The 113,017-nt window shown below is 32.8% G+C and overlaps 6 protein-coding genes and 1 long non-coding RNA gene across 12 annotated transcripts; 4 read left to right on the forward strand and 3 right to left on the reverse strand.

Moving 5' to 3' along the window:
* Nucleotides 1–1,124: 1,124 nt before the first annotated feature.
* LOC21403772 (DExH-box ATP-dependent RNA helicase DExH3) lies at nucleotides 1,125–14,936 on the forward strand. Of its 3 annotated transcripts, XM_024167521.1 has the most exons (19): nucleotides 1,125–1,679; nucleotides 2,171–2,325; nucleotides 2,433–2,520; nucleotides 2,700–2,945; nucleotides 3,026–3,121; nucleotides 3,748–3,936; nucleotides 5,210–5,369; nucleotides 5,448–5,578; nucleotides 6,355–6,528; nucleotides 6,765–7,037; nucleotides 9,788–9,982; nucleotides 10,356–10,559; nucleotides 10,767–10,836; nucleotides 10,974–11,122; nucleotides 11,273–11,581; nucleotides 13,041–13,100; nucleotides 13,231–13,383; nucleotides 13,469–13,579; nucleotides 13,763–14,936. In XM_024167521.1, the coding sequence occupies exons 1-19, from the start codon at nucleotides 1,422–1,424 to the stop codon at nucleotides 14,291–14,293; spliced, it is 3,552 nt and encodes a 1,183-aa protein (XP_024023289.1). In that variant the 5' UTR covers nucleotides 1,125–1,421; the 3' UTR covers nucleotides 14,294–14,936. The 3 variants fall into 3 exon arrangements, with proteins under 3 accessions (XP_024023289.1, XP_024023298.1, XP_024023293.1); XM_024167530.1 differs by lacking the exon at nucleotides 13,763–14,936 and having other exon boundaries at nucleotides 13,307–13,383; nucleotides 13,469–13,557; XM_024167525.1 differs by lacking the exon at nucleotides 1,125–1,679 and having other exon boundaries at nucleotides 2,272–2,315.
* Nucleotides 14,937–17,944: 3,008 nt separating this feature from the next.
* On the forward strand, nucleotides 17,945–30,473 carry LOC21403773 (DExH-box ATP-dependent RNA helicase DExH3). Of its 2 annotated transcripts, none has more exons than XM_024167827.1 (19): nucleotides 17,945–18,607; nucleotides 21,442–21,596; nucleotides 21,698–21,785; nucleotides 21,990–22,232; nucleotides 22,317–22,412; nucleotides 22,821–23,009; nucleotides 23,663–23,822; nucleotides 23,932–24,062; nucleotides 24,274–24,447; nucleotides 24,533–24,805; nucleotides 25,083–25,277; nucleotides 26,307–26,510; nucleotides 26,739–26,808; nucleotides 26,921–27,069; nucleotides 27,747–28,055; nucleotides 28,406–28,468; nucleotides 28,583–28,735; nucleotides 28,834–28,944; nucleotides 29,422–30,473. In XM_024167827.1, exons 1-19 carry the CDS (start codon nucleotides 18,206–18,208, stop codon nucleotides 29,914–29,916), a joined length of 3,660 nt encoding a protein of 1,219 aa, XP_024023595.1. In that variant the 5' UTR covers nucleotides 17,945–18,205; the 3' UTR covers nucleotides 29,917–30,473. The 2 variants fall into 2 exon arrangements, with proteins under 2 accessions (XP_024023595.1, XP_024023597.1); XM_024167829.1 differs by having other exon boundaries at nucleotides 28,409–28,468.
* Nucleotides 30,474–32,944: 2,471 nt separating this feature from the next.
* Nucleotides 32,945–34,865, reverse strand: LOC21403774. Its single transcript, XM_010089523.2, has 3 exons — nucleotides 34,724–34,865; nucleotides 34,223–34,594; nucleotides 32,945–34,151 (listed from the first exon to the last, which is right to left on the reverse strand). The coding sequence occupies exons 1-3, from the start codon at nucleotides 34,863–34,865 to the stop codon at nucleotides 32,956–32,958; spliced, it is 1,710 nt and encodes a 569-aa protein (XP_010087825.1). The 3' UTR covers nucleotides 32,945–32,955.
* Nucleotides 34,866–44,740: 9,875 nt separating this feature from the next.
* On the reverse strand, nucleotides 44,741–50,191 carry LOC21403775 (protein DETOXIFICATION 16). Of its 3 annotated transcripts, none has more exons than XR_002902467.1 (9): nucleotides 49,831–50,191; nucleotides 47,718–48,262; nucleotides 47,334–47,420; nucleotides 47,196–47,252; nucleotides 46,724–46,962; nucleotides 46,211–46,329; nucleotides 45,996–46,082; nucleotides 45,777–45,917; nucleotides 44,741–44,811 (listed from the first exon to the last, which is right to left on the reverse strand). XR_002902467.1 is itself a non-coding variant. In XM_024167594.1 (8 exons), the coding sequence occupies exons 1-8, from the start codon at nucleotides 50,131–50,133 to the stop codon at nucleotides 45,858–45,860; spliced, it is 1,497 nt and encodes a 498-aa protein (XP_024023362.1). In that variant the 5' UTR covers nucleotides 50,134–50,191; the 3' UTR covers nucleotides 45,681–45,857. The 3 variants fall into 3 exon arrangements, 1 of the variants encoding a protein (XP_024023362.1); XR_002902476.1 differs by having other exon boundaries at nucleotides 44,743–44,811; nucleotides 45,769–45,917; XM_024167594.1 differs by lacking the exon at nucleotides 44,741–44,811 and having other exon boundaries at nucleotides 45,681–45,917.
* Nucleotides 50,192–71,376: 21,185 nt separating this feature from the next.
* On the reverse strand, nucleotides 71,377–73,484 carry LOC21403777. The gene is made up of 3 exons (XR_002902483.1): nucleotides 73,072–73,484; nucleotides 72,005–72,580; nucleotides 71,377–71,920 (listed from the first exon to the last, which is right to left on the reverse strand). It is a non-coding gene; the product is annotated as an uncharacterized LOC21403777 (long non-coding RNA).
* Nucleotides 73,485–85,248: 11,764 nt separating this feature from the next.
* Nucleotides 85,249–88,669, forward strand: LOC21403778 (protein DETOXIFICATION 16). Its single transcript, XM_010089527.2, has 8 exons — nucleotides 85,249–85,666; nucleotides 85,882–86,426; nucleotides 86,543–86,629; nucleotides 86,744–86,800; nucleotides 86,962–87,200; nucleotides 87,905–88,023; nucleotides 88,124–88,210; nucleotides 88,295–88,669. The coding sequence occupies exons 1-8, from the start codon at nucleotides 85,373–85,375 to the stop codon at nucleotides 88,352–88,354; spliced, it is 1,488 nt and encodes a 495-aa protein (XP_010087829.1). The 5' UTR covers nucleotides 85,249–85,372; the 3' UTR covers nucleotides 88,355–88,669.
* Nucleotides 88,670–107,550: 18,881 nt separating this feature from the next.
* Nucleotides 107,551–110,993, forward strand: LOC21403781 (protein DETOXIFICATION 16). The gene is made up of 8 exons (XM_024167545.1): nucleotides 107,551–107,947; nucleotides 108,187–108,731; nucleotides 108,846–108,932; nucleotides 109,045–109,101; nucleotides 109,419–109,657; nucleotides 110,134–110,252; nucleotides 110,357–110,443; nucleotides 110,526–110,993. The coding sequence occupies exons 1-8, from the start codon at nucleotides 107,654–107,656 to the stop codon at nucleotides 110,583–110,585; spliced, it is 1,488 nt and encodes a 495-aa protein (XP_024023313.1). The 5' UTR covers nucleotides 107,551–107,653; the 3' UTR covers nucleotides 110,586–110,993.
* The last annotated feature ends 2,024 nt before the right edge of the window (nucleotides 110,994–113,017 follow it).

Consider the following 113,017-nt stretch of genomic DNA (forward strand, 5'->3'; position numbering starts at 1 on the left):
TAAGAGAGATCGAGATTTGAGAGAGATTTAAGCGAGATTAAGAGAGATTAAGAGAAATTGAAAGAGAATGAGAGTTTTGGGGTGAGGAAAATGGTTGGGGGAGGGGGTATTTATAGGAAAATTTTTGGGTTGAAAAAAAAATCTTTTCCCCCAAAAATTCGAGTCCAACGGCTACAAAATTTTCGGGCAGGTCGGGCAAAATTCAGGCAGTTCGGGCAACGGATAAAAATATGACCGTTTGGTTCAAAAATTCGGGTTCGGGTTCGGGCACAAGGCCATTTCGGGTTCGGGTTCGGGCAAAAGACCATTTTTTTTCAAAATTCAAGCATTTTCGGGCTAACGGTAAAAAAAATCGGGCATTTTTCGGGCACGGGTCGAAATTCAGGCAACGGTCACAAAAAATTCGGGTAATTCGGGCAAAAATTCGGGCAGTTCGGGTATTTGCCGGAAAATTCAAAAAAAATCCGACGAACGGCGGGGGAAGGCTTCTCCACGGCGGCGGGCTGTCGGGGGGCTTGCCATTTTCGGGCTACCCGAGCCCGTGCCCGAAGAAAAACATTTTCGGGCGGCGAGAGGGGCCTGCCCGCCGTACCCGAAAATTTTCGGGCATCGAGCATGCCCGCCGCCCGAAAGCCCAACACTAGTTAGTATGTTCTTTTTTATTTTACCTTAAATTTTTTATTTTTTTATTTTAATTTTTGTTTTTTACTTTTTTAGGCTCCTTGCCTTAAAACTTTAATATTTTTTCATTTTAATTTCTCTTTAGAATTTTATATTTTATATTTAATATTTTAAATAATATTATGATAATTAAAACTTAACACTCCATACATGTGAAGTTCAACTAGTAAAAAAAAAAAGAGATTGTGAATAAACACATCCTAAAAATAGTCATTTATTTAGGTTCTATTTATTTCGATTTGATTTTAGAATTTAAATTTTGTTACAGTAAAATTTTTTTAAAAATAATTACATTTAATTTTTTTATTACAGTAAAAAAATTATTATATAAAATTACATCTCAATTCAAATTAAAAATTCAAATACTAAATGAATATTTATTTTTGCCCGGAATAAATGACGTGTAAGATGATCTAGGGCACCTTCAAAATTAAAAAAAAGAAAAAAAAGAAAAAAAAGGCATATGATCTAAGGGGGAGGGAGGGGGCGAGGTATATCCGGTGGAGACGGCAGGCTATCTGGCGACGATTGGTGCGCGCAGCTGAATCGACCCGCTTCCGGCGGCGAGAGGGCCATCAATCAAGCACTCCGACGTGTTGAAACCTCTTTCCCAGGCGGTAAATACAAGCAAAGCAAAACCCACCCCGCGGGTTTTAGCGCTGAAGACCCCACACCCGCATTTCTTTGTATGCCTCCTCCCACAATTTCCTTCAACTAAAACAACAACAATAACAAGAACCATGGAGGTTTTCCTTAAACCCCATTACACCATTAACAAGACCCTCAAGCCTTGTTCTTGTTATGCTCTGGCTCTGCGGTTGGGCTTCGTCGTGAGGAAGAAATATTACTGTAAGTTCGTAAGGAGCTTCTTCCGAGACATGGGTTCTAACTATAAGGCCTTTTCAGGGACCGCTTCTGATCGGCCAAAGAGTCTCAGGGAAAAGCTCGGTCTTAACACTAGTACTACTACTTCATTGGGGTCTTCAAACCAGCAACAGGTTTGTTTCTTGTTTTTTGTAATTCGGTTATTGGGTTCTTTATATTGTTTTACAATATCATTCTCCTTAGCATGATTTAAATGTTGGGTTGCAGTAGTTAATTTGCGGTTTTGTTGTCCCATTTTTTAAATAAAAATCAAAATAAAATAAGAAACATTTATATTGGTTTCTCAGTGAAAATAGTACATGGTAATGCATTGTTTTTCTTAAACGTGCCTCTACAAATATGATTGTTGTGATCTGGGGAAAATCAAAATTCACTTACCAATTTTGTTTTTTTTTTTTGGAGGTTCTATTCTTTTTAAGAGCAAATTGAGAAACATGACAAGTATATTTGTGCACTGATCGTAGACTCCATGAACATTGGATTTGCATTAACATTCTTTTGGCGACTGTAGTTGCCAAGTGATGTCACATTTTATGCATATTAGTTTATCTTGTGATTTTTCTAGATAAAAGACGTAACTGCTCTTCGTGGTTTCCGCTTTCAGTGTGATTCAACCCATCAAAACATTGAGGAATGGAAAAAGAAGTTAACAATGTTGCTTCGTAATGAAGATCAACAAGAACTGGTGTCAAGGGAGAAAGAGGACAGACGTGACTTTAACCAAATTTCTGCACTTGCAACAACAATGGGTCTGTATAGGTATCTTGGTTTTCACTTATCCCACCATGTGTTCGTTTGTTTCCATTCCTCATTTTATGTTTTTGTTTCAAAATGTGAATAAGTTACCATATAAACAACTTTTGCAGCCGTCAATATGCCAAAGCAATTATCTTTAGTAAATTTCGTCTACCAAACTACAGACCTGATTTGGATGATATGCGCCCACAGAGAGAGGTATTTTTCTAGAATACTTGCACGCTTTGTTTCTCATGTTTTAAACCTTTGGTGAATACTAGCTTCCGACTTACTTTGGAGTTTGTATGGGCTGGAATTCACGGCAGTACTAGTTTTGCATATTGAAGTTGCCTAAGTTTTTTGTTTGACTTTATTATATCTTAAATCACTAACTGTAGGTGATCATACCTCTGGAACTGCAATTACAAGTACATGATCTTATAAGAGCCCATATTTCTAAGAAGCCAACAAGTAGGGAAATTTTATCGGATAATCCCTTATTGAGATCAAGCAGCAGCAATAGAAGTTTAGCCATTAAGGATCTTGATGAGCAGCAGAGGAGTTTGGTCCATAATAGTAGTGCCAATGAGAAAATCCTACTGCGTAAAAGTTGGATTCTGCGTTGTCAGCAACAGGAATGGCAGGTCACTTTTTCTTCTTTCTTCTCTTTTACATTTTTTCAGTCATTCTACAAGTCCTTTCACATTTTAGTGTATTTCTGCAGGAATCTCCTGAAGGTCAAAAGATGCTGGAATATCGCAGAAGTCTTCCTGCATATAAAGAAAGAGACGCTTTGTTAAAAGCAATATCAGAAAATCAGGTCAGCCAGGATTGTAAAAAGTTATTGATTGATTAATTTATTATGGTTTGTTGCTTTTGCTTGCTTATAAGCTCAGATGACTTCTTTTTTTTTTTTTTTCTTTTCTTTCTTTCTTTCTTTCAGATGAGTCACATTCTCTTGGGATTTTTCAGTCCAATAGTTTTGTTTTTCTGGGCTCTTAATCATTGATTGTCAATCCACTTAGCATTTCGTTATTACTTAATCATCTTTATCTGTTAGAGTCATCAAAGCCTTCAGAAGAAGGTGGTTGTTGGTTTCCCTGTCAACTTAATAATTTTGCAACAACTTATATTTTTAAATCTTATATATAATGTATATAATAAATTGGGATTAAGGCTTGTTGTTGTTGTTGTTTGTTGTTGTTGTATACATAATGTATATAATGAGTTCTCTTTGAAGAGAGGGGGAAATAGTTAAAGGAAGGTTTTATAACTAATGCTGCTTATTGCTCTGTGCAGAATATATTTACGAGGTCTATTTTGATTTTATAGTTGTGTGTGGTTGTTCTTTTAAATATGAACGATGTTTTGATAATGTTTGCATAAATTGAAGAAAGTTTACTTTTATTTTTGACTTATTTTCTTCATTTTTTATATTATGACTAGGTTGTTATTGTGACGGGCGAAACTGGTTGTGGTAAAACAACACAACTTCCCCAGTACATTTTAGAATCTGAGGTTGAAGGTACTCGTGGAGCTCTCTGTAGTATTATATGCACCCAACCTAGACGGATATCAGCAATGACTGTTTCTGAACGAGTTGCTGCAGAACGGGGAGAGCCACTAGGGGAGTCTGTGAGTTTTTGTATTTGACTGTTGAAGAAGTTGGGTTCTTAACAAAGTTTAAGTGCATCAGTGATCTTTATATTATCATTTGTCTTAAGGGGATGTTTGTTTCACAACTCAAATTAAGAACTTGAGTTGTGTAGGTTGAGAAAAATATTGTAATAAAAAAGTTAATTTGAATTTGGACAAATTTTATAAATTCCTCTTGAACTTTGTCACTTGTGTCAACATGCCCCTTGAACTTTTAAATGTGTGTGTTGTGCCCCCTGAACTTTGTCACTTGTGTCAACATGCCTCCTGAGGTTAACTCTGTTAAGTTTTTTAACGGGAATGCTTATAAACACCCCTTGAACTTTGTCACTTGTGTCAATATGCCCCATGAACTTTAAAATGTACTTGTTTTGCCCCTCGAATTATGATATGTCTCTAACTTTTCTCCCTCCATCTTGATTCTATCAGTTTTTTGAATGAAAATGTTGATATGACCATTAAATTGCTAATTATTTATGATATTTGACCATTAAAGTTTGTTAAGTTATTGGGTTTGTTAAGTTTTATATTAATTTTTTTTTAAAAAAGTACAATAAAATAAATGACCTGAACCTATTTAGATCTAGAAATGCTATATATGTATAAAGCATAAACATGTTTTATGTCAAGCACTTCTATCTACGTGAAATATTAAGAAAAAACGTAACAAAATTCATTACATATACGGATTTGCTCCTCATTTTTTTCCCTCTTTATTGTCTCCAATCAACTAGTGTTTTGAGAATTGGTGCTTAACTAATATTTTTAGAGGAGAAGGTATTCAATAAACCTCAAATTTTATAGATAATTAGCAATTCAATGGTCATATCAACATTTCCGTTCAAAAAACTGATAGAATCAAGATAGAGGGGAAAAAGTTAGAGACATATCATAGTTCGGGGGACAAAACAAGTCAATTTAAAGCTCAAGGGGCATATTGACACAAGTGACAAAGCCCCCTTCAGGGGGCATTCATAAACATTTCCTTTAAAAAACTTAACGGAGTTAACCTCAGGGGGCATGTTGACACAAGTGACAAAGTTCAGGAGAATTTATAAAATTTGTCCTTTGAATTTTTTGGGACAAAATACTGTAGCACTAGAACTTGAGTTGTGACTTGAGTTGTGAAAAAAACCATGCCTAAATTTTTTTAGTGCTTGTCTATATGTGTATGTGTGTGCTTAATTTTATAATGATTAATATGTTGCCTCCCTCGCTTTTGAGTAAGTAAAATTCCCCCTCTTGAAAAAAGGTAGGTTACAAAGTTCGGCTGGAAGGAACGAAAGGCAGGGATAATCGTCTTCTCTTTTGCACTACTGGTATATTGTTAAGGAGGTTAATCAGTGATAGAACCTTGAGAGGTATTTCCCATGTTATTGTTGACGAGATTCATGAACGTGGAAAGTATGAAGGTAGGCATGGAATTCTCTTGAGGTTTGTTTACTAGTATTTTACATTTGATTTAACCTTACTTTTTCAATTTATGCTAGATTTCCTTCTTATTGTCCTGAAGGAACTTCTTCCTCGCCGACCAGAGTTGCGGGTGATTTTGATGAGCGCAACCTTAAATGCTGAGCTTTTCTCTTCCTACTTTGTTGGCGCTCCAACAATCCATATTCGTGTAAGTTTAACATTCTATTTTCTGTTCCTTTACTTGTCCTTGCTTTTATAGGATACATTATCGTCTTCCCCTTTACTTGTGCAATATCAATATAAGGCCTTTTCTTAAACAAAAAAAAAAATCTATTTTCTATTCCATTTTCGTAATTGTTGCTCGAATGATACTGACCTCTCTCTTTTTTTTTTTCCTCCCTTCTTTGATACAAGTAACGGAATATATTGATGATCAAAAAAATAAGTACAAGAAAAGAGGAAGAGATTTCCTTAAAATATCTGACCAGAAAAGGTCATTATCATTTTCAAATGATAACCTCTTAAATGAGCATTGATGGTAGAGTTCTGAAATGTAAAAATTTTCTTAGGAATAGTAGATTTAGGGTTCTGAAATGTAAAAATTAATTGTAGGAACTAGTAGATTTTAGACGTGTTTCATATTTTCTTTTCCTCTTCCTCTGTGTTTTCTTTCCCTCCACTTTCTAATATTTTCACATGTAATCTTTCTATCCTCGAAGGGAGCCCCAACCAGCCACCAGGCACCCCACCTTTTCTCCCTTCATTTCTCCCCTATAAATTTTTTTCTTTTTATTGACATGAATTAAAAGAAAGAAAAAAACAATTACAGTGAAGAAAACATGCAGAGGATGCGTAAGAAATTTTTTTATCTTTTTACAATAAAATTTTGTTTCTTATAAAAAAAATTTAAAGAAGAAAAAAAATAAAGGACTTGGTCTTCATATATGGGCTCACTTTTATATTGAGCGTTTGCCTTATGCTCAGGGTTTTACGCACCCCGTGAAAGTACATTTTTTGGAGGACATTTTGGAAATGACGGGATATCGGTTAACTCCACAGAATCAAATTGATGATTACGGTGAAGAAAACATGAGGAGAAAGCGTAAGAAAGGCATGTCTCTAGGAAAACGAAAAAGCTGGATTGCTTCTTCCGTCGAGGTATCAATAGATCGGCGACTTTAGAAATTCATTAGAAAATAAAAAATTTAGGGAATTTTAATCCTTACCAACTTGATCTTGATGCTCCGGACTGGACAACAAACATGCACGAACCATTTGATGAAGTATGTGTCAGGAATACCGGATAGTGCAAAGTCATCAATAGTATTTTAATTCTGGCTATTTTTCATTCTGTCCTGTGGGTTAAATCTTAACTTTTTATATGCTTGTGACAGGATACACTTAAAGCTGCCGACTTTAATGAGTATAGTCCAAAGACTCGGGTTTCCTTATCGTTATGGAATCCCGACTCAATTGGATTGAACCTTGTTGAGCATGTGCTTTGTCACATAGTTAGGAAAGAAAGGCCTGGTGCTGTTTTAATTTTTATGACTGGCTGGGGTGACATAAAAGCTTTAAAGGATCAGCTTCATTCTAATCCACTCTTGGGAGATCCTAGCAAGGCCTTGCTGCTTGCATGTCATAGTCTTATGCCCATCGATGAACAGGTGATATTACTGCTACCTCTTTACATTTACTCAATGCAAGTAATTATCTGCTTGCTCTGATTCAGTTCTAAGTTTCTGGAAGATTTTAAAATAGTTAAATATGTTGGAATATCTCAATGTAAAAATTGATTATGATACTTTTAGTTGGTTGAGAATTGTTTCAAAGAAAAAATGTTGAGGACTAAGTTGGGTTCAACAAGAGGAGAAAGAAGACTTGGAAAACTGCCTTTTGGGTTTGTGTTGGGCAATATGGTTAGAAAGAAATAAGAGGATCTTTGATGACTTGGAAGTGTCAGTGAAGTATGGGAAAAAGTAAAATTCTGAGTTGCAGTATAGTTGCATGAAGATAAAGACTTTAGTTGTTTGCAGTTTTCTGATTTGGGTAGGAAGTGACAATTATTGTAGTTTATTCATTTTTAATGCTTGTTCTGCCAGTTTTTCTGTTTAGTTTTTTTTTTGTTCACTTAGGGGATTTTTGGTACCTAGATTCGTTCCCTGATTCGAATCATGGTTCGTGATTCGCTACAGTATTTTTTCTCACAAAATAATTCTAATCACATGGTTCTAATCCATGAACCAAACGTCTCCTTATTATTCAGGTGGACATCTTTTTCTCCGGGCCTTCTACTTCATGATTCTTTTCGTATTAATGAAGTACCTTTTCTTTTAAGAAAAGGAAAAAACAAAAAGTTGTCATGTGTTTCTTTGGAGCTCTGGTCATGAGGCTTGCCTCGTATCTTGACGTTACTTCTCAGTAAACACTTTTTGTGGGATTCTCATAACAATAGTTGTACTTTTCTTTTTTCTTGTCTCTAGTTCCAACCTAAGTCAGCAAGTTAATCGGCATATATGTGCTCAGCTTTTCAAGGTCTTTTTCTGAAATAAAATCGGAAATTGCGCAAATTGGTAAGGGAGTTAAAGCTATAGTAAAACAAATTCTCTTCCCTTGTTGGTTTTATTTGTTAATCATTTGATGGGCCAATCAATAGTTTGTCATCAAAAGGGTGAAGGGGGATGGTAATTGGGCTTTCTAGCTTTTATGATTTTTATCAATAAATTGTTCTCTTTTTTTTTAAAAGAAAAAAAATTGGGCTTTCTATCAGGGGCTGAAGTCATTTATGTAGTGGAAATTCTCGTGTTGAGTGGTTTTTGCTATGTGGTGTTGACAATTTTATATTTTTCTTATTCTTATATATATGGTGGTTTGACCATTCTGCCTGCATCCAGTTAGAGATAAGCTGCCCATGAGCATCATGCTACTGTGCTATACGATGCATAAACTTTTGAATAAAAGTAAGAGAAGATATTTTTTATCAATCGAGTTCATAAAATTATATATGTAAGATTAGGATTTAGATCTAGATCTGTTACTTTTTGGGAACTCTACAATTAAACTGTAACGCCCCTCCCAAGCAAGTAGCTAAAAACAACGCCCGCTCGTGAGAAACGTTAACTAAAATAAATAATATTGTTTAATTGAGAAATAATATCTATCACAAATACAATCTTCGAACATAATTCTTAATATTACAAATTTCATTTCTTAAGATATCCTAACTTGTCATGGGACCTTAAATTATTCTTGCTCAGTCAACTGAAACTTCTATTTTAGCACTTACTTGCATCACGAGAACTATATGAGCGCAAGCTCAGTAAGTAAACCATAAATAATTTCCATTTTCAAATACTTTTCTTAAACATTTAGGGCCCTCTTGTATAATATTAATTTTGTGTTATTAGAACCTTTTTCATATGGCCCTGTCATGGAATCTCTTATTCCTCTAGGATTTGGCCCTTCATCATGTTTCAGTCGGTTCATAATAAGCACAAGATTCACATCATACTCGGAAATATTTTCGAAATCTCATGGAAACATGTCAACAATAACATATATAAATTGAAAATTTGTATTAAAAATATACTACTGTTCAAATGATACTGGTCGAGAGGAAAATCCTTTTCTCTCTGTTTTCTCTCTTAGAACCTTATTATCAAACGTCAACTTATCTCTCTTATATATATAACCTTGATGAGGTCTTATGATTGCCAACAAGGTAGATGACTAACCAGGCTAGTTTAACTACATGTCCACGTGCCATCTTTTTTTTTTTTTAATAGAACTTGCTGCAAGATAATAGGTGGACACATATACTAAGCTTTACTGTAAGTGCATGCCCTGGCGTAGCAATAACACTTACAACTTAAACCTTAGCCAAGACAAATGCTAAGTAGCTTACTAATCAAAGCCTATAAAGTATGACCTGTCAAGTTTGTATTCTCCTAATGACTCTTTCTTCATGTATCATAGACATACGTGGTAGTTATCAATTCTCAAACTTTAATAAAAATATTTATAATAAAAATCCTAATATTCTATTTTACTACCACCTTTCTTAATTAAGCAAACACTACAAATATTCTGGATATCAATGAACTCTTAGTTCAAAGGCATAATTTGCGTTACCCTTTTCTCATGCTTTTGAATTTACTGAAGAAATTGCAACCTACAACTTTTGAACTGAAACAGAGAATGTCTGTTTTATTGGTAAAAGCAATAATATTTGGTTTGATACTGTTTGTATTAGTTCTTCATAGTTCCAAAAGTTAGTCATAATTTACCTTCTGCGCACGAGTGCCATAATTTACATTTTACTCGTGAGTAGTATAATATCTTATTCACATGTTCAACTTTGAATGTAGTATTTCTTCCCTAACATCTATACTTTTCTTTTCCTTATGTTTTCAAACAGAAATTGATATTTGATCGACCAAAAGATGGAGTGAGGAAAATCATACTTGCTACAAACATAGCTGAGACTAGCATTACCATCGATGATGTAGTTTTTGTTGTTGACTGTGGAAAAGCAAACGAGTCATTGTATGATGCATTAAATAATCTTCCTTGTTTGCTTCCAAACTGGATTTCAAAGGCTGCTGCAGGGCAAGTAAGATTTTTGTTTAGAAGTGTGAATTTTTTTGTTTTTTTTAGTAGTTATGTTTTCTTTCATGTCGGCAGTGCTTGTTTAAGTTTTCTTGTTACTTGTAGTGTTTTCCAGAAGTGAAAGGAATTTAAGTTAAGGCGATGGGGCTTGACTGGTCAAGCTCCTGTCAATGAGTGTAGTTGACATTTAGTTCAAATTCTTGACAATGGATTCTTTTCCAATGTTTGATATAGATTTGTCTGCTTAATTGCTTGTTTTTTTTTTATTTACTTATTTATTTTTTGTATCCACAATTTTCTTTCATGGTAAACTTCCCCAAATTTTTATTATAAACCATTCGTATGTGGCCTGTTTGATTGGGACGTCTGTTTTGTAGAGAAGAGGAAGAGCTGGTCGTGTTCAACCGGGGGAGTGCTACCATCTATATCCCAGATGCGTCTATGATTCATTATCTGAGTTTCAGCTGCCGCAAATTTTGAGAACACCACTGGAGTCTTTGTGTTTGCATATCAAAAGCTTACAACTTGGAAGTATTTCAGAGTTTCTATCGAAGGCCCCTCAGCCTCCCGAACCTCTATCGGTATGTGTAAAATTTGAGTTTTATTGGCAAGATCCAAATATTTGTAACGGAAGTTCTACAAAAAATGACTTGATCTTTCGCCCATACAGTTTTTTGGTCATTTTATCGCATTTTGGATTACCTTGGAATTTATGCTCTAAGGTTGAAGTATTTGTACTTTTTTTTTCCTTCTATGATTAAATTAAACTCAATCTTTTTTTTTTTTAGGTTCAGAATGCCGTAGAATATTTGAAAACCGTTGGAGCTTTAGATGAAGATGAAAATCTAACAGTTTTAGGTGAGGAAATTTGAACTTTTGTTATTGAAAAATCTAATTCATATTTCTCTGTATGAGGTTTAAAATGCTTGATGTTATAGCTGTTTCTGTGTCATGTTATGTTAGATCAATAAGAGAAATGGTTTGATGCTTCACAGGACGCTACGTGTCAATGCTTCCAGTTGAGCCTAAGCTTGGAAAGATGCTCATATTAGGGGCTATTTTCAACTGCCTTGATCCCATCATGACTGTTGTTGCAAGCCTAAGTCTCAGAGATCCGTTTGTGACTTCTTTTGACAGAAGGAGGGTATGTTGCTATGTATACATTTTTACTTTATATTTCTATGTTTTGAAACTTTCACACTGTTGTATTTGCCCATAATTCCTTATCTTTAATGGAAAAAAAAGGTAAAACTAGGAATAATCTGTCTATTCCTCTCTTTCGCGTTTTTTGCAGGAAGCAGATACAGCAAAAGCACAGTTCGCAGCTGATGATTGCAGTGACCATCTGGCATTTCTTCGAGCTTATGAGGGTTGGAGAGATGCTGAAAGACAATTATCTGGTTATGATTACTGCTGTAGAAATTTTCTTTCTCAACAAACTATACGAGGCATTGATTTCCTTCGTAGGCATTTCTTTCGTTCCCTCAAGAATATTGGTCTCGTTGATCACAATATGGAAAGCTGCAGTCTTTGGAGCCATGATACACATCTTATCCGAGCAATTATCTGTGCGGGCTCATTCCCCAGCTTATGCTCTGTTATGGTGAGTCAAGATACGCATGTTTTTAGGAAACATCTTTCTACAGTTCTCTCTTTCACTATATATCTATATATACTAGTTTGTACGTGCGCCGATATTTTTAAAATAATGGTTATACAAATTGTTGGAAAAGAAAAGAGAAAAATGAAGAAAAAGAAAACAGAAACAAAGACAAAAACGAGGGGAAAAATAGGTAAAAATGGAAAAAGCAAATCAAAGAAGCAGCAAAAAAGAAGGATCAAAAAGATGGAAATAAGGAATTGGAGGACAAAAAAAAAAAAAGAAATAGAAAACAAGGGGACATTTGTAGGAAAAAAATATTGTAAAAGAAAACATATGATAAATACTTTGTTGGTTTCGAAACTTAAGTGGGGATATATTTGTAAAAGAATTTATTTCATCATAGGTAAATCAAGAAAAAAAAATAATATACTGAAGTGGATCTGAAAATATATAAAATATTAGAGTGGAAGAAATAAGAAAAGAAAGAAAAAGTCATATATAAAAGTGCCAAAGCAATTGGCTTAAACGAGTAGGAGATAAAAACCGCTTAGAAAGTACCTACAAGAAGTAAAGGGATATTTACAGGTGCACATTTGTAAGAAAAATATCATAAAAGACCATATATGATAAATACTTAAGTGGGTATATATTTGTAAAGGAAATTATTTTATCAGAAACAAATCAAAGAAAAATATAATTTATTGAAGTAGATTTGAAAATATGTAAAGCACCCGGGTGGAGAAAATAAAAAATAAAAAAAAAAGAGAGAAGAAAATGTAAATAAGGAATTAGAGAACCAAAAAAAAAAAAAAAAAAGGAGAAGAAAACAGGGTACATTTGTAGGAAAAAAATATCGTAAAAGATCACATCTGATAGAAACTTAAGTGAGGATATATTTGTAAAAGGAATAATTTTATCAGAGACAAATCAAGGGAAAAAAAAATTACCGAGTGGATTTGAAAATATAAAATATTAGGATGGAGGGAATAACAAAAGAAAAAAACGTGAGAAGAAACAAAGAAGAAAGATAAAAAAGATATAACTAAAGAGTTGAGAGGGTCAAAAAAGGATTTTAAGAAATAAAAAAAGGAGGAAGCAGAAACGGACGAAATGTTTCGTCCATTCCGCTTCTCCCACGCCAAAAACGGATTGGCATTTAGTATGTAGGGTAGATGTGTGTGTGTGTGTATGTATGTACGTAGTTTTTGTGTTTGTTTGTTTGTTCTGTGCCTCTGGTTTATTCATGAGTAACTTAAACTTCTAAGAAAAATATTAAAGATAGTCTTTAGTATTTGTCGGAATGATTCTTAAATTCAGCTGAAATTGATTTTCCTTGAATATTTTATACTTTATTTATTTATTTGTTTTAGTTTTTATTTTTTCATCTCCTCGTGTTGTGTAGTCTTTTCTTCTTTTCATTCATCCACCATTTGTTGTGCCTAACTAGTTCATGCCACAGAAAGCGAAAAAGTCTGTAATGTTGAGAACAATGGAAGATGGTCACGTACTTCTCGGTCTGGTAAGTTGTGTTTCAGCTAATTTTATGTTTCCTGCGTCGTTGTTGTTGTCTTTGTTTGATCTAACTTTGGTGCATCATCATTATATTTTTCTATTTTGTTTTCCAACAATGGATGTCTTCAAACGTACAGAATAGTGTAAATTTTCCAGCATCAGAAATTCCCTATCCTTGGCTGGTTTTCAATGAAAAGGTGAAAATAACTGCAGTTGTTCTCCGAGATTCAACTGCCGTGTCAGATTCTGTGCTTCTTCTATATGGAGGGAGAATTTCCAGGGGTGAAGAAGTATGTCGCTTTTACTTAATTTGCTCCTGTTAAAAAAAAATACTTGTGGAAGACACTGATACTTGAGCCGTACTTTCTTTGATAGGACGGACACCTGAAAATGTTAGATGGGTACTTGGATTTTTTCATGGAACCTAACTTAGCAGATACATATGTGTTTTTAAAGGAGGAGCTTGACGAACTGATTCAGAAGAAGGTACGTTAAACGCCAATACGCTATTAGTGATGGCTATATTATTGGACGCAATTGCATTGGAATTAACCATTTTGAATGTACTGGTTTAGGTACATGTACAAGGCAGCACTATGATATTATGTTTCTTATATGCAACTTTTGTCATATTGATATATTGATGTGTTCTTGTTCCTTATATGCCAGCTTCTGAATCCCCAGATGGACATACGGTCTCATTCCAATCTCCTTTCTGCTGTAAGATTACTGATTTCAGGGGACCGGTGTCTGGGACAATTTGTCACTGGTCGTGAGGTGCCAGCAGCATCCTCACAAAAGGCAAAAGAAGAGATGCTGCCTGTGCCTGTTTCACAACGGGGTACTGCAGGCAATAGCGGCAGTGGGGATAATTCCAAAAACCGGCTGCAGACGTTGCTCATCAGAGCCAGATGCGGACCACCCACCTACAAAACAAAACAACTGAGTGATGACCAATTCCTTGCAGTAGTAATCTTCAAAGGGATGTACGTTACGGGGAACCATTGCCGCACTAAGGAACTTGCAGAGGAGGAGGCAGCTGCTGAGGCTTTGCTTTGGTTGCAAGGCGAAGGCCATTCATCTTCCACAGATTCTACTGACCGAATGTTAATGGTTTTAGACAAGAATGAGAATGTTGATATGAATTTCACAGGCGGCTCTGAGAGTCATGTTAGAGATAGATTAGTCTCCTTGGCCTAAAACTTGTGGTGTTACACCTCGGTTTTTGCATGTCAAAATCAGATCTCCATGTCATGGAAATAAATTCTGGAAGATTCAAATTCACCATTAGCCTTTACACGGTTAAAGGAACCTTGGATGGCAATTGGCGAGCAACAACAGTTTAAGTACTTTCAGCTCGAGAATGGGGAGTGCGAACCCATCGACTTCTTCAGTATAGCAAGTGGATGAGTTGAAGCCGAATGAGGATCATCGAGCTTGAGCTAGCGAGCAGTACTAGTTACGTATAGCTCGCGGACAAGCTCCTCAGCTTGCTGTCAAGCAGTCTAGCGCGGTCATGAGTAGTCCACGACGACAACAAACAATTTGGTTCAGTTTTGGCTATATCTAGTGTCATCAAAACCACCCAGATGAGATCGCTCTCTCTATGACTTCTGAAGTTCCAGGATTAACGATCAACGTGGCTACGACATCTCTCGAGATTCCGGGTGTTAACTCCCACAATTCTTTAGTGCCTCCAAATTGAGAGTAAAGAAGTCCGGAACCAAGGGAAGTGATTTTACATTCGCAAATTTAATTCGTGTTATGAATTCGGATCGATATTAAGTGTGTTAGAGGTACAAATGCATTCTTCAATTTAATTAAATGAAGCAAGTCATCCCTTCCTCAATAATCATGCGTCAAATTCACCTCTCTTGACAATTGACAACCTCAGGCCCAGTTTGCTTAGCAATTTGGTAGGGCTGAGTTAATAAAATATGGGAGGAAACTAGCCTATTAAAATAGGGGGAATAAAAATTGGAGATGTGCAAAAAAATGACCCTTTTTAGCTATTTTTTAGTGAATTACTGAAGTTCTTAAAAATTAGGAAAATTACCCTTTTATTAGTGATAAATAAATTTCAATCAATATACTAATTTATGAATAATAAAACCGTATATCTGTGTTAAATAATAAATAATGGTGTATTACTAATTGATCATGGTGAAAAAAGGACATTTTCCTAATAAAAAGTTCGATCTTTAATTTAAAAGGTGTGGCCCAAATTGGTCATTAATTTAATAATTTGCAAAACTTATTAGTCGATTTATGGAAAAGTTAATAAAATAACCATTTTAGCTTCTTTTTTTTTTCCTTTTCTTTTTGAACTTCTTCTTTTTCATCCCTATCTTTTTTATTGCATCATTTAACTTTTAATTTTTATATGTTTTCAAATATATATCATTTAAATACTTTTCTTACGGTTATTTAAAATATATTTTTTTAATTATCTTGTTAAATTAATTTATTTTCAGATGTGTTTTTACATAAGTATTTTTTCTCTGTGATCTTCATAAATTTCATTTTCAATTGACGTTTTGCACAAAAGTTTTTAAAGTTTTTTTCTTAAGTTTGTTTTTGTCTTTTTTCCTTATCTTTTGCTTCAAAATTTTTTTCTCATTTTTTTTTATTTTTTTTCGAATAATTTGTATAACTGTTATTTTAAATGAGTTAAAGTGTGCATTTTTGACTAGTTTACTACTCTAGTCAACCACTAAAGGACTGTTTGTTAGGAGAGATTGGGGAAAGAAAGGAAACGAAGAGGGAAAGGATGAAGCAGTCAATCATTTGGTTGGGAGGATTGAGGCATTGAGCAAAGGGGACGGAAAGTGTTGTAGGTGGAGTTTCCATGGGACCCACCAGATATTGATTCGTCCCTATATGGCCGGAAAGAAGAGGAAACTCTCATTATGACCATATAATTACAGATTTGCCTTCATTTCTCTTATATTTTAATACTAAAATTATTTTGAGGCTTTGCTCTTACTTCTTTTTACATTACTTTATTTATTTTTAGATTAACTACTTTATTATATATGAAAATAAGGGAATATATATTTATTTAGCAACTTTTTTTTACATTACTTTATTTATTTTTTGACTTTAGTATTGTCTTGTATTTTAGCACTTTAATGGCTCTTCAATAAATATATTTTATTTGCTCTTAAAAAAATAGGGAATATATGTTAAGAGAGCAGTTACATGTATTTTTTCCCCTTTTCTGTGAAACATATTATTTTTATACCAATTAATGAATAGGAGTTAAAGTAAGTATAAATATAAAGCGTATTAAAGCTTACACTCAAACTAAAATATATTTCACATCTAGGGAATGAATCATTTGCATTTCAATTAGTTAATTTGAAATTAAACAAAGAAGTTAATTCATTTTATAGTATGTGAGCAATAATATAATTTTATAAAGAAAATTCAATCATTCCTTCCTCTTTTCTATCTAATACCAAAACAAAAGAATGGATTATCATCTTCTTTCCTTCCTATAGGAAAAATTTTCTTAAAAGTTAAATTATTTATGTGTAATGTTGGGTCAAGGGTGATTTAATATCGAACTTTGATGATAACAAACACGATATTATCACTAATCAATTTATCTTGAGTTGTGTTGATTAAGCAAATGGATTATTATGTCAATCAACTTAAAGTAAGAAAAAAAAAAAAAGAAATGAAGAAGGTGCAATCTTATGAAGAATTGGGAAAAGACAATTGAAGATAATTCAAGGAACATTAAGATTAAAGATTGAAGATTGAAGATCAATCAAGACATTATTTTATAGGTTTATTCTAATTCTAATCTTGTATTGATTTTGATCTCATGCCATCAATTGTTAATTCTATGTTAAGGCTCTTACACATACTCACATATAAATTTCACATTCTTCCAAAATATTTTCAAATTAACTTAAAACATTATAATTGTTTTTAAATTGGTTTAAATCATGTTATACATTTTAAAAATTGATTGAAAATTGTTTATATATCAATTTTGTGTGTAAAGTCAGTTTTGGAGTTGTGAGAGGATAAAAGACTGAGATGATACAACAAACTTCTCTGATTGACCGGTGGTAGAGCCTTTGTAATTTCACAATTTCCTCATAACCGGTCAATCAGTGATAATCCACAAGTCAACCGATAGTATTCAAATAGTCAAAAATCGAATTATTTGACAACAAGTTCAAACAGATAAATTGACTTGTTTTCTCTTATTAAAGACCTTCTTGAGGTCCAAAATAGGTAAATAATGCCAGAGAGAACTCTACATTGTCAAAAATTCAAAAGTTTCTCAAAAGTGCTTACATAGTCATCTTTTTCTTTATATTCTCTCTTGAAATTTTTACACTCTTGAGCTTACCTTGAATTTCCTGTTGATAGTATGACCTCATCATCTCCTAATCTTTTTCTTTATGTAAAATCTTTTTAGGAGTGAGAGTTTGAGTGCTTTGCTTATCAAACATCTTGTAATCTTCATTTAATCTCAGATTAATTATAAAAATTCCTTCTAAATTATGCCAAATGTAACATTTTGCCCCCCGATCTTTAAAACGTAACATATGTTCCTCCTAAATAATAAAATAATAATAAAATTTAAAAATGTACAGACTAGTTTTCAAAGATCAGGGGTAAAAATGAAATTTATTCTTATTATTACTATTATTATTCTTGTTGTTGTGAAGGATCAAGTTGCAAAACCATGAATAGTTTAGGAGGTATTGGTGCAAAAAGGGCAAAAAATCTTCCTTTAAAAAAAAGAAAAAAGAAAAAGAGGGAGAGAGAGAGGGGTGTAGTCGTATTTAAAAAAAAAAAAAAAAAAAAGGTCCGAGTAAGTAATAAAAGTATAAAACAGGCTTCCTTCTCCCCAGTAGGAGACGGACTCATTTCAGTTTGTGGCAAACACCAACCTCAGCGCGGCATAGCCTCCGCCACTCTTTCTCCCAACTCAAACAGAACAATAAAAACAAAAAAAAAGAAAAAAAAAAGAAAAACAAAAACCTTAGCTTCTGCTAATCTCATACAAAGAAATGCAACTTCTTATCCTCCACAACTGACGAGGAAAAAAAAGGCAAAAAAAAAAAAAAAAAAAAAAAACCCACAACCATGCCGTGCTCAGCCCTGTTTCAGGGCTACATAAGAACCATGTCCGTGGGACCCACCACTTCTCTGGCCTTCCTCAGGTCCCACAACAGCAAGACCCTCAAACCATCTTCATCTCTGTTGTGGGGTTTGGTCACAAGGCAAAAGAACCGCTGCCACTACTGCAGCTGTAGCCGCCACACTAAGGGCTCGTTCAACTTCAACCGTCACGTGGGGCGTCGGGAGCTCAAGTGCGTCGCGTCCTCCGGGACCGTCGAGGCAGATTGGCGGCAGACGCGGAGGAGCGCTGCGGCGCCTTTCTTGCAGCAGCAGAGCCTGAATTACGGGCGCTATGCATACCAGGATACGGCGAGCAGCGACGATTCGGACCTCGAGTTGGGGGTCTCGGGTTCTAGGCAGCAAACGGTTAGTTTCCGGTTCGATAAATTTTCCTGCTTTTTAGAGATGATTATGATTATAATGCAATTATGTGATTAGAAATTGGCATCTTGGAACTAAAAATTTAGGTCTTGTTCCTTTCGCATCGTTAACTTGAGTTAAAATGTCAATTCACGTGTGAGAAAACGTTGAAGCAGAAAAAGTTGAATTTGAATTTTTGTGGGAGAAAATACTGCAGTAAAATCTTGAGTTATGATTCGAACTAGTGAAATGAATGGGCCTTAGTTTTGAAGATATGAGCTATCTTTCCAATGTTTGGAATATTAAGGTTTAGAGACCTTAAGATATGAGGTTTAAAGTGCTGAAATTAGAGCTTCCCTAGGGGGTATTGAGCAATGTCATTTATGTTTCAAGAGTAGTTGATTTAAGAGTTCAAGTTGGAGTTGTGGGGTTTGTTTGATTTATACTATGTTTTGTTTGTTGGCACTGTTGGGTGTGAGTTTCCTGCTTTTTATGACTAATCACTGAATTGAATTTGAAGATTTGAAGTTGGTCATTTGAAGGAAAAAACTACTATGGACTGATGGCCAAACCAAATCTGTCGAGCGATTGACAATCATTTTAATTTTTGAAGCATAAAGAATAGGGAGTTTTTAATTTTTTTTAATATATATATATATATATATATATATGTATATACATAGTTTGTATACATTTACACAAGCATTAGGAACTTTGACTTAGTTTGAGAGGCGGAATTGAATCCTACACCTTTCATTGGATTGGAGTAAGGGGTAGAGTTACCGCTAGGCTATACCTGCATCCACGGAACTTTGACTTATGTATAAGACTTAAGAGATGAAATAAGAGGTGCCCTGATTGGGATTGGATAAGAGGGCAAGAAGAAATGAAGCTAACTTTCAGTTTTGTTTTGTTGTGCTCTTGTAGTGTTCAAATGAAGGCCACCGTCTTCTTCTTTTCTGTAATTATTGTTATTGATGTTTAGAGGAATGATGGTTTTGTGACTTCCTTAGACCGTTCTGTTATGATCAAGTAACACAGTATTAAACGGGAGTGGAGTTATCATAAAATAGTAGAAAACCCATGAAATGTCTTTGGGTTATCGTGTGTTAAGGTTTGATTGATTTCTCAATAACTTTGAATAAACAGGGATCCTCACATATCTAAATTTTTCTTGTTTTTGTGTCCCGTGGTCAATGCTAGTGATCTTTGGTACAGTGTAATAGCAATTTTTTAGATCTATATTCTAACACAGTTAATTTCGTGTAGATCTATATGCTGACTTCTTGTGTCATGTACCATTATATCAAGTTGATGGCTGTAATGAATTGCAATATTTTTTTATAAAGTAAATGTTGGCTATGCGTGACCTAAGGCTACGGTACAATGATGCAAGTTCCGTTAAAAGATTCAAAGAGCAAATATCCTAATATTTGACTGGAATAATTAATATGTTAACAAAGGATCATATTGGTTTTGTGTTTATCTTGCTCTTTTTGTATTGCGTGTGGGATGTGTCAACCGGCAATGCAAGGTCGTATAGATCATTTCTTGTTAGCAAGGATTTGGAAGCTTTGGGGGAGAGTTTCCCGACAGGTCGAAAACTGAAAGAAAGGGAAAGAACTACCAATTATCCATTTTTAAGACCTTTCAATGTACCCCTTATCTATATAAAGGTGGAAGAAAAGCAGGGTGAGATGAAGACTAGGATCGTGAGATGGTATAAGACCATGACACTAGCTTTCATCACCTTAATAACAGAGAAAGTTCCACTTGGTCTAAAGAGAAGAAATTTCATTGAAAATCTGTGGGTGATTTAGGGAGAGCCAGCTTGAGGGATTGAGACGAAGTTGTTGTCTTTATATTGTGGATGTCGTCCAAACGGCAACACACTATCAGTGGAGTAATTCATCACCAAAGACACTGCTTCTTAGCAAGCACGTCGAGGTTATTCATTCTATGCTCAATCATGCTGGAGAGAGGGAAACCTTTCCCCACCCGAAGACTGAAATCACCCAGATGGTGCCATCTATATTTTCTATGCTCTCTATGCTATGGTCTTCTCAATTGCCTAGTCTCGGTTCAAAGATAGTGGAAGGATCCATCCATCAGCCCTTCTATCTCCACAGCGCTGACCTGCACTTTCCGCCTAGTTCACCAACTTCACGAGTCTGATTTGGCTCTATATTGTCCACCAAAGAAACTCCAAATAACTCCACTGCAACTGAGCGATCTCATTGATCTGACCTTCTTACTCGGTATGGAAGGACTCTTGACTGACTCTGAGACTTAGTCTTCTGACTTGGATTGGCATACAGGGGTCAATTCCACCCTATCCTCTTGAAGCACCTTGCTTCCTTTGCGTACTGCTAAGGTTTTAATTTCTAAAAATCAATAAAGTTTTTATTATCAAAAAAATTTTTTGTAGTGGAAAACATTTGTTTTTCTTATAAAAAAAAGTTATATAATTTTAACAGCAGTGGCTACCTTTTACTTGAGAGCTTATGCATTATTTTTCTTAGATATATAATATCTATTTTTTCTAGTCACAAGTAGAGACGTGAGACTAGTCTTGTGATGCATATATTTGTGCCCTTGCATACAAGTTCTAAAGATTCTACAAACATTGTAACGAATTAGTTGAAACTCTTTTTATTCATTTATTTTTTTATTTTTAAAGTTTTGTTGTCTATGTTCATCCTTTCTTCATCCATTCTCTCAACTAGCATAGATGTTATTGACTCTTCTTGTCGGTGCATCTTGCTATTATTTCTAGATAGACAAGGTATTGCTCTAAGATGTATAAGCTGCAGTTTATCTAACTCTTATTCATTATACAGTGTGGGTCAACCCTTGATAACATTGAAGAGTGGAGATGGAAGTTAACAATGTTGATGCGTAACGAAAATGAACAAGAATTGGTATCAAGGGAGAAGAAGGACAGACGTGATTTTGACCAAATTTCGGCACTGGCAACAAGAATGGGTTTATATAGGTATCTTGGTTCTTTAGATGTGACGCCTGTTTAAGAGTCCTTTTGATTCCTTATTTTATGTCAGTTATCTGATCATGGTTTTGTTTAATTTACTTTTGCAGCCGCCAATATGCAAAGGTTGTTGTCTTTAGTAAAGTTCCTCTACCAAATTACAGACCTGATTTGGATGATAAGCGCCCACAGAGAGAGGTATTTCATGTATATGTTTGTGCCCTTCGTCTTCTGATTAAACTATAGAGTTGAACATTTGTTGAAAGTTTCAACTATTTTAGGAGTTTGTATTGGCTGGAATACATATTCACAATACTTGTTTTGCTACTGTTGAACACGGCATGTTTTTTATTTTATTTTGTGCATTAAGTCAATTACTAACTTTTTTTGAAGCACGTGTAGGTGATCTTACCATACGGGTTACTATCAGAAGTAGATTATCATCTTAGAGCCCATCTTTCTAAAAAGTCATCCAGCAGGGATAGTTTATCAAACAATTCCTTGTCAAGATCAAGCAGCAGCAGTAGTATTGCCAATGATGACGGGATTTACGAGCAGCAGGAGCCATTGATCCGTAATAGTGCCATGGAGAAAATCCTTCAACGTAAAAGTTTGAACCTGCGTTTCAAGCAACAAGAATGGCAGGTTACTTTTTCTTCTTCTTCTCCTCTCCTTTCTTTTTATCTTAGTCATTCTACTAGCCTTTTTCACATCTTAGTGTCTTTACAGGAAACACCTGACGGTCAAAAGATGCTTGAACTTCGTAAAAGTCTTCCTGCATATAAATCGAGGGATGCATTGTTAAAAACCATATCAGAAAATCAGGTCAGTTATTATTATATGACATATTTTTTTTATTTGATTGATTGTTTTTGATTTTGTTGCATCCACTCATTTATGTGCTCTTGTTTTTCTTCTAGAAGAGTCACTTCAGTCTGTTTTAGGTTTTTGGCAGTCCACTTATACCGATACTAATTTTATGTCTGTCAAGTCATATTAGGTGTCAATGTTGCAGAAATCTGCCTAAATCAAGCAGAGCTGTTATTTATCTCGTCTTTTTTTTCTGAGACTTCAACTGGCTGTATACAGGACTTATTTACAAGTTCTCTTTCTATTCTGCAATTTTAGTGGAGTGTTATTGTTATGCATGGATGTTGGTTGGTAATTTAATACATACATACATTTATGGAAATGATGACTCTCTTTTTGTTTTATGCTATTCATTATGAATAGGTTGTTGTCGTCTCCGGTGAAACTGGTTGTGGTAAAACTACACAGCTTCCTCAGTACATTTTAGAATCTGAGATTGAAGCTGCTCGTGGAGCTTCCTGTAATATTATTTGTACGCAGCCTAGACGTATATCAGCCATAGCCGTTTCTGAAAGAGTTGCTGCAGAACGGGGAGAGGCACTGGGGGAGTCTGTGAGTTTTTGTACTTGACATAAGCTTTGCTTCAATATCTTAAACCTGTCTTGTAAACTTTTTTCTTTGTTCTTTTTAATATATAACGTATGGTATAGGAAACAAATTTTGTTACTAAAGAAATAATGTAACAAAAAAAAGTAACATTTTGAGGGGAAGAAGTTCTCAAAGAGAATATAGAAGAAACCAAAAGAATTAAAAGTAACAAGGCGCACCAGTGACACTAAACACTTTTCCAACTTATCATGATGATAGACAAAGGGAATTCTTTGAATGCTTTATCTGTCGAAGGCCATAAGGATGCTAGATATTTGATTCTTTCAAAGATAACGCTAGCATCTTGTTCAATCTCCTCGAAAATCTTTCCATTGTTTTCAATCCAAATGACTTAAAAATGGAGCCAGAACCTCATACGTCTACATCAGCTTCACCTTCTTGCTCGAGCCAAAAGAGAGCCACAATTCTAGGGAAAGCCCGCTGAAATTCTCAAAGTTTCAGTGTATCAGTGATTTTAGATTGTGATATACGTAAATTTCTATCCGCATATAGTGTATATGTATGTATATACATCTGTGAGTGTGTGTGCAATAAAAGACTATCTCCGTTTTTCTTATATTATTACTGATTAGAGAAATTTCTGCCTTTTGGAACAGGTGGGTTACAAAGTTCGGCTGGAAGGAATGAAAGGCAGGGATACTCGCCTTCTTTTTTGCACTACTGGGATATTATTGAGAAGATTACTTGTTGATAGAACCTTGAGGGGTGTTACACATGTTATTGTTGACGAGATTCATGAACGTGGAATGAATGAAGGTAGTTTTACAAATTTGTTTAAATGTGTCTGCTGGTATTGCATGTGAGTTTTAACCATACTGCTGGTATTGCATGTGAGGTTGAACCATACTTTTTCAATTTATGCCAGATTTCCTTCTTATTGTCCTGAAAGAACTACTTCCTCGTCGACCAGAGTTGAGGTTAATTTTGATGAGTGCCACCCTAAATGCCGAGCTTTTCTCTTCCTACTTCGGTGGGGCTCCTACGATCCATATTCCTGTAAGTTTAAGATGCTGCTTATTCTTACATATTTGTAACTGTGTATTGGCTGCATAATATAATGAAGTGATGAATAGTGATGTTGGAGTTCCCAAACGTAAAAGTATGGGAGAAAGCGACCCAAGACCAGTTGCAGCTCTCTCTCTCTGTGAATTGTTCAAACATAAGGTCATAGATTCACTTTTGTGTGGGGTATTTTGTCTTCTTCCAGGGTTTTACATATCCGGTTCGAGCACAGTTTCTGGAGAACATTTTGGAAATGACTGGATACCGGTTAACTCCATATAATCAAATTGATGATTACGGTCAAGAAAAGGTGTGGAAAATGCAAAAGCAAGCACAATCCCTGAGAAAAAGGAAGAGTCAGATTGTTTCTTCAGTAGAGGTATCAAGAATATATTACTATGAGTTGGGTAGTTTTTATTGCAACGCCTGGGTGTAATGTTAAGTTTTTATGTGTTTTTGGACAGGATGCACTTGAAACTGCAGACTTGAGAGAGTATAGTCCGAGGATTCGAGATTCCTTATCCTGTTGGAATCCTGACTCAATTGGATTTAATCTCATTGAGCATGTGCTTTGTCACATAGTTAGGAATGAAAGACCTGGTGCTGTTTTAGTTTTTATGACTGGCTGGGATGATATTAACTCTTTAAAGGACCAGCTTCAGTCTCATCCTCTCTTGGGAGATCCTAGCGGGGTCTTGTTACTTGCATGTCATGGTTCCATGCCCATCTCTGAGCAGGTGATATTACTTTGTACTTTTACATATTTACTCGAGTGAAAGTAATAACAATTTTTTCTCTTTTGTTTCTCTTTCTTTTTCATGCCTTTTTGAGGACTCATTTTCCTCCCTTCTTTGCACTTTATTTTATTATCAATGAAAAGATGTTTTCTTATTATAACAAAATTTACGTTTTGCACGTTTATTTTATCTCATTCACATGTTCATGTTTATATGGTAGTATTTACCTTTTCTCATAGTTGTAAGCTTCTTTTTTCTTCCCAATGTTTGCTATCAGAAATTGATATTTGATAAGCCGGAAGAAGGAGTAAGGAAAATTGTACTTGCCACAAACATGGCTGAGACTAGCATCACCATAAATGACGTAGTTTTTGTTGTTGACTGTGGAAAAGCGAAAGAGACATCATATGATGCACTGAATAACACTCCCTGTTTGCTCCCATCCTGGATTTCAAAGGCTGCTGCACGGCAGGTAAGATATTTGTGAGGAATTGGGACCAAGAACCGAAACCAAGAACACCAGAAAACAAAGAACAAATACGCAGAAAGAATATACAAAGAAAAATGAGAATTCTGGAACAATTCAACTGGAATTTTATTGACAGCGAAAACCCCTTTCTCAAGTCTTTACACACTCAAGAAAGATCTCTCTCAAACTCAATCTCACTGTACACAAGAATGTTTCTCTTTGCAAGCATATCACTCAAAGAAAATAGAAAGAATAGAACCGGAGAGTTATGAAACTAATCTCTGAATCTATCTAATATATACACCTAATGATTCTTGATCCTCTGTAAGCATGCTCACCAAAACTTTCCTGTTATGTGGACTAAGTCAACCACTTGCTTGCCACATCACCAGATGAACTTGCAGCCATATCACAACAATATTCTTTTTTCTAAGCTCTTTAATTATATTTAATGGTTGATACTATACCACTCTTAAATTTGTTAAGGATATGAGTGTCTTTTTTTTCATGTCTACAATACTTTTGTAAGTTTGGTTTTTAGGGTATCCAAGGTTCTAGTGTTTCATGTTTGCATTTTTAGTGATAAAAGTTGTGTTAGTTAAATTGGGTGGTTCTGGTCGGTCAAGTCTGCTGTCAGCAAGAGACGTTAAGATTTTCAGATACTAAATCCTCTTCAATTTTTTATACAGTTTGCCTACTGGATTGCAATTTTTCAATGGACACATGATTAGCAAATTAAGAACTTTTAGTTCTTTCTCAACATCTTTATTGATAAAAATAATGTTCCGCGTAGAGAAATTTCTGTGACAATTTTCTTATCCACATCTTCCTACGTGATAAATACCCATATCTTTTATGATAAAATAATTGCAATCATAAATGTTCTTATTGCACATAAATTTCCTATTGTTAATCCCTAATTGTTTTCTTTCATGCTCTTATTTTATTTATTTATTATTATTATTTTTTTTTTTTGTCTTTGATAATGAAAAACATGAATTTGGAGATACAAATTTAACATGTGTTTTGCAGAGAAGAGGAAGAGCTGGTCGTGTTCAACCTGGAGAGTGTTACCATCTCTATCCTAGATGTGTGTTTGATGCATTTTCGGACTATCAGCTGCCAGAACTTTTAAGAACACCACTGCAGTCCCTGTGCTTGCAAATCAAAACCTTACGACTTGGAAGTATTTCAGAATTCCTATCTCGGGCCTTGCAGCCTCCTGAACCTCTTTCGGTACGTTTTAGTCCGAGTTCTATTTCCAAACTTACACGTCGGTGAAAAACATCTCTGAAACACTGTCTTCTTTTTTATTATTTATGTTCTTTTTCTTTCTGTTCTATTCTCACCTGTAGTTTTGCTGCTCATTTTCTTTCATTTGAATTACCTTGAGGCTTGCAATCGATATTATCAAAATTGAAGCCTTCCTAATTTTCTTTTCCTCAATCATGTTTCTCTTTGTAGGTGCAAAATGCTGTAGAATATTTGAAGATCATTGGGGCTTTAGATGAAGATGAAAATCTGACAGTTTTAGGTGAAGAAATATTACCATTGTTATTTTATTAAATGTCTTGCTTGATTCTACAGTTGTGTTATTATAATGCTATTTTGGTATCCAAAATAAGTAATGACTTGGTGCTTTGTAGGACGCAACCTATCAATGCTTCCAGTTGAGCCTAAACTTGGGAAAATGCTCATATTAGGGGCTATTTTCAACTGTCTTGACCCAGTGATGACGGTTGTTGCAGGCCTTAGTGTCAGAGATCCATTTCTGATGCCTTTTGACAAGAAGGATGTATGCATTCACTAATCTTTTTATTACCTTTTTTTTAAAATTTATTTTAAACTCATTTTAGTCACTGTTGCATTGGGGACTGACTGTTCTAAAACATTAGGGGGGCTAAGACTGTCGATTTCAAGTTTAGGGATCAGAAAGCTATTTTAGCGTAGTTTAAGGACCAATTGACTAATTAATACTTCCGTTCATGATATAAAAGTTGGCTTTTGACTTACCATGGAGTTTTATATTTTATAAGATTTTGAGGTTCTGTAAATATCACTTGTTGATATGCAAAATTTACGACTACTTATAGTAGATGTATAAATGAGAGCTAAATTTTTTGAAGAAAAAAAGGGAAATGAGAGTTGAGAAGATTTTTCAGGTCATTGGGTTAAACTTAAATGTAGTGTGCTTAAGTACTAGAATGACAAGGCATAAATCTGTTCATTGTTCTATATTAATATGTGTTAGTTAATAAAGAAATTTCTGCTGTGGTATCAACTCAAATATAGTAATTTTATAATGGCTGTGGTGCAATGGTGCGGATTCAGAATCTAAATTCCAATTTCATCAGAAAGAATATATATATATATATATATATATGTATATATATGTATGTATATATATATTTGGGTGGCACTAGTGCCATTAAGTTAGTAAATAATCTATGGATAACTTTCACATTTTTGCAGTTAGCAGAGTCAGCAAAAGCGCAGTTCTCAGCTCGTGATTACAGTGACCATCTGGCAATAATTCGAGCTTATGAGGGTTGGAAAGATGCAGAAAGAGAGCAATCTGGTTATGAGTACTGTTACAGAAATTTCCTTTCTGCACAAACTTTACGAGCCATCGACTCTCTTCGGAAGCAATTCTTTTATTTGCTCAAGGATACTGGTCTGGTTGATCAAACTAAAGAAAGCTGCAATCTATTTAGCCATAATGAGCATCTTATCAGATCAATTATCTGCGCTGGTTTGTTCCCTGGATTATGCTCTGTTGTGGTGAGTTGAGCTGCATCTGGTTTTGCAAAACATTAATTTCTCTGGTTCAGGTTTTATTAGCCTGTGTTTAAGCTGTTCTCTATCTCTCTCTCTCTCTCTCTAATATACCTATCCGTGTATATATTTTTGTATATTCTTGTCTTTAATGTAACTAAAACTTCGGAAAGAAAGAGGTGATGGGAATCTTCCATATGCTTCTTAGATTCAGATGAAATTGATTTGTCTTGCACTTTAAATACTTATTTTTTTTCTTTATTTATTTCTTACCTGATTGGCTGTTGATGCCCCATCTTCCTTTGATTCATTTTTCCTTTGTTGTAAACCGTGCTCAAAACTTTTTTTGTTTTTAGCAGAACAAGGAGAAATCTATAGTGTTGAAAACGATGGAAGATGGTCAAGTACTTCTCTACTCGGTGAGTGATCTTTTCAGCTAATTTTATGCTTCCTATGTTGTTTTCGTGGTTATTGTTTGACTAATCATTATGATTTTTATGTTTTGTTTCTTGTTATCGGACTACATCGAATAGAATTCTGTTAATGGCGGGGTACCAAAAATTCCATATCCATGGCTAGTTTTCAACGAGAAGGTGAAAGTGAATTCAGTTTTTATCCGAGATTCAACTGCCGTGTCTGATTCTGTGCTTCTCCTATTCGGAGGGAGCATTTCCATGGGTGGACTAGTACGTTCCTTTTTACTTTTTTTTTTGTGCCTATTAATTCATTCACTTGATGTTCTTGGTGGAAGAGATGGATAATCGTTCCATAAATGCTTTGATAGGATGGGCACCTGAAAATGTTAGGAGGGTACTTGGAATTTTTTATGACGCCTGAATCAGCAAAGATGTATCTTTATTTGAAGAAGGAACTTGACGAACTGATTCAGATGAAGGTTAGTGAGCTATTTGGCATTCATGATGCTTTAGTAGTTATTCTGAAGAACTACAGAACTAACTTGACGTTTTTGCGTGCTTTGTTTTGAGTGAGAAGTGTAGTTAATTCATCCCAAGCACTACTCTCTATCTATATTTTTACACTTCCAACACGCACACAGAAATATATTTATGTGAATTTAGGGACAAAAGATGTTTACTAAGACAGGGAAAAAAGGAGCGCCGTGAGTGACCTGTTTAAACTGTATGAGCCATTTGCAAAAATATGTATTAAAAAAATGCTATCTAGGAACCGTTTACAAAACAGCTACCTCAAGAAATGTGAAAAACAGTTACCAAAATGGAACCAAATGTCCCCATTTTTCTTTTAGCTCTACATGGTCACAGCACCATCAAATTCACTACTGTATTCTTTATATGCAGCTTGTGATGTCATGATTTACCGCATTATGCTAACACATTAATTTGTTGTGCAGCTTCTGAATCCCCAGATGGACATACAATCTCATCCTGAACTCCTTTCTGCAGTAAGTTTACTGGTTTCAGGGGACCAGTGTGAGGGGAGATTCGTCTTTGGTCGCCAGTTGCCAGCATCCTCCAAAAAGGCAAAAAAGGAGTTACTACCTGTTGCCAAAGGAGGCATTAAAGGTAGTGATGGGGATAACTCCAAAGGTCAGCTGCAGATGTTACTCGCCAGAGCTGGACATGGACAACCCAACTACAAAACGACACAACTGAAAAATAAACAGTTTCGTTCAAAAGTGATTTTCAATGGATTAGACTTCATCGGCCAACCTTGCAACAATAAGAAACTTGCAGAAAAGGATGCAGCTTCTCAGGCGTTGCTTTGGTTGCAAGGCGATAGTCATTCGTCTCCAACAGATGTTGACCATATGTCAATGCTCTTGACGAAAAGTGGCAAAAAGAAAAGCCAGAAAGGAACTGCGTTTCACGGTGCTAAATGGAGTTAAACTGCTTAGAAAAAGTTATAATTATAATAAGAAGTAAATTTTTTTGTTTTTTTTTTTCACCAACAGAGCTGCTGATCATTCTTATCATGGGAGTTGCATATTGAGCAGCAATAAAAGAGCAGTAACACTTGATGGTTCCCATGGCTGGTTTTGACCTTTTCTAACATGGGGTGGTTCAGTATGAGACCCGAAAAGGGGCTGTATTCTTCAGAAACAGGAGATGGAGACTTTTCACCAGTCCATTGAAATATACTGAAAGTATTATTTTTACTCTTTTTTTTTTTTTAATTATTATTTTGAAGAGATGCCAGAGTCAAAGATCACATTGATCCAAACTTGTTGCCGCATTAGGTGGCTGTTTGACTTTTGTATATAATCATGTTATAGTTAGTAGAATAGAGGAATTAGCAAAGCGAAGAGTTAGGAAGAGAGAAATTGTTTGTGTTAGACAAAAGCTTGTACTTCATAGCAACTTCTATGTATACTTTAATTTTTTTTGTGTCGTTGGCGTTCTGCAACTGCAACTATGATCAGTAAAGTTTCGGATTTATATTTTATGTTTTTCTTTGTATATATATATATATGTGTATATATATATATGTATATATTCAGTTGCTTCTTGCACTAGAAGATGTTGGCATGGTCCTGTGTGGGAACATTATTTTGTGTATACAAAAGAAGAAAAAGAAAAAAAAAAATTGACGGGTCTTAATCTTTAGCGTGTTGTATGTTATGAGCTTGTAACAATTAACTTGCATGTCAAACTTTGGTGTTACTGGATCCCCTTATTGTGGTTTTGAGTTTTTACAATTTGGAGAAACAACCCGATTTTAAGTCTCATTTATTTTACTAATTCGAGTTTAGAATTTGAGTTTTATTATAGTAAAAAGTTTTAAAAAACAGTTACTTTTAACTTTTTTTTCTACAGTTCTCACATAAAGTCACATCTAATTCGAATTAAAAATTTAAATCAACGAATTAAACGGGCTTTTAATTTTGAACTACGTCGTTCTTTTAACACTTTTTGCGAATGTCATATTTGGCATAATAAAATAGATAAAAATGAAATATTTGATATGCTATTCTATACTATTTTAATTGACATATCTATTTTTTTGTCATGCATTTTAAGTTTTGAAGCTTGTGAAAGGAAATTTACTTTTAGAAATTGAAAAACAATGAATTACAATTACCAAGCGAAAAAATAAATTCACCATCCAATTATCAACAAATGTCAAATTTTGACATACGTGGGAGAATGGTTTTGGTTTTCTCTTTTCTTTTTTGACCAATGTTAAAGTTTGACATTAATATAGAAATTTGGGGTTGTATTTTGAGATGGTGTTAATACCCTTCTTAGACCCAAATAATAGAATCATATACCGGTATAGTTGTATATTTTTGACCTCAGCTACTTGACCATTAAAAAATAGTTTCTTTAATTGGAAAAAAAAAAAAAGAGAAAAGTTTCAAAATTTGACTGTAGTATCATATTATTAGCATTAGAGAGATGCAAAATAAGCCGACTTAAAGCTTGACCAAATTATAGCATGTAATGCTTCACAGAGAATACGTAAATATTTTCTCAAAAATATCAAAGAAATCTCGCGGGCACCCTCTCTCTCTCTCTCTCTCTCTCTCTCTCTCTCTGTGTGGAAATTGCTCTTTTCTTGGCTAATATTAGAATATGTAATCATAACGAGTTGAAAAAGTGGGCAAAAGATACGCACTCTTTACTCAATTTGAGGCGAAAGAACAACAAGAAAGCTTTTCTACACAAATTTTAAGCAATTGTACACTTGTTCTCGAAACATAGACTTTTGGCGTTACACGTTTAAAGTCTATTATTTTGGACTATTTATTTCATCCGTTTAAATTTATAATTTTAATTTTATTATAATATTTTTTTTGATAAAAAATTTTAAATTTTAAATGTCAGAATAAAAAATTACTGATTTAAACATATGAACTAAATAAACTCTTAAGATCCGTTTAGTTTGTTAATTTAAATTTTTAATTCGAGTTGAGATGTGACTTTATGTGAGAGTTTTTTTACAGTCTGTAGTTAAAAACGTTAGATGTGACTGTTTCTGAGAGCTTTTTATTGTATTAAAACTCAAATTCTAAACTCAAATCGGTGAAATAAATGAGACTTTAATATTTCTACAGTGGTCGCTTAGCAGAGTACTGAAATCAAGAAATTATGGGTATATTCTTTTCTCAAACTTGAATTATGAACTTGAATTTAATACGTGAGAAAAAATATTATAACAAAAAAATTAAATTTAAATTTTTATAAGAAAAATTTGAGTTATAATTTGAGTTAAGTAAAACAACATGGCATATAAGTTACACAAAATTCAATCGGATTGTTAAATGTAAAGTTAGATTCTTGATTATGCTTAACACGTTTTGTTTAGTAGTTGTTTGTTTATTTTTTGGACTGAGTGGGACACGTAATCATATAAGACAGGATATACACTGACACACACGCATATATACATTCATTTACACGTACATACACTAGTTTTGTTTACTCTTATTATTATATTATTTTTTTCTTTATTTTTCTGAAAACCGACTTAACCAATCAATGGTGTAGCGTTATACTCATCAATTACTATTAGACATTGACTACGTAAATACACTAGTTCTACATATTGCATTACGTATAATACAAGAAAGGAAAGGTGGACTTGTAAATTTAGGATCCTTCTGGTGTGCCGTGAGTTGTAAATCACTGTACCACATCGCGAGTTTTTGTGAGCCGTTGAACTCAGAGAAGTTTGTATTTGTTCAAACGAATGCAGAAATATATATAAAACGAATGCAATATATATATATTATATATATATTGTCGACTAAATTACAGTACATAAAGTTGAAAATATTTATCATGAAAATGCACCCTGGTTGGCTCACATCATTTCATTGAGAATTATTAAGGGGTTGTATATACATAAATACACCAAATCTTATGCATAAATGTATCACCTATAAGCTAAAAGAAATGAAAAAATAAAATAAAAACCATTTTACCTAGTGATGCAAAAGCTGAAGAGCCTTTACCAAAGTGGGTTTGAACCTATTGACATCAAGCTTAACATTTTGCTTCTCCAAAAAAATTGACTTAAAAGCATTCCAGTCCTTCCCAATTGAATAAGGATCAGTAAAAACTGCATGATCAAGTGGGTATTGGTTTATCAATGTGCTCTCTTCTTTGCTTACCTTGTACTCCAAGTAATTGAGATTCATATCTTTTGAAGGCTCTCCAAAGTCGGTATTGGCAAGCCATTCAAACCCACCCACGGGAAGAATTTGAATGAAAACAGCATTTTCAGGAAGGAAAACAATGTTGGTAAGCCCAGCACCATGAACTCCAATCAACACATCACAAGAATTTACAATCTCCGAAATCCTCGCGAGGTTTGAATCAGCCTCCGCGACGAGTACCTTGTACCCCAAGCTTCTTGCGATTCTCCTGATTTCTCCTATGTTTGTGAAGGCTCTTGTTCTTCTTCTTGATAAGATCATAAGTCGCGGCTTTTTCCTGTGTCCCTTATCCCCGATTCGGATTGCGTTTACTCGCTTTAACGAATATGATTCTCTCAGAAACTCTTTGAAATCTCTCATGGAGTAGGAATGCTTTACCGGGTCGATGCTCATCTCTTTTGGGTGTCGTTTTAGACCGATTGTTGCGCTCGGGAAGCAGTGGATTTGCTCTTCTTTGTCAATGTCAATGACATCATATTTGGAAAGTCCTTTTAGTAGCTTTCGGAACTTTGTGATGAAATAAGGCCTATTATCAGTGACAAGAAACTGAACTTCTCTGTTGTACTGTCTAGAAGTTATGTACAAAGGAATAACCACGTCAGTGAACTCATGAAAGTTGTTTCCGACATAGCCTCCGGTCGAAAACAGGACAGCTGGGACGCTGTGATACCGAGCGCACCTCGGGGTTTCTAGGCCACCCTTTTCTGGTTTTAGCAGGACAGACCATTTTCTGACTTGACTCATTGCGGCTTCATCTTCCTTTCTGGCGTAAGGTCTTACGGTACTCGAGGAATTGTTGCCTTCTGCTGACATGTGCCGATTGGTTTGCGACGATGAAATGAAAAACACTGAGGAGGATTTTCCGTCGATCTTGACTTGTGTTTTGATCTCGCAGAACTCTGTTCTTGGTTCCTCTTTGTAGCAGGGTGGTGGCTGGATTTTCTCTGTCACAACCTCTTCGACTGCAAATCAATATGAGTTTAATTCAGATTGTTAGCTTTGAAGGGATGTAAAAAGTTTGTAGAGTACTTACTCAGTGTTTCAGAATCCTGATGACCAGTTTTTGCATTATTCTGTGAAGTAGTAGACTTTTCTACTTGAGGAGTAATCACATTTCTAGGCTGTGAAATATAATTAGAAATATTCTCTTCTTGAATGTCAATATTGCTCTCATTTCTGGATCCATTATTTGTGCTGATCATTATCTCCAAATCATAATGATCATGCCGCGAATTAGTAGAATTTCCTTCTAGAAAATGATCACTCAAATTTTTTGGCCCATCCATTGAGATCAACTTTTGCCAATTATTCTCATGCACACTTTTAGTGGTTTGCTGAGAGCTGTTTGCTGCTTTTACTGCTAGCATTTTGAGACCGATAGTGCCAATTGAGAGCTGCAAATTCACTGCAGAAAATAATGAAAAGAGTTAGAAAAAGACCTCAAAATGGAAACTAAAAAAAAAAAAAAAAAACCCCCAAAAAAAAGGGGGCACCATAACATGTGACGCAGAGAAATGGCTCATGAAGGACTTACAAGTTGGTAGAGGAGCCAAATTAGGCTTGAAGAAAGTGCAAAAGAGCAACATTACAAGCAAGCAGCAAACAATTGCTCCATATCCTAGTCTCTTTTGCTCATGCTTGCTAAAGCTTCTCGCAAGAATAGAATCGTACATCATTTTGTTGGTTCACAATTACTAAATGTAGCACTACACAACATGCAAAATTCTAAAATCCCATTTTGCATGTGGTAGCCTTTTTTTTTTTTTTTTTTTTTTTTTTTTATCAATAAGATATGAGCATTTAAAGCCTCTATAGCATATAGTACAAATCCTAATTTTTGAGTGGGGGGATTTAAAGCAAAAATGAAGTATTTGGATGCATGCCATTTTGTATGGCATTTGGAAGGAATTAGTTGGGGTGCATTATTTTTCAATGAATTGTTGCCCCCCCGTGCGCCCCCCCCCCCCCCCCCCCCACGACTTAGTTACGGTCCTAGTAGATTCTCCAAATTAAACTAATAAAATTGGGATGAAAAGGATCCTTTTGTTGACTGTTGGAGACAAACATAATTTTTCATGATTTTTTTATCAGATTATTTATTCATTTATTTTCCTTGCATGTATTTAGAATTAGTCGCCGGCTTTGGATTCCAGCTTTGAAAGCTATCCCTCAACTTCGAGTCTATAGAAAATTTTGAAATGTTTTTGTGATCATTTTCGTGTGTTACCATAAACTTGTACTCCTAGTTTTAGTTTTAACTAAGGGCCAAAAGAATGATTATTTACATTGTTTAATAATGAATTGCTTACGTGGTATTTAGTATGAGATTTCGTGTCATGATTTAAATTATAATTCGTGACTCATTATAATATTTTTTTTTATAAAAAATACATATAAATTAAAAATAATTTTAAATTATAATTCTGAATTTATGAACCAAACATCTACACGGGAAAATCGGAAAGCGAAACCGATGCAGGAATAATTTCTCGAGTACTGCAGCCGTATACGAAGTTTTGTAAACGGGTAGTAAATAATTAAAAGTATCTTTATAAATAACTCTGGTTTGACTTCCTTTCTTTTCTTTGTCACGTTAGTAATTAACACAAATAATTATAATGACTTGTAGTAATTACTATAAAATGATTTTACGTGACAATAATACAAGTAATAATTAATTAAAATCAGTGTTATTTGTGAAACATCTTTTGTTACTGCAACTTAAAAAAGTTAACCGTTGAGATTTGAGACAATGTGATCATATCGTAGTAGGTAGAAGTATGCAATTGGACTAGAAGTCTCTAATATTGTTAAGCTCAACGGTACAAAATAGAAATATTTTTCTAATTAATTTCATATGTCTCTCTTCAATCATATATTTCATGTAGTTTTAAATTGATTTATTATGTATCAAACAAAAAAAAAAATTTTAGTAATAATGTTACAGAATATATCATATTCACTTCCCTACTTGTTAAGTAAAAAGAACATGCTAGACGTGAAATATACAAATCTAATTCAAACAAATGACCCTAAGAAAGTTGTGGACGTTTGGTTCATAGATACAGAATCATGATTTAGAATCATTCTCATTTTACGTGTGTTTTTTGTGAGAGAAAAATACTGTAAATAATCATGAATCATAATTCAGAATCAATGACGAATACAGGAAACAAACGTCCCGATTCTTTATTCGTTCGTCTTTGAAAAAACACAAGCTTGAATGGCTCTTCCAACTTGTGGTTGTTTATTCCCTAATAGCGTGTGTTAGGAGACACGTCTAGTGATCATCACAAGCGTTTTTCTACGTGATCATATACAAATCAAATCCATTATTATAAAACATAGACGTCATTACGTTTTTATTAAATCCATTAATGACAAATAATTAAGGCAAAGAGAGATAGGGAAGATCAGGATTAATGTTGCACCTCAAAGTGCAATAATTTGTCGGCAGAAATCTCGTCTGAGTTTTGAGTTTTGAAAACATCAGATTATAAAAAAAAAAAAAGAAAAAAAAAGAAAAGAAAATGGTAGAGAGAAGAGAGGGACATTTTAACAATATTTGTCTCTCAGTTTTGGTGGGAGGCATGATGAGAAAATAGTAGAAGGGTTATATTTTAAATTTAGGTCTCTTCCAAGAAACAATACGTGTGTGCCTCGAATTTATTTATATATTGTAATCTGTTATTTTCAGAGTAGGATTGCTCAAGAAAATAATAGTAATTATAAGAGTTGTTAAAAAGATTACATTAATTAAACTAACCACTCTGGGGCCTAATCAAAATTCCCTAGATTTTGAAATTAATAAAAAGAATAATTAGTTCAATTTGTTTCTTTTTCATTTTCTCTTTTGGATTGTTTTTCCTTTTCTGTGTATATTTATGCGCTCACACACGTATATAAATTACTGCATGAAAAAGTTCAGGCAATATAATAAAATAGTTTGAACAATTAATTTAACAAGATCATCTTATAGACTTCATACGCGTATGGTTTCTTATATATCAATCTAAGTCAATGTTAGGTAGCACGTATCCAGCATTCACGCATGGTATAGTTTCTCGGTTTTTCTCCTTTTTATTTTCGTTTCCGAAAATTGTAACTAATGGCATTGTTTTGCATATAACATGTCTGTCAGGATCTCCTGCTCTGATACCATATTAGTTTACCAATTCATTTCAAAAGCTTAAGTTGTTAGGAGGTGAGCCGATAATAATTTTATATTTTAATAAAGTAGCTTATTTACTACAATCGTTATTAAATAGCATTTTTAATTTAAAATGAGTTTTTTTTTTTTTTTTTTTTTTTTTTTTTTTATAAAAGTAAAAAAGGATTTTTTTTTTTAAACTAAAAAATGAGTAATGTATTGTTAACAAAAAATCAGTAAATATTGATAGCATCCAATAAAAATCTTATACTTATTAAATTTGATCGGTAGATTTGACATTTAATTCTATTTAACTTATTTATATTCCCTGCAATATAATATATGTCGGTTGGTGTCACTTATCTTTCGGCAACGTTGCCTTAGCCAGTTTAACCGTTGGATTAAGTTAAATATGATTGAATGGACTTGTTTAAGTAATTAATAACGCAGCATAACATGTATAAATAATATATAACAATATGACAGAATTATTTCAAACATAAGTCTAGTAACTTTACGAGATTACGATAATAGAAACATGAAATGATGGAAAATTATGCTCATTACGAGGAGTAGTAGGTAGAGGAAAGGACATAAATACCCTTTTAAAGTGTATAAGTATAAATTTTTACCATTTACTCGTAATTATAAATTTTTACCATTTATTCGTAATTAATATTCTTTTCATCAAATAACTATATTATATAGTCAAAAGAGTATTAATCAAAGAGTGAATGATAAAAATCAAGACTTATGCACTTTTAAGAGTAAGTTCAGTAATTCTCTCTAGTAGGTATTACGGCGATTTGGTTAAAATAACGTGAAAAATAATTAAGTAGGCAAATCAATAAAATTATTACGAAATATTTAGGACCGTACAAATGGTAACATTGCAAAAAGATCATAAATGCAACATTACGTGTTGGTCTCAATAATTGTGTCAGTTACGAAAATAATAGAATTGTTAACACAATTTTATTAACACAGCAGAAAAACTAAAGAGGTGATAATAATAATACGATAAATAATTATTATAAACTAAGTCTAATAACTATACGAGATTATGATAACCTCTTACTTCACCTGTAAAGTAGAAAGGCCTATATACATATACATATATATATATATATATATATGTAAGATTTACCTCTGATTTTGTTTTGGCGGTTTGTTTTGCTTTTCAATTTTTCAATCTTAAAATGGATCAATTTGTTATTTTGTAGTATATGTGGTATAACAACTTTTTTATGCTTTCAACCAATATTGGAAATCCAATGAAGTGTCGGCAAACGTTTTTAATTAACAACAATCTGCTACGTCGTCATTAAAATTGGCCAAATGACACTATTATAAAAATAAGCTATTGAATAACAAAAGGTCCTATTAATTATTAATATTCTTAGTAAAACTCATACAGTTTTGTATATATTTTTGCCTCGTTCGTTTCGCTGATTCGAGTTTTGCTACAGTAAAAAGCTCTCACAAACAGTCACATTTAATTTTTTTACTACAGTAAAAAGCTCTCACATAAAATCACATCTCAACTCAAATTCTAAACTCGAATCAGCGAAACGAACGAGGACTTTGTATATGGCACGTTGGTAGGTAGCAGGTTGCGTAGACGGATATGAAATTGTCTCCTTTATTTCTTGTGAATTATTCGTTTCAACACATAAACAATGTGTACGGTTTGAATAGAGTAGTTTGTCTATTTAAATTTGTTGTATAATTCTCCATACGTATGTAGATATGTAGAGAATTCCATTTTCGAAATAGACTTTTTCCTTGCATTGAATTTTTGCAGTAATTTAACGATACTCCAAGAACCGTTATTTTTTTTTACCTGATCAACATTCGTTTACTAATTAATATGAAAAAAATTTTGATTATATATTCTCAACAACTCAGGAAATACACTACTGATCATTATATTATATCTCACGTCAAAAAAAAAAAAAAAATATATATATATATATATATCGAATTAGATGGCAGAAAAATTGGTAAATGTTACCTAATAATCAGAAGCAAATATATAAACAGGAAAAGAAAACAGCTAGAATCAACATACACTGACGTAGATCACATAATTCTTAGGAAATATTTGGTTCATGGATTAGAATCATGAGATTAGAATTATTTTTAATTTACATGTATTTTTTATGAGAGAAAATACTGTAACGAATTATGATTCAAATCATGGTATGAATCTTCTAACAAAACGTCCCCAAGGTATAAGTTGTAATTTATCAATTTTCTTAGGTTCGTCTATTTTATCAATTCAAATTTAAAATCTAAATTTTGTTATAATAAAAAACTCTTAAAAATAATCACATTTAATTTTTTTATTACAATAAAAAATTATCATATAAAATTACATCTCAATTTAAATTAAAAATTCAAATTAAGAACTCACCCTTACTTTTTTCATTTGTCGCTTTTGAAGTGAGAAAGCCCCTAAATAATTAAAGAAGTAAAAAAGAGGCAAAGCATCATATTATGTTTTTGGCATAGCAAGTACTGGGCATGCGTTGAAGAAGACAAAGTAGCATGATTCATAATTATTAGTTTATTTTTAAGTGAAGCACTTCTTTCTGATTTGTCTATAAAAAAAAGAAGCAAAATAATACAACTCTTTGTTCTTTGTTCTTTTTTTTTTTAATGAAAACTTCTTTGCTTTACAGAAGCAATAAAGAACATTTAACAATAAATCTGTACACAAATGTTTCTAGCAAAAAAAAAAAAAAAATAATAATAATAATAAAATCTGTACACAAATGGGGAAATATACGGCAAGTAATGATCAAATAATAAATAAAGAAACTTCAGCTTTTTTACCACTCGAATCCCACTGATTATAGCAAAAATACAATAGCGAAATGATCAATATTTGCCATTTTAACTTGAACAAAAAAACCACAAGAGGCAGTTATATTCTCATACTGCTATCATCTATTAATCTATATTTCTATCTATATACATATATATATATATATCTATCTGTGTGTAACGATTTCAAAGTATATGGCCCATTTTTAAGCACTTTTTAAGATAAATTGCCGGGGTTTTTTTTTTCTTAAGATAAATGGCTGGTTTTTAAGCATTTTAGTTAAATCATGAAAATATCGTTTTTAAAAATGGTTAATCAGCTATGTACTGGTTTATTGCTAATTAACTCGGTAGTTTATCTTGATTAACTAATATCAGTCATTAATAAACCACTTTCAATCAATAATTTACCGGTTTATTAGTGATAAACAGCTGGTAAATCAATAATAAACCGGTTTATCAACAGTGCAGCAGACCTCGCCCAACCGTGTCTCGCCATGCGTCCCTGTGTCGCCACCTCTCCCAGCGCCTTCGCTCGCCTGCTCCGCGTCTCATCGAACTTCGTGTACCCGTGTACCTGGACGAATTTCAAGCTGCCACGCGTCCCAATCTTCCCCTTGCCCAGTCTCCGTTCGCCACCTATCCACTGCGCAGGAGCCCTGCCTTAGCTGCTCAATTTCTCTCCATTTGGCGTGAATTTCGAGGGTTTTTTGAGGCCTTTTTGTGCTGAGCTTCATATTCCTCCGTCAGCATTCATCTTCCACGAACAGAGCAGCAAAGACAGAAGAAAATGAGGAAGAAAAAGAAAACAAAAAAGAATTTTTATTTTAAAGTTTTAAGATTTTATTTTTAGTTTTATTTTTTACTTTTTACTTTTAGGTTCGGTTTTAGAATTTTATTTTGTAAACACCATTGAAGAGAGCACTTTTTGAGCTTCAAAGAGGAGGAGATGAAGATTTGGGAAAGAGATTTTGGAGCTCGTGACTGACGTATGCATTTGGTGATTTCTTTTCAACTTTTATTCTCTTTATTTTTGTGTACTCTTAAAATGCTTGATTATTGGTGTTGTTTAATTTTTAATTTTATTATGATTTGATTTTTGCTGTTCTAGGGTTTCAATTTAGCTTCTTTATGTTGCTTTGATTTTTCATTGATTCAAATTAGTTGTGCTTGTCTAATTATGTTGGATAATTACTCTATGTGGCTTTAATGCTTATAATTGTTTGATCGCCAATTAGTTGATTAGGAAACCGTGAATCGCTACCAGAAGGGGGATTTACGTGTTAGGCCAATCAGAAAGTAACGTAATTTTAAGAGGGATAAGAATATACCAATTAGGATCATGTAGCCATTAATAAAATTTGAGAACCTAACGAGTCCTGGTTAATTTGAATATCATAAGCATATAGTTTATTACTAATTAAAATAAGATTATTCCAAATGACTACCGGGAGGGGATTTTGGAGAGCTTAGGAGATTTCGGTTTTTATTCAACTAGTCGATGCAATTGAGGCGAGTAATGGGTACTTAGTAACATAATTAGGTGAAATTAAATTCCTAGAGCATTTTATTTCATTAATTTCCTTTTAGTTATCTTATTTAATTTATTAGTTTTAACTTTAGTTATTTTTACTTTTTTTTCTTTTCTTTTTCATTAATCGGTTTGTTCGAATAATCTTAAAGTCTATCGAATTTAGCCTAAAATTAAACACAATTTCCGTTAGAACGATACTCTACTCACTCTTTATTACTTGTTACGATTTCGTGCACCGGTAGATTCCACGCAACATGTATCATGTAACAAATAACGAAATCTACAAACAAAAGCTGAATAGATAATCAACAATCTAACAATACATAAAAAAAAGCTATAGACTCTTCATAATAGTACTCTTCCCTGAGATTGCCACACGGAGGCCCCTCATTTTTCCCCTTTTTTTTTCTTTTTTTCTTTTTTTCCCTTCTTTACTTCTTTTTTTTTTTTTTTTGCGTTATATCTTTTAAATGTCTTGCTTTTTTTGTTTTGTTTTGTGAATTCTTTTTATAGTTAGTTGTTTACAAGAGTTTTTTAAAAATAATTTTTCTCACTTTACTCCTATGAAAGTAATTTTCTTCTCCATATTTTTCTATTTAATTCTTTTATCAATGGTAAAAATATATATTTTTTTTAAATGTGTTTCTATTTAATTATTTTTCGTATAATTCTTATTATATCAAATATTATCTTTATATATTTTTTTTATAGTGCTCTCACGAAGTACTTTCCATATTGTCACGTGGTAGCCTTTCCCCACCTCCGCCTTGTTTTTTTTTTTTTCATTTTTACTTTTTCTATTTTTATTTCTTAAAATGTTTTGTTCTTTTATTTTTTATTTTATACATGTTTTTTCCAGTTTAATTTTTTAGGTATGTTTTGCTGTTTTCCAATCTTATTATATTTTTGAAAACAAAAATTTGCCAAAAGGTTCTTTTATTTTAACAACTATCTATACATTTAATCAAACATCTTATGCATATAAAAGCAACCAAGTAGACATTGCACCTAAGAAGGAAAATACGTGGCCTCCTATATAACTTTAATTTTTTTTTTCTTTTTCAATCCTTTTTTCTCTTTTTTTTTTAACTTTTTTTTTCTTCTTTTCTTTTGCTTATTGACCTTTTTTTTTAGTTTTTCCACCCAACAATTTTTTACCGTTACATTTTTTCTACAATTTTCTTCTTTAAAATACTTTATTTTGTTCACTTTCTTTTAATTATAATAACTCATTTCAAATGTCTCCATACTTATTTATTTTTTTTAAAACTCCTATATAACTTAAATTCTTCTTCAAATATGATTTTTTAAAATATTTTTTTTCTCTTACTCCAATTAATGGACTCAACTTATAAAGAGTCTACGTGTTTTGACGGGGATCAAACTTACAAAATTATTTCCTCGCCCAACCAGTATAAAATAAAAATGACCGGTACTAGGTTAAATTTGGTTATTGGCTTGGAGAATACGAAACTATGGAATCAACAAATTCAATAAAATAAAAATGACCGGTACTAGGTTAAATTTGGTTATTGGCTTGGAGAATACGAAACTATGGAATCAACAAATTCATCTTCGAATAGTGATGCGATTCATTGTTGGTGGAGTAAATCTTCGTCACGAAAACTACAAAACAAAGTTAAATTTTTGCTTGGTCTATACTTGGGTCGAAATTTGCACCACAATCAAAATTGTACACGTGGATAGAATTTGGGGTAGAAAGTTGACTGAAATTGATTGGAGGCATGATCGATTTTGGCGACAGGAGACCAATGAGGGCCATCACAGATAAAACTGGAGAGAAGATTTCTTAGAGGCCACGAAGTTCAATCCAACCGAATTTTACATTAAAGGCACGAATCTAATCAATAAAGAAGAGGAAAGTAACCACAAAACAAATAAGAAAACAAGAAAGAGGAAAGTCAACTCAAAAGAAAAAGGAAACGGCTCTTTACCTATTAAAAGGATGAAGATCACAAATTCGACATGAATCCATCACATTCAGACCTCATTCTTCACATTCTCTCTCTATCTAGACTATATCTCTTGATCTCGTCCTTCTCTCTTCCTCTCTTTCTTGCTCTTATTGTAATTGTACTTTTTACGAAATATAATGAAACCCTGAGACTCTACAGAAACCCAAGACTCTACAGTGGATGTTGTTGAAAAAACGATAAGAGTTGCACAGTAGAATTTTAAATTTTTTTATTGAATATCAAAACCACCTAGGACATGTTTATGATGCTATATCGAAGCTATGGATTCCCTATCTATGAATAATAAATCTACGCATACAAGAGTCAGATCTCTAACGTACTGGTATGCGTACTTTTACATAATGTCAGAATGTCACTTTCGGGTACATCAAAAGATACAAGTCAAGTATACGGGTTTATTACTCATCTCAGGATTAAGATTGCCACATATAATTTGTCAAGAGTGAATTGTATATTCAAACGAAATTACTAATCAAAATAATTCAGCTTTGGTCCCATCCAACATAGATTCTACCACTAGGAACTATATTAATGTCTCTACTTATAGAGTCCGAGTCCGACGACCAAGACAAGCCGTCTCTGTTAGGAAGTAGATAACATAATTATTTTAACATGAATAAAGCGCCTAACTTTATTCCTTTGATTGCGGATCATATATTTAGACTATCATCTTTAGATTCATGCATGTACATGTTCTTCACAGTACATGAATGATCTAACGACTTAGAACGACAGTCTTCGACTTTTAATTTACTTATCATATGTTTATCAAATATGAATATAAAAAGGACAATACATACGTACATGAAATAAACAAACTTTATTGATAGCAAGATATCATTAGAGAATTCTTACATTTATTCATTTACTTTTCAGTAATGTTCCTGTCTTTGCACTTAATCAACTGAAATCGACTTGAGTCGACTCTGATTTACTCACCGACGCGATCGTTCCCTGGGTGCGGTTGTCCTCTAAATAAATTTAATTGTGGATTCCGACCTCTACTGTGTTCATATCATGAAGCCCTCCCCACTGCTACTTGTCTTTTCTGTAGAAATTAAATTAGGTCATTGATTCTGCCTGTTTCGCTGCTTGTTGTCTTGGTTAGGAACCTGTGAGTCATGTTATGGATAATTTATTCAATGATCTAATCATAAATCTATGGTTGAGATATTATTCTTCTTCTCTTAAGGAGACCTGAGTTCCATATCTTTGATCGATGTTTCTAACCACCCATGAAATCGTTTCTCCAAGATGAGTTTCTTCAGTTACAGAAGATTTTGGTAGCTAGTTATCAATATCTCTATTTCATGAGATTATATTTTGTCATATATTTAATGATGAACTTGATGTGTTACTGTATCTGATGCTATTGTTTAATAACATACTACATCTTTTATGTAAACAGAATTTCTACAAACAAAAGCTTACTTGTAAAAGAATTCTTATTGCCAACGAACATTTAAGAAATTATTAATACATGTAGGGGTTGTTCTTTTGGAACAAAACTCAGAAAAAATTTGAACTCGAGTTACAACTTGATTTAAGTTTATGTTCTTTTGTAAAACTCGAGTTTGAACTTGAGTTTGAACTCAAGTTTAACCCTAAATTTGAGTTCAAGTTTTTCCTTTAACTCGAGTTCATAAACTCGAACTCAAGTTAATGAACAATATTTTTTTTATTCTTAAAAATGTCATAACTTTTTCGTTTTAATTCTGATTGAGATGATTTTTTTTATGCATTCACAACGAAAAGATGAATAAAATCACTCATATACCATATTAAAATTTTTCATCACCATTGAGTTTTTATTAAAATACTATATAAATACAAATTTAAGTTTTGACTCAACTAAATACAAACTCAAAAAGATTATCAATTCAAATCATAACTCAAATATGCACATCCAAACACAAACTCAAGCTACAATTTCAACTCAAGTTATAACTTAAAATTAACTCAAAATCATCACTCAAATCACCATAACTTAAAAATGTAAAAGAACAAGCCCGTAATGTTCTTACTTTCTTCACGGGATGAAGTACAATATTAATGACATTTTTTCTTACGTTCTTACTTTCTGTAGATTATAAAAGTTGACTTGTGTTCTTGTAACAATTTGTGACGAAGGTTCTCCGTTTTCCGGCGCAGTGAAGCGTCATGAAACCGCATCAGCTGGAACTATCGAATCACGGACTCTCTCTCCAGCCTTTTCGGCCTAACCAAATAAAAGTTGTTAAGAGTCAGACGAAGAAAATAAACGGTTAAGGATCGGAAATGATAATAGAGGGAATACTTGTTTCTCCCAGTTCGTTTTTAAGGTGATTGTTAGAAAAGATAAAGCTTGCAGAAGTAGCGCACAAGCCATCCCCAACCACAGACCCTATTCAGAAACATATATAGAAGTAAAAATAGACATTATTATTTCACAGAAAAAATCACATTAGTTCTTTGCTTCTTGTCAAAATTTATGTAAGCGTGTAATATGAGAAGAGGCGTGAAGAGGAAAACCTTTCCGCCCATGTGCAAGACAAAACCCAATACGACAGCCAACGGAATTCCAACTAAATAGTATGATCCAAGATTTACATATGCTCCAATCTTTTGCCACCCACAGCCTCTAGCATTACCTGAAATAAAAATTCACTGTTTAGCCGTAATGAGACAATCTTTAATGCAAATGCTAATCTTATTAATGTTATATTTGATGAAAAAAAAGAATAAAAATAATGTTGCTATATTTTGTGCTTTCTATCTTAAATATTACATTATATCCTCTGATATATATATATATATATATATATATATGTGTGTTATTAATTGATGTAGTCCACTCCACAACATCCACCAAAATGAATTCCAATGCCTTGTTTTTTAATGTATTTAATTTCCCTTTGAGCTTCCAAAAATTGTTTAGTAAGAAACACAAGTGTTTATTTCTGATTTCTCTCATTCGGAGTATGAGCCTAACAGAAAATATCTAAAATGATGTCAGTTTTATGAAGCGAGAAAAAGTAGTAAAACCTGAAAGAACAGTCTGCAATCCATCTAGGAAGTTAGCTCCTGCAAGAATTGGCATCACAATTGCCACATATTTAACCACTTCTATGTCATTGCTATAAGCATATCCCCAGATGTTGCGTATCAGTATAATGACTAACCCCACCAATACACCCTGAGTAATGGCCATGGTCACTGCAACGCGAACCGCTAAACGAGCTGCTTTTGGATGCCCTGCTCCTAATTCGTTCGAGACACGCGTGCTGTTAACCGTAGAGGGAAAAAAAAAAACCCAATAACAAGTTATGGATTGAAGTATGTTTTTCCATGTTCTAGCATTAATGGTACAAAATCAAACTTCAAGTTAAAAGGTCAAAAAATGCTTAAATTATGCTCAGAGTTTGATTGCTTGTAACAAAATTATAAAGTTGGCATGTGAAATAAATAAACTCTGTATAAGGAAAGATATTAATAATTCTTTATATCATTAGCTCACCTCACGGCAGAACCAAGTCCACAAGGGATCATCCACACGGTTGAAGCAGTGTTTAAGCTAGAAATGAATTTAGAGAATGTGAGTAGAACTTCAAGTTTCAACTGTACATCACTTCAGTATCACGTTTTAAAAACTTACATTATGGAAAGCATAGAGGTTTCTAACTCTGGATTAGGAAGTCGGCCACATAGAAAAACCATTATTTCGTAAGACCACATTTCCATGCTGATCAATAACACGTGAAAGGAAAGCATTAGAATCGTCAAGACTAAGGCCGCGTTAATTTCACCAATTTGAGTTTAGAATTCGAGTTTTGTTACAGTAAAAAACTCTCAGAAACAGTCACATCTAACTTTTTTGTTACAGTAAAAAACTCTCACATAAAGTCACATCTCAACTCGAATTAAAAACTCAAATCAACGAACTAAACGAGCCATAATTGTGTAAAATCATAAGTTCCCTGAGAAATATTCTGCTCCTTATACACCGTTACGCGGGTGACACCGAGAAAATACAACTTACCAGACCATGACTGCTGAAGGAATGGCAAGTCTAAGAAAAGTGAGAATGTTTCGAAAGGCCTGCCTGGAGAATCCTGTCCAAGTTTTGGAACATGAAGAAGAGAACTTAACATAAAGAGCTAACAATAGAACATTGATCCAATAAGATATGGAGTTTGCCAAGGCAGCTCCTCTGCTTCCAAGTCCAGATTTGAATACCAGAACCCAACACCAAAGTACATGCAGCAAAGTTGAGATCCCAAAGGAAACCACAATTGGGAAAACAATGTTTTGTGTTGTTAAGAACTTGACAAGGCATTGAAGAAGACCGAAGGCGAATATGCTCGGGATCATGAAACGGGCATATCGACCGGCTTCTGCCGCTATATCAACATCTTGACCAACGAGAATTAGAATAGGTCTTGTGTTTGCCAAAACAACAGCAAGAGGTATGCAGACAATTAAAAGAACAAACATGGCTCGCTGCATATGTATGCCTATCATATGATATTCCTTTGCCCCATATGACTGCCCTGATAAGGTCTCCAATGCACCGGCCAATCCCAGCTACTTACACAAGCAACAAATAAAAAAAATAAAAAAATTAATGGAGGCCTGTATCATATGAAAATAAGAAAGATTGTTAGCTTGAATTGCACTCAAAGCAGAGGCCGAGCCACGTTAGGTTTGGGGAACTCTTCCCTCACAAAAAAAAAAAAAAAAAAAAAAAAAAAAAAAAAAAATCTTACAGATTTTCTTTTAATATTCCTTCTAAAATTTTCTACTTTCAAATTTTTTTTTTTTTTTTTTATAATTTTTAAAAAACTTATATTACCTCCTATTGAATTCTGAATGGACGTTGGGCCTTAGAGCCGAAATTTACCGATTTGGACATTGATCTTCATCAGTATGACTACACTTAACCATCTATTTTACCGTCAAATTAACGGAAATTCCAATATTTTAGTTGGTTGAATAGAAGTTGTTGTTTTCAGTATTTAGTGACCATTAGTGCGTGTTAGTGGCTGAAAATTAGGGTGTGTGAGTTACAGCCTTATTGTAGCTGATTACAGTCATTAGAGGGTTTATTCCAACCATTTATTTTGTAATTTTTAGAATTATATGGCAGCTTGTCATTTTTTGGTGTTAAACTGATGTTTCTCAGCCTAAAAGCTTTGAATTTCTTATTTTGGCGGATTTCCAAAGTGGTCAGCACAAAACCTAAGGATGGTGATCAATTATGTATCCCTTAGCCAATTTATCCCTTATTTCATTTTTTCAAACGTTTTTTGCCTTTATTCTCTGTTTTTTTTTTTTTTTTTTTTAAAAAAAAGGCCTTTCTAAACATTTTCCCATACCCATATTCTTATTATCTGATTCTCATGTCTCTTAAGAAATACGGTAGATGCATACGGTCGTTTTCCATTTAATTTCTACAAAAGTTCTAACATACATAAGGTGTTAAGTGGGACAAATTATGACACCGTTCATTTCACCGATTCGAGTTTAGAATTTTAATTTTATTACAGTAAAAAACTCACAAAAATAGCGACATCAACATTTTTATTACAGTAAAAAACTCTCACATAAAATCACATCTCAACTCGAATTAAAAATTCGAATTAGCAAACTAAACGGGCCCTAAAAATTTAAAGAATAATATGAGAGTTTTAAAGTTTAGGGGTAAAATGAGAATTATTCAAAATTTTGGGGTACAATTTTCTTTAAGATGTGCTTTTCTATCTCCAATAATTGTGTGAACAGGAAGCAATGAGACATGCAGCAACAAAAAAGGACTCAGCAAAATTCAAAAAAAAAAAAAAATTTTCAGCAAATTAAATCTGACGCCTAAACAAAAGGCGTCCAATGATCTTGCCATCGGTCTGAATAATTGAAGAGAAATAAAAAGTATTCAAGAAGGATGGTATGAGAAAACTATGAAAATCCATGGCTACAATACAACTAAAACAAAGAAATAATTTCTAAATTGGACTCTTTTCTATATGGTGAATTTGTCTATTTTTGTTGAGCATGTATAGAAAAATAAAGAGATTTTAATTTTAACATAAACATTCCTTTTTTTTTTTTTTTAGAGATCAATATTACATGATCAGAGAGAGGGATTTCCAACTCACCAACAAGCTGAAACCGACGACTGTTGCCATGGAAGTGGCCATGGCAGCACCAGAGAGATATAATTTACCGAGATGACCAACAAACATTACCGATACCATCTGAACGAAATACAGAAATAAACCAGCAAAGATCATAGGTCCTGCCAGCCAAAACTGCTTCTTCACTTCTTTAAGAATTTCCTTTCTCTTGCTACCCTTTTCATGAACTCCCTCATCACTTCCATTAATGCTGAGCTCATTTTCTTCACAAACTTGAATCGATGTAGCGCTTAAAGCTCCTGGTTTATGATCCTCTCCCTCCATTTTACTCTTCAGAAAGAGGAAAACGAGAGATTATCTTTTTTTTTTTTTTGCTACGTTAATGTGGGTGTGTGTGTGTATAATATAATATATATATATATATGCTGAAAGTTTGTGGAACGGGAATGTTATATATATATATATATAATATGTGTGTGTATATATGTAATATGTGTGGGTGTGTGTATATGTGTATATGTGTGTATACACATGGTCTGATTTTTCGGATATTGCCAATTAATTTGCCATGAGTTAAGTGGTAAGAAAATACTGAGCTGTTTAGTTTATTAATTAGAATTTTTAATTTAAATTTAAATGTAATTTTATATTAAAATTTTTTATTATAATAAAAAAATTAAAGGTAACTTTTTTAATAATTGATTAAGCTTTTAGTGCTGCCATATTATTGACTGTATATTCCATCTGACACTTGGTGTGCGCCATCTGTCACGTCATAGTTGATCACTTTAACCGGAGGTGAAAGACGAATATACCCAGCCACTTCAGTTGCGATTTGATTTTTTGGGGCTATTAACACTGTTAGTTCTAAATTATGAGCATGGACACAATATGGTCGTTTAACTTTTAATTTAACAGATTAGTCCTGAAATTTTTTATTCTATTAAGTTTGGTGCCTAAACTATAATTAATATAGGATTTCGAAAATTTAATACACATTCTCATTATGTAATAATTGAAGAACTTGTATAAATAACATTTGCAAAAATTATCTGTTTACTCTATTTTAATAGTAGTAAAGAAATCATTTTGCATAATATTTAATTATTTCAGTAAAATTTCAATTTATCACCCGATAAATAAATGATTACCTCCATTAAATTTCAAAATCTTTCATTAACATTGTTGTCGAGGATGTAAACTATCAAAAAAAAAAAAAAAAACTTACGTAAAAGATAAAAATACACCGTCTAAAATACCACATGCGCACTACAAAAAATAGATGATTTAGCGACTCATTTTAGACGATGGCTTTAGATGATACCATCGCCTATTTTTTTTATTAAAAACACAGCATGGAAATCAAAGTCCGACGTAGGAGAATAGATGACGGTTTCTAAAAACCGTCATCTAACGTGTGCGCATACTTCAAATTTAGTAATGTCGCTCTCTTTGTCTAAAGCACTCTTTCAAAACCACAATCTCTTTTTCTCTCACAACCTCTGTCGCCGTCCAACCATTCCTCTCGTACCCCTCTCTCTTTCTCTCTCTCTTTCTCTCGCGAACACTGCCTCTCTCTCTCTCTTTTGTGAACCGTCTCGATGCCCAAAGACACACCGCCTTCCATCTCCAAGCCCGCCGTCGCCTTCTGCCTCTGAGACATGTCGTCACCTTTTGCCTCCGAGACCTGCCACCAGCCTTACGCCTCCAGCAACCACCTCCCTCCCTGGTTTTAGGTTTAGTTTTTTTAATATTTTCCAAATTTATTAATTTTTTAAGTGGTTGACATTAGACGACGGTTTTAGGTTTTTTTTTTTTTTAGGTGATTATTAGATGATGGTTTTTTTCCTTAGGTTCTATTAATTGATTCTTAGATGTTTAGTTTTGGAAAACTTATTAGGATTAAGTTTATTTATATAGATCCATATATGTTGATTGTTAGATTAGGTTAGTTTATGTTGATTAAAAATATTTTTTTTTGTTATTTAACTTATTTGGTTTAAATATTGATTTTTAGATATGTTTAGTTTTATTTGAACATGTTTTTTGTTAAATGTTGATTAGCTTATGATTAATTTTATTTAAATGTGTTAGATTCTTAAAAAATGCCGGGACGTGATGCTTTTGAACAAGAACAAAATACTGAGCGTGATTTTTTCGGGGTTGAATGCACTTCAAATGACGTTGAAAGATTTGAAGTTAATGAAAGACAAAGATTTGATTCGGATGCGGATGGAAAACGAAAGACAACCATTGAGTTGTCAAAATTAGGGACAAAAGAGAAAGAATTCAAGTTGGTTTTGACGAAAAGGGCAACTAACTTGGAAGAACCTGGGACGAGCTATCAAACTATTTAGGTGATCTCGCACGTGAATACGTGCCAATAAAAATAACAAATTGGAGATTAAAAGAAAATAAAGTTAACATAGAGCGCATTTGACACAACCTCATTGCGAGTTTCACAGTCCTGGTGTCTTCAACAAAATCTCTGGGTGCGTTTAGAGTAAAGATTCGTGTCATGATTCGTAATTCGTTATAGTATTTTTTTTCATAAGAAATATACGTAAATTAAGAATAATTCTGAATTATAATTCTGAATTTACGAACCAAAACGTCCATTTATTACATATGCTTTGCAGGTCTTTCTCCTTCTCGTTTTTTTTTTTTTTTTTTTTTATCTACGTTAATGTGGGTGTGTGTATATGTGTGGGTGTGTGTGTGTGTATATATACACAAACGGGAATGTTATCCACAGATATATATAATATGGAACGGGAATGTTATTTATGGAACTGGAATGTTATGGCTTCGTTCACTTTGCGGATTTGAGTTTTTAATTTGAGTTGAGATGTGATATTTTTTGAGTGTTTTTCACTGTAACAAAAAAAATTAAATGTGACATTTTTTAAAAATTTTTTACTGTAAAAATTCAAAATTAAAAACTCAAATCGGTAAAATAAATGAGTCATATATATATATATACATATATATAATATGTGTGTGTATAATATGTGTGGGTGTGTGTGTACAGACAGGTGGTCTGATTTTTCGGATATTGCCAATTTGCCATGAGTTATGTGGGAAGAAAATACTCTTACGCTTTTAGTACTGCCAATTATTGACTGTCTATTCATCTGACACTTGGTGTGCGCGGTCTGTGTGACGACACGTCAGAGTTGATCACTTTAACTGGGGTTAAAGACGAATATACCCGGCCACCTCAGTTGCTATTTGATTTTTGGGGCTATTAACACTGTTAGTTCTATAAATTAAACTTAAATTAAAAAAAAATTAAATATGATTATTTTTTAAAATTTTTTATTGTAATAAAATTTAAATTATAAATTTAAATTGGTGAAATAAATGAATCTTTAATTTAACAGATTACTCTTGAAATTTTTTATTCTATTAATTTTGGTTCCTAAACTATAATTAATATAGGATTTCAAAAATTTAATATAGATAATTACATTCTCATTATGTAATAATTGAATAACTTACATAAGTAACATTTGCAAAAATTATCCTTTTACTTGATTTTAATAGTAGTTAAGAAAACATTTTACATAATAATTAATTATTTCGGTAAAATTTCAATTTATCACCCCATAAATAAATAATTACCTCCATTAAATTTCAAAATCTTTCATCAACTTTATTGTCGAGGACGTAAACTATCAAAAAATAAAAATTCCGAGAGTAATACGTAAAAGATAAAAATAAATAGTCTAAAGTACCACGTGCTAACTACTACATCGCAATCATTTTTTAAAGTTCGATAGTGCTTTCTTTTTAAGCGGATCCAATCATATCACTGCATCTTGTTTGGTACAAATAATAGCCAATATCTAAAAAAAGGGGATCTTAGTTTGATTGGCGGCTGCCAATTCCTCTATTTCAATCTCCGTTTGGCCCGAAATATAGGAAATGATCATCGATGACATGGTCCCAATAAGAGAAAACTATTAAGGAAATGTTTAATTTATGAATTAAAATTATTTTTAATTTATGTGTATTTTTTATGAGAAAAATTATTGTAACGAATCATGAACCATGATTCAAATCATGATATGAATCCCTTTATCAAACGTCTCATAACTTATTGCACACATGCTACAAGTAACTACATGAAAAAATGACAAATTTAGGAATAAATACATTAATAATATTAAGTATAAATTGCAAAACATGTTTAGGGATAATTATATTACCACATGTAAGTTATAATGATTTTGTTTGGAATTGATCTCATTTTTGTTCTTCATGTTTTTTGAGAAAGACAAAATGAAAACATTTTTAAAATGAGGTTTGGCGCAATAAAAATAAAAAATGAAAATGAAAATAATTTTTTAGTTTAGTGTAAAATGAGAGAGAAATTAAAAAGGATTTTAAGTCGTTTTTCATTTTTTATTTTCGTTTTCTTCTCTCTCGAGCATAGAGAGAGAGAAAGAAAGACATTAATGGGTTTTTTTACACTGAAAATAATCTCTTAATAAAACTGTCAAACGTATTTTTAAAAATGATTTATGTCTAAGATTAAGAACGTTTTTATTTTTATTTTCATACAAAATATAAAATCATTTTGAAACGAGTTCCAAACGTGCTCAATACAACCCACGCCAAATTGTTGATTGATGCTAAATAATTCAATGTCAAATTCTACATATGAGTAATGTCTTACGGCATGTCAATCATAATCGTGCCTCAGGGGCTCATGGATTGTAGCACATATATCACGACATAGTTAAAGTCTATGATCAGTAGTCCTTGCAAGTTATCATGAACAGGTTGTGCTACTTCTCTAGGCCTCGTGATTGCTTGTCTCTTTCTTGATTTCTTCTATCTTTCATTTTTTTTTCTTCTCCGACTCAGTGGGTTTATCCATCTGTTCCTTCCAATCAGAGCTTTGCTAGTTTTACTCAACGCCGTTCTTGATTTCATTCATCAGGATAGGTAGAAGTGCACCTCTTAAATAACAAGTTTGCATTGTGATGCGTACATTTGAGCCCCCAAGTGAGATCTTTTGAACATTGGTTGGGGACTATCCATCAATGCCTTCACCATCGTAGGAATGATACAATTATCGTCGCCATTTGCTAAAAATAGAAAAAAACATCTTCACCAAGTCTTGACGAGGGCGGCTCTGTTGTTGGTGTAGTAATAGAGTCGGTACAACTCTCCTTAATCCTTCATTTAAGGATAATATTTAAGGATAATAATCAAAATAAATCTGTAATGAATTTAATTAAACTTTAGAATCATTAATTAAAACATTATTAATATGCGTCATTCCTATTAAGAATGGAATGAGCTTATCCAAATCGTTGATATAGAGACATATTGAGTGAGTTTATTTTGCATAATGAGATTATCCAGGACTGGGACACAGATAAAATATGAATTTCTAATAATTTTCATTAAGTATAGAAATTCTAATTAAGTCTGCTGATGGTCATATATAGAATAATTTTAATCCTGAGTTATTAGCAAACTCCTATTTATGAATTTGTGTCTTTTGACTTACTTAGCACGGATTTTGAGATTCTAAATCTTATTCCTTATATCTTGGAGACACGAAGAAAATAGGTAGCCGGGTATGCTGATATTATGAGATGGAATCCATTCCTTCTTGAGAAAGATGCAAATAAATAATTCCCTTAAGGATTGATTCGGTACTTGGATTAGTAGGAGCTCCGATTCATAAATGTGTTTTATAAATCACTATTCATTAGAGAATCAATGGTACTCAAGGATAAATATGTAAATAGAGAGGTCAACGGATTTCACTTAACTCGAATTACTAATTATTTATGGATGATTGATCTATATGTAGTGATTATATCAAATAGACACTTCAAGTCCTTAAAAGTAAATTATGTCTATAATTTCGAGAGTGCAATTCCAAATTTTTTTGTGGAGTAACTTTTACAATTAATAGAATTAATTAATAAATTAAACTCTATTAATTAATAAATTAAAGAGTTTAATTAATTATAAATTTTATTGGACTTCAGAATTATAAGTCCATGAGTTTCCGCGTCATCCTTGTAATATGGCAAGACAAGATGAATTATTGGGATTAATATCATTCAAAATAATTAATGTGATTATTTAATTAAATTAATTTTAGAACACACTGTGATGGGACTGTTGGAAAAAAGGGCATCGAGTGCGCAACAGAATTTAAAAAATTTAATCAATGTCAAAGCCAACCAAGAACATGTTCATGATACTATATAACATAAATGCTAAAGATATAAATCATACCTCTTTTAGATTTAGGAAACTGCATGTCTGACAGATCAAAGCGTTCCAAATAGCGACCGAAAGAGCCTCAACCAATTGGTCTTCTTTGTTATTCTTGTTTCCACGATCGGAGTGTGGGTGGGCACACGTCGTTCAACCCCCCTTTGGTATTCTTGAACTCCTTCCAACCACAAGAGAGCCAAAGGAAAAATAGTTCTTGAGAATTAAACAATTTTTCCTCTCAGCAATCTTTTGTCAATAGCCTCTAAAAATTCTCTCAAGTGATCTAATGAATAACGTGACTTACTAGGCTATTTATAGTGTTCAGGAATTCATACTTCCATAACAATTAGGTTTCTCAAAGTTTATCTCGCATACAGAGTCAGTTTTGCCACGGCAGCATGCGCTGCGCGTTACAACCGGGCGACCGGTGACAAAGATGTTATAACTCACCGATCGGCTTGTTCTTCGCGAATCGGTCGACCTGACCGCTCGACCTGTCTTCATGAACCAGTCGACATGTCTGCACTGACAAAAGTTATTTTCCTAGTTCTTCAACACGGGAAACTTGCACAGAGCCTCAGTTTTGATTCAAGCAACCCAATAGAGAAAGTGCCTCATTAAAACAGTCATATAATAGTCTTCCCATATTAAACAACTCTTAAAACAATAATTCAACCAATTTATCTAGAATTAATTTAACAATTAATTCAGCCGATAAATCACTCATGAATTAATTAACCAATCTCCTATTAAGTTTGAACCTCTTTTACGGAAATAACACAAGTTACCAATATGTAGGAAATACACCGTATCGTTACAGGAAATTATGTGAGCTAACAAAGGGACCCGATGGACATATATAAATCAAGCTCTTATAATCACAACGCTACTTGTAAACTAACAAGTCCGTCTCATGATTATAAAACTCTAGCGCTACTCCACTAAAAGCCTAGAGTTGCACTCTTGATTTATATAACGTATTTACAAAGCTCTGAGTTGCTCTCGTCCATGACTCAATATATTAGTGTAACATCCCCATAGGATATCCATAATCGACTTGAGGTCAAGTTTTGTTTTACCTTTCCGATTACATTTATCTTATGTTCCATTATTACACCATCAGAAAACCATTATTCGTACCATTACAAACAGTGAACCATTAGATAACACATAGTAGTCTAATGGCCGAGCGCTCGTATTTTCTAATCCACTGATAATGCATAAGATGATATCATTGACTCTTTATATGAGCTATGGATTCCACTATCTATGAATAACGAATCTACGCATACACAAGTCATACCCACAATGTACCGGTAAGCGTATATTTACATAATGTCAAGATGCCTCCCTTTAGTACATCAAAGGATACAAGTCAAGCATACGGGTTCATTATCCATCTCAGGATTAAGATGAGAACATATAATTCGTCAAAAGTGAATTGTTTTATTCAAACAGAATTATTAATTAAAACAATTCAACTTTGGTCCAATCCAATATAGATTTCACCATTAGAAACTATATCAATGTCTCCACCCATGGAGTCCCACCTCCGACGACCAAGACAAGCCGTCTCCGTTAGGAAGTAGACAACATAACAATCATAACAATCTGCATGTTCTTCACATTACATACGACCTAAAGATTTAGAATGATAGTCTCAAATTTTCAGTTTGCTTATCATACATTCAACTAATATGAACATAAAAAGGACAATACATAGATATATGAAATAAATAAATCTTTATTAATAGTCAAAACGTCTCAAAGAACATCGTTACATTTATTCCTAAGGGCATAAACACTAACAGGGACTACATGAGGCCACACGCCCAGGCACATGGAGGTGCAGGGGCGTGTGGCACTTGGTGAATTCCACAGGAATTTAGTTGCTTGTTCTCCAAGATGTCAGGTTTACTTGTTTGACGGGTTTACAATCAAATTCAAAAGGAAGATAAAGTTTGACTTTATTTAAATTTGAATTTGAGCTAAAATTAAAAACTGGATTAAGCAGAAATTTTATTCTCTCTCCTGCTTACTATTTGCACCAATCACGGGGAGATCTCTCTGTGGTGTGGCTGGCCATGTAATAAAAGAGAAGGAAGAATTTTGTTTCCAAAATTCAATTGGAAAGTATTTTAAATGAGATTTACAATAACCAATTTTCTATTGCTTTGTCTTTAAGTTAGAGCAAAGGGGTCCTCCTAATATTCTATAAATCAAAGACAATAGAAAATTAGAGAACACATTCTTTTCTCCCTTTCCCTATGAGATAGGTGTGTAACATAGCTGTTATGAGTATGAAACATTCTGTTTAACAGTGTGTAAAATTCCAGTGTCAGCCATGTAACCTGAGAGAAAAAGAGAAGAAATTTTTTTTCAATTCCTAGTTTCATCACGTACATTCGTTGATAGCGGTGAAATAGAAACTAGCGAGTGATCATAATCCAATAGAGCAAAGTGGTCATCCTAGTATTCTATAAATGAGAGACAATAGAAAATTAGAGAACACATTCTTTTCTCCCTTTCCCTATGAGATAGGCGTGTAACATAGCTGTTACGGGCATGTAACATTCTGTTTGACAGCATGTAAAATTCCAGTGTTAGCCATGTAACCTGAGAGAAAAAGAGAAGAAAAGTTTTTCTAATTCCCAGTTTTATCATATACATGCGTTGATAGTAGTGAAATAAAAAATAGTGAGTGATCATAATCCGATAGTTTCATATTAGAGCCCACACTCTACGTCTTGCAGATTTTAAGGACTAGACGAGAAATATTTAGGTTTTCTAAGAAAGCTTGAAACTTAGACTGTTCGTGGTTAAAGACCTCAAGTTATTCGTCTAATCGTTCGTTATGTATCTATCTTTATAAATTAATATGATTAATTTATTATTGTGAATTAATATATTCTATAGCATTCTCAAAAATTTTATTCGGACCCGAGCCGTGTTTTCACGCTTCCGCACCCAAAAATGTTTCAGAAACCAACAGGGATTAGTTAAATAATTCTTCCAAATTTGGCCTCCATTATTTCCACCTTCATACTCAACCGAACCATCTCCTCATCCCTGCTTGACTTGCTGGTGGAATGAAAGTATGTAGAGCACTTGATAAATTGGGATTACCCATGAACACGTCCGGAATGTTGCTGATAATTGCCCAATGATTTTGTCAAGACATCAAATAACTCATAATTAATTTGCTAGTCTCCTTGTACTCTGGAATTTTAAGTTTTGTTCTTTTCTTAACAAATTATTATTAAGAGTAATAGACACTAATACTCCCTAAACTATTTAATAGGTAATATTTTTATCTTTATTCTTTTAATTTTAACAAAACTATCGCTAAACATTCAAAACATTGACAATTAAACTTTTTCTGTCAAATTCTGTTAAGTTTTGAAAGGTTTTATACACGTGAAGATCACGTGTTTTTTTCTTGGAAAGACTGAAATAACCCTATGAAGATGTCAGAATAATAAAAGAAAAAAGAAAAAAAGAAGTGAGAGAGAGAGAGAGAGAGAGAGAGAGAGGCCAAACTTTAAACAAAGGATGAGGAGGGAACCGCCGCCACCACAGTCCCGTCAACTGTCAAGCTCGCCTTCAGTCGCATAGTTCGGCCATCCGCCGCCTACGAGATTGAGCACCCCTCCCCTTCAAGAGATCATATTCGCGAGCACCCGCCATTATTGCGAGATGCCAGCCTGATCTCCATCACCAGATTCCACCGGGATTCTCGTTGCGAATTGTTGTCTAGACTCTAGATACCTATCGCCCCTGATGGTTTGCTTTCTGGGTTTGTTCATCCCAAATCATTAGTATCATCTTTACGTACTTTGTCTAGAAAATGATTTGAGCTAGTGCAGTTCACTTCAGTTTGCTTTTTGGGTTTGACACACACACACATATATATGTATGTATGTATGTATGTATATCTATATACATTTTATTATTATTATTGCGCTTCTGTTTCAATTTAGAAACAAATATATTTATTGAATCATAAACCAAATTATTGTAATTACTTTCTGAATGAGTTTTCATGTGAATATGTCTTGCAGTTACTATAGACCCCATTTAATTTTAGTTTTTCCATTTATATAATAGGGAGAAAATTATTTACTTACTCTTAAATAGATGAGGTAATTCGTGTTGATAGATCGTGTTCGTGTTAATCCGTTTATTAATCGTATTAAAAAATATCAATTCAAATACGACATGTTTATTAAAATGTTAAAAATATTAACTCAAACACGACTCATTTATTAATCGCGTTAATTATGTCAATCCGTATAACACGTGTAAATTAATATATTGAATAAATAACTAATATAATAATGACTTATTTAATACGATCATGACAGGTTTAACATGTTTATTGGACAATTTATCTTTTTCTATAAGAAAAATAAATGAATTTTACCTACAAATATTAAAATTCACTTTATTTATATTTAATATGTCATATAAATTTTCATGTTATATCACATATCATTAGACTGCAGATGACACATATAGTTAAATGACCCAAACCCAATTTATAGTAAACCTAAGCCCGCTAATTTCGTGCGGGTTTCGAATCGTGTCGTCGTGTCACTACCCGGATTGCCAGCCTTAAGAGAGTGTTTGAGTCTAAATTTTTACTTTTTATTATTGATTAATACTATTTTGACAAATATAATTATTTAACTGAAAAATGTATTAATAAAAAATAAGGGGTAAAAATTCAAACTAAAATACTGTAAAAGGTATTTTTCTCTTTTTTTCTTTATAATATATTTGTAGTTATTTTCCTTTTTGTTTCTCGTGAGCATTTATTTGCGTATGCTTCAGGCTTGGTGAAATAATTTTTATTTTTTTGTCAAGCACAGACGACGATTGATCTTTTTACATAATTGCATTTACAGAATACCTTGTATTTAGCTTTGTGGAGGTACATAGTGCTGTGATATAAGATGTAATAAGAATTTTATTATTTTATGTTATTGTATATTTTATGAATATTATTAAAGATTTTATTATAATTTATGTGACTTTATATATTGCATATACTTAAAGAAAATAATTGAAATAAGCTCATAGTTAATTTAATTAAAGTTCAGAATATTTAATTAAAACATTATTAATACATGTCATTCTCATTAAGAATGGAACGAGTTTATCTGTATCATTGATATAGAGCGATATTGAATGAGTATATTTTACACAATAAGATCATGTAGGACTGAGACAAGACACAATATGAGTTTCTGATAATTTCTGCTAAGTATAAAAATTCTAATTAAGTGTACTGACAATCATATATAGATTGATTATAATCTTGAGTGTTTAGCAGAATCCTATGTGTGGATTTGTGTCTTTTGACTTACTCAATACAGATTTTAAGATTACAAAATTTCATTCCTTGTATCTTGGAGGCATGATAAAGTATGTAGCCGAGAATGTCAATATTACGAGGTGAAATCCATTTGACAAAAGAAGTAGATAAATAATTCTCTTAAGGGTTAATTCTATACTTGAATATGTCACGAGCTCGGTTCATGAATATACTATTCATTAGAGAATCACGGTACTCAAAGATAAAGATGTAATTAGAGAGGCTATCAGATTTTACCTAACTCTCATATTGAGTTATTTATAGAGGATCGATCATATGAAGTGGCTATATCAAATGGATGTTTCATAGATATAAATAAACGCCTATAATATCAAGAGTGCAATTCCAAGTTTATGGTGGAGCAACTTTAGAATTAACAAATTAATTAATAATTAAAGAGTTTGATTAATTATTAATTTTAATAGAGCGTTATATTATAGAACCATGAGTCCCCGTGTCATCCTTACAAGTTCTACAATACATTATGAATATAATGGGAAACTTATGCCCCGTTCACTTCGCTGATTCGAGTTTTTCTACAGTAAAAAGCTCTCACAAACAATCACATCTAACTTTTTTGCTACAGTAAAAAGCTCTCACATAAAATCACATCTCAACTCGAATTCTAAACTTGAATCAGCGAAGTGAACGAGGCCTTAGAATTGTAGAATTCTAAATTAAATCACTCAAAATATATAATTGTGAATTAATTAGATATTAAATAATATAATTATTTAATAAATACTTTTAGAACACAAAATGTGGCGGGACCACATAAGCCACATGCCCAGTCACTGGGTGCGGGGGACGTGTGGCACAAGGAGGTATCCCAATGGAAGTCAGTTGCTTGGTCACCATGTTATCTAGTTACTTCTAACACAAGTTATCCAATTTGAATTTAAATAATTTTAAAGTTTGACTTTGAATGGGTATTTACATTTGAGTCAAAATTGGATAATAAGATTAAAGACTAATTTTCTTATTAGATAAGGATTATAAATTCGTTCCAAATTTAAATGGAAATTTATATTGATTTTAAATGGGATTTAAAATAAAGATAATTATCAAATTTCTTAAACTTACATTATAGAGATAAGATTAGAGTTCTACCGGGACTCTAACTATATCTCAATAAATGGGTGGTAGTAGAAAATTGGAGGACACAGGGCATGTTTAGAAATGTTTTCAAAATAATTTTATTTTTAGTATGAAAATGAAAATATTTTGAGAACTGTGCGGGGATAGCTTCTGAAATGTGTTTAGTTGTTTATTAAGATATTGTTTTGAGTCAAAAAAAAGTGAAACTATGTTTGGTTATATATTTTTAAAATATGTTTTGAGTACATAAATTAATAATCTCTAGTTAATATATTAAATAATTACTATTTGATAATTACTTAATAAATCAATTATATATAATAATATAATATATTAAATAATTAAAAACTAATAATTAATAATTAGTATGTTAGTTCGTAATTAATATATTACTAGTGTACTAATTTTTTATGCGAACTATGATATTAATTACGTATGATTAATTATAATGAATAGTAACAATCAAATATTTTATAAGCATGACAACGGCAAATAATTAAATAAAAATCTTTAATATAAGGTACATTAGAAATAAGTAACAAATAACACAAAAGTCTTCAATACAACTTGTAATGCTTCCTAAATCGGTTATTTCAATCAATGTCTTGAACTCCCAAATAACTTGGTCCAACTTGTAAAAGAAAAATCCGACCAAAGGAAAAATTAAAACCCAAAACGCCTTAGAACTTAGATTAGCAACAACCATCGTACAAATAACACACAAAATTCCATTCCCAATCCCGCTTTGTTCATGTGCGATTTAAGTGGGAGACAAATTAGTTGAGTGAACATTCTAGTAGTTTTAAATTTGTGTCAACACATTACGTTTTGTAGGAATCAAGGGTTGGACGTGGAAGATTTAAGTGTTCTGTGAAAGCTTAGAGCGAAAAATATTTGTGATCAAATAACTCAAATTATCATTCTAATAGATTACTATTAATTATTCAATATGTAAATTTTCTATAGCTTTCACAAAAATTTTGTGAAATTTTTATTTGTTCTCAATCAGCACTATCATATTTCCGCATATAAAATCGTTTCAGAAACTAACACATAGTTTAGGAGATTTCTTTCTTAAAAGTTGAACCATGAAATTTGGTTTGATTAATATTTCATTTCAGAATTTGAAATTTTCGTTTTGGATCTGAATCTTCATTTAGCAGCTTATTTGGATTTTTTTAATTTATTTTTTTGTTAAATTATTAATTTATCAAAATACTCTCATATTAGATCACATGCGTGTCATATGACACATTCCGTTAAGAACTTAAAAAAGATTGAGGCCTTCTTTATTTCATCAATTTAAGTTTTTAATTTTAATTTTATTATAGTTAAAAACTTTAACAAAAAATCACATTAAAATTTTTTTATTATCATAAAAAATACTCATATAAAATTATATTTTAATTCAAATTAAAATTTTAATTTCACAAATTGAACAACCCTTAATTGCTAACGTTTTGAGCGTTCAAAGATCGTTTTACCAAATTAATGGTGTCAATTATTCTATTTTAAATAAATGAAAACATAAATTCAAAAATAAAGGCCCGTTCACTTTGTTAATTCGAGTTTAAAATTCGAGTTTTATTACAGTAAAAAGCTCTCATAAACAATCACATCTAACTTTTTTGTTACAGTAAAAAATTCTCACATAAAATCACGTATCAACTCAAATTAAAAATTTAAATCAGCGAATTAAACAGACTCTAAATAAATAAATAACGTGTTCTCCCATGCATTTAGTGGGAGGGACTTGTGTCGGCGTCCTTCTTTTTTTTTTTCTGAAAGTGACTTGTGTGGTTTAGCTGAGAAGTTGTTCTTTTTTTTTTTTTCAATTTTTTCCTTTTATATTTATGGCATTTCCCTTTTTCCTTTTTCTGTTTTGGTTTTTTTTTTTTTTTTGTCAGAAAACGGCCTGTCAACATGAAAATTGAGCCTCATCGTACATGGTGATCATCTTTTTTTTTTTTTTTTTTTTTTTTTTTTTTTGCTCGTCATGGTGTACATGGTTATCAATTACTATCAAAGTTTAAAGTTCCAAAATGGTGAGAAGTTTTTTAAGTACAAGTCATGTTAGAAGAATGCAGTCGATTTCTAGCCAAAAAAAAAAAAACCGTTGTCGATAAGAGGTCCGTTGTTTATCCAAAAACCAATCAATTATTCAGAAACCGACAAAGTAGCCTGGAAAAAAAAAAGTGTAGGAAAAAATTATCTATTATGAATATTATTATCCTATATCTACATTTATATCATATGAATCCGTTTCTTGTTACTGCGGTTTCAGTGAAACTTCTTTCTTTTTTTTTTTTTTTTTTTTTACTTTTATAAATTTTATTTTATTTTTTATAAATTCCCTTTCCTTGTGACCTTTTTTAAAAAAAAAATTCCTTTTTTTCTTCTTTCTTTTTTTTTCTTTTTATTGTTTTCCCTAATTTCTTAACTAATCTTTTTACCTTTATTTTCGTTTTGGATTTTTGATTTTTTCTTAAATTTTTTTCTTTCTTTTTAACTCTTTTTAACTTTTTCCTTTTCATTTTCCCTTTTTTTAAGTTTTTTCCCTTCTTTGTCTCCCTTTATTTTTTCCTTCTCTCTTTTTTTTTCTCTCTAACAATTTGTATAATCATTATTTTAAAAAATATCACGCATACAGTCTTATTGTGTTTACTAATAAAGAGAATATTTTCTCCCTATTTGCTTCAAAACTGACAAAACATTTCGTCATGAACTTTTTTTTTTGTTTTCCCTTTTTTCCTTTTCCTTTTCTTAGCTTTTATTTCTTTTTAATCTTTTTTGTATTAATGTGAAAATTGATATGATGGATGTGACACCTCAGTAGATTAAGATTCTGTTCATTTTACCGATTCGAGTTTAAAATTTAATTTTTATTACAGTAAAAAATTCTCATAAACAATCACATCTAACTTTTATACTACAATAAAAAATTATCATAAAGGATTTTAGAAAGAGAGAAATTAAAGAATTATGGCATACTATTCTCATTGATGTAGTTAACATATATACAGATAACATGAGCACAAAAATAGGAAACAAAACAAATTGAGTAACTATCTAATAATACAAATAAATGACATAATTACATATAATTACAAAAGATATTCAAACGTGGAAATCTCTTGATCTCCTCCTTTGACTTTCTCAACTTGATCGTATATCCTTATCATGCCCCCGCAAGATGAACGGCCGTGGAGCAAGTCCAATCTTGGCCTTGAGTGAGTCAAACTGAGGACGAGCAAAAGGTTTGATAAGAGCGTCGGCGAGTTGATCGGAGGCAGAGACGTGTGACACTCGTAGCAAACCATTTTGAACTTGTTCTCGGATAAAGTGATAGTCAAGAGCAACAGGTTTCATGCGCGAGTGAAAGACCGGATTGGAACAGAGATTTGTTACACCAACATTATCACAATAAATAACTAGTTGTTGGGGAAGAGTGACACCGAGTTCTATGAGGAGAGAGCAAATCTAACGAATTTTCGCAACAGTAGAGGCCACCGCTCGGTATTCAGCTTCAGTGGAAGAGCGAGCCACAGTTCGTTATTTCTTGGAGCTCCAAGAAATAGGATTGTGGCCCATATAGATTATGTATGCACTAGTGGAGGTGAAATCATCTTTGTTACCTGCCCAATCAGCGTCAGAAAAGGCATGAAGTGCTAGTGGGGAGGTCCGACGAAGTGTGATGCCGTGATCTAAGGTGCCACAGAGATACCGCATCAGACGCTTGACTGCATTCCAGTGGTCACTTGTCGGTTGATGCATAAATTGAAAGAGTTTGTTCACCGTATAGGCAACATCCGGCCGAGTGAGGGAGAGATACTGGAGGCTACCAACAACGGTTCGATACTCGGTCGGGTCAGATAGTGGGATTCCGGATTGTAAAGTGAAATCAGACTAGTTGCTAGTGGTGTAGAAGCAGGCTTGGCTTCAGCCATGTGAGTTCTGTTAAGTAGATCGGCAATGTATTTGCGTTGACTGAGGAAAAGACCATTGGGGTGGGAGGTAACTTCCACTCCAAGGAAGTATGTCAGGGGGCCAAGGTCCTTGAGAGAGAAGCGCTGAGAAAGTTGTTGAATGAAAGTCTGCGCTGCTTCGACATTATTCCCAGTGATAATGATATCGTCGACATAGACTAGAAGATAAAGGATGGTGCCACGGTTGTTGAAGATGAACAAGGAGGTGTCGGCAATAGAATTGGTGAAGCCAAATTGGAGAAGAAATTGGCGCAACTCATGATACCAAGCACGCGGAGCTTGTTTGAGGCCATAGATAGCCTTGCGTAGCTTGCAGACATGATGAGGATGATCGCGATCAATGAAGCCTGGAGGTTGAGACATAAACACATCCTCAGTGAGAGTGCCCTGAAGAAAGGCATTGTTGACATCAAGTTGTCTGAGTGACCAACCCTGGCTGACCGCAAGGCTGAGAACAAGACGGACAGTGGTAGGTTTGATGACTAGACTGAAGGTTTCAGAGTAGTCAATTCCAGGGCGTTGGTGGAAGCCTTTAGCAACCAATCGAGCTTTGTACCTGTTTATGGAGCCATTAGGTAAATATTTAGTGCGAAAGATCCACTTACAACCAACCAAATTTTGACTGGGATGAGATGGCACTAGGTCCCATGTCCCATTACGTAGTAAGGCGTCAAACTCTTCAGACACAGCTTGTCGCCACTTTGGGTCCTTGAGGGCTTGGGTAACAGTGGTGGGTTCAAGGGTGGTAGGTTGTTGGAGTTGGGCAGTGAGGTTAAGCTTTTGAATTGGTTTATAGATGTTACGTTTGGAGTGAGTGACTATGACACGAGGTGAGGGTAAGAGTTCTGGCACGGGCGCACTGGAATGGTTGTCGGGCTCTGGTGTAGGTGTGGCACAGGTGGTATTATTTTGGTTTGGGTGTTGGGGTTGGCTTGGGGTGGTAGGAGTGAGCAGACCTGATGGGGGAACAGAGCCGGCATTCATGGATGGTGTGGCCACGACTGGTAAAGTCATAGAGCACCATTCAGAGATGGTGGATGAAGTGGCGCAAGGAAGAGAAGTATAAGAAGTGGCAAAGGGAAAAATTGACTCGACAAAGCGGACATGACGGGAAGTGTATAGACGAGCGGTGGATGTGTCAAGACATAGATAGGCACTTTGAGTGGGAGAATACCCGACAAATACGCAAGGAGAGGAACGAGACTCGAGTTTGTTGGATGTGTATGGGCGAAGCCAAGGATAGCAGAGACATCCAAAGCTTCGAAGTTTGGAGTAGTTAGGGAGTGTGCCAAAGAGTTTGAGATATGGTGAAAGATGATTTAGAGTTGGTGTAGGAAGGCGATTGATGAGGTAGACGGCAGTAGAAAAGGCAAAAGGCCAATATGATAGAGGCATGGATGCATGTGTAAGGAGAGAAAGACCCGTTTCGACAATGTGACGATGACGACGTTCAGAGTACCCATTGTGTTCAGGAGTGTGAGGTGGAGAAGTAAGATGTGAGACCCTGTTGATTGTTAAGAATGAATAGTGAGATATTAGTTCAAAGTTAGAAATTTTAGCGGGTATATTTTAGTTATGAAAAACTGAAATATTTGGTATGTGACCAAATGACCAGCTAAAAAAAAGTAGAAATATTAGAAGTAAGAAAAATAGCAAAAGTTCCTGAAACAGAATTTTCCCGAGTCAGTTTAAGCAGGAAACTGCTAAAAAATGAGTACCGTAAGGATACGCGTTTTGGGCAATTCTAAATCAATTAAAATGATAATTTCAGAAAAAGAAATTGACTAATGAGATACCCAAGAGAATTGGGTTGAACATGAGAAGTTTGACCCAGGGTACTCGACAGTCTAGAAAAGCAGTATAAAACTTGTACCGGGTGTGAAATTATCGGTACTCAAAGTGGTCTTGACACTAGAAAACGCAATTAAAGGTGACTGGGTAGTGGAGAGTGGCCATTCATACACACCATCTTTAGTCTGACCCTGCAAAAGGATTGCCCCCATGCGAAGATCCTTCACATGAAAAGAAGAAGGTAAGAACTCAATGGAAGTATTGTTAGACTCACAAAATTGAGAAATAGAAATAAGATTACATTTCATGGTGGGAACACATAAAACATTAGATAGAGTAAAGGAGTGAGAGGGAGTGGTAAGAGAGGTGGAACCAGTGTGAGATATGGGGAGACCAGAGCCATCGCCGACCATAATTTCATCTGTGCCATCATAAGGACTGTGGAGAGCAAGATTATGTAGGTCAGTGGTGACATGATGTGAGGCGCCACTATCAAGTAGCCATGTGGTGTTGAGGGGAAGGGTGGTTGCAACATTTGCTTGAGCTTACCAGGGAGCCGGTGGTCGAGATTGTGATGAATTACGGGGACGAGGAGGTGGTTGCACATGCGGAAACTGTTGACGAAAAAGAGGACAGCGTGAGACTACATGACCTTGAGTACTGCACCATTGGCAGCGACCAAGGAATGGACGAGCATGAGGACAGTTGGCGCGGGTGTCAGTGGAAGAATTTCTTATGATACCTTGAGTGGGTATGGAAGTGGACCCAGGGAGCCGAGGAGTGCGATTGGTGACAGACCATGGAGTGGAGCGAACATTGGTGGCATGAGCAGATGCCGGTAGGGGTGAGGGGCTTATCTTATTGCGGAGAGACAATTCTTTGTTGATGAGTTTTTCATGGAGTTCATCAAAAGAAATGGTGGAATCACAACCGTTGACAGCATCAATGATGGACTGATAATTTTCATCAAGGCCTTTAAGTACTTTTTCAATCAGATCTTCATGGTCAAGAGGCTTACCAAGAGCAGCAAGTTCATCTGCTCGGGTTTTAATGGACTGCATGTAGTCTGTAATGGACTGAGAGCCTTTGGTGATGTTTTTAATATGGCCTTTGAGTTGCTTGATATGGCCACGAGATGGTCGAGCATAGGTGTTGGCGAGTATTTGCTAGGCTTCATAGGAGGTTTTAGATTGGGTGATGAGAGGAACTAGATTGGGTGAGAGAGTGCCGACAAGTGCTCCAAATAATAGTTTGTCTTGACGTAGCCATGTTTGGTATTCAGGATTAGTGGTAACAGCATTATTGGTGGTGATGGTGGTTGGAGGAGCAGGGTGGGACCCATCAAGGAATTTTTGTAGGTCATAGCCAATGAGAATGGCTTCCATTTGGGTTTTCCAAGAAAGATAGTTGGTGGGTGTGAGTTTAATGGAGTTATGGATAGTAATCATGGTTAGTGGTTTTGTGGGTTCCTGGGCATTAGGGATGATTTGAGTATTCTCGTTAGCCATTGGAATTAGGGGGATGAAAGGCTTGCTGAAGATTGAAGAACGTGGCTGGAAAAAAAATTAAAGAGCAACCCGCTTTGATACCATAAAGGATTTTAGAAAGAGAGAAATTGAAGAATTATGGCATACTATTCTCATTGATGTGGTTAACATACATGCAGATAACATGAGCACAGAAATAGGAAACAAAACAAATTGAGTAACTATCTAATAATACAAATAAATGACATAATTACAAATAATTACAAAAGATATTTAAACGTGGAAATCCCTTGATTTTCTCCCTTGACTTTCTCAACTTGATCGTATATCTTTATCATATCATAAAAAGTTAAATCTCAACTCGAATTAACAAATTAAACGGACTTTGAATGAAAGCTTGTGTGTATGATATTTGCGAATAAAGCTCCCACCATGGTGATAAAGTAGGAAGCTAGAATAACCAAGTTAATACACTTTGGTGTTTACCTGAGGTGGCACAAGTAGCTTTAAAAAATTGCTTGTATGCCTCCTAGAGATCTATCACAAGAATAGCTCTCATCTATTAATTGGGTCATTCAATTGCATAGAAATATGAGATCAAGCGGAAGAGGAATTCTAATAAAGAGACAACTTTCCCTTCTTTGTCTCCCTTTATTTTTTTCCTTCTGTCCTTTTCTTTCCCCAACAATTTGTATAATCATTATTTAAAAAAATATCACAGACAGTCTTATTAGTGTTTACTAATAAAGAGAATACTTTCTCCGTATTTGCTTCGAAACTGACAAAACATTTCGTCATGAACCTTTTTTTTTTTCCTTTTTTTTCCTTTTCCTTTTCTTAACTTATTCTTTCTTTTTAATCTTTTTTGTATTAATCTAAAAATTGATATTATGAGTGAGACGCCAAATATAACACGTTATCAATTTGAATCAACGAATTAAACGGATCCTAAAAAAAAAAGTTTGTGTGTATAATATTTGAGAATAAAGCTCCCACCATGGTGATAAAGTAGGAAGCTAAAAGAACCAAGTTAACACACTTTGGTGTTTACCTGAGGTGGCACAAGTAGCTTTAAAAAATTGCTTGTAGGCCTCCTAGAGATCTATCACAAGAATAGCTCTCATCTACAAATAGGATCATTCAATTGCATAGAAATATAAGATCAAGCAGAAGAGGAATTCTAGGAAAATAAAGCAAAGGAGAAAATATAGAGAGAAGATAGTGTGTAAATAGAGAGAGAAAAGAAAATGAGCCAAGAACAACAAAAGAAAATTTTATCTCTGCATTGATTTATTTACCTTCCATTTATTTACCTTACTTCTGTTTTATACTAATCCCCTAATTTTATAGCACGTTATCAACTCGACACTCTACTCATTATTGCCTTGCAAAGTTTTTTTTGTTTTTTTTGTTTTTTTAATATGTCAAACTACGAAATTCTTAACACCTTATAACTTGTCAACTTGAAATTTGATATACTAATAGTTAACTTATAGGCTCTCATTTTTCATACACTAGTAGAAATATGAGATTTAACGACCGTTAATAACCGTCGTTAAAAGATTAAATGACGGTTATGAGAACCGCCGTCTAATCAAGAGTCGTTAAATTGTTGCACGATTTAACAACAGCTTTTATCCGTCGTTAAATAAGACATTAGACGACGGTTTATAAACTCATGGTGTTGAAGTGTGAATGGTACAACTCTTCTTTACACAATGCCTTTGATCCACAGTCAAAGCTCCCACTTCCTCTCCTAAAGGTGTAGGAGTGTGGCCTTGGGATCGCATAAATTCATCAATTTTTGCCTCCATCATATTGATCTGATTCCGTAGGCAAGCCACCTCCTCATCCCTGCTTGACTCGCGAGTGGAATGAAAGTACGTAGATTACTTAACAAATTGGGATTGGCCACGAACACACCCTGAATGTTCAGAGTTTTCCAATGATTTTGTCAACACATCCATCATCCCCTGAGATTGAAATGTTCCTTAGGATTCTCTCTTGACAAAAAATGTTCCACCCAATGATATCTAAAAAGTTCATATAATTCACAATCCACTTGACGAGCTCCTCAATAAAGTAGCTCGATCGGGATGCACCATTGTATTGTGGACTCGCATCTGCATTCAAGGATAAGGTTAATTGAAGATAACAATAAAAAAAAAATTATTGAATTTGACAAAGAAAACTGATTTTAAACGTACATATACTGCCTCTGCTTTCTGATATCCCCCACGGGAATTTAAGTGCACATAGTCCCATAGTTTTCTTCTTTCAAAGGCTGCTTGGGAAATGGCTTGCTGCTCCGGAGTAAGTCTGTACTCAACAAACTTCTTCCATTGCTCCGCCGTAACTGAGAATTAGTTTCTTGCCACTTCGGAAGTCGACAGGTTTGAAAACTACCTTTCAAAGGCTCTATAAACTTTTTGAATAGCTTGGACCTAAAGTCCCGAGCCATCTTTCTAGTACTTGTAATTAGAGACTTTCTTCTTACAGACATCGGAACCGTGAAACTTGCAGCGAAGTTGTACCAAATGCGCTCTATGCTAACTCTATTTTCTTTTGATCTCTAATATGTTATTTTATTAGCATGTGTTCATGAGATAGAACACATAAATAACTTTATTGCTTGTCCCCCGCTATTCAAAACTGACTTGAATTCTTTTTCTTTATCCCTCATTTTCACAACTCAATTCGTTATGGTTGCCTTTCGTTTTCTATCCGCATCCAGATCAAGTTTTTTCATTTGCTTAAGTTCAAATCTTTCTTCCTCATCGGAACTGCATTCATCACCAAACAAATCATGCTCTGTATTTTGTTCTTGTTCAAATACCTCACGTCTTGACATTTTTCTACTAATCAACATATTTAAATAAAACTAATCCTGTACTAATCAACATTTAACAAAAACATGTTCAAATAAAACTAAACATAGAGGAATCAATATATCTAAGAATCAATATTTAAACCAGATGAACTAAATAACAAAAATACAAAATAACCAACATAAAACTAACCTAATCTAACAATCAATATATATGTATATATTTTAAATAAAATTAATCCTAAACTAATCAAGATTTCATCAAAAAATTATTTTTGCAAAACTAAACATCTAAGAATCAATTTATATAACAATAAGGAAAAAAAAAAATTGTCGTCTAATAATCACCTAAGGAAAAAACTAACCTAAAATTTTCGTCTAATGTCAATCTCTAAAAAATAATTAATAAGTAATTCAAAATTTTTAAAATTAAACCTAAAACCAAACCTACAACCAGGGAAGGAGGCGACAGCGCTGGCAGCAGGTCTCAGAGGCGGAAGGCGATGGCGGGTCACGAAGGTCGAAGGTGACAGCGGGTCACGAAGGCGGCAGGTCTTCGGGCAGCTTTTGTGAGAGAGAGAGAGAGAGAGGCGAGAGTAAAGAGGGAGTTCACAAGAGAGAGAGAAAACATCACGGGTAATGATGGCGGAAAGCTGACGGTGGAGTTCGTGTACGCATGAGAGAGAGAGAGAGAGAGAGAGAGAGAGAGAGGGATGAGAGGAATGGCTGGATGACGGCGGAGTTTGAGGAAACCGTCGTGACAGGACTCAATTTGAAGTCCACGCTCACATTAGACGATAACATGAAACCGTCAAGTAATGTTAAACTATAGACGACAGCGCGAGACTTCCCGAAACACGACTGTGACACGACCGTGACAGGACTCAATTTCAATTCCCCTGTCGTGTGTTTATAGAACAATAGATGACCGATAAATATCACCGTCTAATAAACGTTGTTAAATCAATTATTTTTAGTATGAATGGTAATATGTATTATTTATTATATTTGTGTCGTGTTTTGATTATTTTTTTAAAATTTATAGTCAATTCAAACACGATATATGATACGAAATTTTTTAAAAACCGCAACGCGAACACGACACGACCACTTTACGAGTTGACACGACACGACCTGAAAATGACCCATGACATAAAATTGACCTATGAATCCGAAATTGATACGACAATTGTATATTTTTATTTAGTTTTTTACATATTAGAAATAACTTAAAATTCATAACACACCAAATTACAATAACATCCATTGAAATTAAGCAAATAATAGTATAAGATTTTGAATATAACTATCATGATATCACAAGTTCATAATAAAATTTAAAATATTTAATGAAAAATGTATGTATTTTTTAGTTTTTTACAAGTTTCGTGTCGTGTTCGGATTAGGCAGGTCCAACCCGAATTGACCCGTATTTTTCGTGTCAATTTCAGGTCGACCCGATTCTGACCGGAACCTCTTTTTTCTCAACTCTAACCCGTAAAATTTGTGTCGTTTTCGAGTCGTATCGTTACCCATATTACGGGCCCTAATTTTTAGTAGTGAATAGATACTAAAAAAGTAATGAATTATTCTAAATAGAGAAAATAATGAATTCACTTTTAAACTTTAATTTATTTTACCACAGGACGATATAATTTTATGTATAAAAGATTTAAAGTAAATATTATATATTAGTTAGATTAATATGTGCGAAAAGAAAAGAAAGTAGTTTACAAGAGAAGCTAGTTTTAGAGAAGAATTAAATTTTTAAAAAAAAAAATCTGATGAAGGAAAGAACACAAACAAAATCTGATAAAAGAATTTATGACAAATTTATTGAGTCTTTTTTACCAAACTAATATTTTTTAAAATTTAAGTGATATAAAACATAAAAAAGGAAGCACGTTAGTACAAAATAGACGGACCATGTTTTTGAACGGTAAAAAATGGAACTCTCATTCATATATATAAGTATACATCCACAGTTCTTAATAACGAAGGAAAATTACCATAATCTAGTTATGTTATCAGTGTTTCATGGACAATTAAATTTTCCCATGTCATCATTAACTATTAACACGGTCTCAATATATAATGAAATTAATGAAACCGCTTTAAATATCATTTGCACAAGTTTCAAATCTGGAATCTTTTTTTTTTTTTTTTTTTTTTCATTTTTCAAAACACGTTATCTACACCCTACGCATTTAATCCTGTCCGTCCGATTTCATTTAACAAAATCCAACGGCTAAATTCGCTTAGACAACATCACCCTAAAAATATTGAGGCAAATTGAGTTGTTTGTCAAGTTACCAATGTCTTCCCACTAATTAATGCGTACTTATTTTGGTGCTGATATGTAACAATGCATTTCAGCTTTTAAAAAATGTTACAATTAACACAATAACAAGTCACAACTACTTAGACACACACCATTTGAAAAAATTATAAATTTACATTTAATAGTATATAAGTCTGAATTTTTATTCTTTATTTTTGATTAACACCTTGATGCTAATATAGTTATTTAATTAAAAAAATTATTAATCAAGATTAAATGATAAAAATTTTAACATATACATTTTTAAGTGATATTTGTCTCTTTTTCTCTATCCATTTTCTTGACAAAAAAAAAACTCAAAACTATGTATACATCTACTAAACAGGAGGGGATGATATAGATCCCCTTACATGAGAATTAGGGCCGACAATTTTAGACACGACACGATAAAATGATACGAAAACGACATGAGATAAATGAGTTTAGACCGCACGATTATTAATTGGGTCGTTAACGGATTGACACAAATAACAAGAAAATAAATAGGTTGGATTCATGCAAATCCATTTAACACACTTAAACTGTTTAGTTATTGGATCAATATAGGAGTTCATTTAAATTTGACATAGTTGAGGTATTGGTTTGTGCTAAGGATTTGCTATTTGGAGATAAAGATGTATTTATTATTTCTTGTTTATTTACTAACTTAGCTTATGTTATCTTAATCATATAAGTTATTTGTTATGTGTAGAAAACAACAAATCAATTCGTGAGGCTGTGAATGAAATTACTGAATATATTTTTACTTTGGATATCAATGAGCCCACTTCTGGTTCATTTCAAAATTCTCACAATCTCAACACCTCAAATGCAATGAAATATAACATAAATTTTTTTTATATATATTGACATTGCTTGTTTAGCATATATATCATATATAATATTATAATGCTCTTCCGTATCTATAAACTAAGTTTTACAAGTAATTATATGAATTGTCTATGACCAATAACTAAATAACTAACAATAAAACAATATTTTAAGTTTGGTTTGTTTTTTAGGATGATTTTTTTGAGGTTTATTTTTTCTTCACTCATTTTTTACTCAGTGTAACAGTATAACAATGAAGATTTTTATATTTCTATCTTACGAATAAATTGTGGCATGCCCATGCTACAAATTTCCTTCCTTAATAAAATGTTTTCTTTTTCCATGAATATGTTTAAGCAACTGAAAATTTTTAGAGCATAATTAGACATTCAATCTTAAATAAGACATTTTTTTATATTTATTTTATGTGTGTTAACAATTAAAAAGAATTAAAAAATTTATATATTTTTTATTATATAGTCATCACATTTTAACTACAAATGATATTAAATAGTTAATTAATATTAATTTTGAGTACAATATAAAATTTAATTATTTTTACTAATTGAGTTATATACAGATCATAAACGTATTTTTTTTTTATATTATGTCGTGTCATAATCGTTACGTTAATATGAATTATCAGTCATAATGAGATGCATTTATTTCCACGGGGCCCACAAGAATTCTCTCTCTTAACTTTTTATCCGCGTGGTCCCACAATTGGTTTTAATATCTTTTAAAACAAATCTGAGAAAATCCATCCTTCCCTGATCCTTGGGTTTTTTTTTTTTTTTTTTTTCCTTGCTGAATGTCACATTCCACGATTGCTTAGAGAAAATCTCTCATTCCACGACTTAAAAAGAGAAATGTAAGTAGTAACATGTGAGGGATAATTTTTTTATTAATAAGTATAGTATTTTTTATTAATTAATGTAATAATATTAATTTATAAATTTAAAATTATTTTTATTTTATATATATTTTTTATGAGAATAAATATTATAACGAATCACGAATTATAATTCAAATTATGGCACAAATTTCTCTTTCAAACGTCTTTCTCTAACATTTTTTTTTTTTTCCTGAATCTCCTGTTTCAGGATTTCTCATCACACATCAAGTTCCTTTAATTTAAATTTTTTATTGTTTTCGTCTTCTTCGTTCGACAAATGTAACGTGCATAGCTTTTTTTTTTTTGAAAAAAAAGAAAAGCAAAACTAATCTTCTTAAAGAGAGATATGACCAGGCATCAAGTAATACGAAGAAAATGTGGAGAAGGAAGAGGATATTGTCAGAAGCTTAAAGATTATATTTTTAGGCTACCGTTTATTTTCTTTTATGTATTCATTTCTGTGTTGAATTATAATTTATAATTTTTTATAGTATTTTTTTTTTATAAAAAATATATATATAATAAAAATAATTTTAAATTATAATTATGAATATAGTACTTTACTAACCATTAAGGACCACGGATCCTTCAGCTCTCAGCAGCCCTAAATTTTTCTAGTTCGTCAATCCAGAAATCAGAAGAGCCAAATAAGTTTGGATGAAACGTTTTTTTTTATCCGCTGGATGAAACGTTTTTAAAACATACAATGGATGTCCATGTTGAAGTCCATATGTTCTATGTTCAAAGTTTGAAATATTAGCAATTTTGGAGCTTATTTCCTTCCAAATCTTTTTCACTCGGCCAGCACTACATCTGTAAATTGTAGAATTTTTCATGTTCAAAGGCGGGGCCGGGTGGCAAGAAGAAGACCGGAGATCCGCCTTGTAGCCAAAATTGCCGGCAAGTCCCTAAGGCAGGTCCAGCGGTGGTTCCTACTTCCCATCCATGTTAATTGTCACATCTTTCGCAGAATTCGATCGTCGGAGACCCGCCGGAAGAGAGAGATTGCTACTTTTTTCCCCTTCGATGATGAAGTTCCGACCTTGATGCAGCATGACCCAGCCATTTTTCGTTTTTAAATTCAAATGTTAAGATGTATTTTTATTTAATATTTCCTTTTTCAAATTAGATTTGATTCTTTTATATTAGATTTGATTTCAAATTTAGGATAGGGTTAGTTTCTTAGGTATGTTCTTTTGTCTAAAAAACTCAAAAAAAGACAACTCAAGTTTCAACTTTATTCAAGTTCACGTTCTTTTAAATTTCAACTTTATTCAATTTTACTCAACTTTATTCAAGTTCTAACTTCAACACAAGTTATAACTCAAATTCAACTCAAAAATTACACTCAAGTTATACTCTAAAAGAATAACCCCTTATAATTTGAATTTCGATGTTAAAGTATGGCAAGTTTACTTTAATTTTGACTTTGAATCCTCCATTTTGGGATGAATGAAAAATGGAAAGAAATAAAATGTTAAGAGGGATTTTAGGATGAAAATTAAAAAAATTAATTTGTTTAGTAGAAAAAAAATTGTGAAGGAAAAGAAAATTGAATGGAAAGTTTTATTGGTGAGTCTCGTCATATTCAATCTTTATGAAAGTGAGTGAATTTTAAGAAGAAAAATATAAATAACTATATAAATTAAATTAAATTATTAAATTGTCTTTATTTGGGTAAAAAAATAATTACATCAATAATAATTTTCATCCCTTTAGTTTCACTTTTAATAGCAAATAAGAGAATGTAGATTTATTGTCTTTCTTCTCTATCATATCAAGAGAAAATTAAAATATTTTTTATCCTTCTAATTTTTTATGCATTAAAGTTTTTCTTTCCCTTCCATTTTCTTTTTTTCTTATCAAACAGAGAGTTAAAGGGAAACGGAATGTACTTTTTATTTTTGGTTTATTGATTTATAAAAATTTCAAAGATTATTATGGCCATGTTTAAAATTAATCCTGTTTTTATTTTTCACTTTTTTTGAGAAAAAAAATAAAAACATTTTTAAAACGACGTTTGGCGTAATAAAGACAAAAAATAGAAATAAAAATGATTTTTGGTTTAGTGTAAAATGAGAGGGAAAAAAATGACTTCTAGTCGTTTTTGTTTTCATTTTCTCCTCTCTCGAACAGAGAGAGATAAAGAGAGACATTAATAGTTTTTTTACATTGAAAATAATCTCTTGATAAAACTACCAAACGCATTTTTAAAAATAATTTCTGTCTGAGATTGAAAACGTTTTTAATTTTATTTTTATACAAAAAATAAAATTATTTTAAAATAAATTCTAAACGCACCTTATATTTTTTACTTGTTTTTGGTATTCTTTGAATCTACGAATTACTTGTACCCTCAACAAATCTCAAGTTTCATACTATCCATGTTCTTTTTGTTGATTCGAGTTTTATTACAGTAAAAAGTTTTTAAAAATAGTCACATTTAATTTTTTTACTATAATAAATAAAATTTTACATAACATCACATTTTAATTCAAATTAAAAATTTAAATTAACGAACCGTATGCTTCCGCTACATTGACCTATGATAATGCGCCCATAGAGGGAAGTGAAGAGAGCCCACAAGGAGAAAGGGAAAATGAGGAGAGAGATTTTTGTTGGCCCCATATAAATAAATAAAAAATTGGGGCCCATGTGAGTTTAGAAGATGTAACGGAGATGAGAAAAGGCAATTCCGATCAGGTGTCTAGATTGATGAGACAGAGAGGTAGATAAAAGGGATCCAGATAATATGTCCAAAATAGTTGGTTAAAAAGAATCACTTTTTTATGCGACTTAATATGATATAATTACTTAAAATTTAATTAAGACATTAAGATTTTATTTATTTTACTGATTTGAGTTTTTAATTTTAAATTTTTATAATAAAATTTTTTTAAAAAATATTACATTTAATTTTTTTTATTACAGTAAAAAATTTTAAAAAAATATTACATCTTAACTTAAATTAAAAATTTAAATTTACAAAATAAACGAGACCTAAACTTAAATAAAAAAATAAGTCCAGATAAAAAAACAGAAGATCTAAGTACGGAGGGCATGGTCTTTGAAATAGTGTCTTTTTGTTATTTTTTTTTACCATGTGTCGTCTTACTCCCCAATCCCCATAAAAGTAAGCATTATTATAGACCATTATTTTTACCACTCTTTCATATTGCACTTTGTTTTTTTTTTTTAAATGGAATATTAAAAAAATTGTTATTGTGCTATTCTTTGTTTGTTCCTTAACATTTTTATATGTATTTTCTTGAGTTTTTTTTTTCTTTTTAGCCGTCTTTGTTCCTTTTTTTTTTCTTCTATAGAATAGATATTGGACATATATATTTTCTCATTTAATCAATTATTCCGACGTCTAGCTAAACGCATATTATTTTAAAGAACTATTTTATATAACCTCTTTTTTCTTTTAAATAAATTGAAGATTTGAAAAACAAAAAGAGAACTCGTTAATATTGGCGAGAGGACTTCCATAGAATGTTGCTTGGCTTCGTTAGAGGATTTGTAATATTGGCTTATGCATGAATAGAATTATTTAGGGTTAATCTCACATATAGTCTCTGAGATTTATCTTTAATTATATTTTAATCTCTTACTTTTAAAAAGTTTCAACATTGGTCTCTAAAGTTTTGATTTGTTTCAGTTTTAGTCATTCCGTTAGCTATGTGTTACATATTTAATAGAATATGTGAAAATTAAGAATTAAAATTAGAAATATTTAAAGTTTAGAGACTAAAATAATACAAAAATAAATTTTAATTTCACAGTCAGTCTCTAAATTTTAACTGTTTTTAATTTTAGAGTCTAATTTGTATAAATTTCGTTAAATATTTAACACTCAGTTAATATAATGATTGAAATTAAAACATAATAAAACTTTAAGGATTAACTGTCAGACATTTTAAAAGTTATGAATAAAGTGAGATTGAGAGTAAATTTTAAGGAGTATTTATGAAATTAACCTAATTATTTAGTAATATTATGTAACAAAATTTTTTTATATAATATTTATTTTTTTTGAAAAAAAAAGAAGTAGAGTTGTAGAATTGTAATAAAAGGTAGAAATAATGGAATATATTAAGGCTTTTATTTTTATGTGGAATTGAGATGGCACGTAGAAAAAAAAAGTGAGAAAGTAGAAAAAAAGTGAGAAAGTAATAAAGAGAGTGAACAATGAACCTTAACATTTTAATAGACGTTTGGTTGATAGATTAGAATCGTAATTCAGAATCATTCTTAATTTATGTGTATTTTTTATAAAAAAAATACTGTAACAAGTTACGAATCATGACACGAATTCTTAAACCAAACGTACTCTAGATTGTATCAAATATCATATCTATTGCGAATGCCACGTGTGCGGCCTTGATTTACCTTGCCCAAACCTCCACAGCTGTATATTAAAACTTTTTTTTTTTTAATACCCTTCAACCAACCGATGGCCATTTCACCAAAACAATTAATGCCCCTCTATACCCTCATCACACCAAACCGTTGGACATAAATTAAAAAACAAACCTTAAAAATAAAGGGATGAGATTTAATGGACACCAGCCCATTCATTTCTCAACTGGGGAATATAGCTAAACCCTTTTGAAAAATGTTAAGTTTATTTGTCACTTTCTGCGTACTCTATTAATATTATATATTATTATTTTAATATAAATAAGATAATAAAGTGTATATATTAAATAATAAATACGGGAAATGACAAAAAATGAAAGAAAAATTTACTTTAAAATTTCTTTATTTTGATGTTTAATTTAACATTAAAAAATACACTCTAACCTAACCCAGTTCTAAATCTTTATCATATCTAGTTAATTGAGTAAAACATTAAATTTTTTTTTGGTTGTAATGATCCAGAGTTTCTTAATAAACTTTTTTCAATTAATAAAATTTTTTAATTAGTTTCTAGTTTCCATGGTAGTTTCGTGCTTGACTTTTTTTTTAAAAAATCATTATTTTTAAGTCCACGGAAACTTTTGTCTGTAATGTAGATCTAGACTGATATATTATAAACTGCATAAGAAATATTCAAGTATTGTGGCTAAATCGATCAAGATTCATGTATCTAGACTAATATATAATATAAAATGCATAAGAAATATTCAAGTATTGTGGCTAAATCGATCAAGATTCATGTAATCCGCTTTGTGTGCGTCCCATGTGGACATGCGTACGATATTTTTGTAGTCAAACTTGGCCGCTATCAACGATGACGTGGCGCCATGTGCGCATGAGTAAGATATCCCATGTGGAACACGATGAAATTATTCTTAAAAAAATGTTGTTGAAAAAATCTAGGCGCTCTTTTTAGAAACGATCACGACACCATCTAAATTACGAGTGGCGACAGCTCAATAAATAAATGCGTGGCTACGCCCATTGGTAAACGACATGGGCTGTCCATTTCCTATTTTTATATTCTATTTAAATTGGATAGTTACGATGTCATTGACACCGGGACTACATGAGTACGACATCGATGTTGGCTTTTTACTTGGTCACTGATTAACTCTGTTTTTGTAGCAGTGTGTGAAATTGATCCCATTTTTATTTTTTATATTTTTTAAAAAATAAAAAATAAAAAATTTTAAAATAACATTTAGGGTAATAAAAATAAAAAATAAAAATAAAAACGATTGTTTTAGTTGTTTTTTTTTTTTATTTTCGTTTTTTTTTCTCTCTAATAGAGAGAAAAAAAGAGAGACATTAATGAGTTTTTTATACTGAAAATAATCTATTGATAAAACTACCAAACGTATTTTTAAGAAACGTTTTTATTTTTATTTTCATACAAAAAATAAAATTATTTTAAAATGAGTTCTAAACGTACATTTTATTTTTGTTTTGTGTTTGTTTTTTACTGTTATCCCTAAACAATATGATTCTTTGAGATCTCTTAAAATATTTATCGGTGAAGTACTCTGTTTTAACCGTTAAATTAAGTTTTTAACGGTTAAATTTACACATATCAATAATAAAAATTTATAGTGCGCTGCACATAATTACCGCTTCTACAGATCTATTGTTGAAAAAATAATTTAACAATCAAAATAAAATATTACACCGATAAGATATTTTAGGAGGTCTCGTCATGAAGAAAGCATTTTTTATCCTTCTTATTGACCTCAGAATTATTTAAATATGTCTGACCTATAGCATTGAATTTCACGATGTTGCATCTAATATTCTACTAGTTAATGTCCGCATTAACTAGCACTGTCCACATAAATTAATAGCACGTTCCCCATTAATTAATATTCAACTTCCATTTCCAGAAGACTCCAATTTCAAGCCAGTTAAATAGACATCTATTACCAAAAACAGAAAATAAAAAAACGTCCCTTCCCAACAAACTCAGGTGATGTTTAGTTCATGTATTCAGAATTATTATCATTTTATGTGTGTATTTTATGAGAAAAAAATATTATAAAAAATTATAAATCATGATTCCAAATCAAGAACGAATACATGAAACAAACGGACACTCAATTTCATAAAACCCAACCAGCTCTACATCCTTTACTACAATGGGTCCTACATATTTTCCAACATTTGTATGTTTTATGAGGGGAAATTTTTAAAAATATTCTCAATAAAGTAACATTATTTTTTTCTGACACTATTATTAAATTTATCTTATGTCACTAATATTTTACAGGTCATCTCTTTGTAAGATATTGGTTATTTTTTAGTAATCTGCAGGTTATTTTTCGTAAATTACATGTTATCTTTCAATATCATGCATGTTATTTTCCGCAGTGAAATCAAAATTTTATATAATGACATAAATAGTAGATTGAAAAAAACAATTATTAAACTTAAGGCTTGTTCATTGACATATTGATTTGAGTTAATGTGTATTTGAGTATAGTTTGAGTTGAGATTCTAATTTGAGTTTGTATTTAGATGCGCACATTGAGTTATAGTTTGAATTGAGAATCTATTTAAATTTATATTTAGGTGGGTCAAAACTTAAATTTGTATTTAAATAGTATTTTTAATAAAAATTCAATGGTGATGAAAAATTTTAATAAGATATATGGATGAGTTTTATTCGTCATTTTCGTTATGAACACATAAAAAAAATTACCTCAATTGCAATTAAAACGAAAAAGTTATGACGTTTTAAAAATAGAAAAAATACTATTTATTAACTTGAATTTAAGTTTAAGAACTTGAGTTGAAAAAGAAATTTGAACTTAGGAGACGTTTGGTTCATAGATTAGAATTATGTGATTAGAATCATTTTTGATTTACGTGTATTTTTTATAAGAGAAAATACTGTAGCGAACCATGAACTATGATTCAAATCATGGTTTGAATCATCCAACCAAACATTCCCTTAAGATTTTAACTGCAAACTCAAGTTAAAATTCAAATTCAAACTCAAATTTTACAAAATAACATGAACTTAAATTCAAATTTTTTTAAGTTTACATAACAAACCCTTAAAATTTTCTCTATAGTTTTCCGTGCTCGTCCTCTAGAACATTTATAGTAGCTTATGTTTTGATGGTTTTTTCAATTAACTATCGACCCAACATACCCCCAAAAGGTTTTAGAGAACATTAAAGGAAAAGTTATTTTGGAAACTCCCATGAATTGGACTGCAAGAGGAAGGAGATTCTCTTTTCTTTTCTCAAATTGTTTTCTAAGGGGTTTGTTGTAATCACCTACTTTTAATCTTATAGTAATTTTGTAGTTCTTTTCAATCTAAACCATCCAAAGATAATCGTGTGGTTTATAATTTCAAACAATAATGATGACGAAAATGTGGCACACTGTATTTACGACTTACTCTAGTATGCCTGCCTGTCATTAGCGTCAATTATTGATTATTAGATTCGACTAAAATTACATTAAATTAAAAAATATGTAAAATATATAAGTTATATTTATTATGAGAGTTTAAATTAGAATAATTTTAATTTTAGAATTAAAATTATGATTTATAATTTAAATTTAGGGTACAATCTTTAGTTTTAAAACTGAAATCAGAATCAAGGGTTTGATCATCTAAAATTAAGAGAGGAGGTGATTTTTTTTTTAAAGTGGTTCTAATTTAAAATATCATATTAAAATTCAAATCTTGAATCAAAACTATATAAACTAAACATTAATTTTTTACTTTTTGTAAATAAACAAAATTTTAAATCAAAACCATGATTTTAATTTTAAAATTCTCATACTAAACACACCCATAATTTTTAAATACAAATCTAATTACTTAAAATAAAAAAGTACCTGAAGTTTATTTTTCATCTCATTTTGAAAAACTTTTGTACCCTGTCGCTGTCTACTTTATAGCTGGACTAACTTAAAGGAAAGCAGTTTTACCAAATACGTGGGGACTACCCATGCGTTCACGAGTCTTGGCCATATGCTCAGGCAACTTTCTACCCGTTCAAATCATTATTTAGCTGTCTATTTTTTTTTATTTTTAGTTTGTATTTTTTTTATTTTGTTTTATTTAGCAAACAGGCGGCAAAGTTTGGTTACATAGTAAGCAAATTTCATTTTTGTTTTTCTTTTCTTTGTTTATGTGGCCGGTGTTGCCTTCAACAAACTCTGCCTATAAATTAGCACTCCCACAGCCTTCAATTACACACATAACATCAACGGACGATCTCTGGGTTTTTTTTTTTCTCTGCTTCCCTCTCTTTCTGAAGGATAAAATGGAGAAGGGCGATCATAAACCAACATTAACCGCTCCATTGATTCAAATTCGTGAAGAAAATGGGCTCAGCAATGGAAGTGGCGGAGTTCATGAAAAGGGTTTTAAGAGGAAGGAAATTCTTGAGGAAGTAAAGAAGCAGTTATGGCTAGCAGGGCCTATGATATCTGTGGGTCTATTGCAGTATTTCTTGCAGATGATATCGATCATGTTTGTCGGTCATCTTGGTGAAATACCTCTCTCTGGTGCTTCCATGGCCACTTCCTTTGCAACAGTCACCGGTTTCAGCTTGTTGGTGAGTTGGATCAAGGATTCTTATTATTTTTCTATCAAGATGTTCAACAAGGATAGAAAGATCCTACAGAAAAGAGTCAATTAGAAATGATTTGTTTTCTTTTGATATGGTAGCCATGGAATTGTTAAGTGAAATTCCTAATTATTTGTTGATTCCAAGTAATTTGCATGCCTTTTGTTTATTTATTTATTTTTATATTTGGCTTGTCTAAGTAGCTGGGAATGGCCGGTGCATTAGAGACCTTATCAGGGCAGGCATATGGGGCAAAGCAATATCATTTGATGAGCGTCTATATGCAGCGATCCATGATTGTTCTTTCACTTGTTAGCATACCTCTTGCTGTTATTTGGGCAAACACAGGGCCTATTCTAGCTGCTGTAGGTCAAGAGGCTGATATAGCTGCAGAAGCCGGTCAATATGCTCGTGTTATGATCCCGAGCCTTTTCGCCTATGGCCTTCTTCAGTGCCTTGTCAGGTTCTTACAGACACAAAACATTGTTTTCCCCATGGTGGTTTGCGCTGGAATTGCAACTGTGCTACATATATTTTGGTGTTGGATTCTGGTATTGAAATCTGGACTTGGAAGCAGCGGAGCCGCCTTCGCAAACAACATATCTTATTGGATCAATGTGCTGTTGTTAGCTCTTTATGTGAAGTTCTCTTCTTCATGTTCAAAAACATGGACTGGATTTTCCCGTGAGGCCTTTCAAAATATTCTTGCTTTTGTTAGACTTGCCATTCCTTCAGCTCTCATGACTTGGTAAGTTATAAGGTGCATAAAATTTCTTAAAGAACTTGTTTTTTTAGACCATTAATCTCATGTTGGACGATCCTAACGCTTTTTTTTTTTTTTTTTTTTCGGATGATGTTGATCAGCTTGGAAATGTGGTCTTTTGAAATGGTGGTTCTTTTATCTGGGCTACTTCCTAATCCAGCGTTAGAAACCTCTGTGCTTTCTGTTAGGTTAGTTTGTTATTGTGATATTGAAGTGATACATTTCAAAATTTGAAGTGAATGCCTACTATTTAGGATCATAAATCTTGAAATTCTACTCACAAAGTCTAAAACTATTTCCAGCTTAAATACAGCTGCAACAGTGTGGATGATTCCTTTTGGACTCGGTCTTGCAGTGAGGTGAGCTATGATATACAGAATATCTCTCCTTTTAATAATTTTATTTAATTTCTCATAAGAAGTTGACAATTTGTTACTAGGAATCTCATTAGAACTGTTTTACAATGTGAGCATAGCAGACCTAATTTACTTATTCTTTTTTTTCCCCCTCTGGTTAACAGCACTAGAGTCTCGAACGAATTAGGTGCAGGCCGTCCACAAGCAGCTCGTTTAGCGGTTTTTGTTGTGCTGGCCATGGCCATTACTGAGGGTTTATTGGTGGGGTTAGTCCTTGTACTGATACGCAAAATCTGGGGATATGCTTATAGCAATGAATTAGAAGTGGTGAATTATCTAGCAGAAATGATGCCAATTCTTGCAGTGTCCAACTTTCTAGATGGATTGCAGGGTGTTCTTTCAGGTTTTGCTACTTTCTCTAGCTTCATGAATCAACATCATTTTAGACATTTTCTTTTAGGCTAAAAATCACAAGGAGAGAAATCAGAGATAAACACATTGTTATGGTGTTTCTAACTAAACAAACTCTGCAAGCTCAAAGGAAGAATAGATTGAGAAGAAAAGGCGTTGAAAGCTACTTTTTGTGGATGTTGTAGTTAAGTGAACTACAAGCATTAGTGAACATGACTTTTCATACTAACACCCCCAAAATTTTGCTGAGTTTAGAGAGATATCAATTGACAGATACATATGTCAACACTCATTATCCTTTTAAAGTTTACAAAGACACCCCCAAAGTGTTTTCGAATTCTTTGGAAACGACAAAAATATTCCCTTGCATAAAAACCTATCTCACTCGCATATAGGGGCAAAAAAGTGCTTTGTGACCCGTATTTAACCAGCAAAAATGAGGTCAAGTGATCCTGCACACTCATATCCATAATTTGCACTCTAATCTTAGATAAAATAGATAAAGACTGAGATTAGAGTGCAAATTATGGATACGAGTGTTGTACTACATAGAAAATTAACAAAGGTGAGAGGGGGTGTTGATGTAAAACCTTTTAGTTAAAAGGATTTCTCTGTAATCTAGGCAAAACGCCAGGGCATCAATCTACTTCTCGCTAATCAATATTACCTATGTTAATGTGTGATTTTTCATTCCAGGTACTGCTAGAGGATGTGGGTGGCAGAAGATTGGAGCATATGTGAATCTTGGGTCATACTATTTAGTTGGAATTCCGTTGGCTGTCATATTTGCTTTTGTCTTGCACATTGGCGGAAAGGTTTCCTCTTCATGCCTTTTCCCATATTAGATGCTTACATTTTGACAAGCAAATAATGTGACTTTCTGATAATAATGTTCACTTCTTTATTTCTGAGCAGGGTCTGTGGTTGGGGGTAATATGTGCGCTAGTTGTTCAAGTTTTATCTCTTTTTACTATCGCCATCAAAACCAACTGGGAGCAAGAAGTAAGATCTCTCTCTCTTTCTATCAATTTTGATATCCTTTGCATTTATTTTCTTCATTTGACTCGATACTTTCATTTTGTTTAGGCAAAAAAGGCGACAGAGCGAGTCTATGAATCCGAAGTTCCAGTTGCTGTGGTCTCATGAGGCTTAGCTGCGACCGAAAATGAAAAACCTTCATCCCTAGTTGGTATCAGAACACCAGTTTAGTGAAAGTGTTTCATCTGTAGACTTGGGTTAATTTGATATCCGTGAAGTATTGTGCTTATTAAAGCTTTAATATTGCTAGATTACTGTCACCGGGAGATATGAAGAAGGATATCAATTATTTTTGATAGAGATTTGAAGGAATAGCTGCTTCTGTCATATAACTTAATTCGGCACAAAAGTTAGTTTTGTTATTCTGTGTTCATTTCCTCTTAATACATGGATGCTACTTCATCACATTCTGTTTATCATTCCTATTTTTGGAATCTTCTTCTAGATTTCAGGCACGAGCAGAGAAATGCTCACAACAAACTTGCATGATCATCATATAGAACTAGCTAAATTTAGTTGTATTAGATAGGAAGTTATACTGTAGGTTGTAGTTAAATATCATTCTCAAAAACAACGGAGAATTAGGAAGTAGGAAACAGAGCATTGGCAACATCCCGTTTTTTGGCCCATCTACCATCTAATTCAATTTGCCATTTGACGTCAGGGAGATAATGAGAACGTGTTTCATCCCTTTAACTCCCCGGATCAAATTAAGCTATCATATAAAACTTTTCGCAGCTCATGCCACGCACCTTGATTGGTGTTGGTGTAGAATGACCTTGCATTGCCCCATCACCGTCTCTACTCACGTCTGCGTTCAATCTTCTCATAGGGGCCGCGATGTTGGTGAGATCTCACACCAGAGATCGGCTATCCTGGGGTCGATCACTGTCTCTAGCCTCGTCTGCGTGAGATCTTCTCACAGGGGCTGCGGCATTGGTGTGATCTCCTCCATCATGTGGAGGAGATCTCACGCCAGAGATTGCCATCATGGGGTTGCTACTGATCTCCCCCAACGGGGGAGATTTCTGGTTATGTGGCTGCAAACAATTTTTAAGGATTTTGTGATTTGAATTTTTAGATTCTGACAAGAAAATTTGTAATATTACGGTTGGTGGCCGTTGGTAGCACAGTTTGTGATCGGCCAGTTGCTAAAGTGTTTGATATGACGGTGGTCTACTGCCACATTTGCCGGCAGACCACCGCACATTGCCTAAATTTTCCAATATCACGATGGACTACCACTAAGTATTTTGATTGGATAACAATGGTTATCAACTCTCAATGACAGTTTACCAAAATATTTTAGTATCAAGATAGACCACCTTCAAATATCATGGCGAGATACTAGCAATTACCAATGGATTCTACCAGTATCTTAGTGTGATGTTTATATTTTGTTTTTACATGTCAATTGTTTGTACGAAAATTTTTCTCACGCCAAAATCAATCAAAGGGTTGGTGACATGGCATAAAATCTAAATACCCTTGTGTCGAGTTTGGTGCTGAACTTATCCTTAAAGTGCACGAGTCTAAATTAATACTCTTAAGAGTATTAATATAAAATAAAGGGTGAAAATACAGACTCATACACTCTAAAACGTATTTATCTATTTTTTCCTCCTTCATTTAGCCCAATCCACCATTTAAACTCATTAATCAATCTCTAATAAATAAAAGTTCTAATTAGACCAAATAATATCACTTATGAATTAAGTCTTACTTATTCATCCATACTACTTTTATGTAAAAAGTAAGATCAAAATTGTCCATAAAAAATGATGTTCTTAGAACTCTTTAAAGTGGTATTAAATCAAAGAAGCGATCTTTGACATTGACTACAAATGTTAAATTTGACAATATGCATTTGATTACAATTTTTTAAAATCGTTATCGGATATGCCTTCAGAAAGTGCGCCACGGAGTTTTCGTGTTCCAGAAATCTAATTGAATATTTTGGCGACAATTTTCACAAGACAATGGTCTATTGACGACTTTTCATCATGGTTTTTCATAAACTGTTATCGAAACTCTTGAAAAAAAAAAAAAAAAAAAAAAAAAAAAAAAAAACCCCCCCTAAAAAAACCCTCCTGTCCGCCAATTTTTGCCGCGTCCAGACCTTCGGTTGTGATGACCCCTCAGACAGCTACAGTTGATTTAATTTTTGAAAAATTGCAGAAAAATAATAAACTTAAAATCATGTTCTTAACTTATCAGAAAAATGACCTTGAAAATTTCAGTAACTTCTAAGAATTTTCGTTAAAATTAGAGTTTATTTTATCAAAGAAAATAATCTCCATGTCAAATATAGATTTTGAAATCCATATTGTGAAATAAAATTAAGAAAGTCTAAAACAATCTTAGAACTAAAATCATAATAAACCAAAGTCACAAAAATAAGTTATTTAAAACTAAACATGTTCATCGCATCATCAATTTTTTTTTTATTTTTTTGTCACGCATAGCTCGTATAATATAAAATCTAGAATGTTTGAGCTACTAGCTTAATTAAGAAAAATGGGAGTAAAATGGAATATTAGAATTCTTGCTACAAAAATTTATATATTAAAGGTTGACGTGGCATATGAATTTGGATTAGCATACTATAATTAGTAATTTCATAGCTAGTTGATATAGGTACCACGTAAGTGCTAGTCAACAAGTTGCACTTTGCTTTTTTTTCTTTTTTTTTTTGATGAGCAGACGCATATTAAGCACGACGCATCACCAAGATTCATTACGAGATAAGAATTTGACAAGTCATGCTTTATAGGCCTGTTTAATAGGCTAGTTTAGTTCGTTAATTTAATTTTTTAGTTTAAATTGAGATATAATTTTATATGAGAGTTTTTTATTATATCAAAAAAGTTAGATATGATTATTTATGAGAATTTTTTACTGTAGTAAAACTTAAATTTTAAACTTAAATCGGTAAAATGAACAACACATACATTAACATTTCTTTCTTGGCTAAGGTTTAAACTGTGGGTATTATTGTTATGCCACATGCACAATTATCGGGCAGCCACCTATCACATAAACGATAGTATGTTAACCCATTATATTGTTGCCAACCTTTGTTTAATCAATACAGAGCAAGTTCTATTAAGACAAAAAAAAAAAAAAAAAAAAGAGCAGTAGAGAACTGAATAGAGGAGAAAAAAATAAAGAGAAAAGAGGAAAATAAGAGAATAAAAAAATAGAGAGAGAAAGAGAGAAAAGAAAGAAAATTTAAGAGAGAGAAAATAGTTTTGTCTCTTAAACAGTTTGATTGTAAGTAGAACTTCTACTGCATTATTTGGATAATATTATATTTCTAATGATATGTATATTGTTGTGTCAAACGTATGAATACCAAAAAAATTTAAGAGATATAAAGGTTTAACGTGGTTTGATTTTTGGCATACATTTATGAATAAAAACAACAAAAAAATTACACTATAATTAAAAAGAGATTAAAAAACTTATTAAATATCTTTCATTATCTAAATCTTAAATACACTTAAAATCTCTCAACTTAAAAATAAGAAGAATAAATATCAAAGAAATAAATTTCTAACTAAATCTCGCTCAACAGAAATAAAAGAAAGAAAACTGCGTATTAACAGAAATAACAAAAACACTCATGCGGCTGCTATATGACTCCTCAGTCCGCACGTTTCTCGTAGAAGCATATTTATGTACACATGCTTCCCAATACGTGAGTTGCCGAACCAATGCCAATAGGAGATATATTTTCTCAAAAACAAAATCTGTCGTCACCTCTTAGAAGAGACGTGGGCTTTAGGCCCAAACCAGAAACAAAGATTTTGTGGGCTTAATTTAAGACACATACCCAATAATTTTCGCCTAGAGGATGAACACAATCCTCACTTAATCGAACGGTAATAAATAATTCAGCTACTTCGCACCGCTCCTAGAGTCACCTGTGAGGGGTTTAATACATATATAACAATAAAAATGTGAGTGAAAAGCCCAGTAGGATATAATTTGAAATAACTTTATAAATAAATGGGTAAATAAGATAAGTAAATAAAATAAGACATTCAGTCCCGACACAACAGCCGGAACCTCACATCTTTTTTCTCAAAGAAAATATATCTGAAAATATCCGTATTACAGGCATCAGTAAGTAATTTATACTAAGATAAATTACTTACATAACCTCGTGCACAAGCCATATCACCCCCGGAGTTTCGGGTCCTACCCCTAAGGACGCACTCTCCACATCCTATCTTGGCCATCAGCCAGTTTACCAATTCACAATATCTCTTATATTAAGAAATCATTCATTAAACTTTATGAAAACGTTAATTATAATCTCATGAACTACAACAAGCCATGAATCCCATGAACTACAACAAGCCATGGTCCCATGTACTACAACAAGCCATGGGTACCATGAACTACACAAGCCATGGGTTTTAAATACTTTTCTTTCACAAACAAGCCCCTTTCTTTAAATCATTTGCAAGGCCAAAATCCTTTGGAAAATAGGCTCACAAAGAAAAGGGATATAAATCCTACCTCGTGAATATCAAACCTGTGGCTAGCGGTGCACTATTCTAGCTTCCACTTCCTTAAGCCACTCAATCCGAGTCCTCAGCTAGCACTGATACAAGACAACACTTTAGGATTCAATTCTCATTCCTAAAGCAATTCAGCCTCAATTATATCCTTTGATTTCCTATTAGTGTGCCATAATTCAATTACCGGTTTCACAAACCATTTTATGTTTCAAATCATCATTCCAAGGGTTTTCAATCTCAAAACATGGATTAAAGATGCTAATCCATTCATCCTAGGTCCCCAAACGAAGCTAATTTGGGTTCTCCTCGAAAACGGAGGTCAAAACAGCATTTTCAGGCCAAACGGGGTCAAACCCCGTCTACACCGGTCAACCGGTGACAGAGCAGTGCAACACCACCGGTCGACCGGTGGTGTGCAATCCGGTTGACCGAACAGGTTGACCGGTCAGGCCAATGCAATCCGGTCGACCGGTGAAGAACACTAGTGCGAGAAAACTCGCAAAATCAATATGAAAACTTGCAAATCCAGTCCCAAATTATAATATCTCAAGGGACAACACCTGAATTCGGGTTCTATGTACTAAATCAAGTCCAAAGAACCTGAGATCCCCAATTTCTACCATGGTTTTAGTCAAAATCCGTTTGAACCAAAAATAGGTTTTCAAATATGTAAAATTCAAGATTCAAGAGAGGTTCTTTCAGTAATCTTAGCTCGAATCCTTCTCTTGACGTTGAAAACTTCTTTAAATCCTTCCTTGGTTCAAGATCCGGTTTGATTTGAGACAAAAACGGGAGAGAGAGAGTGAGTGAGAGAATGAGAAAGTGAGAGAGTGAAAGAGAGTGCACGTGAAGGAAAAGAAAAGGAAGGAAAAGGAAAAGAAAAGGAAAAATAGGTGTCCAACTATTTGAAAATAACAGTCTAGAAATGTGCCCATACACACTTCTGGGTAAAAATGTAAATACTGAGAATATTTAAATATCTTGGAATTATTCAAATTTACACGTCAGAAATATTTATTAATTAATAACCAATTAATTAATTGAGATTAGGCACAATAATAAATCTCAATTACTTTAATTAATCACATTTAATTCTTCGGGGTGTTACAAATTGTCAACGATAACCACACCCAATAAAGGTAATATCTCATCCATTAATCACAAAATAAAGCCACCAGCCCCAATGACAACAGGGAGACCATAATTCCCATGATTCTTTCCTTAGATGAATAAGCCATAATGCTCCAGCGAAGGTCAACCAAGTAAAATGAGCAAATGTCTATTTTAAAATGCATTACAACCAATTTGTCAAAAATAAGCCAACACAAAATGAACTAACAATCTCCCCATTTGAATATTTTTGGCAAAACTAACATTACTAACAAAAAGAACCTATTACAAGATAAAAGATAAAATCCAACTAAGGGGGGTTAGTTGGATTAAGAGTTCTCCCCCTTTTTGACAAAATAGAGCCAAAGTTAAAAAGAATACTAATAGAATAGCCTTGTAGAAGCTGTTGTCATAGAAAGTGTTACAACACATGATAGAACACTTTTTTGTAGATCATCTTTCAGGGTCTTTGATCTCTACAAATTGCTCCCCCTGAATTTAGTCTCTGTCTTACTCCCCATGAATTCAACACTCTCTGAATCTTGTTCTTGTCACCTGTCAAATGCTTGGACCAGCCATCATTACTACACCCACTGTCATTAGTACATGTTTCTAAAGAAGTATAAACTCTATGACACTTCAAATCAAATTTCCTTACCCACACACGTCTAGGAAATTTGTCTTGCACATCAATCTTTGCTTTATGTGTCTTTCTTAAGAATGCGAAATTTGGTGGATTCATGAGCATACCTCTCTTCAAAGCATTTAAATACTTGTAGCATCTTGGTCTTATATGGCCAGCTAAACCGCAGTAATGACATATGGGAACAAACTTTTTATGTCGTGGGGGTAAGATAATACGTTTCTTATTGAGGATAGTCTGGGATTTAGGAGCGGGTGTCTCATTCACAAACATTGTCTTGGATGTTGAACATTCACCAGTGTGGCCAAGTCCATGACGATCACAACTAGCTTTTCCCATAGAGAGAATATGATCAAGTTTGGTGGTGTCGGAGTTCATCATTTTCAAATTTTTCTGAGTACTCTTCAATTAGCCCTTGTTTCCTTCAACTTCTTTTCTTTTTCTGCAGCAAGGAATTCATAATTATCAGCAGCTCTCTTCAACACATCATTCTCTTTGACAAGATCATCGATGCGCTCCCGTAGAGACTTATTTATTTCACACACTTTAACCCATTTGCTGAACATAGTCTTATAAGCTTCTTATATGGCATCAATAGTCAACTCCTCACCATCACTGTTACTTGCAGAATCTGAAAAATCTCCTTCGTTTTCACTGTTCAAGGAATCTGTTACAGGTAATGTTGCAACACTGTCTGCGACGCCTTTTGTAACACTGTATGTAGGAACATCTTGATCAGTATAAACATTGAAAGTAACATAGTTACTCACATGGTCTTCATCCTCCTGATTGCCTTCAGAGTCTTCATCACTTCACGTTGCATTAAATGACTTATTCTTCTTCTTCTTGAGGGTATTGGCGCATTCGGATTAAATATGTCCATATCCGTCGCACTCTCGGCATTGAATGCCTCTATTATTTGTCTTTAATTCTGTGCTATTTGCTGCTGATTTACTCTTTTAAAAATTGCTGGAGTTGCCATTTCTTGAATTCTCATTCTTCCTATTGACTTTCTTCATCACCTGGTTGAATTTCTTCGACAACTTTGTTATAGACTGGGCCAAGTCTTCTTCATCATCAGAATCAACTTCGGCTTGAAAGGCAATACTTTTTTCCTTCTTTCCTTCCTTGTTTTCCTCCAGGTTCATCTCAAAAGTGCGTAAAGAACCCATTAGCTCATCAAGTTTCATTGTTTGGACATCATTGGCTTCCTCGATAGCTGTCACTTTGTAAGCAAACCTTCGAGGGAGTGATCTCAATGCCTTCCTCACCAATTTCTCCTCAGGAATTTTCTCACCAAGTGCAAAAGCCTCATTAGCAATATCACATAACTTTGAATTGAAATCAGAAATTGTTTGATCTTCAAGCATGCGTAAGTTTTCAAACCTAGTAGTGAGAATTTGAAGCTTTGATAGTCTCACGGCTGCCGTGCCCTCATGCGCTGTCTGAGAATTTTCCAAGCCTCATTGGCCGACTCACATGTAGAAATAAGTTTAAATTAATTGGCATCCACCTCGTTGAAGATGACATTAAGTGCGCTTGAATTGCTATTCGCCAATCGATCTTCTTCAGTAAACCATTTCTCTTTGGGTTTCATAACTTCTTCTCCAGCCTTATTTTTGGTAACGGGGTGCGTCCAACCAATCAACACAGCACGGCATGCTTTCTCATCAAGTGCTTTGATGAACGCCTTCATACGAGCTTTCTAATAAGAATAATTGCAACCATCGAGGAGAGGAGGGCGTGAAACCGAACCACCTTCTTTCAGAAAATCCATCCCTGTTACAACAGACCAACTTCCAAAATCTCACCAAGTAAATGGTTATTGAACTGCTCTGATACCAATTGTTAGGTCCGTTTTTCGATCGCTATCACAAAAAGTGTTGCAACACTAGTTGTAACACTGATGACAGACACGTTGAAATTAAAATAGCAAAAACACGACAGAAAATTAAAAACGTGTAGAAACAGAAAGTAATGCAGGGGAAAACTAAAGAACACCAAAAAATGATATCACAGTTTGGTGCGCACGCGTACTTTGCGGGGCCACGCCCAAACAGTGAACAATATACTAAGATAAAGAGATTACAAACACCAATCGGTCTTACACACTCAAAAACTCCCTCCTTGATGTTGTCGCAGCTGTAGAGAATCCTCTTAATGGCCTTGTCCAGTGAGCACCACTCGTCTTTGAAAACTTTCTCCCAAAAGAAATACATTCTTCTCCCGAAGAACCACCTTTTGTTTTTTTTTTCACTCAACGAGCATCAAAGCAGCCTTTTACTACAGAATATTTCATTCAAAACCTCTCACATGAACTCAAAATATGTCTCCTGTTTTCAGCCCTGTGTCTACACAACACGTTTTGCCTTACTACACACTCATTCACCCTTCCTCAAATCTCTAGATCACCAACCATAAATTGTCAACGATAACCACACCCAATAAAGGTAATATCTCATCCATTAATCACAAAATAAAGCCACCAGCCCCAATGACAGCAAGGAGACCATAATTCCCATTATTCTTTCCTTAGATGAACCAGCCATAATGCTCCAGTGAAGGTCAACCAAGTAAAATGAACAAATGCTTATTTTAGAATGCATTATAACCAATTTGCCAAAAATAAGTCAACACAAAATGCACTAACAGATTGCATTATATATTTGTGTTAATTCTGTGTTTACTTAAATCATATTATTGCATAAAGACATACAGATTTATTATTAGTATATTCGAAAGATGTACCAATCCAACTTCGTTTTATTATTTTTTTGGAATAAGTTCTTCATGTTTGGCTTCTTTTTTTTTTTTTGTTTTTAAATATATTTACGTTGCTTTCCGTAATGAGTTGTTGCCTTTTTTTTTTAACCGTTTCTCCGTTTGTTGCATCTTTTATTTTTGTTTGGTTTATGTGAGTCTTTTCTGCATGTTACAGCTATTCGTAGGTCAAAAACTAGCAGTTTTTGTCAGTTTGGTGGCCGAACCAATTATTCCAATTTTTAAAAACCGTGAACTAAAATCGAACCGCACAAGAGAGTAGTTGGTTGGGTTAACCGAATTTTAGTTTTTGGTTGGTTTTCAGTTTTGGTAATCAGGAAGGTAACCATTAGTTGACCATCAGGTTACTAACAACTTTAGTTGCATTTTTTGACAAAAAAATCTAAAAAAATGTAAAACTTTCCTTCTATGCAAATCTTTAATCACAATAAATGAAAACAAAACACAACATCTAAATTGAGAATACCACAAACACAAAATGTCCAAAATCCAAAGTACAAACTATAAAGTCACAACAGACAATACTAATGTTCAAAGTCTACATATAAAGTCTACAACAGAAGTGTAAAAATCATCTAAATTGGTGGTGGTTGGCTGGAACTTGGAATCTCAGCGCGACAGAGAGATAGCGGTATGACGGAGGTTAACTCAAAGGGAGATGACAGAGGGTGGACGTGTGAGGAGAGACGGAGAGGCAGCTAAGGTTTTTTTTTTTTTGTTTTTTATTTTTATTTTTTCCAAATGTGAGAGAGACTGTGAGAGTGAGAGTGAAAGCAAGAGAGAATGAGAGATAAAAGGGAAAAAAATGACATCAGACATTTGGGATAGAAAGGATAGGATCTAGTAATTACAAAAAAAAAGCAGGTTCGGTTCGGTTCGGTTTAAAACCGAACCTCAAGGGCATAACTGAAACTTAACCGCTTTTAAGGCAGTTTGGTCGGTTAACCGAACCGACTTGCTTCAGTTCCACGTGACGCCGTCTTTTTTGATTTTTGAGTAGTCGGTTCTTCAATCAATTTCGATTTTACAATTTTTTTGTAGAGTCCTATTGCAGATTTGTAACCACTAAAGTTTTAATCGTGCATGTGTAGGATGAAGGTGAATTGAGAGAGCGGTGGACGTGGTGTCAAAGGAGCATTTAGTGGCTCTGCCTACATAAATATTGATTTTATGTTTATTTGAGGGATTATTGGTGATCAAATATCACATACAAGATTCTGACATTTAAGATTTGTTTTAAGATTTGATATGTTGTGTTTGTATTATTTTTGTGTTTTTGATTGTGCAATATTTCTTTATCAGAACAAACAATAAAGGGCAAAATAGTCAATATACATTAAAATAAATTAAAAAGACTAAAAAGCCCCGCACGGAGCCAGACAAAAGAAGAAAGCCCAGAGGCAAAAAAAGAGAGATAAATCACTGTATAAAAACAGTGATTTTTTCCCCGATGAACGGTTAATAGTGTGCTATTTTTTAGTAATATATTTATTTTATACGAGGTTTCTTCAAAAGGGACTTTGCTGTCATATACCCTTTTTTTCTGTTGTCATGGACCCTGTCTTTAGCCCTTTCAACCTGAAAAAGATAATCATACACGCAGCAGATTGAAATTACAAATTTGACCCTATACACACGCAAGCATGCACCGACACACACGCAGGGGGAGAGAGAGAGTAATCCCCAATGAAAACCCTATAAATTCAAATACAGATTAATTAAAATATACCAAAGAATTATGTTACATCTAAAGAACAAGCTCAAGATTATGATTATGATGTAAAATGATATTAGAAAATCATTAGTGAAGGGAAATTAGAAAATAGAGCCAAAGTCATGAGTACTTTTGCTTTCATGTGGACGAAAAAAGCAAACACAATTGCACAAGGAAGGCCTCCAACGAGAAAGCTCCTAGGTTGACGCATGCGCCAATCTTCTGTCGCCCACATGATCCCCTAACAACGCCTGAATTCAATTATAAGATAATAGGATCTGTTTAGTTCGCTGATTCGAGTTGAGATGTGACTTTATGTGATAGCTTTTTACTGTAATAAAAAATTTTGATGTGACTGTTTCTGAGAATCTTTTACTGTAGTAAAACTCAAATTCTAAACTCAAATCGGTGAAATGAACATGACATTAGTTTCATATTAAAATGTTACTAATAATAGAATTACACAGCGAAATGAAAGAGATAGAGTTATATCAGCTTAAAAGCGGACGGGAGATCATGAGACTCGAAGGTCTAAATCTACTAAAGAATTTTTATAAGGGGAAAACTCAAAATTGAAGTGAAAACTCAACTTAAAATTTAATATCTCAATAATCAAGTCTAACTGTTACAATAATTAATGTGGCAATTAATAGTTCACTTACAAAACGATAGTAAAACATCCACTAAGACAAAGTAACAACAAATAAAATTAAATCAATAAGTAAAAAAAAAATCACATAAAAAATATAAAAGGACTATTTTAGCACGAAGGTATTTAAAAGGACAAGTGGGGGGCATGTGCCGCTATTGAAGAAAAAAAATCCTTTATGTTCATATTGTTTTATAGCTAATGTCAAACGAAACTTTTAACAAGTACTGCCCCAACTAATGACTTAACAGCTAATATTTTTGTTATCTAATTCTTTATTTCGTTCTCACAACTTCATTTTCATTCTCCATTTCTGGTGTATTCTCTTGCTTTTTCATTTTTTTCCTCAAAATCCTAACCCCATCCATAGTTTTTTTTTTTTTTTTTTTCTAATTTATTTTCTTACTTTTGTATTTTGTCTTTAAACCAAACCATTTAACTCCCATATCTTTCTTTAAACGAGTTTAACTCATTTCCCTTTTTTTAAAATTCTTACTCTGTAAAATTTTGAGTTTAAACATCACATAAGAAATAAATAAGTTGTGACTCCCATATCATAAACAAGAGAAAGTGCATCAAAAATATAGTAAGTGATGATATTGATAATCGGTTCTCAACAAATTAGGAGATGTTTATTTCCTATATTCGTCATTGATTCTGAATCATGATTCATGGTTTTCTACAGTGTTTTCTCTCACAAAAAATACATGTAAAACGAGAATAATTCTGAATTATGATTTTGAATACATAAACCAAACGTCCTCTTAGATATTATCATTTTTATTCATATATGGATCCTCCCATATTTAATTTCAAATCCACGTTGGATTCTTGTGTAATAATTCATAAATCTTAAAGCATAGAGATTTTTGATTATTATTAGATGAACAAATAGAAAATGATACTGCTACCAGCCTACCGTTACTCGTTTCAAAATTTGTTTCATCTTTAAAGTGTGAGGAAATTGATCAGTAACTATAAGGAAGAAGCTCAACCTAAAACAACATCTATTGCTACAATCGAAGCTTGTGGCTTTTCAGCCCCCAGTTCATTTGTTACTTGTGTATACTACGCTCAACAATTTTTTACTTATTGTACTGCACTTAAACAATTGTTACATGTTATATTAACCGATATGATAAATACATGATTAGAGAGATTAGTTTTGAGAAAGTGATCATTTTTACCTCCTCATATATTTTTTATTTTTATTTTTAAACATATCTCTTCAAATATCTATGTTGTACAATACTATCTACTTTATGATATGGATCCGGATCCTCTGTTCAATTTTTTTTTATGTCTAGTTGGTATTCAACCAATCAAATCGTATTATATTATTCCATGATAAGTACAAAAAAATTAGTTAAAAAATAATTCAAATTTTTACACCACGTGGCAGATATGATTAGTGTCTATTGGGACACTAAAATTGAAAAGAACATACGAGTCTATATGATATTTATATATATATATATATTTATGTGCGTGTGTGTTTAAACTAAAATCTTATTTGACAAGTATGTTACAACTGGATCAACTTTTATCTTTAAAAAAAAAAAAATAAAGGCAACAACATGGTGGCTTATGTCCTTCACAAATGGTCCTACATGTTCTTACAGAGTGTGGGAATACGATCATTTACTATATAAACATTAATTTTGTAAAGATATTTAACAAGAAGGCAATTCCATGTTTATTTGTTAAAAGTTGTATAAATAGACGTGTTACACCCTCAAACAAAACGGTAATAGCTAGCTAGAATGACAACTTTTGTATTGGAATTTAATGATCAAGAAAGCAAGAAGGCAATTCCTGTCTCCATTAATGATACAAACAACTTTATAACTCGTCTTAAATACAAGTGATTAAGATTACAAAATGAGGCTGCCTAGACATCAAATCCCGGTGCTTGTGTCGGCTGTTGCTCCACTTTTGAGTCTTCATGGTCTGATTGTGATTAGTTGAATAATGAAAGTGCGTGTTTTCGATCAATAGGAGCTAGGCTGAGCGACAATTTAGTTGGAAAACAATGATTAATTTAGTTGGATGAATGATTCAGCAGCTTGCGATCTCGCTGATTTTCCACGGAACAGCTCATTTCCAACATATGCTTAGTTGTATTTCTTAGTGATTAAGAATTTTCTAGAAATGTTCTTCACACTTCAACATTATTGTGCGCATAGCAGCAATTACGCCCCCACCTTGCCATCTCATCTACATACCACCCAGTGGCGGATTTAAGTACAGTTCAGTGGGAGCTACTGCTCTACTTAAATGTTTTTTTTAAAAAAAACATTATCTTTAAAAATTTTAAAATTTTACACTTAAGCCTTCACTGAAATAATATATGCCCCCATTAAAATAAATATATTTTCTTATATGCCCCCACTAAGATAATTTGTTAAAAAAAATTTAGTGTACGCCCCCACTGAAATGAAAGACTGGCTCTGCCACTGATACCACCAATACGGTATTAGCTCAGGCGAGCTCACCCCACAGCGACCTTCCCCTCCCCGTCAAATAAGTGCACCCTGCACCAACACTCACTCAATGTGCTCACCTCATGACACCGCTCCTCTGCCCCATGGCAGCCCCGACCCCACTTCGAGCGAGCCCTACGAGACACTTCCGCGAAAATACCACCCGCGAAACCCCCTATTCAACTAGCGTACGCATGACACTCTCTCGTCCACCAACCCCACCAACCACACCCCTTCCCTTTGACAAGCCACCCTTGTAGGGCACATTTTTGGTGTGTCGTCAATTTTTATATGTGGTATCTTTAATATGATTTTAAGATGATTTGGATGTGGTTACGTTCATAAGTTTGAATAAAAAGTCAAACATATTTGATTCCTCATTTAAGATTATTTTAATTGTTGAGTTTTAGTTAAATAAGGGTTTTTTAAGAAGGCTAAGGTCTCGTTCACTTCACTGATTCGAGTTTAGAATTCGAGTTAAGATGTGATTTTATGTGAGAGTTTTTTACTGTAGCAAAAAAGTTAGATGTGATTGTTTGTGAGAGCTTTTTACTGTAGAAAAACTCGAATTCTAAACTCGAATCAGCGAAGTGAACGGGGCCTAAATTAGAATTTGAAGCTAGCTTAAAAAGGAAGTTTTAGGTCTTTTTTTTTAAGCAATGTTTGGTGATGGATTTTTTGTAAGTGTAAAATATGGTTATACATAGTTATTTTGTAAGAAGCACAGTCACTTGTAAGGAATAAAAATATTCGTATATATTTTTTACCACCAAAGTGAAAATTATTTTTAAAATCAATAATCTTATTTTACATTTTACATACATAAAAAAGTCAAAAAAAGTTTTTACTCGTGGTTCTTTTATGGCCATGTGTTATTCTTTTTCTTTCACATTTCCTCATTCTTTTAACGTTTTGTTTGTTATTTGTTTTTTTTTTTATTGCTTAAAGCTCTAATCAATTTATTTTTTATGGCAAGTCTCTTTCGAATAAATTTTTCTTTATTTTGTTCCGGTTAAAATATTTCTTTCAAATGTATCCTTACTTCATTTTTATTTTGTGTTTTTCCTTTTTACCAGATGCTTATGTAAATTATAATTTTCTCTTGATGTGCTTTTTTTTTAAAACAGTTTTTTTTTTCTCTTGATCCTATTAAATAATTTTTTTACAAATGTCTCTCTACTTAATTTACTTTTTCATGTAATACGTAGTATATAGAAATTGATCTTTATACATATTTTGTTTTCTAATTAGACCACCAAAATAATTTTTTCTTAAACATGTCCTTTTTTAAACAGCTATTTACGCATAACCTTTCAATTATTTATTTTTTATAAAATTTTTTTTCTTCTAATTTGTTATCTTCGAGGAATTTTTTCTTAAATACGTCCATATTATGAATTTCAAACATTTTTTTTTCCAGGGGTATTTTCAACTACTATTTTTTTCACTAGTTACGCAGACATGCTCTGCATGTATTGCTGAGTGTATCACTTGAGCAGTTTATTAGAAAAAAACTCATTTGATTTTAAACGCATAATAGTAGAATAGAGTGAAAAACAATTAAATATATACACAATTTTTGATGAGGCATATTCAAAAATTTAAAATTTAGAAAGTAAATATGAGGCACATTTTGATTTTAAACGCATAGTAGTAGAATAGAGTGAAAAACAATTAAATATATACACAATTTTTGATGAGGCATATTTAAAAATTTAAAATTTAGAAAGTAAATATGAGGCACATTTTGATTTTAAACGCATAGTAGTAATAGAGATTGAAAAACAATTAAATATATATAACAATTAAATCTGAGGCACATTTTGATTTTAAACGTATAGTAGTAGAAGAGATTGAAAAACAATTAAATATATATACAAATTTTGATGAGGCACATTTAAAAATTTAAAAATTTAAAAGTAAATGTTTTAAAATGTGTGTTTCAAACACAATGTATGTTTCTGTTAAATATTGTAAATTGAACACATTTGATTTCGCAAAATCAAATAGAAACTAATTAGAGTGTACATATTATATGGAAAAGAAAAAGAAAATGTTTATGTAAGTGCATATTTAAGCATCATTATTTCAGTAGTGTCTTTTTTTTAAAAAAAAATGAAAATATAACACATATTTCTAGCAAAAAAAAAAAAATATAACACATATTTAAAAAAATCACATAGAAAACTAATTAGGATGTACGTAAAATGTTTACTTAATGATATATTTGAGGAAAAGTATTTCAGTAGAGTAAAAAAAAGTAGTCAAACACATGTAACTTAAATTATATAGATGATTGTAAAAAAATTACTCGAGTAAGAACATATTTGTAAAAAATATTGCCTGAGAAATTAGAGAAGAGAAAAAGAATTTAACAGAGGAGAGAAAGAAAAAGAATTTAACATATACGTGAAAGTTGAAAATGAGAAGAAACAAAAAAAAAAAAAAGTAAGAAAAGAAAAAAGAGTATGTAAATAAAAAATAATTGATGATCAAATTAGAATAAAAGTAAGAAAAGAAAAATGAAAAAAAAAACGCGGGAAACGTGTTACCCACGCGTCAAAAATGGTGAAGTGAATGGGGCCTAATTTTTTTTTTTCCATTCATTTTCTATCTGTCCATGCATATGCGATATTCAACAAAAACGGACATTTTGATTGAAGCGTTTAGAAATCATTTAACATACATAAAAAAGAGCCGATGATACTTCATCTTTATCCTTTAAGTAACCGAGAGTTTCATTACCTTTTTTTTCTCTCTCTCTTTTAACCTTTTTTTTCCTCATTATCTTATATAATTCATCCTCATTTTCTTTCTCTGTACATAGTCTTATATTTAGAATTAATTATAAAAGTTCTCTTGAACTATAATTTTTGTAACACTTTATCTTTTAATAGAAGCCTTTTTGATAGAAGCCTTAATGGTAAGAGATTTTTTTTTAAACGTTTTGTATTTTGGAGGAAACAGTTGTTGCGTTTAAAGATTAAGAGACAAAATGTTATAAGAATCATAGAAGGAGGAGGGTGGAGAATATTTTTGTAATTAATCCTATATTTTAAGATGTGTCCATTAAAATACCTTTTTCTCGGTTAACATATTAATATAGTTTTTTTTGTAATATACTCTTACTTAAATATCTCTCTCCTCATTTAACCACCTTAATTAGTTTTCTTTTTCCTTTATACTAAATATGATCTATGAATCTTTACATACATAAAAAAAAAAATCAAGTTACGGCTTGTTATTTTGTAAGACTTGAGTTATGACTTGAGTTTTGTATGGGAGTGAAAAACATTACAGTAAAAAAGTTAAATTTGAGTTTTTATAAAAAAAAATATTATAGTAATATAATTTGAGTTATGAAATAAACAATACCCTAAAAGTCTTTTTCTATTCACCATCCTCTACTTGATAAGTTTCAACTCTCATCTTTTTTGCTTTTTTTTTCTTTACTTTTTTAAATTCATTTTTTGGTCCTTTGTCCCCTATTCCTTTTTTTTTCTTTATGCTTTTTTTTTTTGCTGAAAACTACTCTACAGTTGAGTTACTACCACGAGTTTTTTGAAATACTTTCCAAAAGCACTTTTATCGTGTAATTTTTATTTGATATGGTTTTTTACTTGATTGGGGTGAGTTTAGAATTATTGTGCTTTTAAGATAATCGCTATTTTTATTTAAAATAAAAAATAAAAACAGAAGTAAAATTTAAAAGTTATAGGGCACATTTAGAACTCGTTTCAAAATGATTTTATTTTTTATATGAAAATAAAAATGAAAACATTTTCAATCTTAGACAAAAATTATTTTTAAAAATGCGTTTTGTAGTTTTATCAAGAGATTATTTTCAGTATAAAAAATTCATTAATGTCTCTCTTTCTCTCTCTGCTCGAGAGAGGAGAAAACAAAAATAAAAAATGAAAAACGAATAAAAATCGTTTTTTATTTTTCTCTCATTTTATACTAAATTAAAAAATTATTTTTATTTCTCTTTTTTGTCTTTATTGTACTAAACGTCGTTTTAAAAACGTTTTTATTATTTTTTTTAAAAACGTAAAAAATAAAAATAGGATAAATTCTAAACGTGGTAATAAATTTCAAGTTCGCCAAATAAATTACAAAGTACATTGGATTTTGTGTAAAATACTTTAATGAATTGTAAATGAAATCCCAAATATACCCTTACTCCTGTTAAAATAATTTTTCAAATGTGCATCTATTCAATTTTTTTTCTTGTCAAATCCTATACGGTAAAACGTGCCGCACGTTACCAAACTATTTAATATAAAAGTGGTAATATGTTCATTTTCTTTTTAATATAAAGTGGTAATATGTTTATTTTCTTTTTGTTCCTCCACGTCACTCATCCCATTTCGTTCCCTTTATTTTGTTTTGCTTATCTTCTTTTTCAATATTTTTTCCATTAATTATCTGATACCCTTTTCCCTCATTCTTGTGTCATTATAATTCTTATATTTTAAGATGTGTTTTGCCTTCTTTTTTTTTTTTTTTTTTTTTTTTTTTTTTTTGTTGTTGTTGCAATTTTCCTCATGCTTTCTTTCCCCCTCCCTTTTCTTTTGCTTTCTAATTTTGGTAAAAGAAAATAGGGTAGCAAAAAAATTTAAACAATGGTCCTCCTGAAACAAATGGGTTCTAACTGTTTAAATCAAAACGAGTTTTATTTTAACGAAAATGGTAAAAAAGTTATAAAATAAACTAAAAACACTTAAAATTATTGTATAAATAAATTCATCATTATACAAGTAATTCAAACACGACAATACGTGCAAAATACGTTCTAAAATTTGTCATGAATTAAAAATGCGAATCAATTCATTTCATTCAATACAATCGCATTCAAAAGAATACGTCTTTTGTGCAGCATGTAAAAACATCACACGCCAAGGGTCAAAACAAAAAATAATAAACAAACAAGATAAAAAACTAAAAAAGTCATCATTAGAGGAACATTATTTTATTTTTGTTACTATTATAAATTTATGTCATGTCACTAGTAATCGGCAAGTTTTCTTTTCATAACTTGAGGTTATATTTTATAATTTACAGGTTATTTTTTATAGTGACATCAAAATTTTATATAGTGGTATAAATAATAAAATTAGAAAAAAACACTATTTAAACTTGAAATTTTTCCAACAAAAAATAAATCTCCGGGTCGGTTGGCTTTTGGAGTAGGTTCATATTTGCACGATCCATTTCTGATATTATTGAAAAGAAGAGGTACCCTCCATTTTGTTGGTATAGCTTCCATTCACATGCAGTGATGCAACGAGCTTCCATTATTAAAATTATACTTTTTTACGGAAGGAAAAAAAAAAGAAGGCAAAACTAGCGAAAGCAAACAGTGCCTTCCCAGTCCCACTAGAATCACGCCGTCTATAAATTAGCACTCCCACAACTTTCAAATACACACAACAAACATCATAAACGTATAGGCCCGGGGTTTTTTCTCTGCTTCTCTCTCTATCTGAAAGAATAAAATGGAGAGAGACGATCATAAACCAACGTTAACAGCTCCATTGATTCAAATTTGTGAAGAAAATGGGCTCAACAATGGAAGTGGCGGAGTTCATGACAAGGGTTTTAAGAGGAAGGAAATTCTTGAAGAAGTAAAGAAGCAGTTATGGCTAGCAGGGCCTATGATATCTGTGGGTCTATTGCAGTATTTCTTGCAGATGATATCGATCATGTTTGTCGGTCATCTTGGTGAAATACCTCTCTCTGGTGCTTCCATGGCCACTTCCTTTGCAACAGTCACCGGATTCAGCTTGTTGGTGAGTTGGATCAAGGCTTCTTATTATTTTTCTGTCAAGATGTTCAACAAGGATAGAAAAATTCTATAGAAAAGAGTCAATTAGAAATGATTTGTCTCTCTTTGTTTTTTTTTGTTTTTTGTTTTTTTGATATGGTAGCCATGGATTTATTACGTGAAATTCTTAATTGTTTGTTGATTCCAAGTAATTTTTATGCCTGTTATTTATGATTTATTTTTATGTTTTGCTTGTCTAAGTAGCTGGGAATGGCCGGTGCATTAGAGACCTTATCAGGGCAGGCATATGGGGCAAAGCAATATCATTTGATGAGCGTCTATATGCAGCGATCCATGATTGTTCTTTTACTTGTTAGCATACCTCTTGCTGTTATTTGGGCAAACACAGAGCCTATTCTAGCTGCTGTAGGTCAAGAGGCTGATATCGCTGCAGAAGCCGGTCGATATGCTCGTGTTATGATCCCGAGCCTTTTTGCCTATGGCCTTCTTCAGTGCCTAATCAGGTTCTTACAAACACAAAACATTGTTTTCCCCATGGTGGTTTGCGCTGGAATTGCAACTGTGCTACATATATTTTGGTGTTGGGTTCTGGTATTGAAATCTGGACTTGGAAGCAGCGGAGCCGCCTTGGCAAACAACATATCTTATTGGATCAATGTGCTGTTGTTAGCTCTTTATGTGAAGTTCTCTTCTTCATGTTCAAAAACATGGACTGGACTATCCAGTCTGGCCTTTCAAAATATTCTTGCTTTTGTTAGACTTGCCATTCCTTCAGCTATCATGACTTGGTAAGTTATAAGGAGCATAAAATTTCTTAAAGAACTTGTGTTTTTAGACCATAAGTCTCATTTCGGTCGATCCTAACGCTTTTTTTTTTTTTTTTTTCGGATGATGTTGATCAGCTTGGAAATGTGGTCTTTTGAAATGGTGGTTCTTTTATCTGGGCTACTTCCTAATCCAGAGTTAGAAACGTCTGTGCTCTCCGTTAGGTTGGTTTATAATTTTGATATTGAAGTGATACAAGTCAGAACTTGAAGTGAATGCCTACTATTTAGGATCATAAATCTTGAAATTCTACTCACAGTCTAAAACTATTTCTAGCTTAAATACAGCTGCGACAGTGTGGATGATTCCTTTTGGACTCGGTCTAGCAGTGAGGTGAGCTATGATATACAGAATCTCTCTCCTTAATGATTTTTTTTTAATTTCCCATAAGAAGTTAATAATATACATATATTGTTTTTGAGCACTGTCATTAGCGCTGTTTTAGACCCCATTCATTGCACCGATTCGAGTTTAGAATTCGAGTTTTGTTATAGTAAAAAGCTCTCAGAAATAATCACATTTAACTTTTTTACTACAATTAAAAGTTCTCACATAAAATCACATATCAACTCGAATCAGCAAACTAAACGGGCCCTTAGAATGTGAGCATAGTAGACCTTATTTATTTATTTATTTATTTATTATAACAGCACTAGGGTCTCGAATGAATTAGGAGCAGGGCGTCCAGAAGCAGCTCGTTTAGCGGTTTGTATTGTAGTGGCCATGGCCATTACTGAGGGTTTATTGGTGGGGTTAGTCCTTGTACTGATACGCAAAATCTGGGGATACGCTTATAGCAATGAAGTAGAAGTGGTGAATTATCTAGCAGAAATGATGCCAATTCTTGCAGTGGCCAACTTTCTAGACGGATTGCAGGGTGTTCTTTCAGGTTTCGTAACTTTCCCTAGCTTCATAAATCAACGTCATTTTAGACATTTTCTTTTAGGCTCATAATCACAAGGAGAGAAATCAGAGATAAATAAATTGCTATGGTGCATCTAACTAAACAAACTCTGCAAGCTAAAAGGGAAAATAAAGTAAAAAAAAAAAAAAAAAAAGAGGGTTTGAAAGCTACTTTTTGTCGATGTTGTAGTTGAGTGACCTACAAGAATTAGTGACCCCAAATTTAGAACGACATCACTTGACAGATCCTAACTCACAATCATAATTTGCACTCTAATGCTAAATAAAAACAGATTTGGTGATCCTCACAGTTAGATAAGGACTGAGATTGTTTTAGGTACTGATCATGCTACATAAAAAAAAAAAAAAAAAAAAAAAAAAAAAAAAAAAAAACAAAGTTGGTGAAAGGGGATGTTGATGTAAAACCTTTTAGTTAAAATGATGTAAAACCTTTCATTCCAGGTACTGCTAGAGGATGTGGGTGGCAGAAGATTGGAGCATATGTGAATCTTGGATCATACTATTTAGTTGGAATTCCGTTGGCCGTCGTATTTGCTTTCGTCTTTCACATTGGCGGAAAGGTTTCCTCTTCATGCCTTTTCCCATACTACACGCTTACATTTCGACAAACAAATAATAACGTGATTTTCTGATAAATAATGTTCGCTTCTTTATTTCTGAGTAGGGTCTGTGGTTGGGGATAATATGCGCGCTAATTGCTCAAGTTTTATCTCTTCTTGCTATCACCATAAAAACCAACTGGGAGAAAGAAGTAACATCTCTCTCTTTCTCTCTATTTTCATATTCTTTGCATTTATTTTCCTCATATGACTCAATAATTGGATTTTGTTTAGGCTAACAAGGCTACAGAGAGAATCTGTGATTCAGCAGTTCCAGTTGATTTGGTCTCATGAAGCTTATCAGTGACCAAAAACAGAAAATCACGGTGAAAAGATTTGACACGCTTGAAGTGTTGGGGCTTATTAAAGCATTGATATTGCAGAAATTTGTATTCCGTAAGCCTAATTTGTACACAATAAGATCTATGTCCTTTTATCCTTTAAGAAAGTAAGAACATGGGTTATAAGTTTTGGTCAGAACACTTCTACGAGTACGCTGTTTTACTGTCACCGAGGCATGGATATCAATTATTTTTTAGGCACAAAATCATAGTCCACTTTTTCATCTTGGGGACAATTTCCTTCTATTTTGTGCATGAAATTACCCCATCCTTTACACTATTTTTTCATTTATTCATCCACCATTGTTCAAATCACCTTTTGATCCTAGCCCTCCATTTCAAATAAGAACATTTTCCTAGATTTTAGCGTATCATAGTTGGTAAAGACAATAGAGATGCCAACCTAGTTGAATTGACAATTTAAAACGTCAATTTAATTCAAGCTCTGGACTTGCCATACTTTTAATATTATGGGTCCATACCCGATTTATGGACATCCTTGGAATTTATTTTGTCACTCTTGGGTAATTTTTAATACTTGTCACACTTGCTTAAAAAGTACATTTACAATTTGGTGATCACTTCTATTATCAATTTAAGAATTAAGAGGCACACATCAATGTATGATCGTTAATTAGTTGATCACCCATTAGCTTTAAAGTTATAATTTTTTTATTTTATGGAAACGTCACAATTTTTTTTAATTGCAAGATTTGGCATATGAATTTCCTCATAAGTTACAATATTTTTAATTGCAAAGAGATGTAATAATGAGGAAATTCATATGCTAAATCTTGATCAAATCCAAGATTAACATAACAAATTTTCCCGGCCATTACAAATTAAGGTTGCACGCTAGAAGGAAGGAGTTTTTATTTTGCGAGTGAAATACATTTTGTATATCCAAGATGTTATGGGGTCACTCTTGGTGCTGCTCAAATGACTTCATCTATGGTACATAACCTCAAAGCTTAAACCGGCAGTCGGTGATCCTCTCAATAATCGTTCAAAGGATAGAAGGTTTTTTTTTTTTTGGATGCCTCATTTATCTCATTATCACAAGCCAAGACATATCTGTTGAAATGTTATTATGTGAACTTCCATAATCATAACGATACACTCTAATATGAGTTAAAGCATATTATGGACATCTTTGTTGTTTGGATTTTAATTATGCATGCATGCCAAATATAGTTCATAAAATGGACTAATTTTACTTATCGTGTGAGGCCCATGAGTTCACCTTGCTTAAAATATTTCAGTTAGCCTATTAAACTGAATAACTCTCTATGTGGCTTTACCCAATAGGTTTAGGGTAAACATTCCTTTGACATACAAATGTATCTCCACATACACTATTACATTTATTTGTTTCTAACGGTTTTCTTTTGCAGACTCCTTGTAATTCGAACACATGACAGGGACTATAATTCAAACACCACGGGAGGTATGATTTTTTTTATTACATATACTAAAGATAGATTAACAATCTTGGGCGATATTAGTCTTGGTGAATTTGATTATGTTATTATCTTTAATTTTCCAACAATTCATATTTTGTTCATGTTCAAAGCAAGTTCATGCAGGAACTGCATGCGAAGCCATATCTTGATGCGTCTCTTCAAATTTTGTGATACTTAAAAGCACCCCTAGGAAAGGTTTGTTCTAATAGAACAATTTAAAACTGGTTGGATTTTGTGATGCAAAGTGAGAGAGTTGTGACCCAACTGTTAAGGATAAAATGTCCGTGTCCCACATCATATGAATACAAACTTAATCACAGCCATATACGAATATTAGACTACTCTACTTAAATTGGTTAACCTTTTAAGATGAAAGCTCAATACTTTATAAAATGCAATTCTTCTCCCTCACTTCTCTCTTCAAACTCTAATACCAACAAGAAAATTTGCAACCATAATACACCGTGTTTTCCTTGAATGTCACTCAGTTTTAAAAAAAAACTAGAAGAAAACTATTATATCTCGCTCGTAAGGAGATGCCGACAATAGAATTATGGCTTTCATCACTTGTGAGTTTGTTTGGTTGAGATATATTCTTCAAAATTTTCAAGTTACAGATTTGTGAGCAACAAAAAGATGCATTGTGATAATCAGACATCCGTGCACATAGCGACAAAAGCAGTCTTTCATGGACGTGGCAAGTATATTCAGTTAGATTGTCATATAGTCAGAGAAAATTAAGTAAAAAGATATATATATATATATATATATATATATATATATATATATATATTACATCATTGTGATAATCAGACATCCGTGCACATAGCGACAAAAGCAGTCTTTCATGGACGTGGCAAGTATATTCAGTTAGATTGTCATATAGTCAGAGAAAATTAAGTAAAAAGATATATATATATAT

The sequence above is a fragment of the Morus notabilis genome, unplaced genomic scaffold (assembly GCF_000414095.1).
Source record: "Morus notabilis unplaced genomic scaffold, ASM41409v2 Scaffold409, whole genome shotgun sequence".
NCBI classification, from domain to species: Eukaryota; Viridiplantae; Streptophyta; class Magnoliopsida; order Rosales; family Moraceae; genus Morus; species Morus notabilis.

Coding starts and splice junctions, on each gene's coding strand:
- LOC21403773 (XM_024167827.1), top strand. CDS start 18,206: ATGCCGTGCTCAGCCCTGTTTCAGGGCTACATAAGAACCATGTCCGTG. Junction 23,010..23,662: donor GAGAGGCACTGGGGGAGTCT/GTGAGTTTTTGT, acceptor CTTTTGGAACAG/GTGGGTTACAAAGTTCGGCT. Junction 24,806..25,082: donor CCATGCCCATCTCTGAGCAG/GTGATATTACTT, acceptor GTTTGCTATCAG/AAATTGATATTTGATAAGCC.
- LOC21403778 (XM_010089527.2), top strand. CDS start 85,373: ATGGAGAAGGGCGATCATAAACCAACATTAACCGCTCCATTGATTCAA. Junction 86,630..86,743: donor ACCTCTGTGCTTTCTGTTAG/GTTAGTTTGTTA, acceptor AACTATTTCCAG/CTTAAATACAGCTGCAACAG. Junction 88,024..88,123: donor TCTTGCACATTGGCGGAAAG/GTTTCCTCTTCA, acceptor ATTTCTGAGCAG/GGTCTGTGGTTGGGGGTAAT.
- LOC21403774 (XM_010089523.2), bottom strand. CDS start 34,865: ATGATGTACGATTCTATTCTTGCGAGAAGCTTTAGCAAGCATGAGCAA. Junction 34,595..34,723: donor TTTGGCTCCTCTACCAACTT/GTAAGTCCTTCA, acceptor TATTTTCTGCAG/TGAATTTGCAGCTCTCAATT. Junction 34,152..34,222: donor TCAGGATTCTGAAACACTGA/GTAAGTACTCTA, acceptor ATTGATTTGCAG/TCGAAGAGGTTGTGACAGAG.
- LOC21403781 (XM_024167545.1), top strand. CDS start 107,654: ATGGAGAGAGACGATCATAAACCAACGTTAACAGCTCCATTGATTCAA. Junction 107,948..108,186: donor TCACCGGATTCAGCTTGTTG/GTGAGTTGGATC, acceptor TTGTCTAAGTAG/CTGGGAATGGCCGGTGCATT. Junction 108,732..108,845: donor CCTTCAGCTATCATGACTTG/GTAAGTTATAAG, acceptor GATGTTGATCAG/CTTGGAAATGTGGTCTTTTG.
- LOC21403772 (XM_024167521.1), top strand. CDS start 1,422: ATGGAGGTTTTCCTTAAACCCCATTACACCATTAACAAGACCCTCAAG. Junction 2,946..3,025: donor GTCAGCAACAGGAATGGCAG/GTCACTTTTTCT, acceptor GTATTTCTGCAG/GAATCTCCTGAAGGTCAAAA. Junction 5,579..6,354: donor CTCCAACAATCCATATTCGT/GTAAGTTTAACA, acceptor CCTTATGCTCAG/GGTTTTACGCACCCCGTGAA.
- LOC21403775 (XM_024167594.1), bottom strand. CDS start 50,133: ATGGAGGGAGAGGATCATAAACCAGGAGCTTTAAGCGCTACATCGATT. Junction 47,253..47,333: donor ACCTCTATGCTTTCCATAAT/GTAAGTTTTTAA, acceptor ATTCATTTCTAG/CTTAAACACTGCTTCAACCG. Junction 45,918..45,995: donor AAACGAACTGGGAGAAACAA/GTATTCCCTCTA, acceptor TTATTTGGTTAG/GCCGAAAAGGCTGGAGAGAG.